This window comes from Vipera ursinii (assembly GCF_947247035.1).
Source record: "Vipera ursinii genome assembly, chromosome: 1".
Classification (NCBI taxonomy): Eukaryota; Metazoa; Chordata; class Lepidosauria; order Squamata; family Viperidae; genus Vipera; species Vipera ursinii.
In genome coordinates, this window is record NC_139512.1 from 314,800,131 (window position 1) to 314,944,309 (window position 144,179).

Sequence of the window (144,179 nt, forward strand, 5' to 3'; positions counted from 1 at the left end):
TTTGATCTGGGCCTGAAACTGAGGTGGGAAGAACAGCAGTGACCACAGCATATGGTATGAGTGCTGTCATATTGTCTCTCATGTCTTCCCCAACACTTGTGTGTGCATGAAAATCAAGGTTGATAAATGAGGAATTATACTGCAAGTCCCGCCTCTTTTAAATGGGCATAGGGTGGGGCTTGCATTATAATGCTAGGCACATTGATGATTTTTGAATTCCCCCTCCAACACCACCAGGGAAGAAAGATACGGAGGACCACAAAAGAGGAACCAATGCATTGCTCCATCTCTCCACCAATCAGCAGCTTTCACATAGTCTCCAAAATCTTGGCTGCACTTCAAGGGCAGATTGATTAAAAATGTTCCTAAGTCTCAATTTGATAAATACGTTCAACATTTTAAGCATGCTCAGGACAATGCACCATTAATGTGCCTCTGATAACAAAGCGTAATGAAACAAAACAGTACAGAAAAATACTCCATGCTGTGAGTATAAAAAAGTTAACAATGCAAACCTATGGCACTGGTACCACTAATGAAAAATGTACTACATCTAAATTTCTTAGATAAAGCAGTAATTTGTCCAAAGCTTGACAGACAATGGAAACACTGGCTAAAGTCAATTATTCCTGATTATTTATTTGATTTATATAACTGTCCATCTCACAATTTTCTAATTGTTATGCTGTATCCGTAAAGTAAAAATAACTACAGAGCTTTGTATTAGTACAATGACCATTAATGAAGTTTGCAGATTTTCTAAAAAGAAGCTAACATTTTCAAGGAAATATATACAATATAATACTGGTGAGAATGAGGACTATTCATGGTTTTGGAGTCTGAGCAAATTCTGAAGTCTGAAAGAGGAACAGAAATCTGAAATCTAATTGTTGCAGTTAAATCTAGCAACAGAAGTATCCTTATTTTACCCATTTTCACATGAGAAAAGACTGGAAACTCAATCAAAAGATATTTAGGAAGAGATTTTAGGGATCAGAAGGATTTTGGAAAAATTACAACTTTCTGTTGGCTGACTATAGCTGTTTGTCACCCATTATGGTTGCCAACTTCATTTTTTGTGCTGATTTCCCCTTATTTATAATCCAACTAATCTTCTTGTTTTTGTTTGTTAAACCAATCATGCATACATGCACAACTTTATTCTATGAATTTTACTGAAATAGATGTGCTAAGGGTAGGTAGCAAAATGAATGCAGACCAGAAGAAATGAAGAAACAGTGATATATACACTTCACATATAACTCTTCTATATGTATTTTTTGTTAGCAGCAAAAGCAATCTTCAGGCTAAAACTATTGTAAATCTGTAACGGTATAGAAGTCAGTTATTACACAAAAAGTCCTATTTTTCATCGTTTATTTTCTCTCCAGCAATAACACAGAATTTAAAACAGGCCCTTTTACAATAATCACAGTATTTCTAACAGAAGCTAATATATAAACAAGTTAATCGTCATCTGATGAATGTGATTCCTTTTCAGTCCTTAACTTCTGTGCGTAGAATGTGAAGCTTTCCTACAGTAAAAAAAAAGCAAGAAACAAAAAGGCAAGACAGTGAAGTGAGAAGCCATATTTTAACACATATCCAAGCAATTTTCATATCAAATCTCCAGAACTTCTCTTTAACAGGATATCTGATATATCTATTCTAATGTCAATGATATTAAAAATCTAAGGATATTGTATTGTATACAGAGTATTGCTACTCTGCAATAAATTACAACCATTTGGTTGGCAATATTCAAAGTCACAATGGCACTGGAAAGAGTGACTTAGGACCAGTCCTTGAACTTAGGACTGTCACAGCACCCCATGGTCATGTGAGCAAAATTTGGGTACTTGGCAACTGGCATGTACCTTACGATGGCTGCAGGGTCCAAAGGTCATGTAATCACCATTTGCAACCTTCCTAGCTGGCTTTTGACGAGTGAAGTCAATAGGGGAAAATGGATTTGCTTAATGACCATATGATTCACTTAAAAACAGCAGTGATTCGTTTAATGGCAGAAAGGTCATACAAAAGCTCATAAAAAAGATTTATAAAATATAAGTAGTCCTTGCTTAACAAATTGGGACCAGAATTTCCACTGTGAAGTCATGTGGTCGTAAAGTGTGACATCACAACTGCAGTTTAGTGTTAGCAATCCTGGCAGTCCCCATTGCTATCATGGAGGACACCTCCTTGCAACCTCCTGCTGAATTTCAAAAACAAAGCCAATTGGGAAGCTGGCGGTCTTGGACGGCTCACAAGCAGGCCAATGGGGAGTCAGTGGCCATGGCGGCCTGAGTACAGCTAGGCCAGGAGTGGCTCCTTGCCGGGTACAGGAGGGCGTCCTGGTGACACCTGCCACATTGTGCAAGTGTCAACAGGCCAGGATGCCAGGTGCGGAAGGATGTACCCAGGTGGCTGCTGGGGTGCAACATGGGCACAGCCCACGTCTGTGCTACGGCGTGTGGGGTACAGTATGTGCTGTGGGTCACTGGAATTGTGTGTTCCGTAGCCAGGCTCCTCAGAACAAAAAGTGGAAGGAGTGGGAACCACTTGCCAGCTTTGCTTTTGGGGAAGCCAGTAGGGGAGTTCACAACTGGTGACCGCAGGATACTATAATAATAAACCTTTATTGTCAAAGTACAACATGTGTACATTGAGATTAGCTGAGCCTCCCCCTGTGCTCTCTCCCCCCAACACACAGTGACAACAAACCCTCCATCCCACCACACATCGGCCTCCCAAGTCAACTCTGCATAAGATTATATCCCATTTAAAAGCCTAACAGCCCACGGATAAAAGCTGTTCTTCAGCCTGTTGGTACGGCTGGCTATATTCCTATATCTCCTACCGGATGGTAGGAGAGTAAAGAGATACCGTCCAGGTCTAGGCGTGACCTTGGTGGCAGCACTCTGGATGTGCCTGAATCACAATTATGAGACTGCAGGGGTGCTGGAATAGTGGGAATTTCGAGGAGTGCTTGTAAGTAATACTTTGTAACTGAATGAATGGTTGTTAACTGAGGACTGTATGTAGTAATCAGTTGACATTAGATCTTATTCTACATTAAAGCATGCAGTAATCATTTAAAGGTGAAATATTCTGCAAATGTGTGGTAAACCCACACCTGAGCTTGAGTCTTTGGCTTAAAAATACAGACCCTCCACGTTTCTGTTCTCCCACTAATGTAATCACACAGTAAAACAATAAGCGTTATCAATCTGAGCAAAATTAAACATGGCAAGTCTTATTAAATTTCAAGCACAGAGATTTTTTTTCCTGAAAATCAGTAAGCACTCACAGGAGGTTCAGTGAAAGGAACAGGTTGTCCGTATTCTCTCAGAAGGACTGCCAAACGTTTCAAAAACAGCTCATTTAAGTCCATATTTTTTGCTTTCATTTCTTCATACAGAGCTTTACACGAAACTACATCCTTTTCCAAGTCTAAAAAGGAAAAGCAAACCCAAATAATTTGTAATTTGTCAATTGTAAATAATTGACTTTTTTGCCTTTGCGGAACCGGGGTAGGTGTGGCCTGTGCATGACACATCCAGCCTCCCAGTTTGACACCCCCGTTATACAGGGCTGTTTCTAAGAACATAAAACACAAGTCAGTCAGAACAGTATCAGTGGCAATGAGTGCTACTGTATTCTTTTAGATACTGATAAGATCAAGATTTGTTAAGAGATGAAGACATTTACAACCCTGGTCAATGATTGCCATTCAAAAAATAATAAAACTCCTAAAGAAGGCTTTCTGCTTTGACCATAAACAGCAGAGGTTGTTTTTGCACCAAAGTTTTCATCCTCAAGCAACTGAGCCCAGTCTTTGCAACTCTGACCTCCAACATAGCACTACTAATTTCTATGTTTTCCTACAGAGCTTGTGCAGCAAAACATTTACTGTCATTTCTCTGCTTCGTTTGTGTAATGAATGACAGAAACATTAAACAGTGTTTTGGGAAATTATGCTGAACTGATTTGATTTTCATTTAACTTGTGGTATCTGCTTTTCCAACAGGGAGTTACTTAACTAAAAAGCTTATATTCCATGGAGGCGTATGCCTCAGATCCCTCCATTTGCCAGGAAGAAACTCCCCACTCACAGCTGCAAGTAGAAGAGTCGCTTTCTAACTGTGGGAGGCTTCAGAATTTGCAGAAAGTGATGGTTTAATAAAGGTATAATAGAAATTGTTAACTTCCCATTCCTTTAAAATGGAAGTATCTATTGTGTGAAAGAATAATGAGATTATGTTTAATGGACCGCATAACTGAGACATTTTCTTAGTAATTCTTTATTCTTGGAAGACTAACAGTATAAAGAGCTTCTCCTACCTCACCACCCACCTATACGTATGTATCGAGAACAGGATTGTAGAGAATTAGTCTCAATGAAAAACAGAATGACTATCTATTGGTTTGCTCCCTTTGCCGGAGGTCTGACTTGTATAACTCACTCTCTGGGGAGTTTAAGCAACCCTGATTCACCTCCAAATGCACTGGGTTTCAGCTCCTGTAACTCCCATCCACATTTCTTTTTCATGAGGAGGTGCTACATTTTTAAAAATGCCAAAATATCATTAACGCCCAATGTTTCTGAAAGTATATCATCCTGTATGTGTGTTTAGAAACTGAATATCAGTAACTTACTATCTGGGATAGCAGAGAATTCTAATGCTTTCCAGTGAAAAAAAGATCACTGTCAAAATATGGCTAAAATCTTTTAAATACAAAATATGGAACTTTGAAACTGGTATGTGCAAGTAGGCAGGAAAGAAATACATGATGCAAGGTGCAGGTTTGTGAACCCCTGCCATTACAACAGCCCACTGGACACCTAGATCAATTTGTTTATGTCAACTTGTGATAGGTATTTGTCATCTTTGTGGTGCTTCCTTTCCTCCCAGTGGAGTAGCTGGAACAGTCTTAAAGAGAATCCACCTTCTGAAAGTTTTCCAAAAGCCCCTCCAACTTTAAGCTTTATGATTTTGTTACAGCCATTTAAAAAATTATCTAATTGCTGATAGCATTTGCATCAAAGGATAACATTAAAATGCAAATATGTACACAAAACGTAAACAACCAAACACTAAATCTTACAGTAGCTTTTCATGAGGTAGTGGGACAGAAGTTCTTGATCTTTGAAATCAGGTATCAGGTCCCATAAAGTCTTGATCTTTTTGCTCTAGAAAAATTACAGGCACAGAATATATTAGTGAAACATCTTTCATAAAGATTTAGGGCTAAGTAAGAACAAAAGCGCTATTTGAAACCACAGATGCTTTTAGCAGAGAAAGCACAATCTGGACAGCTTATTAGAGAAACCAAGGGGGAAAAATACAGGAAACCACCTTGTACCATTATTATAATTTATTATAAGCAGTTCTCCAGGGTTTCCCACAGATTTTTCCAAACTCTATCTGCTAAGGATTTAATCTGGGGCACTCTTCATACAGATTATGTGCTTTATCCCTAAACTACAGTGACTCAAGTTGTAAATCATGCACGTTTATTAACTTTAGAGTCAAAAGAAGGTAAGATATTCACTGTTTATATTAAATTGGAATATCTCCCTTTTTCTTTTCTCTTCTTGGCTTGAGAAAGTAAAATGTTAACACCCCTGTGAAAATGTTCAACAATGCAAATGCTGACATCAGAACACAATTAAGTAAAGATGCTAGAAACACTATGCTAATTACATTCTTTTTTTAAAAAAAAGTTTATATACCTGTCCTTTGGTCCTGGATTTCTGTATAATAAAAGCTATGATATAATTCCTTTGTTCACTTATTGCTTTGTTTCTCTTGAAAGAGAGAAGGCGGGGAACAAAAAGAAAGAAAATTAAATGAGCAAATTAACTGTAATATTTTGATAAATAAAACACACCAAGGTGAAAACTTTCAATTAGAAAAGTTCACAATAGCCAATAATGTATTATTACTAAAGGCCTTAATGGTCAACTACTTATTGAAAACCTGGAGAAAGAAACATACATGGGATTCTAAGACTTATTTTTTTTCTTCTTTTTCTGACAAACGGTACTCTTGGCATTATAAACATTATGTTTGTTGCAAAGGGAGAAGAAAAAGAAGAAATGGCTTAATAATCCACAGAAAAGAGATTTAGGACTGTAAAAGAAAGAAAGAAAGGGGGGAAGACTATTCTTCTCCAATTATTCTGCCAAGCATTCACAAGTGAGGCAGGGATCATAAGGTTAATTATACATTTAATAAGGTGTCAGAGAGATAACTGCTCGTTTCTTTATAAAAATTAAAATGTACAAAGCAAGTTCTCTTTAAAGTATAATTACCTACACTTACACATACAAAAGGACTGATTTCAATCTCTCTATTTTATAAAAGGCTTTCTCTGCAACAGACAGCCACTGCTCAAGAGACAAAAGTTAAACTCAAAGTTTTTTTTGACAGACCCGAAAAAAATCAAGCCTCTGCCCCAGCTCAGAAATTCTATTGAGGGAGAGAAAAGAAAAACAGTAAAGCAGACAATAAAACTAAAGCATTGTCTGATTTGTTGCGTTTTAAATTTCTCTCTTGTTTCTTGAAAACTTGAAAATTAAACCAGGAAAACATTATTTTTCTTTTTTTGGCTCCAGACCTGTAATGGTCAGAGACCTAGCACAGAAAATGTGTTTTTGAGTTTTGTTATATTTTGTTACCAATATTTAGCTGTAGTGATAGAAGTGGTATGTGCTCTTCAATTCAAGGGATGCTATCCCTCTTCTCCACCATTCATTCACAATCTAGGACCATGGTGGTGAACCTATGGCACGCAGGCCACAGATGGCACGCAGAGCCCTCTCTGTGGGCATACGTGCCATTGCCCCAGTCCTAGGCCTTCAGCTGGGTTTTATAAAACCTTTTCGTTTTAGGCCTCTGCCGTGTGCCAAAAAAAAAAAAAGGTTAATCAATCAATTTCAACTTCTCGCAGGAAAAAAAAAGATTTCGCAAAGTTGGAATTGATTGAACATTTTAGTCCCACCCAGTCTGCTGTTACCACTGCAGCCATGCCCACCCAATGGGCCACACCCACCCGGCACCTGACGATATGGAAGTGGGTTTTGGGTTGCAGTTTGGGCACTCAATCTCTAAAAGGTTCGCCATCACTGATCTAGGATATGAGACTATTTCATGAAGGGCATCTTAAAATAAATATTTCTGATTCTAATTCCATGCCTTAGTTCAGGGGTGTCAAACTCAATTTCATTGAGGGCCACATCAGCATTGCGGTTGCCCTCAGGGGGCCGGGTGGGCGTGGCTAGTGTGTGTATGGCCTCCTGGGTGGGTGTGGCCAGCTCTACATCGTTCGCATCAAGGGTGCCTATGGGGGCCTGGGCAGGAGTGGGACAGATCTGAGGGTCTCTGGGCCACGGCCAAGGCAGTGGGGGCCGTTCCCTCACTGTTTCCAGGATGGCTTTGTGGGCCGCAGGAAACCACTTCGTGGGCTGAATCCGGCCCCCAGGACTTGTGTTTGACATGTCTGCCTTAGTTAAATAGTGCATTGCGTATTGAAATAAATGGGTCACCTTCCTTGAGAGATAGTCACAAAATATGGTCCTAAATCCTTGAGTTTATTAATATTAGCCGTAATAGTATATGTACATGATTCTGGACGACCACAATAGAATTATAATCTGTGCACCAATTGAGAGATAAAAAATGCCATATGTAGTCTTTATGGCAGAGTTAGCCACTTCTAACAAGCAATTTTTTTTCAAAAAACAAAAACAAAAAACCACCCTTTAAAAGATGTAAGATTACACATAATTTGGGGGAAAGCAAGTGATATTTTTAACTTGAAACTAAAGTTAATGACAAAGAGGCATATTGCAAGCAGTTTAAAAAGTTATCATAGCTTTTATAACTGTCAGCGCTAAGAGATGAGAAAGTTAAGACATATTGTTCAAAATTCCCATATGGAATTAGTTACAGAAGATCTATATTGATACCATCTCTTAATGCATTTTTCACTAATTTGGACAATATTTATTGCTGTCTTCAAAGGACTCACACTTCACCCTTTAAGAATATGAAGGCCCCCAACCTTTTGGGCACCAGGGACCGGTTCCATGGAGAGAGGTTTTTCCATGGACCGGAGGGCACATGGTTTTGTGTGCTGCCTGCATCCTGGGGGTGGGGCTTTTGCTTGTTTGTGCGGACCGGTTGCTGACATGCCATGGCCCGGTACTGGTCCACAGACCTGGGGTTGGGGAGCCCTGAAGTAAAGGACTGGGTGAGAACAAAGGTAACAAAGAATAAGCACAGCTTATTAATTAGTTTCCATAGCATTCAACTTGTAGCCCACCATAACATGAATATATTTATGAAGAACAAAAAGAGGACAAAGAAAAAAAAATGATGCCTCAGTCTCAGCATTTGGGATGCTGAGAGAGGAAGACTTAAGACAAGTTGCTTGGTTCTTCCTTTCTCTTAATCTTAACACAGTAAAGAGGTCCCTTGAGAAGAAAGGTAAACCAGAGATTCTGCTTTGGTAAATCTGACAAATGATATTCTATTACAGTAACTTTGTGCAAAGCTGTATGTGTGTGTGTGTGTATTGCTCAAAAAATAAAGGGAACAATTAAACAACACAATGTACTGTATTTAATAGTAGGATGTCTTATTTTCTGTTCCCTTTATTTTTTTGAGCAATACACACACACACACACACACACAAACACACACACAGAGAGAGAGAGAGAGAGAGAGAGCGCCATTAGGCAAGTCCTTAGTATCAGTAATATAACACATTGAAATATTTGTATTGATTTTAAATGAAACTAAAAATATTTTACACGTATATTTATAAAAACTCAAAATAAAAAACCCAGTCCTAATATGTATATGTAGCTAACTATCCAGTCATCTTCAAAAAACAAGAAATGTTTTAAGAACACCACTCCAAATCTGCTCACTGATTTTCCATGAACAAATCCAAGTCATTTCCTTGGGGCAGAAATTAAACCAATTTTAACATTCTAGATAAGCTATTCATAACGATAATGAGATCCACTGAAAACCAACAGACCTCTTCAATGACCAGATGATGACCAAGCACTAAAGTTCTTTCAATTTTATAAGCAACAGACAAAAGCCTTCTTTTACCACACAGTCCTATTACCTAATCTCCCCAGATGCCGCAAAGCATTCTGATTAGGAGAGGGGGTGTTTTTCTTTCTATTTCCCTTTTAAGGTATTTAGCAGCTAAGCAGGAACAAGCATATAAAGTAGTGGTTTTTTAATCAGATACTGGAAGAAGGCTTCTGTTTGACAGAGGGAGCTTACACGAAGCCCACAATTTGCTGGATCATTGTGGTTCTCTGACTGCCACCTGCTGGGAAAGTCAGTCTGCTGGAGCCTGTTTGTGTACATTCCCAGTGCCAGCTCTTATCACTCAGTTTGTTCTGCATTTTTCTCAGCTCTATATTTAGCCCTGTTAAACTAGCGCAAACATGGTCATCCCATTCCCTGAAGACTGCCAATTCTAAAAGGGAGAGAATATGGTTCACTGCATTTGTCAGTTAACAGATTAATTGCTTTTTTTAAAAAAAACAAAAACAAAAAACCAACAAAACCCCTTTTAGTACTTTAGCAATTCAAAAGCTAAGGAAATCACTGTTTGAAAAATAAAACCCCACTTTTGCTTGAGAAATGTTGTTTAATGGTAAACCATGTTCACTGTCTGAGTTTTTAATCTTAATTTTCCATTAAGCAGAGACAGAAAATACTTTATCAAAAAACACAAGCCTTCGCTCTCCTTCTCCCATCTGCTCTGCAGCAAAACAGACCCAGACATTTATAACAAGTCTGTAAAGAAGCAGAATATGCTACACGCAGGAAATACTTCAAAAGGTGACATATTTAGGATAAACCTGAGATTAAATTACTCTAAAGAGCACTTGTTCCTTTGTTTCAGAGATTTAGAATCATTTCATCTGCCTCCAAAAATATAAAAAAATAATAAAAAAACCCCAAACATTTATCTGAACAATCACAGTATAATAATACCTGGATACAGTGTATAATAAGACCTTTAGTATATCTTGTCCATGGAATGTTTTATTACACACACACACACACACACACACACCCCTTTAGATTCATGTTTGATTTTGGCATATTCTTACCTGTAGAAGCAGCTCAGCATCATTCACTCTTTCGTGCTCTATGTACTGAAGGAAAAGGTTTGTAACAGGCTTATAAATTCCAAACTGATTTGCCAATCTTTCAGTCATGGCACTCACTGTAAAACAAATGCATAAATAAATATGCAGAAAATAAAATAAGGCTTATTAATATAAGAGAAATCATTGAAGTTGGGAAAGAAAATGGGGTACAGGTCCGTAATTTTAATGTTTTTAATAGCAGTTTATCAATTTTTGCTGTTTTTTAATTTACAGCATATGAATTGATTTATAACATAAAATGGTTAAACAATAAAATATGTTACAAATAAATAAATAAATAATAATAATAAATAAATAAATAAATAAAAAGTGGTGATTTCACCCTTTGACCTGAACTGATAATCAATTTAACTGTGCATTAAAAAAAATTATATTTAAATAGTTCCATTTGATTTTGAATTTTTGTCTATTGGCTGCCTTGAGTACTGTTCAGGTTGAAAGGCTGAGGGAAAAGCAAAAGTAATGTATAAATGAACACCTATCATCAATAAAGAAGTAAAACTCCTGGCACTGCAATCCTACAGTATAGGATTATATATTTCAGACTGCCTCCTTTTGGGCAGAGGCTACGGGGCAGAACTCATCTCAGAATTCTATTTCCCAGCTGTCATAGAAATCACTTGGGATGCTTCTCCTCTAATGTCAAAACACCTCTTGCTGTCCGATCCTGTTCTAGGAAACATGCAGCCCAGCATTTAGTAAATGTGATCACCTAAAGTTCAATGTTTTTCAAACTTGGCAACTCTAGGCTGCATAAGACTTCAACCCCCAGAATTCCCTAGCCCAGAAGTCCACACATCTTAAAAAGTTGCCAAGTTTGAAATACATTCACCTAGGCTGTTTGTCGCAGGTAAAATTCCATTTTAAGTGACGCTACTTTTGAAATTAGCACAAAATGAGCTATATAAGACTTAAAACAACTGCCTGCTTCAAGAACTGACCAAATAGGAAAGATTTTAAAATTTTCTGAAGTTTTTTGTAAGACGGTGATACCAGCGGACTTTTTTTTGCCACACTTACATTTTTCCAAAGCTGTTTCCTCTTTGTCTTCTAACAATTTTCTGAATACAAAGGATAGGTTTGCATCTTCAGTCAGTTGTCTAGAAATGAACTTCTCCTCAATGTATTCTGTGGCAGCATCGCAGTTATTGCTGGTGAAAGTAAAAAGCTGCATTAGCTAAGTTAGAATTAGAATTCATATGCCAATAAAGCAAGTCCATGAATGTTTTATTCTATTACTACATTAATATTACACAGAATAGCAATGTTAAAAGTATCACTCCACTCATGCAGACACTGTTATAATACAAAGTGAAACACATTTACGGCCCAGTGCATAACAACAGTACTGGCGCCATTTCCTTCAGAAATAAACTATAAGGTTTTCTACCATTGAATAACATTACTTTTTTGGTAACAGAAAAAAATAACATGTAGGTTAGTTACCTTTGAAATATGTGGAATTAAAAATTAAAAATATCCAAAAAAAACAAAAGATACAGGGAAAACAGCATGTTTATAATATTAAATACTTTCTTGAATTTTCCATAGTTACCTTTTTGGATGTAGACACAACTATATTAAATATGATATGCTCACCAGTGTCTGTAACAACCAGGCTGGTGCCAAAATGAAGATGTGTATCATATCATTGCAGAAAGGATAGAACTCATGTCACAATATCTGGCACAAATATGTACAAATATGCACAAATATGTAGGCCTCATCATTTTCATCATTTGCAACTTCGTGTCGTTCCATTCCTACCCATGGATAGGTTTCATGGTTTTGTTCTAATATTTTTACTTTCTAGTGCAGGGGTAGGCAACCTCGGCTCTTTTATGACTCATGGACTTCAACTCCCAGAATTCCTGAGCCAGCTGGCTCAGGAATTCTGGGAGTTGAAGACTATGAGTCATAAAAGAGCCAAGGTTGCCTACCCCTGTTCTAGTGTAACAGAAATGGCAACATGACAAAACTACTGTAGTCATAAGAAATAAACACAACTTATTGTCCCTTTGATTTTAAAGAGTTGTAGACTTCAGAGTCTGTCTGCAACAATATGTGGACATACTTAGGCAAATATTATACCTAAGATACTGGAAGACATGTGAAAGTTCATAGTTAACTGCTAATTTAGAAAGGTACCTGATTCTAAATGCAGCAATATTTTCTCCCTGCAGACAGCTGACATAATATCTGAATTGGTTGATAAAAATGGACTACAGCAAATAGATAACTGGGCTATAAAATGGCAAAAAGGTTTGTACTATTGTTTGTTGCCATGTTCTTCTACCTGATCCAATCTTATATGTGTACTTTGGACCTTTCCTGATGTTAAACTGATGTTTAAAAGAGAAGTTGGAGTCTTCCAGCATTTCCAAAAGACTAGTTTTTAAAACTGATTTAATGAAAGATTTTGGATACTATTAAGAATTTGTAAAGCTTATTTCTCCTTAGAAGGATGCTAATCCATGTTCAGAAACAGAAAGGATGAACGTGGAAATGAAACTGTTAAAATGGTTCTTCGATCTTTCTACCCAAATTTATCTATCTTTTCAAATACTTTGCCAGTCTTCATTAGGACTATCATCAATATATGTCTGGGGTATACATATCTGTAATATAGCATATTCTACCAAAGTACTGATTGTGAGAAAAGAACCAAATTTATTTGAGAGGCTAGCAGAAGAACTATGTTCCCAAATCTTCTATTATCTGAAAAGAACTTTCAAACATTCCATTAGACAAATAAGTGATTATTTATTTTAAGGTACTCACAATCTTTAGGACCCAGATTGTTGGGGGCAATTAAGCTGACTTTGTAATAATGCCGCTTGGGGGTGTGTGTGAAAGCCCTAATAAGCAGGCATATACATAGAATGAAGGCTACTGCTAAGCTTGTAAGCCGCCCTGAGTCTTCGGAGAAGGGCGGGATATAAATGGAATTAAAATTAAATTAAATTAAATTAAATTAATCTTTTATTATTCTGCATTATCACAGGAGTGCAAAGCAATTTTAACACACATGTAAAGCTTACTGCTACAAACACGTGTGCACTATGCTTGAATTACAAGAGTTAGCAAGAGTTAGCTTACATCAACGTTTCATTCAAGTAGACAGAATTTTAAAAACAGGTATGTTAGACGTGAAAGTCAGTTTAGTGTAGTAGTTAAGACGTCAGGCTAGAACCTAGGAGACCATGAGTTCTAGTCCTGCCTTAGGCATGAAGACAGTGGGGTGGCCTTGGGCCAGTCATTTTCATTCAGCCCTAGGAAGGATGCAATGGCAAATCACTTCTTAAAAAACTTGCCAAGAAAACTGCAAGAAAGATTTGTCCAGGCAGTCTTCCAAGAATTGGACACAATAGTATTGCAAGTTCACTTATCCATTAATAATCTGCAGTTTTTGCATTTCATTAAATAGACTCCAACATTCATTGTTTCTAGGATAAGAATCTTCTGTGTTAGCCAAGTCAAGCATTTAACTATTATGAAGAAACGGTTATTGATAATAAGATCACCCTAAACTTGATTCCCTACTAGTACAAAGAAGTGGTACCTATTATCGAGTTACTTACTTTTTGATGCGAGCCAATGCAGTATTGTTGATGAAAAGCATTCTTGGGAATTTAACAATCTCATGGAGAGGTTCTATTAATTTCTCAATTTCCTTTATACTCTCTTCATCTCCTTTCTGACCGAATGCCTGAACAAGCCGAATAATTGCTAGCTGACTGGGTATCTGACCATTTTCAAGAAGTGTATTGAGGGAAGACATTGCTTCTATTGAATAGATTAAAAAAACAGATGTTATTCAAAACAGTAGATTCTGACATTACCAATTCAACCTATCAGTTTTTTTAGACTGTTTTCCAAAAGCTATTATATGTTGCTATGTATATCTTAAGGGACGCAGTGGGTCAGTGGGTTAGGACGCTGAGCTTGTCGATCAGAAGGTCGGCAGTTTGGCGGGTCGAATCCCGAGTGCCGCGTAACAGAGTGAGCTGAGCGCCTGTTACTCGTCCCAGCTTCTGCCAACCTAGCAGTTCGAAAGCACGTAAAAATGCAAGTAGAAAAATAGGGGCCACTACGGTGGGAAGGTAACAGCGTTCCGTGCGCCTTTGGCGTCTAGTCATGCCGACCACATGACCACGGAGACGTCCTTGGACAAACGCTGGCTCTTCGGCTTTGAAACGGAGATGAGCACTGGCCCCTAGAGTCGGAAACAACTAGCACGCATGTGCGAGGGAACCTTTACCTTTACGTATATCTTGCATGTAATATTTTGAGGTCTACATTTCCAAGACTACTTCTTTACCTCTAATTAGTTAACGGCCTATCCACTGCAAGATGAAGGCCTCGTCTGCATGTTTCCAACCAACACGGTCCTGAGCTTTCTTTTGCCCACAATTCTTGCTGATGTTGTCAATCCATCTTGTTTTATGTCTCTTTTGTGGATGCTTTTTATCAAATGGGATCCATTCTATGATTGCCTTGATCCACCTGCCATCAGTTCTTGTCTCCAGAATCTCAAGGCTAACATTATTTTTCCAATAAAACTTTGATTTAATGGACCATTGAAGTTGGAATAAGGAGCAGTTCCCATTCATATCACTATTAAGTCTAACTGAAGTAATATATCATTATATAACTGATATTTTTATGCTAACCTATGTCATTTCAGTAAAGACATAAATTATATAATTAGAGAAAAGATGTAAAAATTGTTTAGACTGCTTCAGATAAATATCTGGAGATGAAATCTTAAAAAAAAAGTTGCATCTTAAGCGCCCTAAATGGAGATCCAGAAAAATAAAAGTTTCGCTATAAAAATGTGACTATTTTCTTAATGAAAATTAATGACTATAATTTAGACTAAAAAAAATGTATCCACATCTGATTTGTATGTATTATTGACCAAGGTCATAATTCTCCCTATTTTAGTCACAACAGCTATGTATTAATTTTCCTATTAAAAATTCTGATGCACTCAGTAAGTGCAACAAATACAAACATATCCCATAATTCACTGCCCCCAAAATTGTACAGAATACTTCTAAGGCCCACATGGCTTTTGTTAAACTTAAGTTTATGATTTATTACAATCCCATGCAAGCAATAAAAACAATCAATACAAAACCAACATATTGCACCACTACTGTATGAAATTAACTTAAGGCCAAGCACCTGCTGGGACAGTATTACTCTGGCTAGGTTTTGAAAGTCTATAAATTAGAGGCCACCTGTATCTCCAGAAGAGAGTGCTCCATAAGATGGAGGCCGCTACAGAGTGGAGGCCGCTACGCAAATCAGTAAATCCTCTGAGGATGGAGACCTGCAACAGGCTCTTTGGAGGAATGGAGTGGTCAGACTCAGTTTCGGGAAGGTGATGCCTGATATTATTCTCTTTATTGCAGTATAAAGAGCTTTAGAGATAGTAACCAGCACTTTGATTTGGGCCTAGAAGCCAAATTTGAAACCAGTGCAGTGACTGCACAATTAGCGTTCTTTTTGTGTGACACAAATAACCCATCCAGTTTTGTGCCAATTGTAGTTGCTACAATGTGGAGCCATGCATTGCAGTAGGCCAACTGGGAACAATCAAGGCACGAATTACCTTTACTGGAGTATCCCTGGTCTAGGTAGATCACATCAGCAATCATATTAAGTATTTTTAAAATATAGAATCCATCCAATTTCAGTTGTTCAATTTTTATCCTAGCTTCCCTGATCTACTTTAAATAATCAAAAATTGGCTAAATAAAGCACAGCAAAGAGAAACAGAGATTGATGCACTCAGCACTGAGACAATGATATCAAGATTTGCAAGTGTTTCATTAGGTATTGTTGAGAGCCTGCCAGAAGGATATCCAGCAAGAGAAAGGGAAAAGGGAAAGGAAGGGAAGGGAAGCAGACACATCTGTAGAAATCAAGAGGTCAAATAAAAGCAAAGAAGTTCGTCCAATAGCTTGAAGCAGGAAGTCCCTGTCTATCTACCAGCAATCTTTTACTGCATCCTTTAGCTGCTATCCAAGAGGGAGCCAAAAAAAGGAAATTATGAGAGAACAGCAAGATATCTTGCTGTGCTGTAGAAATTTTGCTTAAATACTGGTCTAAAGGGAAGACACGAGAGAAGAAGCTATTCTCCCAGTGACTTCTGAATACTTTGAGATTCAGGATATCATGTCTGGCATTATAGGGTCATGGCAGCTGATTGATGGGCAATTATTTCTGTTCAAAAGATTCCCTGGGGATAATCACTTGGGAACCACATGGAGCTTAAACAGAACATAAGTAGGGCCAAAGCAAAATATGAACAGGCCACCCACAGTTCTTCCTACATTTTTTTCATCTCCTAGTAATCTTTCTTTCTATGCTGTTTCAGACACCTTCACTTCTTCCCACTTCATAGACTGCTAAAGGACAGGCAATTCTTATCAGAGATCTGAACTTAAAGAGGACTCTTTAATTAAGCCAATAACTGTATATTGTTATTGGCTACAGATTATCCAAACCCAACATATTTAAACTAAGATATATTCTTCAGAGAATTCATGAAACTATATGATTTAGCAATAGTCCTCCTACCTTTAAGAAGGCCATTTGCTAAACTAGGATTAAAAATGAAATAAACTATGGAAAAATGCATTTAAGCATATGATGAAAAACACAAAAGACATTTTCAGTGGCAATATGTAACAACTATGGTATAAACATGGAATTTGTCCTAGTTCAGTTTGTGATCCTAAACCTCACTGCCCTTCTCGCTATGTGAAAACCAGTAGATTCTGAAGGCAGATGTTCAAGATGAACCTAAACTAGACTCAAATAAATGAATATAGAATAACATTAAAATTGTTCACTGCTGCATTCACAAGTATTTAAACTGTTTAGCCAGTACTGCTGTTACCATGCAAAGTAAGTTTACAAAGAGTACAGAAGGACAATGTATGTTTTATTACTGCTGGCATTGAGAACTGTTAAAAGTAATCAATTAAGTTTTTAAAAAATCAGTATTATAAACATTTAACACTCAATTTAACTCACTTGATATCTGGTGCTATCAACACAATGTGCAGGAAGAAACTGCTGGGAATTGTTTCAGATGCTCTAAGGTATGTTAATTTTCAAAGCAAAATGAATTGTGCTGTGAATTTTAACGCATTTGAAAGCCTGTACTTTTTCTCGTTCTGGAACACAAATTTTGCATGTCTGAAGAGCTGTGATTCATCTTAAGAAAACCCATCTTGTGTTAAATGGAACGGAAACTGGACTAAGTGGTCAAATGACAAGTACATTCATATTCAAGCTGTATTATAAATGCATGTACAGTAATTTACGTCTCTCAGCTACCACAAAAGGCGCTTGATAAGCAGGTAATTTGCTAAATGGACTCCTTTATCCAAGTATTCGAAGGGCGTTACAAGAAAAATCTGCAGAGGCATTAATGTGACGTAAAGGTCAAGCATTGTGACATACCTTTCAAATAATCCCGCCTAACTTGCGTTAAGATGAGGAGGCTGCTGGCAGCATCGTTCAGCACGAAGCCCTTGATGTGGTTCTCAGCGCTAAAAGAAGCAGACATTTAGAAAGGAATTACTGACATGCTTCTGATACGATAATAAATGGTTGAGCACCAAGGTGAAATTATAAAAACTACTGTTCGTATGTTAAAAATATTGCTGCAAAATATCGACCTGGAGACAGCTTTTGTGTTATCCTGTCAATGGTTATAGAAGGATAATTTTTTTGTGCATTCTGACAGATGACAAAGTTGGAAATGAGCAACAAAAGAAACAAAGTACAAGATTTTTTTAAACAATCGGTTCAGATTCTTGAATGCTGACATATTACATGACGAAAATAACTGCATGCCCACTATTGTTCTGCTGTATCCTAAGCGGGATACTTTGTTCTTCTTTTTAAAACAGTCACCATAATTATAAAATGTAAAACCATTCTTCCTGCAATAAAAAAATGAAACATTTATTTTCAGCACGGTATATTTTAAATACAAATCAAAGGGATATTATGAACCAGCTCTGTATAATTTGGTTGATTTAATTTTCAATTTTTTGTCATCTAGACATATGCAGGATTAAAAAAAATATGCATTACTCTGCTGTCCTAAAACTAAACTGCATCATTCATTAATTCAGTATTTTAAAAGGCAAAAACAAAACAAAAATGATCAACTTCACTTACCAGAAATTGCAAGAAATTAGCTTTACTAATATTTAAGTCCTTTTGGAAAAAAAAATACTTCTAACACGCTGATCAGAAAACCTTTTTCTATTTTCATGTCCATGGCTTTAAATGGTCCCCACATAATTAAATATAGACTTTACTCTGAAAATTCCCCCAGAGAGAAGTAAATACAAGACTGACATTTGTTGTATCAACAGTCAGGATAAACCAGAGGGATCATCTTGTGAGAAGCAACAGAAGAGCCCACCTTTCTGAATTTATGAACTGAGCGGATTAGGAAGTAAACAGAGTCATTGCTAAATTATTCTCCCCAATCTCAAGAAAATCCTCTGGTAAGTTCATAATATGACCTTCCTCTCAGTCACTTTCAGCCTCTGGACCCTCTGGATTTTCTGCTTAATCTCTGCCTAAGCCCTCATTGCTCTTTTTTTTTCCTTTGGCCCCATCTGTCAAAACCTGTAAGTCAAAAACTCATGCACAGAACCATAAATGACATATAACAAAGGATTTACTTTCCCCAATCTTCCAATCTTTAGTGCAATTAAATAAGTGCTATTATTACAGACTTAATCCCTTATTTCAAAATTATTACATTTCTATTTTAGAACTACAGTTAAATTTCATCAAGATCTTTAGGCTGAACAAAATAAAAATAAAATATTTTTCTATAAAGGCATTAATATTCAGTATTTCCAATTTATCTAACAGAAATTGATTAAAAAATATCTAGCCTTACAGGTAGAAAAAAGAAAGTAATGACTGTAAGCTAGGCAGAACTCTCCTTTCAAAATAACCTGATCTTGGAATTCTCCTTTCCCAATATACAATCATACTGTATTTTTTTTAATCCCATTTATATCCCGCCCTTCTCCGAACTTGGATTACCACATTTTTTTTATTTTAGTATTTTTTGTTTGCTGGTAATAAGACTATATAAAATGTATTGTGTTCTGATATATTGGCCTGCTTAAATTTTTCCCCAAAGTGTTAACCTTTGTCAATGTAACGAAAAGCAGTCCTAATGATTTATGTTTGCAATTTACCAAGCAACCCTGAAAATTCTTTGTTTTGACACCTAATGTAGGTATATCCTATAAATCAAAGTTAATGTACAATGTAGCAAGGTAAGCAGGTTTTATATTAGACCCTCTCCTGTTACATAAGGCTGCCATTTGGTTAAAAGTATCTCTGTGTTTCTCTGTTCTTTATTTTCTGGATTAGTATCTATACTGCAATCCATTTTGGATGCAATGGTAAAGTATGATTTAGCTGAGCATTAGATATATAAATCTAGTATGCTGTCTCTCAACTCTCTCTTTCTCTAGAATATCAGTGAAGAGAAGACCATGGATAATTTTTATTTTGTTTTCTTGAAACAGGTTATTTTTCATAACCCAAGCTGTTTTTGTTCTTACTTGAATGTTAAAATAACAGGAAGAAAGAATATTAGGTATGTTCACCAACTGAATTATTTATACAAATAATAAAGGCAGGATATAAAATGAATGAATAAATAAAAATATAATAATAATAAAAAATAAACAGCTTTGCTAAGATTTGACATACGGTGCTAAATTATGCTAAAGCAGAATTAGCTGAAGTACAAGAGAAAGGTTCCAATTTTTTCCCATGCATTTGGGAAGGACAACTGGAAACGACTGTAAAAGCTAAAGCTAATGCACATTAATCTTGTGTTTGTTTACTAGTAACCATTTTATTCCTAGTTGTGCAATATGTCCAAGTATAGCCAAATACAGGGTAAGATTTTAGGGTTAAATACTGAAGTTAATTTTAACTTTCTCTATTATTTTATTTTAAACAATTTCAGTATAATTTTAATTAGTTCACAATTTAAATCTTGCTTTAACTGTTTTCTGTTCATGTTCACCTTTCTTTCTAGCAGACTATTTTTTTTTGAAAAATTTAATCAACCTGTTGGCAATTTTGTGTTTCTGTATATTAATTACTTAAGATAAATCTCTGTTTTTTGAGTATATAAATATCTCAGGTTTGTTTTCTAGTAGCTATTTAATTCTATTATTGTTGTTTTTGTTATAATAATCTGAGTCTAATAAACTACCCTTTCAACAGTCTTCTGATTTAAAACTTCTCTCTCGTTCTTGATTATAATGTAAGCTAAGTTTAAAGATAATTCGTTTTTCTAAGTCTTAATATTCACAGCTGATACCCACCACTATTTCTACAGTGCAGAGGATCAGATTTCAGTTGGAGATCCTGGCCACACAATCTTCTGTATGTAATCTCTCTTTCTCACTATCGATATAAAATCAATCCAGACACTAATAAGTCTATTTCAAGAAAGTTTTTTTCAGAGATTCAAGCAATTGAAGCAATGTGTGGCACAGTTGCATATTCAGATCTCTCTTCCATACTGGGGATTTTATGCATGAAGCAAAGCTGTCCGATGCACTAAATGACGTTTATTCCTATTCATATGATTCTGTCAAGAGAACATTTGCTATATTTGTTGTCTGGTCTTGAGACCCCAGGACCACCTACACATATGAAGTGTTTGGTGTTTTGATAATGTGCACATTTGTTAAATTGCTAAGTGTACCAAATGTGTGACTCAGTCATGATGGACTATTAACCAAGATGACTTGAGAATGTCAACTTTTTTGATGCAGTGGTGGAAAGTCTAGTACATTACACTGTCCTTAAACAACAGGCAAAGTATGAAATAATGTACATGAAAAATGACCCATAACTGGTAAAGACAGATGCGTACATAAAAAGACTTACACTTTTTTTACTTCCATTGCTTCTGAAAGAGAACCATGGCTGAGCAATGCTTTGATAAGATTGTTGTAACAACTGACATTAAGTACATCCTTTGCCATTTGAAAAAGCCTGTATGCCTCTGCAAAAGAATTTAAAAAACAATAAATGTGTCAGCGTTTATTGAAGTGGCATAGTAAAATGTTCATCTCTTCTTTATAACAGCACATGAAACAAACCCGTTTCTCTGCTCTTCTTTCTGAGTTCAAAGCTACATTTAAGAGCTGTTTTAGTGTCCAATAAAAATCTAATTTCTACTTAATTTTTAGCAACTTAAATTTGTCTTCATACTAAAAGGGGGGAGAGGAATTACTGCCACAAATGAGGAACAAGTTATGCCTTAGCCAGTTACAACAGCCCTTTTCAAATCACTATCAAATCACTGCAATGCTACTCATTTAAGAATACTCTACATTCAATTTTAAGGTAATTCCTGATTCTTGTGATAGTCACAATGGTTAATATTTATCCCAGATATCTTTAGGAAATATTAGCAATCTTTCTACTTTTGAGAGATGAAATTATTTGCTTACAAGGTTTACATAGAAACATACCATTTATAAATATACTACAACAGCATTTATCTGACTGATTAATGGTTTTATTTCACACATTCACAAAAACTGACAATCAAAAGACATTAAAAGAAGAGGAAGCTAAGGAGGAAAAGGGAAGTATACTTTTCAATCATTTACTTTTCTGAACAAGATTAAGGTGTGAATGTCCCAACAAAAACATTAATTTGCTCTAAAAAAACCCGTTACATATCTAAACCCCCACCACTGTTCAATACTTTACTTTAGAAAGTCATTTTAATCATCAGAATACAGTATTACACATAAAAGTGCTTGTATATGCCTTTAATATCTAGTGGAATTCTGCTTAGTTTTGAAAATATATCCAGAAAACTGAATGAAGAATAGGTGAGACAGAACTTACACTACATGTACTTGCCAGACAGATGCACATCCTATGTTATTCTTAAAGGTAAAATAGGTCATCATCAGCAGTCGAGATTAACGAAAAAACATGAAGCCAGGCTAGCTGGCATGCTTCCTGGGGTGTTTTACTTAATATCTCATCAGCAACAAAATACTCTAGTATTAAAAAAGCCTAATCAATTATATTGAGTAAGAGGCAAAAGGGCTAATATGTCAGTTCCACTCCAAGCATTCCTCCTTCCAAAAATGGAACACTTTAGAGATTAGGAATAAATATATGTGACTAAAATATGTTAAATTGGCTGCAGGTATAGACAGGCCCTGGGACATTTCTTTCCCTCTTGATATTCATGGAAGGTAGCTGAAGGGTAGCTGGATGTTCAGTGAAGAAAATGATCTTTCATGATAAGAGTAACACACTGCTTTCCTACAACAGAATTAAAACATTTGATAGTGGAACAAACTTAAAACTGTTTGGGAGAGCTTAACTTCTATTAAAGGAGCTTAACTCTATAGGAACTACTTTCTGCACCACTCTCTTACTGAATGTTTCTTTAGCTAAGATGGATGGGTTAAGTTGGTAATATTTAATAAAGATCTTGATTATGTGGCAATTCAATAAATACCCCTAGCTCACACTCTAGTTTCATACAGGATTTCATCCACCCTGAAAGGGAAGAATATCCACTGGAGACAGAAGGAATGGATTCTTGCCCATGATACCAAATCTACATAGGTTGTCATATGATCCTAAAGACTAACAAGTTTCATGAGTCAGTCTTTCAAATTCAGGTAACTGAGGCTAAGACACCCATCTTTGCTCCTCCTCTTTGCTGGATGGGATGAAACAATGTCCATTCTTACTGGAACTGCTGCAGCTTGTTCAGAAGTCTCTATTCCCCCAGCATGGTTTGAATAGTAGGAACTAGAATTGTAAGAACTAAAGGAATGACAGAAGTAACTTGAAGTCCTCCTAGTCTTCCTTTCATAACTTTTTTTCGACAGGGATACAGCTTAAGTCTCTAGGGCTTCTCCAGTTTTCCATCCTTGAATGGGCCCAATATGAGCACCAAAGCAGATAAAATCTTTGTACCAGTTCTTCAGCCATAACTGCCCTCCGGCGGCCATAGTAGGTGACACTCATCTAGCTGAAAATTCTAGGCTATCTGTCCAGAAGGGATCCATCATGGCCGGTTAACTCATGTCCCTTCCAAATTCCTTAGGGACAATGAATTAATTGTTTTGTCTACAGGAAACAGGCTCCAGAAACGACAGATATAGCAAGAGAAACTACAGCCTCATGATCTCTAGAGTATTTCTATCCTGCTGTTCTCTTGTTTGGGAGTGGCATTTCCCCCATCTTAATATACTATCATCCCAGTATAACAAGATACTGGTATCTTGTTAGATTTTACAATTAAAACAGTAACAAAGTTAGAATAGTAATAAAGTCATAAAAATAGTACAGCAGATTCAGGTAACACACACACACACACAAAAAACAACAACAACACATATATATTCTGGCACTAAAGATTTCAGTTTGTTTGTTCATAGTACATCATACAGAAAAAGTTAATCATATTTTCAACAAAGGTTTAAGAAGCCAAAACTGATTTACCTTTGTGTTTACCATTTCTGCAAAATTGGTTTATTTTTTCATTAACTTGATTTGTTTGCTGAGGAAATGACAAGCCAATTGGTGTAGATTCATCATCGCTTTCATACCAATTCTTTAAAAGAAACAAATATGTGCCTTTATTTTTCTAAATAGATAATATCCACTTATTATCTAATTAAAAGAGTTATTCTAATGTAGCTATTTCATCATAAAAACACTGAATCTAATTTACCTGAGGTGCAGTAAATGGAATTTTCTTATTATTAACTTTAAAAATTTGTCCAAGCAAATGCAAAGTTCTTGAACGGGGAACAATGTTTTCTTCCTGCATTTTAGTCCAAACAGCTTCAGCCTTTCCTAAATCATTATTTTTTTCTGAAAAGGAAACATTTAAAAAGAAAAAAAACAATTACACATATGTACTGTTGATAAGTATATTTTAACATAGTGTGGAAAAAACCCAAAGGTTTCAAGTTCAAATATTTTACCAAAAAAATCCACTAAAACTAGTAAGCTAAAATAAAAAGTGCTTTTTTTCCTTACTGCTTCACATTTTATGAAACAATCATGGGAACACCACTGTTTACCAAGAAAAGATTTTATTTCAAAAAATTGTATCAAAAATATATTCATTTTGTAAATTTCACTGTTCATAACAATAAGTCATATCATGTTGTATTAAGTGAAATTTCATTAATTTTCTGTTCTGATTATCTTATTTGGAGATGCTATTTTGTTAAATAAATTTAAGCTCTTGGCTGGATCCAAAAGATCCTTCTATGAGAGGAAACAAAATAGCTGTTGTTGATGTTGTATAAGTACTTAAGCGAAGTTTGACAGTGCCATAATTGATAAATTTGTTGTACTTTTATGTACCCACTCCTGCAAATGGATGTGCTCCTCTTCTAGGATCACAAAAGAAATGTGGTTGTTTTATTTACTTTTTTATTCATACAACACTAAGTATATAAAATACCCTTCTTAAAATACGAGCATAAATCCTAAATATAGTTTGCAGAAGATGATGCTCCTGGGTCTACTTTTTTTCATTTCTACGACAAAGGATTATAATTAATTACCAAATATAAAGCACTAAGAAACACATTGTTTTATCTTCTAAAAACAAAGCTGTTCTTTTCATTTGAATAGAGAAATTGGTTGCGCTTTTTATTTTCACTGACTGGAGAAATTTTTCATAAAATTTATTTTCTTATATTTCTCCCTCACATAAGGGAGAGTCCTATTGGGAAGGTGAGAACAATCTCTTAAGTGACAAAAAATTATGCTTTGAAGCCCAATGCTATGTTTCTTTATTTAAATTGAAATTGGGACCCATTTTTTTTTGCTTATTTTCTTTTAAATAGTAAGCCAATAGTAAACCATCTAAAGCAGACCTATGGAGGGAGAACTGGGTTAATCTGCTGCAGCAAAAAATGCAGAAAGTCCTTTGCATTTTAAAGATAGTTTCATAATGGTTCCTTCCATTTTGTGAGAGGAATTTTCTAGAATAACTGACCTCTGCAAACAGGAGAGAGACTGGGCAATGAAAGAAAAGCTTTTAGCATTTATTAAGTTCTATTAGAAGCTTTTCCCATCTGACATTAAAGTAATGTGTAAAGGTATCAATCTGGATCAGTACAACAGCAGACTTCCAACGTTTCAAACTTTTTCCACCTCTGACCTTTCCACAATTTGTTTGGAAAATTGTTTTTAAAAAATAAAGTATAAATCTTTTCTGAGCCATTTTTAATGCAAGTTGGGAGCCAATTACCAAACATCATGGGCTCTAGTCAATTTTCAAGTTCCCCAGTCAATTTTGTCATCCAAAACGCAGCCTCCTCAAAATTTTCTGACTGGGGATGCACAAATCTGCCCATGCATGGAACACCTAATTTTGAATGGTCCATGCTTGAATATGTTTCAGACGTTTTGGTCCAGACACTGAATGAAACGTGGTTGTTTTGTTGCAGATGAAGACTGAACGTTGACTGTTTCATACAAATTAGGAGAGGATGCAGGGCGGTGGAATACACACATCAAGGTGGCAGAAGCAGCCAAGGGAAAAATGAAGAAGGAACTGTGTGTATGAGGAGATGGGATTGGATATGCCTCAGTTCTAATATGAGGAGGGGACAGGGGGTGATATGTCCCAGCCTTGCCTTACATATCCTGTCAAATCTTCTGGAATTTATTTTGTCCAAATCACCCAAACAGCCAAAATGTTCAGGATTTTGTTTCAGCTAAAACTATAGCTAATCTAAAAAGGTTTAGCAGAACTTCTAAAAAATAATTTGCTCTTGGTTTTACCTTTGTAATTACCCCTAGTTTAACAGAACTTCCAATGTGAAGCTATACTGCTCCAACTTTGAACAGTAACGTACACATTCTTAAAAGCGTATGTATAAAAGCTGTAAAGCTATTTGACAGTACATCAAATACATATGAACTTCTGATTTTTTTTCCAAAATAATAATTTCAGCTGAGTTGAATGTACAGTCACCCTGTGCTATGAGGCTCTCAATTTTATAGCATTTTCCTCAAAAGCTTAACAAGTTGCCTACGTAATGGTAAGATTATTAAAGGCTTTGAGTTATTCCTTGGGAGAATGCGAGTGTACTTGGTTATCTTCTATTGAAAGCAATTATGCATATAGCAAAGAGGAACATTTTTTTAGCAGACAGCAAAACAAGACAATTCAAAGTAAAGGGAGAAATTACAGAGACACTTCTTGAATTTCTGAAACATGGTTTAGTACTACAGAATGATGGGAAATGGCAACTTTCTTTAGAGAAACTTCTCAAGAGATAAATACCACCTATGCAGAAGAAAATAGGTGGTTTACAAAAACCTTCAATTATCATTCAACCAAAGTAAGCCAACTGTAGAATGTTTCCCTATTCAAGTTAATACTTTAGAACTGAAAGAAAGAAACCGACTGGTAAATTGGAATGCAGCCCAAACACACTGAATATTTCACCCATGGACAAGTTGCTGAGCTGAATGCAAAAATGCCACCTAATTTTTCTTGTGGTGTCATTTTAAAAAATAGAATATATGCACATTGGTCAGAAAGAAGGAAAGGTAGTGTTATGCCAAGATCTTTAAACCAGCCAACAGAGGAGGAAACTGAAGGCCCAATGAAGGTCCTCCGTTGGAGGAAAATGGTTACTAATGTAAACAAGTATAAATGCAGACCTTTATGCTTGTGGCTAACCAGAATCCACAACCATGGTTGTCACCAACTCATTTAGATAATATATGGAAGAAAGTAGTTCAGATTCCAGCTTTCTTAAATTTTCTGAATCTCTTAAAAGCAATGTATAAGGAGGGAAGATAACCAAAAGTATATTAGTGTTGTCTACCTCCATACCTGTTTTTGTCCTTGTCCTTGTGATGAAGCTAAACTAGACACAGAAGCCTCTTTTTATCTGAGCAATACGGAGAAGAAGCCTATCTTGTATGTTTTCCACACTGAAGGCCTCAAGTTGAACTTTAGCGTTTTCCAGTTAAGAACTGGTTTCTGAGATTTGTAACCTTTTAGAACAGGCAATACTGGATGGTATTATTTAAGTCTGGTCTGGTATATGGAAGTTCTATGCTTGTAATCGCCTTGGTGATTTCTACATTTTTATTTTTAATTAGTTGATTATAAGGATACATATCTATTTTCTCATGCTACTTACACAGTTGCATTAGCTTTTGCGGGTATGCTTAGCAATTATATTCCTATGATAGGTAAGTCTAGGCTATGAAACACTTGTTAGAATAAAATAAAACTGGTCACTTTACTTACGGTGTAATAATAAAAGAGAATAATACATCTTATCTCTATCACAATCAAATAGGTTTTGAGTCAGATTTACCATGGCTTCCAAGCTCTCGCCCTATAAAATAAAAACAGAACGTATATATTGTAATATTCATATTTTTTTCTGTTTATGTTGGGCAGTTATACAACTTCCCAAATGGTCTATATATAGACAGTGTGAAGAACTGATTAACAGAAAATAACAATGAATGAATCACATGCTTTCAAAATATGGGCCAATGATTTAGTAATAATTTTCATAATCTATGAATTCTTAGAATACATGCAAACAAAAAGAACTATAAAAATATTCAAAACATGCAGTTATTTCAAAAGGCTTACATAGCTTCTGAACGTATTACATAAATATATATAATACAGCAATTTTCATATATTTGCATTAAGACTATTCATATATTTGCCTCTCAAATATTCTCTTTTAGAATGAAACCACTTTCATTTGCCTTTTGGTTTAACATGCCAGCAGCTGCTCCAATGTCTAAATACATAGATAGCACTTTTTAAAAATAGGTATAGCATAATGTTTATTTGAGTTCTTAAACCAATATAGTTCACACAACCTGTAGTGACCATTTTCCCCCTCACTTCTACACATTGTGAGGTATCAGACATTACTAGCAAGAGAAAAGCACTTCATTGGGCTTTTATGAAAGATACAAGAGGCATCACTTGTGGCTATTCCTGTCACCTATCACAAAAGAGGGGAATCAACCAGGGGCAAAGAATTTGAAGGAAGAAGCAATCTGAAAACCTAATCATGTAAACGTTCCAAAGGGATAAAGGGAGATAGCGTGCTCCTCTTTGCCTGGGTTTTGTAGCAGGGGTAGTAATAGGTCCATTAACTTATGAACTAGCAAGATTTTGCAAAAACGGAAAGAGAGAATGATCAGAGCAGCTGTATGTTCAGAAGTATGCTGATTGCTAGAAGCAAGGATCAGGGATATGACAGAAAAATATCAGTGTCTTATCATGTTCACTGATAATGTTATCCTTATTAATCATATTGGAACAAATGATGCTGCCTAAGGATTTAATAATAATAATTTAATAATTTTGGAAGAAAGTTCAAGATATAGAGAATCCTGCAAGTATTTGACGAGTACTCAAGGACACCATAATTTATAAACTGGGTAACCATGAGCTAGACTGCATGACAATTCAGTGGATATCCAGGGAGTTTTCACATTCATTTTATTCCAAAGAATACTCAGGCTCCAGACTCCATTACGTTCATAATCGAGGAGTAGCTGTACAAAAAAAATCCTTAGTTTAAGTTACAGCAAGGGAGACGCTATCAGAAAAACATTTCTAATATTAACAGCAATTTCATAGGGAAACTCCCTTTCTCTAGATATGTTCAAGACAAACCTAAATGCCTTTCTATAAGATTCTTGCACTCAGCAGGAAATTAGACATGCTGGTCTAAATTTCCTTCTCCAATTTCATTATTCTGAAATAGCTATGTTTTGTCCAGAAATAGTCACAATTCATGTAAAGGAATGAGGGGAAAATAATAGTGCCTTAAACATCATCTATAACAGGGGTGTCAAACTGCCGGCCCACGCCCACCCCATTGCCAGCAATGGCAAAACAATCCTGATATGTCTCGTGACGTGACATGACGTTGCGAGTTTGACAAGTCTGATCTATAACAATGTCTCTTAATCCTGGCAACTTTAAGATATATGAACTTCAACTCCCAGAATTCTTCATAGCTTGAGGTCCACACATTTTAAAGTTTCCATGGTTGAGAAGCAGTAATCTAAAGGATAAGAAATCAAGAATAACTAATCACAGCAATTACAATACTGCCACCTGGAAACTGGATTAAATACTATTCAGTGATCCCTGCAGAAAGTAATCTATTTGTTCTTGGAGTTGAATGATTTGATAGTAATACGATGAAATTCTACTGAATCAATACACACAAACCAAAATTAATAATATACATACATTATTATTTGAAATACATCTGTTTGCAAACCATTCCAATCTTTCTGGTTTTGCTCTTAAGCCTGGTGTCTGTAAAAGAAGATTTCAAAATTAGTTAAGTACTTGTTTTCTAAGGATAACTTCCTCAAAATGAATTATTAATATGAAATTTGTAATTTGGCTTCCTGAAAGGCCAATTAAACCCCTATTGGGCATTATAATAAAAAATTCTTATTCTAAAATAGCAAAAACAAAAATTATTTTTAGAATGAAATTTATGGTATCGATATTTGGGCTTTAAACTGACATGTCAAGGTAGAAGATACATATAAATACTATACTTTCAAGCACTTATTCCTTGAAATATTCTGTCCTGAAGAATAAATAGAGTTTTTTGTACTGACTGTTTATGTCTTAGATTAGCCTACTGATGCTACCTTAATTGTTATTAAAGTTTTCAATTTTATATATACCTATTTATTGATAAAATTCATTTAAGATAAGGTAATTTGATAGAACACATATTGCTCAATTTGAAATTGTTTTTCATGCACAAAACTATTAAAAACTATTTGGTGTTTTAAACTTATTTCTAAAAATTAAAGGTAGCCAAAGACTCTGAGTAACATACAACTTTAAAAGTAGTAACAACAATAAAGAAAGAAGAGAACAGTGCACAACCTGAGGAGAAAATGCCAGAGAAAAATTTTGTAGGGGCCCCCCACCCACCGTGTAGAGTACGGAAAATATCCTTGATTGAAATATAAGCAAATTGGGCATTTTTTAAACCGTGGGAAACAAAATAATATTTGGAAGTGGTTCATGCAGAGACATCTCTCTGATTCACTAGATATAAGGAGATTTGGATATGGGGAGTACACAATAAAGGGGGGATGTAAAATAAAATAAAAAATATTTCATTTTGACAATTCAAGTCAAGCATTCAGAATTCTCCAATACAACTACAAACTTTTTTCCCTGCATGTCTGCCTTCTTGACAGTCACTTCCCAATAATCACTCACAATGAAAAGATACGTAGGGTTTAGTAACCGTCCTATTCTTACTAGAGCAAATATTTTTTCAAAAACAAATTTCCTTTATTACCCTATTAGTCAATAGCCCCCGTTATTACTGGATGTTTTCCAGTAAGCATGAAAAATATTCTGCAGCCAACCTCTTCAGAATACTCTGTAAATCCATCTATTTATTTATTTATTTATTATTGGGACTTATATGCCGCCCTATCTCCCGAAGGACTCAGGGCGGCTAACAACAATAACATACAATAAATACAGAAGTTAAGATAAAATTAAAATTAAAATAAATTAAAAATTAGAGTTAAAATGTTACTGCTAAATTCCTATTCCACTATTAATATCATTAGTGTATGTTATTTAACATCCAATAGGTAAAAAATTGAAGTGTGAGTAGGCAAACTTAATAAACAACGCCACAGTAACATTTAAACAAAATTTTGGAAAAATCTGAGCATTTAATTTCCTTCTCACATATAGATTCAAAAGAGAATAAAACATGACTTATCAGACAAATACGATCAACAAAAAATGTTCACATATTATTTTATAGTTCACTTTATACTTGCAAGCAGGTACAACAAAAAGAGCTCATTCAATTATTGCTTTTATTTCATTCTGAAACCATTTGATGAGAATATACAAGAAAAAGTAACCCAGCAAGAACTATAAAATTAACATTTTATATACTATGCCCGTTAACATTATACAGAAATATTCCACTTGAAATTGCAGATAATATCCTTTGTGATATGGCAAAAATTGGATTCAGCTTTCACCTCCAACTTTCAATATTACTTATGCTCCAAATGCCAATTATCTAAACAGCTTTAAATGCTGAAAAAGTGTATGTAGCCAATCCTTTTCTCTTAAGAAATTACTCTGCACCAATCATTGCCAAGGACCACTGAATTAGTATACTACAAATGTTCTTGCATTTCATTTTGAAATGGAGAGGTGTTTTCATGTATACTGTGTTCTCAATTATTAAAAGAACATCTAGGTCAGATTAACTAAATCTCTTGGACTGCCACAGTAGTCTGTATTGGCAGTTTACCTCTAACCTACTGCATTTTCAAAAATAAGTTTAACATTTCAATTATGACATTGATCAACACTTTATTATAGATTGTAGATAACCATGTGTTGCATTTTAATAAATTTTGTGTTTTTAAAGTTGTTAATCACTCCAACACAAATTATAAAGATAAATATAATTTTATAGCTTTTCCTTCTCACCTATAATTTTACTTTTTAACCATTTGTTGCAATTTTCAGACATATTTACTTTCTAATGGGTCAAAAGTATGTTTTTCTATATTATGACATTTACTTCTCTGGTATTGTGTTAATCTCTCCCAACCTACCTATAGATGCTTTTATAATTATTAAGGGAGCCTCTGTTTTATTGCTGTTTTTGTCAGAGAAACTAACAAAAAGAGAAAGTAAGCATTCTATTTATTTTATTGAAAGAGCAACATGTTCACTGGCATTTCATTATTTTATTTATTTATTCGTTCTATTTATATGCCTGCCCATTTAACAAAAAAGTAATAACACAGTATAACCTGAGGGGAATAGAACCAAAACCTTCCTTTTTCCAAGCAAGCTGAAAACTGTGTGCCAGCCAAAGCACCTTTGGACCATCCTGTCATAAAAAGATGTTGGCCAATTATATAACTCTGAGGACTCTTCCAGGGGAAGGAGGCCAAAAGATATGAAGGTTTAGTTATTTTTTTGGAGAGAGTAGTAACATTCCATGTATCTGATAAAATGGGCTTGTTTAAACTATATAAATAAGTTTACATAAAACTCTTGTTATTTTAGGTCACCAACTGCATGAACCAGATGACTCATTCCCTGCTGTTCAGTCTTGCAAGGATCAAAATACAGAAGTATTTCCCATTATTAATAAATGATTACCAATCCCTTATCCAGAACAAAGCTTTAAGTACATATTTTAATGTCTTCATGGTTTAATATACAGGTAGTCCTTGACTTTCAACGGTTTGTTTAGTGACTGTTCAAAGTTACAACGGCACTGAAAAAAGTGACTTATGATCATGTTTCACATTTATAATTGTACTATTCCCATGGTCATGTGATCAAAATTTGAATTCTTGACAAATAGTTCATACTTATGACATTGGCAATGTCATGGTGTAACACAATCACTTTTTCTGACCTTCTGACAAGCAACGTCAATGGGAAAGCCAGATTCACTTAACAATTTAGCAACTACAGTGATTCAGTTAACAACTCTAGCAAGAAAGGTTGCAAAATGGGGCAAAACTCACTTAACAAATGTCTTGCTTAACAACAGAAATTTTGGACTCGGTTGTGATCATAAATCAAGGATTACCTGTATATGCAGATATATCAAAAACATATTTCTACTTCTCCCTCTTCTATACACATGAAGTCAATTATCATGCTGAAATCTAGCCCTGTGTACAGGCACTAGTTCCAACCATGCTGCCATCTACATATATTTATCCATCCGCATCAATAATCTGAGGAGGGAAATTTCTTTTGAACTTCTTTATTTTACAAATGAAGTAACACCTATTTGCTTGCTCAGAGTGTATTTAGAACTTACAACTTTAAAAACAATATTTTTTTAAAGAAAATAAGTTATAGTATGGGAAAAAGTTCTCTCTGCAATACACTTTAAATCTGGAGCCCAGGCTTCCTTACTTCACTCCTGGTTATCAGTAAAAAGTAAGCCAGAATTGGTTTATCCGGCAATAAATAATCTTGCAAAGGAATAGTACTGAAAATAAATATAAAATAAATAGTAATGAAAATAAGCACTGTATAACGTAATAAAACAGCAAGAAATAAATCTCAAGAAATGTTTTACATTTTTTGATCAAATCCTTAAGAACTCCCCAAAACATATAAGAGAATGAGATGAAAAATATGAATCAATAAATACTTTGATGTGCTGTTATAAATAGTTAAATGTGGCATTCTCTATCAAGCTGACCTGGTCTCAAATCTCTAAAACTTGGTCTTTCTAGTCTCATTCCTCCAATTCCTCAAATAGTCTTTGTGGTAGGTAGATTCTCAGTGATGATGTCACCCTTCTTTAGCACAGTTCTCTGGTTCATGTGCTGTGCTGCTTCAGGAGACTTAAAAGCTCCACTTAAATTAATATTTCTAATATAGATCAAAACTATTAAATCCATTTTATGATACTAAATCAAGAAATCTTCAACAGCACACATACTGTCTTGATTCAGGTTTATCAACCATTCACTTCTTCCAACAAAAATCTTAACTCTCACATAAGAAAATATGTTACTAGAATCCAAGCTATCTATCATCTATTCTACCTCTTCTGCCTATCAACATTTTTTTGGGGGGGAGGGGGGCAATTAGGACACCTTTTATGTTTCCATCACAGATTCACAGATTGGCATGGCCATATCTTGTTCAAATTAAAGTAGAAAAATAATCTCAAGCTGCTGGAATTGGGTATGTCTAGTTTAATGAAGAGAAGGACGAGGGGGGACATGATAGCAGTGTTCCAATATCTCAGGGGCTGCCACAAAGAAGAGGGAGTCAAGCTATTCTCCAAAGTGCCTGAAGGCAGGACAAGAAGCAACGGATGGAAACTAACCAAAGAGAGAACAACCTAGAACTAAGGAGAAATTTTCTGACAGTTAGAACAATTAACCAGTGGAACAACCTGCCTCCAGAAGCTGTGAATGCTCCAACAGGTGGAAGTTGTTAAGAAGAGACTGGACAGCCATTTGTCTGAAATGGTATAGGGTTTCCTGCCTGAGCAGGACTAGATGACCTCTAAGGTCTCTTCCAACTTTATTATTATTATATGACTTCACCAATTTATAATGGCAACTGCAGAAATTCCATTTGCTGCATTTAAGCAAATTCTGCTCAGTTGTTACATTCATTTGCAACCTACTGTCAGTTTTCCCATTGACATTGCTTATCACAAGTCAGCAGTATAGACTGCAAGTGTGAGTGCAGGATGCTGCAACCCTCAGAGCCGATAGCCAAGAGCCAAAATCACGATCACATGACTGCAGCACACTGTGATGATCACAGCTATAAGGAATGATTACAAATCTCCTGGTTCAGCACTTTCATAAGCAAGTCACTGCACAAAAAGTCATTAAGTGATGACTACCTGAATGCATTCTACTTAGCATAAATAAGCTAAACTTGAAAGATTGTCTCTCTCTCTGTGTATGTGTGTGTGTAAAGTAAATGAATTATTAAACAGAAGGCTGAATAAAATTGAAATAAATAAATAAATACTACAGTGTTTATTAAAAGGAAGGGGGGGAAGCATAAACACACCAAGGGCATGCACTTCTTGTATAGGCCACAAAACAAATATATCAGATTTAGACATATGAAGAACAGGGCACCCAAGTGATAATGATACCAACAAGCATTTATCAAACAGCAGAAGGAAATGGTCTTCCCTAAGAAGCAATAGGTCTCCCAGTTCTAATACTCAGTACGGCACTGAGGTCAGCCAGATTCATTCAGAAAGCTTCCAAGTAAAATAGGATATGAGGACAAGTATGTTTTCATAGCTGCTTCTTAGCAACTGTTAAGGTAATATATAACCATCAAGATTAGTGAAATAAATTTTTGGGAAATTTCTAATCCCAGAAAAAATATTCTTTCATTTTATTCCTATCATAAATCGAGAGGAGGGAAATAATCACCTTACCTATTTTAAAAGATGATTAAATTTTCATCCATCCTTTAATTTGTAACTTTTTTGACAATTTAAAACTAAACTTGTCAATCAGATAGTGTAGCTGAGCAAAATTAACATTAAATTCATGTGTTCTTTCTGCACAATTATTTACAAACCACATTATAATTAAAAATATTCCTTGGAGGCTTTTCCCCGTTTGAAACAAAGCTAAATTTAACATTTTCCAAAGATTAATGTCTCACCTTTCTTCTCACTAATGTGTAAGTAGTAAATGAGTATTGAGTTGGAGGCAGTGGTGGGATTCAAATATGTAAACAACCGGTTCTCTATGTGGATGCTGCTTCTGGAAGTCCATTCTGGGCCTGGGCAACAAAAAATTAGCTACCAGTTCTGCCGAAGTGGTGCAAATTGACTGAATCCCACCACTGGTTAGGGGCAAGGAGAAATGCAACTGATTTAGCCCATTTCAATCAGCAAAATTTCAATCAAAACTAGATAATTATACTAGTCCTATATAGATCAGGTCACCTACTGTGAGGGTTCTTTGATTTCCAAGGACTGGACACATCATAGCATAGCAAAAGTGTACCCAATACACACTTTCCCCAACAGGATATTGCTCCATCCTTCTAGGACTTACAAAGGGTTGTCGCCACCTAATACTAATAAAAGAGTCTAGGACTCTTTTATTCTCAGTCTTTTAATGCTCAATTCAAATGAAAGTCTCAAAAGTCTATAAAGTAGCATAAAACCTTTGTTTTGTTTTTCAAAAGTTCTTGTCGTAATTAGGATGAGGTGCTATTTCAGTGTGATTGCTCCTTCTTTGGTTGCTACTGAGTTTGCAGCAACGCTCCAAGCAGAAACAGGGATATGCTGTTCACTACAGCTTGTAGTCTTAGCAGTGGAATGATAGTCCTCTTGCCTGCCTATCACAGCAGCCACTATCCAGATGTCACCTCTGTCTGTGTGCCTTGGCTCAGGGGTATCCAACCTTGGCAACTTTAAGACTAGGCCACGCTGGCTAGGGAATTCTGGGAGTTGAAGCCCACAAGTTTTAAAGTTGCCAATATTGAACAATTGCCTTTATTCATCACATTTCTTCCTATACCCCTTTTCTCACTCTTAGTATTTGCTTTTGTAAGCTGAGGGCCCTGGTGGGGTTGGAGTGAGGCTGTCTCTGGACATTGGCATGTGCTTGAAAATGCCAGGGTTGGCTCAATTATCAAAGGGATCTAAAATATTGGCTTGGAAGCTTCTGGATAAAGTTGTGAGTGAACGCATGAGGGAAGTGGGAAATGTTTCTGCCTGCCTATACCAACTTTTTTCAAGTGCAGACAGGAACCCCAAACTCACTCCCTCACACCTTCCACTCTCTATAAGCTACTTATTATAGTAGGAGAAAAAAAGTGCTAAATGAAAGATCAAGCTACAGCAGACACTGCTGTTTGGCTGATTAATTCTTAGACAAGCATTACAAATAAATCTAAGTATAGTCTGCAGCAAATTAAATTCCAGTGCTTTAAAGAACAAAGAATTTGTTAGAAAAGAGGATTAGCAACTTTAAACCCAGGAATGCTGGTTTAATTTGTTTCACAATGTAAGATTTATATGCAAATATTATGTGGATATTTAATAGGAAATTTGACAAAGTTAAAAAAAACAATTTGAATATACAGATGATTATTTCATTTCTAAACATAATTATACATATTTTAAAAATCTGCCCAAGGTCTCCCTTGGCTTCCTACCACTCGTATGTGATTAGATTTGAGCTCTATTTAGTGTTAATTATAACAAAACTAATTAGTGGCTAAAAAGTTTAAATATATTCCAATTAACATTCTAAATAGCTGTAAGAGATTAGGTTACTTTAGATATACTCTCACCTCAATGATCTTCTTGGCTTCTTTGTATTTGCCAGTTGCCAGAAAGGCAAAGAAGAGATCAAACATCATTCCCATCTGTTTTTTCTCTTCAGTGAGAAAGTCGAAAACTGTAACATTTATTTAAATGACTTATTAGGCTAACCAATAACAAGGAACATTAAAGAGACACAGTAAGCTATATGCTCACTTGTAATTTTTTATTCAATGTCATTTACAGATCTCTTATATTGGTGAAACAAAGCACAATCAACGCTAGAAAAGCACAAATTTAACTCATGACGAAATGGTCACCAACCAATTAAAATTATCTATATCAATTACTTTTACAATAAAAAAGGCTACGTAAAATGTAGATGTTAGAGCAGCTATGAGAACTTATTTAAAAATACAATGTGTCCTATTATTATAGATTATTTGAACCTCCTTATTTGAACAAACATTCCCAAACTTTTGGTAAAAAAAAGTTGCACCCTGAAACAACAGGAGAAAACAGACATCCTTAATAGAAGTGACTAACCTTTCTGCACTGTTTCAGTGTCTCCCTTCTCTATTAACCCGCATAAGATTTCATGAAGTTTAGGCAACCCACCGTACTTCTTATGGCAATCAAATAACACTTCCACGGCTGTTAATAAGTCATCCCTTAAAGGAAATCCAGAAAAAGATTTTAGCAGGAAGAAAACACAAAACACCTTACTTGCTGATGTTTGTTGTATAATTATACAGAGAATGTTGAATTGGATTGAAAATTCAGCATATCCTATTTATGAAACAAGACTGTTACAAAACTTCAGAAGCAAAGTTTTTGAAAGAAAAGTATTCATTTAAACACTTCCCATGAATTAGTGTTTTTAAAAGGTTGGTAAAATTTTGTAACGATTGATGCAAATTTAATTATTAATTACAAATGTAGGCAACATAATGATTTTACTCCAGTCCAGATGAAAACTGTAAATAGCCTGGCTTGTTGGATCTTTACCTTATCCCCTTTTACTAATCCCTGTTTACAGAACATCTTCTGGCACCCCACAGAGTCATTTGAATTATTGTCATTTGGGGTGAAGACTAAATTACAGGTTAATTTCAAAACTGCAAGATGATACAAACTAGATTACTATCATACAAAAGAAATGCTACGGTAGCGACCACATATGGATATAAAGCTTAATATAATCAATGTTTTCTTCTGCTCTGAATAAAAGTTCAGTTAACATACATAGAAACAGCTTGCAAACTCTTCCCCATGATTTTCTTTAGGGTACAAATTTATATGCTCAAGTTTTCTCTATTTATTTCAGCTTCTGACAGTGACTCTGGGAAGACCAATAGTATTCATCTCAGCTGCTTTCCCACAATATTAAATTCATTGTTTATATCAAAGCTATTAATAAATGAATAATTGGACACCAACGAGATACATTACTAGTGTACACAGGATTCAAATATATAGTCTTCAAGATATCTAGCCTGTGTTTGAAAATAAGTTAAAAGTATTAAAAGTTATACTTAGGAGTAAAGGAAATGTACACACCTATAAAGGTTACATTTCTAAACTGTCATCTTGACTTAACAACTGGAAAGTACTAAAATGACATCTTAATATTCAATTTCAAGATTGCCAAATGAGAGTTCTCCAACCACATTTACAAAATTAATCACACAAAGCTCTGGGATTAAATGCCATGCATGCTAAGAAACTTTCTTACCCACCACTATCCAGATTTCCCCAAGCAAGAGTTGCAGAAAAAGTACCCTTTCAGAACCTGATGCAACATCAAAACTTCTCAGTGTGAGAAAACTGGTAATTTGGCTCTTTTAAAAAATAACAGCAGCAGTTATTCACGATGAGTTATGTTCACTGAGTCACTCTGAGCCCAAGCCAAGATTTTTAATAAACCACTATAAAAATTAAATGGAACTATAAGAATCCAGCCTCAATCAAAGTCATGCTCTACAATTGTGCAACTGCCTTTTTAAAGAACACCTTTCAAAAACAGACGTGCCAAATCAACTACTCTTTTGAGCTTTTTATATATAATTTTTATAAAAGAAAATTTTAAAAGAAAAAATACAAATTTTCACAAAAAAAGAAAATAAAAAATAATAAGTAAAAAGAATGCAAAGAAACAGAAAGGGGGTTTCTGATCTTAAAAATGGTTATACATATACTTATATTTTGACCTTTTTCCAAAGTTACATAATTTCCTTCTTTCCATAGTCTACTCTTTCTAAAGATCAAACACATAATCACAAGTTCATTATTAATCATTGATAAGTGTAGTTATTGTCATTTTCTAATTATGCAAGTCAATTTTGTCACATCTGCTACGAGGGCAATTCGGAAATAAACCTGTGTTTGGTTATCAATGACAGACACTCGTAGATACAGAACTTTTATTATACACATTAGAAAATTACATGACATTACTTTTCGGCATAATCACCATTCAAATTGACCAACACCACACCGGAAGTAAGCATGCTCCAACGCTTGTCAAGGCTCCTCTGAGTTTTCATATACATTTCACAGTAGACTTCTGAATTGATGGTTGAACCCCGCACCATGAACTTCACTAGCAGTACTCCTGTGGTGGGATTTTCTATGGCACCACTTCTGGTGTGGTTTTAATTCACTATAATGCTCGCCCGCACACCACTACATGCACCCAAGAATTTTTGAAGCAGTTCCGTTGTTTTTGATCACCCTCCCTATAGCTTAGATTTGGTGCCAAGTGACTACTACTAAGGAATTTGAAACCCTATAAGATGTTATGACAAGTGCTTCAATTTGAATGGTAATTATATTATTATTATTATTATTATTATTATTATTATTATTATTATTATTATTATTATTCCCATTTATATCCCGCCCTTCTTCGAAGTAATGTAATGTTGTAGTTTTCTAATGTGTATAATAAAAGTTCTGTATCTGTGAGTGTCTGTCATTGATAACCAAACAGGTTAATTTCCAAATTGCCCTCGTAATTATCATCTTTACCATCTATTCCTCTATTGTGGGTATTTCACAGCCTTTCCATTTTTGTGGATATAATAATTTTGCAACAGTTATATATAAAATAATGTTCCATAACTTTTTTCTAATTGTCCAGCCATTAGTCCAAACAAAGTTATGGTTTTAATTGAATATTTATCTTTAAAACTTTTTGTATTTGAACCCAAAATTTTCTGGGTTTTTTTTGCAAATCCACTGGCACAATAAAATGACCCTTCATGTTTTCCACATATAAATTTGAAGTACCTTTATACATTCTAGACTATTTTTCTGGTGCATCATCTAATAAAAGATCTCTTTTAAATAATAGCATAGTGTAAATTTCAGTCCTTTCAGCCACATATTTTCCCACTGCTCAAGCAATATATTATGTGCAAAGTTCTTAAGCCTACTTTATCATACTCTTTCACTTCTTTTTCCATTTCAAATTTTACCAGTCTGTAGATTTTAGTAATTAAATGTTTACATAGTTCAATTCCAAATATCTTGTTATTTATTTTAAATCTTCTTTTTAATTCTGCATATGAAAACTACTGAAAACTAAATCCCTCTGCAATCAAGTTGTCTTGATTTCATCTTATATTCTCCAGACTCATGTAATAGCTCTCTATGTTAACCATTTCTCTTTGCCTGCTGTTTTTTTTCTATAAACTTCTTCTTGTGCTAAGACCCATAAAGGTATTTTAGGCACAATTTGGGTTTACATCTATTCCATATGCTCAATTTGGCACTTTTAATATAGTGATTTTTAAAACTTCAGATGATGCTCCTAGTTCTAAGATTCTCTTATTTCTTAGCAGCATCCATTGATTCAACTAAATTAAGTTGCAAGTTGCAAAATACAATCTCAAATCAGGCAGTCCTAGTCCTCCCAGTCCAGGGGTGGGGAACCTTGGCTTTTTTATGACTTGTGGATTTCAATACTCAGAATTCCTCAACCAGCCATGCTGACTCAGGAATTCTGGGAGTTGAAGTCCACAAGTCATAAAACAGCCAAGGTTTCCTACCCCTTTCTATTTTGGAAATTTTTTTTATTTAATCTTTAGAATCCTTGGTGCTCTCCCAACTTGATTGTTTTCTTGAGACATTTCATTACCCAACTAGGTAACTTCATCAGTGTTACAAGGGAGTGGGGTTTATTCTCTGAAAACAATGAATAATGAAATGTCTGCAAGAAAACCAGACTCAGAGAGCACCAAGGACCCCATAGTTCAATCCTGAGCTACAAATATTCTCTTATATGTAACTCCTGCCATGCCAACTAAAATACATCTTTCTGCCATTGTTAAAATGGTACATACTGTTTACCAAAATAGCTAGTTTTTTTAAGAAAGCATCATTTTTAATCCTAAAAATTCTACCTAACGTCAACTGTACTTTTTCCAACCTTAGCATATCCATAAGTTCATGTCTTAATTGTTCTGACAAGACATACAATTCACATTAATCACCGAAATATTTCACTTTTCTCTCAATCTTACAACCAGTTTTTGTAGTTTTTGCTCTTCCATCTACATTTTACTAACATCTTCATTTTCTCATTAATTTTAAATCTAGATTGCACACTAAAATCTTTTAACTTTCAAATTAATATTTCTATTTCTTCCAAAAGACTTTCCATATTTTCACCAATTATTGCCCATAATTTATGTCTTTCCTTTTCAATCCTCTCTAGAAATTCTTTTGCCTTGTCTTATGGTTCTATTCAATATTTCCAGAGCTAATATGAGTAATAATGGTGTCAAGGAGTGCCCTCATCTGTATTTTACAAATGTATGTCAATTCCCTCTTTACATTTATCTGCCTTCTGTGAAGTATTAATTGATTTTAGCCACTTAATAAAATTCTCTCTAAAGTCCTTACCTTCCAAAATTTTAAACAAGAAAGTCTAGTTCAAATTGGCAGGCTTTTTCTGAATTTAGAACGATCAATGAAGCTTGGGGTTTTTTATGCTATTTTAAGTATTCCAAAATGTTCAATATATTTCTAATATAATCTCTCAACTAACTCTTCAGTAAAAATTGAAGCACCCCACATTCCTTACCTGGGACTCAATCTGCTTAATGATCTGCAGGACTGCTTAACAAGTGCAATTAATTGAGAGTGCAAAGACTGCAGTTGTTGAGCAGTCATGTGATGTCATTTAACTCCTTCAGAGATTGTAATTCTGATCCCAATTATAGCTGTTAAGTGAGGACTACTATAATGCTATATTAGTATGTTTCTATCCAGCTACCCCATCTCTCTCTAAACTCTAAAATAGAGTTCATATTTCCAACAAAAAATGTAACTAAGTGCTTATAATAAGAAGCTAGAAATTCATCTGGTCCAGGCACTTTCCCTATTTTAGCCTTTTTATGGCTTCCTTGTTGCAATAGGTTATTCATTATTAGCTTCTATTTTTCTGTAATCACTAAATTTTATTTAGCGACTGCTAGAGAAATTAACTGGGAGGATGCTACTGAATTTCTATTCTTCTTCTTAGGTATGGGATCTCCATTTATATGTGGCTGACCTTTCTGAAAAGAGAATGTCATATTAGACAATTGTTAGATCTGATCTAGCATGGCTCTTCCTAGTGCCATAAATAATTATATTTTCCAATGATGCAATTTTAATATAGATCAAACTACTTGAACATTTTGTTACATGAGCATAATTTTACAATTGTTCTTAATATTGTTTATACAAGTCAGAACATTTTGCTATTCAGATACAGTGCTACATTTAATTAAACAAATCTGTTTCATTGTTACTTACATATCTGCTAGTTTACATATTTCAGTCCCAGCAGTACAGTGTCATAACAGTTTTGAGAGATCTATTCTACAACATGCAATAAGGCTTCTGCCTAGATAAACATGCAGTCTAGATATGAGCTACTTGATTATGAATTAATTTCTCATTCATATATTTAATTGAAAACTGAATTAATTTGTGATTAAGCAAATGTTGTTTTGGAATTCATCTGTCTGGATGTTAACAGGAAATAATCTAATTATGAAATTAATTCATTTAACTGTAAACATTTTCAAAAATTGCAACATTAAAAATTATCTGTACAAATTAGAAACCATTTATTTGTGAATTACAGCTGCATGCATAATTCTTTTTTACCTCTTCTACTTTTAATTTATGACAAATATCAATACTAAGAAATTTGTCACTTTCTCAAATTCAGTTTTCTAGTCAGGATATAAAAACCTGTACAAACCAAGGAGCCTGCTTGATCAAAAAAGTAAAATAAGAAGCTAAATATTGATTTTAATTGGAACGAAGTGTTTTAATGTTCTGCATAGCGTATTAGTGAAGTGGCAATTTACCTAAGGGTTTTACTAATTGGAATGCTCTCAAACCAGAAATCACTAGAGAAAAATGACGGGGAAAGGACTTTGGAGGAAAAAACAGAATGATAAAAACAAACCCCTCTGCAAATCTAAAGCAAAAGTTTGCATGGAAGGAAATCAAGAAGATACAATCAGCTTAAAAAATTATTCTGTTAAGAGAATAGAGCCCTTAAAAGAGCTAAACGTCCCCCCTCCCCCTTGTTCATCAGCTTTAAGGAGGAATCTTCAAGGAGACTCATGTTGCAATTACAACTAATCCTCCCCAAAAAATTAACTGTGTTGAAGGCTTTGTAATTTCCCTAGGTACAATTTAGCTGTCACTTACTTTAAAATTTACTCAAACATGAATTCCGAACAGCACTAACTTCACATGTCAAGTGCTTTCCAGCCAATTGAGTCTAAACTGGAAGTCAGTGTTAAACAACTGAATGATTAGACAAGATAGCTCATTTCCCTACTCTTTTGTTCAGAATAAAATGCCACATTTACATTATCAGGCTCAACAGGATATTCTGACAGAGGGAGAAAAAAACCTCCAGTGAACACTGTCCGTACTAAATGCATGAAGCCTGTCATTTACCAATCAGCCTTCAAAAAGTAATAGCAATGAATGTAACTTAATTACGACCCAATGATCCTTGAAGAAAAATCATCTTATCACTGTTCTGTTCCCCTAGGGCAAATGAACCACTTTTGTCCTTTGGCACTAAGGATGTAAAATCCTTAATTGCAATAATGGAGTAAGAGACAAACCTTTCCTTCACTTTTTTAAATTGTGTTGGTGAGAAGAAAACAATCCATAAATAATGTAGACATTTGAAATAAATATAAGATAAGCTGATAAGGGCGGTGTATGTATAATTTCTCCATAGCATTAGGAAAATCAGTAGTTTGGAGGGATGGAGAAATTACCTTAAAAATAAGGCTAGATTGTTTAGGCTAGGTAGGATTATTAATCAATTTCTTACACTCAGTTCAAATCTGTTCCAAAAAGAAACTGCTACAAGCATTGTTCAGGCACCTTAGCCTAAATTATTCCATAACTTATCGGAGTGGCCAAAAGAATTTAACTATGACTGAGAGGCAGCTGTAGTGTAATTAAATGCTATAGCATCAGGTAACAGATTTCCAAATCAAACTTTTCCTATAGCTTAAGGATATTTCCACAGAGATATATATTTCTTATGTTTAACTATACCAAAGGAAATGTTCCATAAGAAATTAGTAAATGTCATTTCAAGACTATTTTCTCTACTGAAACACATATACCCATACCATTTTGTCAATGTCTATGCAGCTGTTCATTGATGTATCTATATTGCTTCTTGTCTCAAATGGTTTCATTTGCATTCAGTGTTACTGTCATGCAACCAAATCTTACTGGCTACTTAGCATCACAACGACATCTTATTCACAATATCACTGGCTGATTGGGATCATTCCCATGATTGATCCGGGAAATAGAATTTTACTTTCAGATTGGCTTTACATGTACTTTTCAAGTTACAACCACAATTGGGATAAAAATTTTGGTTGCTAAGGAATGTTGTCGTACAGTGAAATGTCATGTGACTACATCACTTAGCAACCCCTATTCCGGCAAGCCCATTTGCCATCATTAAGCAAATTCTACCAGTTGTTAGCTGATCCTAAACATTCCAGGATGGTCCCTCCCAACCGTCTCTGCCTCCAACTCCTCCTACCTGCCTATTCCCTCCCCTCAAAAAATATCTCTGCCCTTTGATGGCCTTGTACCCTGCCTGTGGTTCCAGACTTCTTGCCATTCTCCAGAAAGTAGCAGCCACCCTAGCTCAGGGCTTTTCAACTTTTCCGCCCATTGTACCACTTTTAGGATATGGCAACATCTGAGTACCACCAGTCGCCTAGCAAGGTGTCAAAAACTTGATGACAAAAAAAGAGGGATGAAGTATAGGTAGTCCTCGACTTACAACAGTTCGCTTAGTGACTGTTCAAAGTTACAATGGCACTGAAAAAAGTGCCCCCAAGCCACAGCTGAGCAAGATGCCTGCCTGTTGGCCTGGTGGCACTCTTCCTCCTGTCTGAAATTTTCATTGTTGTGAGCATTTCTGCTGAGGATTGGCAGCGGAGGTGGGGTGGGGTGTTTGGTTTCTATTCCCCCCCCCCCGTCTGCTGGGTGGTGGCAGGTTTTGGTGACTTCACCTGACCCTGGGACATTGACCATCATAAATATAAATCAGTTGCCCAGCATCTGAATGTAAATCACAAGACCCTGGAGTTGCAGGGATCAGCGTTGAGCTCCAGCTGGATCCTGGCGCTGATCCTGGCGCTTCTGCTGAGCCCTGACAGCCTGCAGCTCCAGCCGTCTCTTGCTCAGGCTTGGGCGGTGCTGCCACCGGTTCAGTTCATTCCCCTCCCACGCTACTTTTCTAGGATGGTCGCATACCTCCTGCCAGGTGCCAAAGTAACACAGGTGGTACCCGTACCACTGGTTGAAAAGCCCTGCCCTAGCTCACTGATCACCTTGTACCCTGAAACCCCTGTCGTTCTGCCTTCTGGTGCTCCAGCCCATCTTCTTGCTCCCACTACTGATGAGGCTAAATGGTGGGGCAGGGCTGGGCTTTGAGCTGCACTATGGCTAAGGGGTTGCTTTTTACAGTCCCAGTGCAGTACACCAAAATGCCACTTTGTGCTGTGCTCTTGGGCTGGGCTAGATGTGACTTCGCACTATGGGGACAAAAAAAGGACTAAAGCCAGGCCCTGAGCTGCAGCACATCAAAACAATCCTTTGCTTGAAGCCCAGAATTAGATAAGACTTTGGTTGGTCTTGGAAGTTTTTACTACTGAGAATTTCAGCTGGGGGGGGAAAAAAGGAAAGAAACAGGCTTGGGGACTGCTTATCTGTGTGCAGAGATGATAAATATTCTAAATTTGGCCTGTCTGAATTTTGAACATAAATACTGACTTTCAGATCTGCATTGTGGAATTATTTTCTTGTAGAAGAAACATATGGAACACTTTGGATTATAAATCATGATTGCTGAACAAACTTCAATGGTTCTTTTTTCTCCCTGGACAGAAAGGATATATTTCTTACTGGACATAAAAATTTGAAAATACTGATGAAACACAGAAAGAAATTCTCTCCATGTTGAAATTAATACAAAAATCAATTACTTTAGCTTGTGAGCAGGTTAATAACATAAAGGAGATAAAAGAACAATTTTCTAACTTAAATCTACAAACTCAGAAAACAACTACAAAGAAGGAACCAGCAACCCAGAAAATAGAAGGAAAACTAGAGAATGCTGACACAAACATTGACAATCTAAAGGAAGAAATCAATGACCAGACTCAGATAAATGAAAACTCAGAAGACACAATGATAATACTGGAAACGGAAAAGACATTTTATAAACCCAGGTTTCAGAACATACTGGATGACAAGGAAGGAGAGCTGATGGAAAGTGAGATAAAGTCGTTAACAGAACTGTGGGGGACTGGAAAAGGAGGGAGTCTGTTTAATGAATATCAACAGGCTAGCTCTTCCAAAAACACTTTAACCAAATTGTTTCTCTTATTCCAAATAATATATACAAAAATAGAGAAAGAATTATTTGATAATCCAAATGCACTGATTTGGAAAGTTAGTTGGCAAAGAAAGAAAGCTAGAGTAAGATTGAAGGAAGCAGAAGCTTTGACCTATTAGAGGGGATTCCATAATTAGATATATGAATATGGTTAAGAATAGGTTGTTAGAAAGAGTAGTATTATTATAACTAGATAGTTAGGATTTGTAATCAGAATATTATATCTTAGTATGAAAAGGGAAATAAGAACATGTTAAGAACTTTGAATAAAGGATGCTTTTGGTTGCCCAAATACAACTTGTTTCAAAATTATAAATGATTGGGATAGTTAGAACATGGATGGGAAATTAAAATTGAAAAAATCAAAAATAGGATATGGAAATTGAGTGCAAATGCAATTAAGATATGCTTTGGCTAGAAAAGATATTTTAAACTGATATTATTGATATTATTAGAAAAATGTAACAAATGTTGATATGCAATTGCATGTTTACTAACAGTAATAAGAATTATATTTGCTTAATGCAGAAAAATGGTTATTACCAGAAGAAAAGAGGATGTACAGGCAGGTGTAATAGTGGACTTAGTTGGAAGAAGCTTATATGTAGCACAGAATTACTAATGGACTCAGTCATCACATTGTCCATTGAGCACTTGTATGTGAAAATATAAAATTAATAAAACATTTATATATAAAAAAAACCACAACCGTTTGCAAAGAGTTCCTGGACAGAGCTGGATTTGTGCTGCAAAATAAAAAATGGGGAGGGGGAGAATATAAAGCAGCCAAGGGGTGGCAGAATGCAGGATGGTAGATCCTCTCCAGTGGCAGAGCACACAATGACAGAAGGCCAAAAGGACACCGAGAGATATTGTCGGGGAGTTGCAGTGCCTCTGTGGTTATAAGTGTGAGCGGGCAGTCAAGTGCCCAAATTCTGATCACATTACTGTGGGGCACTGCAAAGGAAGTAATTTTGGGCACTTTGTAGGCCCCTTCATTCACTGAATGAGTGGTCATAAGTCAAAGACGACCTGTATGTTCCCTTAAGTAGCACCATCATGTCAAGAAACCTTATTGCCTTATTAGCTTTCATAAAAATTCTTTGTTAAGAGCTCAGAAAAAATGCTATAAATATATTCAGTCAAAGAGGGCGGGAGTAGCAAGAAATTTCACAATGTCAAGTATGCCCAAATAAAATAAAAATATGAGCTATCATTTGTAAAAGATTCTTTAAAAAATTAAAAAGACCAAAAGCTTACGAAATATTAAGGGGAAAAAATAAATGAAATTTCCTCAAGATCTTTCAAAATTTTAGCCTTTTCCAAAATTGAGGTAAGCCATGCTGCAGTACATGAAATAGCCATGCACTAATATTTTCAAGGGAAGCCCTCACCACGGTAACTTCAGCAGAATGAAACTGACCATGAACATATCAGAAGTCCTTCCTTATGTTATCTCTTCTCAAAGAGATCTAATGTGTTTGGACAGGGGTCTTCAAACTTGGCTACTTTAAGACTGGTAGACTTCAACTCCCAGAATTCTTCAGCCAGCCAGGGGTTTGAAGACCCCTGTGTTTGAACATCTGATTATACCATTGTAAAGCGTTTCATATATTTGCAGTTGTACTCAGTTCACTATATGAAGATAACTCTTCAACATTTTTTATAAAAATTACATACTTTTTATTTGCCATTTAAGAACTCATTGGGAAATGGCAGTTTAGACATCTATTTAAATAGCAAAATAATGCTGAGAGTGTCAGATGTCCTGGTTGAATACAAATATTATTTCTGGTTCCAACATCCCCCCCACACACACACTTTTGCTAAAGGGGAGCTTTCCCAGGACTGCCACAAACCTGTCTAGATATCATCAACCTTACTCCAGAAAATGTAGGAACAGAAAGGACTTTAAAAAAATCTGATTAGAAGGTGATCTAATAAGCTTGAATAACACACTTTCACTTACACATTTTAAAAGTTTTGCCATGCCTCTGTGGTAAGCCAAATTATTGCAATAGTATATGAAAAAGATCTTTGGAGACACTGGAGGGTGTGGAGGAGTGTGATGCTGCCTAAGAAACAATCAGGTAAGAAACAGCATAGCCTGGAACTGCAAAATGGACAGGGCAAGAGGTTTGTAAAGATTGTCACTAGTTTTTCAGGCTGTAAAGGAGATGGCAGAAAAATTGTATTTCCAGACTTTCAAGATTCTGTTAATATAGCTTTATGATAAGTAGAATTAGCTTATCTGGTCATATTTCGTATCTGGTCTAGCTGGTAAGGCTGACAATTATACATACTACCACAGAGTAGTGTGAGCCATTGAGAAGCTGCCCCATCTTGACGAAACTGAATGCAGATACCTATATGACATGTACAACTAATAAAAAGATCTTGCCATATATTCAGAGAGGCAGTATACATTGGAAAAAATGGAGGGGAGTGTCAGTGGATATGTTCCCCTTGATAGAACCTCTGACTCTGGATTTTACACCAAGAACAGGAATGAGAACCAATTTGATGTAGTGCTTAAGGCACAGACTGGAAATTGGGAGTGTGTGAGTTCTAGTCCATTTTCAGCATGAAGCTAGCTGGATGACTTTGGACCAAACACTCGACTTTTTAACCCATGAAAATAATCTCAAAAGTTGGGGGGGTCGTCTTATACGCCCAGTCGTCTTATACGCCGGAAAATAGTACATAAATCAATTGAGCGCCCCCGTTCTTGCAAAGCAACTTCAAGTGAGAGCAAGAGTGCTCCTTAACAGCCGGGGAGCGCGCGCGTGCGCAGGACTGCCCTGTTGGCTCCCGCCCGACGGCTCTGCTGATGCTGCTTCAAGAGGGAAGAGTGTGAGGCGCCTGCCATGGCTCCCCGAGGACTCCTTAGGAGCCAGGGAGCGCGTGTGTGTGCAGGACTGCCCTGCCGGCTCCCGCCAGACGCCAGCCTGCCCTGCTTCCTCCACAGTGAGAGGGGAGGGTGTGCCTTCCCGGGCTCGCTGATTTTCCAGCGTATAAGACGAAAAATCTTGAAAATCATCTCAAAAGTTGGGGGGGGGTGGTCATCTTATACGCCCAGTCGTCTTATACGCCGGAAAATAAGGTATTTTTTTCCCTCACTGTACCTTGTATTTGAAAGATATCTGTTCGTAATGGACTGCATTCTCCTGTGAATTACATTTTATGGTTTTAATTATTTAATTTGTTTTTAAGTGTGCTAGCTGCCCAGAGACATATAAGTGAGATGATGGACAGCAGTATAAATTCAATGAATGAATAACTATTGCAGCTTGACTAACACTCTTTTCAGTGCAATGGCGTCATATAAAAATGGGAATTAAGAAAATATTGTAGATGGTTTAACACACACATCTTCAACAATTTGGGAAACACAGAATTAGGATTAAGGAAGTTCCTGTTTTTTGCAATCTACATTCTGCATTGTTGGTTCTTTTTACTAAGGTCTCTGGACATGCTCAGTGAAGAGGAAGCATACCCCACCTTAACATTTGGGAGCAAGATGAAGTTTTAAATTGAAATGAATCCAAAGTATAATTGTCAGCCTTCCATATTGTTTCCCACAATAGGGTTGTTCAGGGACTTTGCTGCTCATGCCAACCTCTTAAATCAGTAAATGTTTGTTGATAATAATAATAATAATAATAATAATAATAATAATAATAATAATAATAATAATAATAATAATAATAATAATAATAATAATAATAATTTTATTTATATACCGCCCTTCTCCCGAAGGACTCAGGGCGGTGAACAGGGCAGATAGATAAAAATACAAAAATACAAAAGTTAAAAAAAGAATTAAACATGTGCCCAGCTAAAAACAATAAATACATATAATAAAATGAGAATAAAAAACCCAAACCATCCCCCATGAGATGAGAATTAAAAATGGAATATTCCACCAGAGTTGCTTTGCAACTGTTTACCAACCATCCTAACATTGCACAAAGGAAACTAAATAGATATATCTATGCTGGTCATCAGGAAGTAAGCTAGACTCAGACCCAAAGTGCTTGTGGCACTTTTGGAGATAGAGTAGTGGGAACACCAATAATTCTTAAGAGAATGTAGCAATCTGAAACATCTTCTGCTTCTTTAATATTATTAGGTTCAGAAAATGGAAGCAATACTGATAACATAAAAGATATGATGGTCACGATGACATAACAACAATAACAGCAGCAACCGCTGTTAATTATTGGATTTAATGAGTTTCTCTAAATATAGGCTTGTAGAACTGCAGTATAAAGAAGGCATGTAAAGATTGTTGTGTAAAATGTAAACACGAAAGTAAGTTTCTTTGCTTCTTTAGTTAACAACAGGTGTCAACCAACTTACCTCTTCAAGTGAACAGTAACGAGGGGCGAACACAATTTTACAGAAGACTCTGGTAACAACAGGCCTACCATAGCCTCATGCAGCTGATTCACCTTTTCAACTTCACCTTTGAGGGCTATGCTATTAAGGATATGGAAACATTGTGTGACAGCTAAATCTTTAATACAGACGTTCTTCTCTTTCATCTCCTTGAAAATGTTAATAGCATCTATAATAAACCACAGCAAAAAAAACAAAAACAAAAAAAAACCTTAGGTAATTTTATATACAGAAAAAAAACAAACTGCTATTAAAACAGCCTTTCAAAAACCAGCAGGGATGTAAATTCTGGTGTATAATGCCAATTTCAAGTTAATTACTACTTGCATTTCTAAACGAGACTACAATTATGAACCCACAAAGCATGGTTTTATCATTTTGCTGCAACTTTGACTACAAATTACACATGGGAACTGTGAGCCCACTCTGCACCACATAACCCTGTAGAGTCTGCCCTATAGCAACAAGATCCTGCTAAATGGATGCTTTTATCGTTTGGTGCTAACATCTGCTAAATCACACCATTGTTTCTTCGGCAGATGGCTTGTCACGAGGCCAAATAATAAAGATGTGTTTACACTTTATATAGAACCAGACTAATGGTCTGATACCGATAGGGCCTGTTTGCTGTGTCGATACTAATTAGCCAAGGAGAGCCAATGAAAGCTTTCTAAGAGACTGCATGTTAAAACATTAGGTTCATTAATCTTCATTAGAAAGGCAGAAACAAACATTTTCATATATGGAATAAGAGCATTTTTGTAATGTTCTTAATTACTGCACAAGCAAAATGTTTTGACTACTTTATATAAAAGCATCTGTTGAAATATTTCCTGCAGCATGGTATGGGCTTTTGAAAGCTTGACATAATAGCACCTTTTAATTGTATAGGTATCTGATCTAAATATCAACTCCTTTTATGAAAATAACCACTCTAAAACATACGTACACAATATGTATATTATACACACACACACACCCTTTACTCTTTCAAATAAAGAAATTTAGCATAAATTGTCTAACAGAATCTCATATTCGAATTCAATAGTCATTGTCAGAGTATTTTCTTCTAATTAACTATGCCAATAACTTACAGATTACAAGTCTTGTAACACACAATTTTAAGATGTAATCCTATAATGTATTTCTTTTAAAAAATCATTTTTTTCTCCAAGAGTGCTTAGACACTTTTCAAAGAGGTTATGTTTACAGGCTTTATACTCAGGCTTCACACCTTCTTAAAGAAAAACAAGGCCATTAGTCGAGGCACATACACAATTTGTGCCATAAGTCATGATCTTCAAACTCAATCCTAACAGCAGTGCTAATAAAAACTAGCGGCAGAAATGCAAAAAGCACTGAGCTGTGTAAATGTAAATGACAAGCTTGCCAGTCCATTAAAACTAATGGCCTACATTGTCCAAGTATCTCTGGTTGAATTCACATGCAAATTTAGATGTAAAATGTTCAAGCACTTTGTAGGACATGATACACCATTAATATTTTTATTCTGGTGGCAAGATATATGTATTATATAACAGTAATATACATTGAAAGAAAGCATGCTTACCATCCAGTCTTTCATGTTTCACCAAAATTTTAATCAATTCTAGGTAAGTGCTTAATTCAAGAATATCAGATGAATCTTTACGGCAACTAAAGTATATAAAAAATAAATCAATTCTTATGTCATATTGGAATAATCTCAATCCACAAGCTGATACATGTTCACCTAGAAATGCTACATGGGATGAAATAGTCCCAGTAACTGGATAAAATGATAATATTATTGCTGAAACATTAAGATACTAATAGAAGCATATTTCTTTGAAGAAATCAAATTAAATCTCTTTTTAAAGAAAGAAAATACTGTATATCGTAAGACTTACGTAAAATATGTACAAAAAGAGAAGGCACGCTGAGGTACAATACCAAGCAACACTATTAATGAGCTATATCAAAGTTAACATGAACTAAGATCCCACTGACATCAAATTTCCATTATATTTATAATTGCACTAGGACCCAAGTACAAGTAAGCTTATGCTAGCTGAATTTAATGACACTTATGTGTATGGATTGGGATTACCACTGCTGAGTGATGTGGTTGTAAAACATGGTGTCAAGTGATTGCATTGCTTAGTGATGACCATCCTAACAGTCCTAGGTGTTGTTGTAATCTCAAGAGGTATGGGACATTAAGCAGGAAGGTGTGTGAATCCCAGGTAAGGAGTGGATGGATGTTGTTGGGGCCCTGGTGCAGGCTACATGCTAGTTGGAGGAAGTGGGGTGTTTCAGCACCATGAGAGCACAGGAAGACCGCAAAACGTAAGACCGAATGAGCACAGGAAAGCCAGGAAAGATTTTGTCATGCCTCTGTTGGAGCCTGAATCTGCTGAGGAAAATGAGCTGGAACTGGAGCCTATGGAAGTTGAGGGAGAGGTGTCTGTGGCTTCAGAGGGATGTGAGGAAGAGCAGGCCGAGGCAGGCCAGGGCCTTTTAGGATTGGGACAGGATCCTAGAGCACGGAGAGTGGAGAGAAGGAAGGAACAATGCAGGCAGGATCAACTACTCGGGAGGAGAGCACCCCACCCCTCTCCACAAGGCACACCTGGAGACTGAGACTTAAGGAGACGCTGTGGAAAGGGGCATTTGTGAGGAACAAACACTGATTTCTTGAAGTTTTGTGTGCTGTTGCTGATCTTGGAAACAACTCTCTGATCTCTTATTCTGTGTTGTGATTTCTGCTTGGAAACCTTGAAACTCTTGACCATTGGGCTGGCTGACAAACTTGATTTGGTGTTCAAAGACCTCGGATTGAATTTTGGCTTCTCTTCTGAAACTGCTCAGGCAAGCTTGTATTTCCACAGACTCATTAGATTTTGGATGTACGTTTCATTCCTTGTTATCTACATGGCCTTGAGTAAATTACTCTTCTAATCTAACTGTATGTGAAACTACTTGCAGCCAGAGGCTGCTGAAGGTGTGTGTGTCTTACTTTGTTCTGGGGCCTGCCAGAAACGTGGGAGCATTTGGGGAAAATTTGGAGCAATTACAAGTGAGGTTTGAATTGCTAGCTGACTCCATTGCCTCTGTGCCGTGCCCTGGATCATCACAGATTTATCGAAGTGTCTTGCAATCTTCCCTGCTGGCTTCCCCATTCTCTTTATTTGCGGGAGACTGGTAGGGAAGCTTAGAATTGTTAATAAAGTTTCTTATGCTGAATCACAATCTTTTAATGCCAAAATAACCAAGGGAAAATCTTAAACCATTTTAGTTTATTATACCTATTTGTTTTAATTTAAAACAAGTATCTCAAGAGTACATTTTTTTAAAAAAAACTAAAAAGAGAAAATGAAGTGCTGAAAAGCACTTTGCTCCTTGACAATTCAGTCATTACAAGTTTTAGCTGGGAGCTGTCACAATCAAGTTGCTACCATTTGAAATTATTAAAATACCATTTACAAGAATTGCAGTAATCTGTACTGTAGATGTATTACTAATCCAGAATCTAAATCTAGATACCAAGATGGATTCTAAGACTTCATCAGAAATAGATTAAGATACAATACAGAGTAATATGAGCGCAAATCACTTAACAAAAATGCTGGCACAAGAACGATTGTGTAATCATGACAGCTTACACAAACCATTTTGAATTTCAGCAGAAAATATTTTGTGTGGGATAAGCTAATTAAAAATGTATGGGGGTTTTTTTGGATAATATTCAACCTACTTAATTCAATAAGGTCTGTGTATCAGCATAAATCTCTGTGACATCTTTCAGTGCCAGTGTACTTACAATTCTTCTTTCAAGTTCATTGCTTCCTCTACATTATTATTTTGACAGCATAGGCGTATTAAGGCTCCATAGCCCACAAAATTCATGTCGAATTCATATTTGGCTTTTACTTCAAGAGCTTTTTGCATATTCTAGAAGGAACATTAAGCAAAAGAAAAAGACTAGAAAAAGAAAATCAACATGACATTTTATATTCTACTAGGAAATTACATTTATTTATATATGCTTACACTTTGCACTGCTTCTTAGGAATTCATATGCTTTACATTTGTGTGGATATGAACATTTTATAAATTAGTAAATAGTTTAAATATGTCCATTATAGACTTTTACCCTGTATTGCAATATATGCTTCCACTGATTTCTGAACTTCTATACAAAAACATGAATTACAGTTGGATGCCTGCTAATGAAGACAAGAACCTCTGCATCTCAGAAAGCTTTTCTTCAAGAAAAAAATGGAATTTCAGTCCCCACATTAACCACCTTTTAATATTTGACTTGCAAATTATTACACACGTATCAGTTGCTTGACAATCTAGTTTTAAGAGACCAGAGCCGTGGCTTGAAAGGACACTTGGCATGTATGATAAACCTTTCACAGCTGTTACTATCATTCATTTTGCAGATTACCATTAACAGACTTCCACAATCTCAAAACATGTCATTCACAAGGTAACTAAAAATCAGTACTGAGAGTTTTTTCCATAATTTTTTAATACCTTAGATCTGCAAGGAGCAAAACTGAAATCCAGAAGACATTAGTGTTCCTTAATCACCTACATGAATTTGCAGTTTGACAAGAAACAAACACATGTAAATGCATTTGTTCATTTTGAGCTCTAATGACTTTTATAACCTCTCCCTAAGTCTCTTCCCACCTACCTATATGAGGTCTCCTGTGGCTATGATTTGTATTTTACTTAGGTTACTTTGTAAAGTGTCATTTATACTGATGGTGCTATACAATTAGAAGTACTTAAATTTACTTATCACATTTTGTTAATAAAATAAACAAATCTGCTGAAAATTACCTTTTCTGAACACAGAGCAACTATAAAGTTCTTTAGAACATCTCCAATGGGTTTGTTTTCAGCTTTAAGTTGTTGAAGTTTCTCCTCCAAATTATGTGAACTAATCAAGGACTAAGGTAAAAGGATAGAAAGATATTTAAATGATGTTTTATAATAAAACAAATCCCAGCAACAATGTGTATTATTGACATTTATACTGGAATATTTTTATATTTGCAGCAGTTATGTGCAAAGTACAAAGGAAAACCTAATGTTACACTTTTGAAAAATGTTTTTCTGTTATCTCAGTTGTGAGAAATGACATTGAGTTGTATCAGTCATGTACTGCTCTAGGATTCATACTGGTCTTAAATAGGCTTCTGCCACTGGAATAGGTCCCCCATTCTTCTTTGTTCTATGTGTAATTCCAATGCAAGTGAGGGCAGGCTAATTTTTATATTCCTTCATCTTCTGCATCAGCATGGTATAAACATGGCCTGAAATTCTTAACTGTAAATAGCTCTATCCTTAAGAGGAAACTAAGTCATAGCAACAGAGCATTTAAGGTTTCAAAGTAATTTATGGAAAATTCAGAAATACCAGGTAGAAAGTCCTCAACTAATGCATATTTTTTACTATTGCTAGGATTGAAACTTTTTTTTTTAAAAATGGAATTTTCTGTACCATTAAAATTGAAAGCCATGTATTCTGGTTACATAGGAAAATTATTTAATGCTAACATATTTAAATTGTGTACATACGCTTAATAGCTGCTCATCAGAAGCCAATAAAATTACACCATAAAATATAATCAATGGCTTGATGTGCTTATGATAAATTAAAAACTCAATAAATGTGTGGTTTTGTTTTGCTATTAAGATTGCTATCAACATTTATGAGTTGCTCTGTCTTATTTGTCTCCTAAAACTTTAGCATTCTCTGTCTAAAATAGGCTTCCACATTTCAGAAAAGGATTAAATAAAACTAATTTTATACATAAGACATATTAATTTTTAAGACAACTATATATTTGGAATGAATATGCTTGTATATATATGTATGTTTTATATAATTATATATAAAATAACATTTGCTATTACAAACCTTAATTAAACTGGGAGTGTTGTATTCAGTCAGCAGTTTGCGAATACCTTTGTAGTAGGCAGGAAGAATCGTTATATTCTGTAGGAAGAGGTGGGGAAAATCATGTGTTTTAAAAATACAACCAAACTGGAAAAAAAATCTGTTATACAAATTTCAGACATAATTTAAATCTCCAACACTTGCATGCCATTGACAAGTGGTCTGGCTGTACTTAAAAGCTGCAATTTCAAATCTAATAGATACATGTCAGGAAGGACGGGCATTATGTAGCAAAAAAATGAAATAGTACCATCTTCTGCAGCTGATGGAAGTATTGTCTCAACTGCTCCTCCTTGTCCTGTACCTCTGAGTCAGTCATGTTGTCAATCAAGGAATAAAGAAAACGGCCAACATTTTCTGCTAGGTGGGGGTGGAAGACAAGAGAAAGCATTCTACTAAAATTACTGACACTGTCATGTTATCAAGATTAATTTATAAGAAATCATTTTGGTGTGAGATGTCACCCTGATGAGAGGCTCTGAAATGGCAACAATGATCACTGAGGCAAGAGATTATGTGGTTTGGGAGCACATATCTAACTGGTGAGTGAAAGGAATATTAATTATTTTCAAACCGAATGACAGCTTTTCAGAACAAAATCTTTCTTCAGTCTATTTTTCCAAGGCTGTGTGACAAAAGCAGCACTGCCCAGAGCCTCTCCCCCACTTTTCAGCCCACCACCCAAAAATAGTTGCCATAAATATTTTGTCATTTATTCAAAAAGAAATGGAGCTTTTTAAAGCTTCATAGGCACAGCCCAATGTATTTTTTATTATTTCCAGTGTTTTACTGAAGCTAGTGAATCAAAGACAATAAAGAATATTAAATGATACTTAGTCACCAGCTCCAATAATCCTGTGGGGAGCTGCTTATTAGCCAATGAAATTTAAGTTAACAAACGATACTGTATAGGTTAACACTATTAATTTTGACTGAAGCATCAAGAATAATACATGAGATTCCAATAAAGAAACTACACAGTGATGTGTGCTGTATTTTCTTATTACTGAAAATATGTAACTTTATTAAAACATTACAAAAAGCAATTAAATTAATAGCTTCTTAAAAATATTTGTATTAATGCCCTTGTAAAAAAGAATATTACCCCCATCTGTAAATATTTGATTACATTATCCCTGTAATCTGTTCATTTTACTTACTATATAAGCATCTCAAGTAGATTTTTCATTAAAAAGAAAAAAAAAACACTAATAAAATCTCATGGATTCCACAAAATATACTGAGATCATCTGGGTAAATTTTTTTACCCAACATGTTTTCAAATTTCACTTTCAAAAAGAAATAATCAATGTTTACAGTTGTAATCCCTCAAACCTATCATTACCCAGAAGAACGGATTTGTGGATAAGTTACAATCATAGAAATTGAAACTCTACCAGTTTCTTGTACAGCCTTCGGTTCCTCCATATACAACAGTTCTGTTATCTGGTAAGACAGAATAATCGTACATTGCAGCAAGAAAAGCAAGCAAGGGCAAATAGTAACTGAAATTGAATTCTACAAATAACAAAGCAGCTCTCTACTAGCATTATTCTGTGCCACATCATAGCAATTTATTTTTTTAAAACAAAAGCTTTTAGTATTTTCTAAACACTGCACAACAAAGATATACTGAAGTTCAGAAATATGATCTCCATGATTTAGTTCATGCATTTTACCATCACAAGTGATCATAAAGAAAAAAAATTCTTGAAGCAATCAAACACTATTGTTTAGAAGTTTAAAATTCAGGATCTATATAATTTGCTATTGTTATTTACAAATTAATTTTAACAGGAAGTTGCACTGTGCCTAACAGACTTTATTCCATTTAAGTATTTAGCAACAGCATAGCACCAAGTACTTGATGTAACAGTTAAAAAGAATTGGAGGGAGTGAAACAAAAGAACTATTCCTTAAAACCTGATGGCTGATAGTAACCAAAGTATCTAGCTAGTGACTATTTAATCAGCTATTAAACTTGAAAGATTTTTCTTAAACTTGATTACCCTTCTCCCCAATTACTATCAAGGGAACAATATTTTCCACCTCCATTAACATCCATTTTAATGCACTTTTTCTGGCAACTCTGACCAAAAAATATGATGTGAAAGAAATTTCAAGATATTTTACTTGCCTTTACTGACTGCTTGCCTTATATGCCATTTATCTCCAGTTATTAAAATATTGGAATTACTTTATAACCTTCCTACATAAATCTAATTAATAAATGGGAATGCTTTCTTCTCACTACTCATCTCTTTATACATAATTAACAAGAACAATTACACTGACAGACAGCCATACTGGCAAAAAAAAAACAAAAAAAAACCTCCTAGTCCTTTTTGTATACAGACTGTTTTAAACGTTTCCAAGCAACAATTTCCCCTAGTCCCTTAGGGGCACCTTTCAGTATGAAAAAAATGGGAGGGCATCATGACTGGCCAAATTTCTGTTCGTTAGAAGGTGTCACACTTCTTACAACAGACAAAAAGAACAAAGGTAGGCACTATAAGCCAAACTAAGCACAGCTTCTACAATTCCTTCTAGCCACCTTTTCACCAAGACCAGCCATACAAAGGATATGCATTTTCTTCTGTTTAGTGAAGTGTGTGTTTGGGCATGTGAGGTATCATTTCCCCCTCATGTTTATCTGTCCGTGTTTATAGGGATGAACTGGAAAGCTCAAGGCCTCACAGAGGGAGAAGGGAGGGAGCTTAGAATGGAGTAGTTGCCAACATTTTAAGCAAGCTGCCCAACTTCCTTTCTTACTGGGATGCGCCACAGATATTTTTTTCATAAAATATTTTTCTCCAAAGTCCCAGGCCAATTTCAGATATGCTATCTCTTTTGCCAGTTTATCCCATCATCACAAATTTGGCTCAAATCCTTTCAGGTTTAAAAGGTGGGTAAAACTAATGGGCAGAGACCTGAGTTCCTTTGTATATTTTTCCCCCCAATATTTCAGTGGTTTGGAAACCACAGATCTGGAAAAGAATAAAAAGGGGGAGCACTGGAAATATCAATTAGAAACCAACGAAGTTTGAAAAATTTCTTTTATCAAGAAGGCTGCATAATAAAATCAAAAAATTTATTCAGGTAAACACCTCAATGAGTTTAGGTAATACTAAAAATACAATATGTTGTTTGAATCTACAGTAAAAGAAATATATTTTGTAATGAATATTTTATTATCCATAATTTGTTACTAAAATATTAAAGCAAACATGCCAGGTAAGAGTTACAGCAAGGGTAACCATTTGAAAAAGCAAAATATGTCCATTTTTAGAAAGGAGAAGACACAACTCATTAAATCCATGTTTTAAAAAAATCTTCCTACTATCAAAGTCAATGGGGAAACCGGCAGGTCGTCACAAATGGCATCCATGTGATATCGCCTTTAATGAAGAGGCACGTTTCACTTGACGATGGCAACTGGGAGTGCCAGAATTTCCATCACTAAGGGGTAAGATTACATGGCATCGTGCTTTATGTTGTTTAGTGATGGAATTTCCAGCCCAATTGCTGACATTAACCAAGAACTACTTGTATTGAAAAGGCCTTTCAAAAATAGTTTTAACATTTTTATTTCCTAATTATTAAAAATGAAGCTACAAAATATTAATTTTTTTAAAAAGTCAGCTATGTTTACACCTAAATTTTTTCAAGGAGAAGCTGCTACCACACTTATTACTAGTTGCTTTAACTTTAATAGTGGTTTTGGTCTTTGAAAAAAAAATATTAATGGTATAGGCATTTTTACATAGATAACTCTTTATATGGTTTTTTTAAAAACAGAATAATTGATAAAGAAATTTTCCAAAACTTGCTGGGTTTTTATACCATCAAGTATTTCCAACTAGCACTTGGGATGTCTCTTATAAAGACAATAATTGTTGCCCCTACAAGAAATCTTTATCCCTGACCATGAACAATAAAATTAATGTTTACTTAATAAAATACCATTTCTACATTAATATGAATTCAGTCACAATTCTATCTTCCATAATGTGAGCAAAATATTATAAATAGTATAAAGCATTTGAAAGATCAAATACAGACAAGGAAAAAGTATTAATTACATGTTTAATTTTTCCCACTGAGATAAAAAGGAATTAAAAATATTTAACTTTAGATAAGTCATAACAATTTAAAATGCTTCACATAGATGTAGTAAAAGATTAGACTTACATCTGAAATATTTATTTATTGTATTGTTCCAATACTGTGCACCCAAATAATTCCCCATTGACACTTAGCTGTCTTTACTTACCTTGTTCCAAAGATCAACATCAGCACACCTGCAGAGGGCAGCAGAAGATAATAAATTGAAAATACAAAAAAATATATATTATTGCTTTTGAAAGCTCAATACAACTGAACAGGTTATAACATGGGTTCAGATTTGCTTAAGTGAAGAAAGTTAAGCAATAATTGACATATATATTTTAGCATAAACCTTTCTTTACAAAATGATTTTACTATATTTATAGACAACTACCACTGATGTTTTTGTGGTAATGTTCGAGTCTATAATCTTATTGCATTTCAAAATACATGTAATCTGTGTAATCTCTTGTTTGTACCACACATCGCCTGTATTTAATACATTTTTCCCATCATGAAATTTACTTTATTTTTATATCACCAAAAATTATACTGTATGGAATTTTCTTGTAGAACAATGATTGCTTTTTAAAATTAGTAAAGATACTAATTCTATTCAAAGTTATATAACAGGAGCCTTCACCATGTGAGCAAGCCTCATCCCATAATATCATGAAAATAATAAAACTTATCTCTGGAAACAAAAACATTTAATGTCTCGCATACAAGTAAATAGGCATACAGTTGTAACCAGGAATGTCTGCAGGATATTGAGCAATGCCACAAAGGGACATCACTTATTTTACTTCTGTTGAAAGAAATAAAATAGCTTATTTTAATCATGGATTAAAATAAGCTATTTTATTTCTTTCAACAGAAATATCGTATTTGATGACTGCTGGATTAGAATATATACGGTAATGTAAAATACTTCTATACTCCTGTTTCTCAGATATGCTTTCTAAATGTTTACAACAAATTTATCTGCTTTACCCTAGAATTTGTAATGCCTTGGGCACAATGCCAGCTTTGTGCAAATCACTTTCTCTCAGCCCTAGAGACTGAAGCACATCTGAAACCTTGCCCAGAAAACTGCAGGGACTAATCCAGGTAGTTGCCACATTAATCCTTCTCTTAATGAGCGCAATCCTGGCATTGTTGTTTATGGTTCTTAAGTGATCCCATGGGTCATTAAGCAGACAGACTCCCAGGAAAGGAGTGCAGGGTGTCTCTGGGTGGTCTAGCACAACTCACTGTGGCCAACTCACCACTGCTAACTTGCCATGGCCAACTCACTGCAGGACAAGAGTTACACTAATATCAAAGATATGATGGAATAGAATCATTAATTTTTGTCCAAAGGAGGGAGAAAATGAAATGTGACAAAAATTAAAATAATGTTTTAATTATTTTAAATAATTAAATGGAATTGTTGAATTCAACATGGTGAGTTGTCCTGGGGCGAGTTGGCTGTAGCAAGTTGTCCCATTCCAGCCTCAGAGGAACAGGGAAACCTGTGGGAGGGCCCACTCAGGAGCTGAAAATCCACACCTGCTGAAATCCAAGCAAAGTCACTAGTGCATAGTCTGTGCCAATCCTCCCAGGGCTTCCCCCCATCCACTTGAAGCACTCTGCGCATCTTATCATATCATGCTACCTCTCCATTTTCTGCTTTATTTTTAGCTCCCTCTCATTTCTGATGGCTGGTTGAAAGAGCTGCCTGCAAAAGGATTGCAGCTCCATTCCATGCATTGATGGGAACTCTTTTGGTAAGATGCAGGAACCTGTCTGAATCCTGCTGAAGGAGTACAGCTCCCCTCTGTGCACAGAAGAGAACTCCCTCAGCAGGGAGCAGGAACAGAGCTGACAACTTAAGAATTTTAAAATTATTCTTTCAACTGGACCCCAGAGACAAGAGGGAGTCCTTTTGGCAACAGTGGCAGTTTGCAAACTTCCATGCTGGCTTCCCAGGGAAGCTGGCAGAGAAGAATGCAAATGGCGATTACATGATTGTGGGGCACTTGGCAACCAGTCATAAGTGCAAATAGGCTGCCAAGTACTTAGTCTGCTATCACGTGACCAAGGAGGTAATGGTGCAATGTTTTGCAACAACCAGAAGGGCTTCACAGGCTATAAAACACCCTATAACGAGGCCATCAAAATTCCTGATCATCATTAAACCAACAGTTGTAATATCTGTATGAGAACTTATGGAAAATTGTTCATAGCATGGCTTCTGTGTTCTATGACATAGGCAGCCTAAATTTTCACATCTCTAATAAACCAGCCACTGATCCACAGCGAAAATAGCCTTATCCTATCAATGACATCAAAATAGTTCAGATATTTTCAGATTCTTGCCAACTTTCCATAGTAACACTATTCAAAAATTCAGAACAAAGAATGTACTTTCAGTAAAGAGCTTAATAGTTTATTTTACACATTCACAAAGAGAGGGGGGAGGAGTGTTTAAAATGTCAAAATTGCATTCAATAATATATGGCACTATAGATGGCAGCTATTTTCTATTACAGAAATAATCCGTACCAAATTGTCCTGCTTAGGGAGACATGAAACACGGCCCTTCCCAAATGTCTACCTTTCCTCTACCTTAATTATTTTTTATTACTTTGTCTTTCTCCCTGGATAAATGACAATACAATCCTAATCACTTTTACTTCAACGTGATTCAGATTTTGAAACACCTTGCCAGGAGCTAGGAGGATTGACCCCTTTAGTGATACACACATATGGTAATATAACCTGTTTTCTCTCACCTGTACCTGTCACTGTTTTCCTTGTCTGTCACTCTTTGAAATAAGATAATTTTACTTTTTTTCATCTCCCTACAATTTGCATGCAATTGCCATCCATTTCTTATTTTGCTTGTTCTCTCCACTTTAGTGCTGATTGTTTTCTCTCCCTACAGCCTAATTCTGATTTCCTTCCTTTTTTTCCTATCTATTATTGTCTACATCAGGGGTGTCAAACTGCTGGCCCGCAGGCCAGAGCATCACGGAGAAACCGTGCCTATCCCATTTTCGGCAATGGGAAAAAGTTCAGAGATGTTGCGCGACGTCACGTGACGTCACAAGTTTGACATGCCTGGTCTACATAGTTTACAGTCAGGCTCCAAAAGTACTGTATAACAAAAATATAACACCCCTTCTATAAAAACCAAACATACTCTCCATTTTTGTCACTTGAACAATAATATTCCCTTTTTTTGCCACAAATCTGAATTACCACCATTCTTGTCTGATTTCTTTTCATTGTAGTTTTATGTTGTGAGCCATCAAGACTGTATAAAATTGTGGTAGGGTATAAACATGATAAAAAATAATTTTGTTTACTGAGAGTAAAACTTTATGCAACTAAGGCAGTATAAACAAAGGAGAAATAAAGATGCAGACAGCACCAAGTAGCATATAGGTCAACCGAAAATTATAACTACTGATAAAATGCATTTATTTACATGGAACATTTCTATCTTATGCATCATTCAGTGAGAGTTAATAGCAATAAAAGATTTTTAGTATTTAAAAGAAAAAAAAAGAAAAACTAAAAAGCTCCCAACAAAAATCCTTATATGTATATATTATTTGATGTTCATGTAGTTCAATCTCTAATAAAATTAACTAAGATTAGAAACTTTTAAGTTCAAATCTGAGTTTAGGCATAAATTTATGGGATGGCGTTATGTAAAACGTATACTGTGTGCTCTAGAGTACAGACATAATACTGATTAACCTATAATAATTGTGACTAGAATTATTGTGATAGTATCTATGAACCATAATATGTATATACATTTTGTGAATACTTTATATAAATATTATGATTATACTTTTTAAACAAATGTCATTGAATATACAATTAAAAACAAAAGTGAACATGTTACAGCTTCCCTGGTTTCAACAGTGCTATTAGTATTACCTTATATAAAGGGAAAAAAATGAAAAGAAAAAAGAAAAAGGAAGTTACATTGTAGGAAAATGTGCATATAATATCAGTAAGTTTTCTAGTAAACATTCTTTCATTCGCCTACAATCTAATTAAATATCTTTCAATTCTATCCTGTAAAAGGTTTCTAAACTATCAACTAATCAGTCGGTATTCATCCCAGCGTTCCTCCTTAACTCTAGCCATTTGTACACATTGTTCCAAATTTCATAATAGTCCATTTCGGGTTTTTTTTGATCTCCAATGTTAACCTATCTATTTCAGCGCAAGATAAGATGTTGCTTATTAATTCTTCTTCAGTAGGGGTTTCTTTCCTTTTCCATTTTTGAGCGTAAGCCAATCTTGCTGCAGTCAAAATATGCAGTATTAAGTATAAAGATCCTTTGTTGAATTTATCGTTAATAATCCCTAGTAGGAAGGTTTCAGGTTTTAGTTCAATTTTTTGTAATGTTATCTCTTCAAGCCAATTTTTTATCAGGTGCCAAAAATTTTGAGCTTTTAGACATTCCCACATGTGATAGTAGGTCCAGGCTAACTTTCTACATTTCCAGCATGTGAGGTTTTTTATCCATTTTTGTTAGCCTTGTGGGGGAAAGGTGCCACCTATAAAACATCTTGTATAAATTTTCTTTATAGGTGGCGGCTAGCGTTAGCCTCCTGTTCCTGTCCCATAGTGATTGCCAATTGTCTAGATCAATGGTATAGCCAAAGTTTTTGCTCCAGATTACCACTGTATCTTTAACCTGTTCTTCTAACGTTGTTCTTAGCTGCAAAGTCGTGTCTGACCCATCGTGACCCTATGGACAACATTCCTCCAGGCCTTCCTGTCCACTACCATCTTCTGGAGTCCATTTAAGCTCACGCCTATTGCTTCAGTGACTCCATCCAGCCAACTCATTCTCTGTTGTCCCCTTCTTCTCTTGCCCTCAATCTTTCCCAACATTAGGCTCTTCTCCAGTGAGTCCTTCCTTCTCATTAGGTGGCCAAAGTATTTGAGTTTTAGCTTCAGGATCTGGCCTTCTAAAGAGCAGTCAGGGTTGATCTCCTCTAGGACTGACCGGTTTGATCGCTTTGCAGTCCAAGGGACTTGCAGGAGTCTTCTCCAGCACCATAGTTCAAAGGCCTCAATTCTTTGGCGCTCGGCCTTTCTTATGGTCCAACTTTCACTGCCATACATTGCAACTGGGAAGACCATAGATTTGACTATACGCACTTTTGTTGGCAGGGTGATGTCTCTGCTTTTTAGTGTGCTGTCTAGATTTGTCATGGCTTTCCTCCCAAGGAGCAAGAGTCTTTTAATTTCTTGGCTACAGTCTCCACCTGCAGTGATCTTGGAGCCCAGGAAAATAAAATCTGTCACTACCTCCATTTCTTCCCCATCTATTTGCCAGGAATTGAGGGGGCCGGATGCCATGATCTTGATTTTCTTAACATATCTTGTTCTAATAAATATTGATATATCTTTATCGTTTTGTCTTCTGTTCCTAATAGGATTTTATCTAATTCTGTGTGCTTTAATTTTATCCCGGGTTCTTTTTTATCTTTTCTGTATCATGTCTGTATTTGTAAGTAGGCCCACCATTCGAACTCTATACCATCTTCTAATAGTGTTTTCCTTTGTTTCAGCTCTCCGTTCTCATCTAGAATATCTTTGTATGTAATTACTCTTCCTAAGTTCATGAATTTTGGGTGCATAAATATCTCCAATGTTGATATTCTATATAGTTGAATTTTTTAATTTTAGTCCACACCTCTATTAGTGCCCGTCTAATGTAGTGTTTCTTAAAGTACTGATGTGCCTTGTGTTTCCCGTCTCACAGTATTGCATGCCACCCTATCTGCATGTCATGGCCTTCTAATGCTAACCATCTTCTGTTCTTTAGCTTTATCCAGTCCTTTATCCACACAGATGCTGCCACCTGAAAATATTTTTCCCAATTCGGGAGGCCAAGCCCTCCTCTTTCCTTTGCATCTTGTAATAGTTTAAATTTGATTCTTGGTTTTCTCCCTTGCCAGATAAATTTGGATGTAATTTTATTTAGGTTTTCAAAGAAATCTTTGCTTAATTTAATCAGTAAACATGGAATAAAAAGAGTAGTTTAGGGAGAATATTCATCTTGATTGTCACTATTCTCCCCGTGAAGGAGAGCTGCAAGTTTTTCCATTTATCTAGGTCTACTGTGATTTGATCTATTAATTTATCGTAATTTTCTTCTGAATGTAATTCATCTTGCTGACAGTTGGATCCCCAGGTACTTTACCCTTTCAGATATTTGAATGTTAATTTTTTCCGCTTGCTTAATTTTTTTCTAATTTGGACATGTTTTTAATTAGCATTTTGGTTTTTTCTTTGTTGATCTTCAGCCCCGCTATATCTCCGTAATTTTCCAGAACCTGTATTAGTCTTGTTCCAGACTCTTGGGGCTCTTCTAAAATAAAAATTAAATCGTCTGTGTAGGTCTATAGTTTAAATGTCTCTTTCTTAGTTTTTAATCCTTTAATCAGCTTATCTTTTCGAATTATTCTTGTTAACACCTCTAGAGAGAGTACGAATAATAGTGCTGAAAGTGGGCAGCCTTGTCTTGTACCTTTTTGTATTGGAAAGCTTTTTGTTAATTCTCCATTTATAATTACTTTTGCTTCTAGGTTTCAGTAGATTGCTTTAAACATGTTTATGAATCTTTCCCCAAATTCCATATATTTAAGTTGGGTCAACATAAAATTCCATTTGACATTGTCAAATGCTTTCTGAGCATCAACAAAAATCAATGCCATTTGTTTTTCATTGTGTGATTCATAATATTCTAGGGTGTCTAATATAATCCTAACATTGTGTCTTATTTGCCTTTTGGGTAAGAAACCATTTTGGCCGGTATGGATAAATTCAACCAAGTATCTTTTTAATCTTTCTGCCATTATAGTCATAAAGATCTTGTAATCCGTATTCAATAAAGAAATAGGTCTATAGTTTTTAATGCAGGTCAAATCGGAGTTTTCTTTAGCAATTAGCGAGATGCTTGCTTCTTTCCATGAATTTGGGATTTTTGCTACTTTTAATACTTCATTAAATGTGTCCAATAAAGTTGGGCCCAAAAGTTCCTGAAGGTTCTTGTATATTTCAGACGGTAGTCCATCAGGACAAGGTGTTTTGTTACTTTTTTGTTTTTTAATTGCTTCTATAATTTCCTCGGGTGTTATGTCCTTGTTTAATATATTTTGAAATTCTTGGGTACCTTTGGCAAGTCCACTCATGAGGCATTGTAATATTTTTCCCTCACTGATGTTTTCATCATCTTTATAGAGGCTTTTATAGAATTCGTACGTTACATGTTTTTTTTCTTCATTTTGGTATACCATCTCCCCTACTTCGTTGCAGTTTACTAATCCATCTTTTATCTTTTTGTTTTTTCAATCTGTAAGCCAACCATCTCTCGGGTTTATTTGCATGTTAAAAAAATTTTTGTCTGATGCTTTGTATTCTTTGTGCCATTTCTTCCTTTTCTATAACATTCAGTTTGTTGTTGTTATGTTGTTAGCTGCGAAGTCGTGTCCGACCCATCGCGACCCTATGGACAACATTCCTCCAGGCCTTCCTGTCCTCTACCATCTTCTGGAGTCCATTTAAGCTCACGCCTACTGCTTCAGTGACTCCATCCAGCCACCTCATTCTCTGTCGTCCCCTTCTTCTCTTGCCCTCGATCTTTCCCAGCATTAGGCTCTTCTCCAGTGAGTCCTTCCTTCTCATTAGGTGGCCAAAGTACTTGAGTTTTAGCTTCAGGATCTGGCCTTCTAAAGAGCAGTCAGGATTGATCTCCTCTAGGACTGACCGGTTTGATCGCCTTGCGGTCCAAGGGACTCGCAGGAGTCTTCTCCAGCACCACAGTTCAAAGGCCTCAATTCTTTGGCGCTCAGCCTTTCTTATGGTCCAACTTTCACTGCCATACGTTGCAACTGGGAAGACCATAGCCTTGACTATACGCACTTTTGTTGACAGGGTGATGTCTCTGCTTTTTAGTGTGCTGTCTAGATTTGCCATGGCTTTCCTCCCCAGGAGCAAGCGTCTTTTAATTTCTTGGCTACAGTCCCCATCTGCAGTGATCTTGGAGCCCAGGAAAATAAAATCTGTCACTACCTCCATTTCTTCCCCATCTATTTGCCAGGAATTGAGAGGGCCAGATGCCATGATCTTGGTTTTCTTAATGTTAAGTTTCAACCCAAGTTTTGCACTCTCCTTCTTCACCTGTAACAAGAGGCTCTTTAGTTCTTCTTCACTTTCTGCCATTAGAGTGGTATCATCTGCATATCTTAGGTTGTTGATATTTCTTCCGGCAATCTTAATTCCAACTTTTGATTCATCTAGCCCTGCCTTTCTCATGATGTGCTCTGCATATAAGTTAAATAGGCAGGGCGACAGTATACAGCCTTGCCGGACTCCTTTCCCAATTTTGAACCAATCAGTGGTTCCGTGTCCAGTTCTCACTGTTGCTTCTTGACCCGCATATAGGTTTCTCAAGAGACAAATAAGATGGTCTGGTACTCCCATCTCTTTAAGAACTTGCCACAGTTTGTTATGATCCACACAATCAAAGGCTTTAGCATAGTCAATGAAGCAGAAGTAGATGTTTTTCTGGAACTCCCTAGCTTTCTCCATGATCCAGCGTATGTTGGCAATTTGATCTCTAGTTCCTCTGCCTCTTCGAAATCCTGCCTGCACTTCTGGTAGTTCTCGATCCACATACTGCTGAAGTCTAGCTTGTAGGATTTTAAGCATGACTTTACTAGCATGAGAAATGAGTGCAATGGTGCGATAGTTTGAACATTCTTTGGCACTGCCTTTCTTTGGAATTGGAATGTAAACTGATCTTTTCCAATCCTGTATAAACATTCAGTTTATGCTTGTTTAAATCTAGTTGTCTTTTTAGATCCCTACATTGTGGGGTTTTTTTGTAGTTCTGTTTCCAGTTTTTTGTGCTCGTCCTCTAAACTTTTTTGATATTGCCTTTTCTTTTTATTTTCATTGGCCATATATGCAATTGTGGTTCCTCTCATGACTGCCTTGGCCGTATCCCATAAGTTTTGGATGTTAGTCTCCTTTTTCTTATTCATCTGGAAGAATTATCTGCATTTGTTCTTCCATCTTATACTTAAATTATTTTTAGTTTAAGATTGCCTCCTTGTTGTTGTTTTCTGTCCTTTCCATTTAATTATAATGGGATTATGGTCTGCCCATGTATTAGTATCTATTGCTATGTTGTCTACATCTGAATTTAATTCTTTCGTTGTCCAGACCATGTCAATTCTAGACCAGGATTGGTGACGCCCTGAATAATATGTGAATTGCTTTGCATTCAAATTTCTCTCCTTCCAACCATCCTGGATATTAAGTTCCTCCACCATTTTGAAAAAAAGTACCGGGTAGTATTCTTCTGGTTCCTTTCATTACTTCCTCACATTTATAATCTAATTCTCTGTCTACAATTGCATTGAAATCGCCAATTAAGCAAATGTTCTCATATTCAATATTGCCAATAACTTTATGTAGTTTCTTATAAAATTGTCTTTGTTTCTCATTGGGGGCATAAATTCCTACCAGGACAATTTTTTTTTATTAAGGGAGATTTCAATTATCAATATTCTACCTTCCTCATCTTGATAGATTTGTTTTGCTGGGATTCTTTTCTTGACATATATTACAATTTCTCCTTTTTTCTGCTGTGAGAGTGATATAAATTTAATTCCTAACTTAGGGTAGTTTAATAAACCTTGGTGCTGGTTCTTTATATGTGTTTCTTGTAAAATTATAGTTTTTCTTACTGAGCCTGTTCAAAATTTTATTTCTCTTAGCCAGGGAATTTAAACCGTTTACATTTAATGATAGTGCTGTTAGTTCTTCCACATTACTGTCTATATTTTGATCTTGTCGCTCTAGTCGATCTGTCTTCCTTAAATTCTTTGAGTCTGCTTTCATCGTCATTGCCATATTTCATTTTTTGTCTTCTTTCAGTTTCCCATTCTTTCTTTGCCTTGTGATTCTTTGTTATATCTCTCTGTGGTGTCCTCTTCTCTTAGTTCTCTTTCTTCTGATTCATCTTCATTGTCTAGATACTGCTGAAAAAATTCTATCGTATCCAATATTATGATTATACTTGATAGTGTGATATTATCAGAGCAGTTTCAGATATAGAAGCTCATTATTAAATTTGGGATTTGATAACTTAGCTCAGCCTCCCACACAAAGATGCTTATTGTAGGGGAATATTTGGAAGGTGCCAGGATCTCCTAGGAAATCTGGAATATAAATCTAAAAGAATGAAAGATGAAATAAATAAAACTGTTTTCAATTTACCGTATCTAGGCCCAAATGAAAACCTTCACATTCCCACTCACAGAACAGGATATTAAATTTAAGCAACACTAAAGCCTAGCTACAAAGATCCTATCAGGAGAGTGGGATATTATTAGCTACAAATAAACTATTTGTTTTTTTTTAATTGCCTTAAGTAACAGAAAAACAAAGCTGGATTTTGGGACCAAAGATATCCAAAACATAAGATTTTGTAAGTCTTACCTTCTAAATCCAACCATTAAACTGTTCCTGATATGATTCCTCTCCGCTGTCCAGATGTTTGAGGAAGACACTGCAAGTTAAATTATTCAGTATGATGCATTGACTTGTATTTCTCTAAACAGCACTGATTCAACAATTGTTATTTTAAAACCAATAAGCTATATAGGAAAACAAAATATTTAATGTTATATACATATACCTGATAGAGCCATTGCTTTATATTTCACTGTAAAGACATATTGACCCTGTCTTTCTCCCTGTATCCTAAACAGTCCCAGTTCCTGACTGTTTAAACAAACTTTATTCCTAAATAAAGGAATCTGTTCTATAAATTCAGATTTTCCAGTCAAATTAAATATAACTCTTTTCATTTTAGTTTTGAAGAACATTGTTAGAGCTTATATTAATTTTATAGCACTGTAGATTCAAATGGACCTTTAAAGTATATCCATAAAAACTACTCACAGTATTCACACATTTTCTGCAACATTTTAAAGAAGAATAAGAAGAATAGGTAATGTATCATCTCTTTCTTCTATCAAAGGGATATGGACTTTTTAGAATGAAACAAAAGGCTAATTTACATATATACTTGCTTTGAATCATAAGAGATTATTAACAAATAATCTTAAATAAGTATTTTTGTATAAATTATCAACATTTACCATTCTTAAAATTACCTCATACCACTTTTCCAAACAGATCACTCAGATAATATATAAAACAGGAGCACTTACATAACTGATAAACTTTATCTAGTCTTCCATGAGAAGCTTCATGCCTGATTTCTGCTGCTAAGAATCTACTAGTTTCCAAAGGACAGCCTTTTTCCTATGGAAAGATGGTAATACGGTAGTACCTGATATATCATCATAACCAAGCTCTCTACAGTACTTCATATTTCAAATCTGGTGTGGGTTTGGCCAATAGCCTTCCAACCTTGACCAAAGCTGTCTTCTGTAATTTAGGATGTGCAATGGTTTATCTTACAGATATTATTAAAATTCTCAAGAAAACTGTTTATGCAAAGCATAATTCTAGAATTGTAATTTAAAGACTAAACACCCAGAATGTGCACAGTAGACCTGCAAAGCAAGCATTTTAAAAGACAGCATCTGTTTTAATTTGTTAAATTGTAAATACAGTGCAAACTCTAGCTTATCGTATTAACAATGGTGGGAAACGTTTTGATTGCTGTACAAAAGAACCAAAGACCTTTTATAAAATTAACTTTATATCTCAATGTTTTTAATATGCTGCGTGCAATATTAGATTTTGTAGAAAAGGAGATCTACCTAAGATTAGCTTTTTTTGGAAGGAAGGAAGAATGATGTTCTAGACTAAAACATACACTTTTTATAGCCTATCATTTTATGGTAGAAGAACTCACTTTGCAAGGAATTTAGCTAGAAATTTAAATAATTTGCTTTCCTATTATGTTCAAGTTATATATGATTATGAACTGTTATCTAGTATCTCATCAAGCCATTAAGTGTGATTAAATATTCTATTATCAAAGGTAACTGTTTCATTCCCAGTTCTAATATTAGATTCATGCATATCTAAGTAGTGTCTACTGTTGGTTTCATCTCTGTGTTCTACAAACCAGACAGACCTTCAATAGTATCATGGACAGATTCAGGAAAACACTATTTATACCAACCATCTTTTCAGATCACCTTAGTTCTCCATCTCAAAGACTTTCACTATCCCCTCATTTAAGATTGCTAAAGGGGTGACCTATATATATGAGAACCATCATACAAAGCTTTTCTTTGGACCACTGCTTTCAAGAAAAGACAACCCAGTGGGCATTCTGTCGTATGTTTGGAGCAAGACACCAGCTGGGACAGGCTAGTAACCATATGAAGTACATGAAACCTGAACCTCTCCATAGTTTCAACGCGAACACTGAAAAGTCTTAGGACAAAAAATTTAGGAAGAAAATGAGTTTAGGGAGAGAATTTATTACAATGGGGCAGATATACTATTAACGCTATTTTCCTGTTCTGACAACCTAGTAACCTACTAGTAACTGATCTAACACTGAAGAAATGCTCTTCCGGAATGCAAGAACCATTACCACTGTAACCTGGATTATTATTGTTACAGAAAGAAAAGAAGAAAAGAAGCCAAGAGCAGCCTGTCTTCTTTTCTTTGCAATACCACCATTATCTCTCTGCCAATGTTTACTTTGAAGATGTTTCCCATCCTTCAATGTATTTTATCAAAAACAATGAACGTCCTAATATTCACATGTGCCTCAGATAAATCACAGCTGAGTGTCCTCAGTCCCCTAGTCATTCCTTTGGTGATAATTCCATCATTGGTAACTTGACTGGCCCAGAACAGCTCTAACAGCATGCATCATCTGATTCTGTTGATTTTTATTTTAAAATTGACAAAATTACATTATCTGATATATCAAATACGTATCATCCTACTACTTGATATTTCCTAAGTCTTGCAGCTCAATCCTATAAAATCCCAGAAATTTCAGTGAGTGTTATTAAGTACTAAAGTGTTAAAACAAATGATTAACTTACCTGAATTCTCTGGCGAAGAGGATCAAGGTTATCCAAATTTGTAAAAGCATATAATAAATATGTGTCAATACTTGGCTTTACCTCCAATTCATCCATATTTTTGAGGACATCAATTACACCTAAAGAAAACAAACAGGTGTTAAACAATAGCTTGTTAATGGCTCAGTTCAGCGTATGAAATAAAGATTACACAGTGGTTTGTAAGTGTAGATTATTTCAGGGTTTTTAAAAAATTTTATGTTGGCAAAATTACATAGAAATCAGAAATTACATTGGCCTTTTGTTTTACTGTATTCTGCTTGATTCTCTTCCAACACAGGCTATCTGATCCTAGGATGTGAATTTTTCTACATGTTTTCTTCACACAATGAAAGTAGAAGGCAAGTAAAGTTTAAATAGTTAAAAAAGGATTTTATTTCTGATAGCATGCTGAAGATGGGAGCCTTTAGCCAACCTTGGATTATCTCAAAAACTCCACAGGTCAGAGTAGGTAGTAAACTTTTTAAAAATCCTAGAAGGCAATGACAAACCATTTCTATTACACTTTTGAGAAAACTGCATAGATACAATCACTGAGAACCAGGAATTTCCAAGAACCATGATTGGCAAAGTTTATGTTCTAAAGATGCTGGGGTAATTAATTATCCCATCACTATCAATTTATGTCTTTTTGGAAGATCTACAAATTTTTTTGGAAGCCTCTACCACAGCACCTCTACAATAAGTAACAGCACTACCTGGTTTCATCATTAATTTTACCAGAAATTCACACTGTTCTGCCAAGTTCATTAATTTCAATATTTGAGCATGAATAGACAATTTTAATATGCAGTGATATTCCTCTTCTTTCTACAACTACTCCTCTTTCCTTTCTTCTGTTTTTTTCTTTAAATGTTCTAATTAATATAAGTTTTATATTCTTATAATTAATATAATTATATCAGGTACATTTTAAAGTGAAAGCCAGTTTGGTGTACAAGAGTGGGGAAAGCATCAGGCTAGAAATCAGGCAACTATTACCGCCTTAGGCACAAACCCAGCTGAATGGAAGAAAGAAAACTGCAGGTTCATATAATTCCTCAGTTCAAGCTTACACCACAAGAGAAAAATATAGCACATTTTGTTTCAAGAAAGACTGACACAGTAAATTGAATTCTAAATGCAACATTTAGAATTACATTGTTAAAAGAGTCATGGAATCGCTATCTGAAGAAACACCTCACAATTTTTAACAATATACATAAAGTTTTTCTACATTTTAATCTATACAATATTTATGATAAAACAATTAAGTGATGCCATTTTTATTAACAATATTAAGTGGCTGCATCTGAGGCTGAAGGATTTCTACAATGAAAATTCCAAACTTCACAACTGCTTGCCTATTCATCTTCTCATTTCTCCTTTTGGCAAGAATCATGAAATCTACACTTACTGGGAAAGAAATAGGATTAAATAAAACATAGCTAAATTTGAGCTTGTTGTGGTATATATAGTTTGGGGATAGTTGGAGGAGATGCAAAACACTGCCAATGATTTTTAATTCAAATGTTGTATTAGGATATTCTCCCCAGAACTCTTAAGCATTTTCAGGAATGTAAAGAGTTAACACGACTGTTGTTTTATAAAGACTTTTCTAAAAAAGACTGCCACTTTTATTGCCAGAAACAATTAGGGAATACATGTTTCAGCATTTAGCCTAAGTTGGAATATGACTGTATATTTTAAAATAAAATTGCAATATGAACTGCCTGCTAAAAGCTCTTTTTTGTTGTTTCTGCATTTTGTTTGTCATCCATGTCACACTAACAACTCTGCATCTCATTCTAAAACACATTATACTGTGAAATAAGATGAAAAAGACAGTTTTTAATTTTCCCAAGGGGAAAGTACTTCTCTTAAAAGCATCTTTTTATCAGTCCATTCTTTCTGAATAACCAATAATGCAAACCAAAGAATTAGATATTGTCCTTTAAAATTTAATATTTGCTCAATTCTTACTCATATCCCATAGACACCCCCCTCTGTAACAGGGGAAAGTGTGTGTTAAATGCTTAAGCCTACTTAAGAATCCAAAAACTGAACATTTTAGTCCTTCAATCAATATGCTGTCAGATCATGATAGTTCATTCAACAATGGAGGTTTTATGCTTTTATTATTGTAACTAAGTTCACATTTAACTTATCATTGCAAAGAAACATGAAAACCTCATCTAAAAGATTTCTTTTATATTTAGAGGAAGAATTTGCACAAAGTAACCTGATTTTAACATCTTCCCTAGATTTTAGTATTGTGTCTTTCAAGTTCAGAGTATTAAAAGACAGCCAAGGCTAATGTGACAAATTGAACCTTGGCTACAACCAAGCTAAAATAATAATTGCTCTTTGTAAAGTTCCAAATGTGACATTAACACTGACAAAATAAAGTAAGAATGCAGTATCTTTTCAAGGCAATTGTTGTGATATACAGTATACCACCACATAAAAAGACAATGTTTTGATATAGAGTTGTGCATGTTGCCGAGTTGTTCTCATGTGCAAATACGTTTCTTTCTATAGGATTATGTCTTAGTATTAATGATAACCAAAATCTGATTAGAAATACTAACCTTCAGTATTTTTCTTTTCCTGGTGCTGAGCAAGCAATGGCCAAAAATAGTGAGGTTTGAGACACAAGCCTTCTTCTTTTATTATCTTCATTATATCAATAGCTAAATCTTAAAAGATCCAGAAAGAGAAAAGTTAATGAGTATAACATATACACTAAAGTGTTCAACAATGTTAAACAATGAAAAGAAATACCAGTTTTCTTTGCTTCCAATGCAAAGAATAAACTCGATAATAGAGGTGAAGGGTGTAAGTTGCTTGCTTTTAGCTCATTGCAGAAATATTTCATCTTAGCCAAGGGCTGCAAGAAATGAAAGATTTAGGGAATTTTAAGCTCACCACTTTTCAACAAATCATTCAAAATCACAATAATAAAGCATAAAATCTTGAAAAACAGATTTTTTTTAAAACTTTGACTGGGAAACCCATATTACAGTTAACAACTATGTGAAACAGTGAAAGACTGGGGAAGAATTCCTTGGATTTCAGTCCAGAATACAGACAAAAAAAAAAGAGTAAGAGACAAGAGAATGTGATCCTGTTTCTAAGTAGGAATATGGGAAGAACTTATTTCATTGGTAATCTATGGAATTAGTTGGGGAGAGGAAGATAAGAAGTGCATAATGAAACCCTAACAGATCAGATTATGTTTAAGAAAGTAAATAAGCTAGATCTAAAAATCTGCCAACAGAAATAGCAAGACATATGGAAAGCTTTCTGCCAATTCCACTCTACATAAATCCCCAAGAGACTCACTTACAAATATGAATTTGTGAAAGAGGATTGGTCAGCTTTCCATAGCACAACCCATTCCACTTAGAAAAGCCCCAAAGATTTTTAAAAGGGTCCAGTGACTGGCAGGGGAAGGAGGGATTGAGAAAGTTAATTGTTCCCGAGCCTAAACTACAATAGAACTCAACTTATTAATTTGAACACATCTTTTAAAATCAACCCACGATAGAAAAAAAATCATCTTGAGAAATTTTGTTAAATGTAAGCAGAAATGCACTTTTAAGCCTTCACATACCATTTCCATGTTTATACAGTGTTGTAAGAAAAAGTTGCACTGGGTATTGTGTTTTTCACAGGTGAGCCCTAATGCCACAAAAACTGACCGCAGAACTTCAAAAGCTGTATCTTCTAAGTTAAATGTTATTAATCTCAGGCAAAGATTCTTTACATCTACATGTTGGAATAAAAACAAGAGGGAAAGTTATAAGTTGTAAGATTTTGACAAAGAGTTTATAAACATGCGTTTTCTGATAACCTCAGTAAAAGGGTATTTTGATGTGCATTTAAGCATATATTCAAGAAATATACTCTACCTACAATTCTGGTTCTATGGCTGCTGTATAGATACGACACATCAATACATCTCATTTACCTTATATTTCCCACAACCTGTCATTAACAGAATAAAATAAACAATCTATATCCCGAACTACTTGCAGGAAAATATACCTGGTATGCCTTCTTTACTAAACTTTATCTTCTCCAGAATATTTTGTATATACTGAGGATATCCGGCCTTAGCAAGAGTAAAAATGATCTCCATAAAATCTCTTTCAGAAAGATAAATTTCAGTCTTTTCAATATTTTTCAGCTCCTATATCAGAAAAATGTCATCTGTTAGTGTTGTCATAAACATCACAATTGCTGTTCTTTTATTTAATTTTGTGGGTAAGACAAAAATGAATCTAGCTGTCATTTATAGACTTTTGAGAAATGTAGCCCTAATTAAAACTATAGAAGAAAGTAGGCTTAATATGAAGCAAAAGACCATTTTACTGCCTTATGATCTGGCTATTAAAGTATGCAATTTCATGAACATTTAACTCAATTCAGCCATCTTTAGTAGTTGCTAACTTCCCCAGTACTACCCTCAACAATACAGGTATCTTGCTATGTGTCTGTCAAATAAAAGAACACACTGTTTTCCAAAAAAAGCAGTATCTATAGAAAAACTCTCAGATTAATAACATGCCTACAGGTACCAAATACTGATTTAATACTGATATATTGCATTGGCTAATTATGTAAGCAAGCCTTAAGACAATAATACTAGACAGCTTATCGAAAAATTGTCACTGCAGAATTCAAATCCATGACACAGCTTAACACAGTTATTGCTTTGCTTACTAACAAAATTATTGTGGCTAACATTAACAACAGGTATAAGATTAATGAAATGTTCTAAGTTTGATGGCTTCTATCTCACTGTAGACACTTGCCAAAACACGTGGACTATAAAACAATGAGACTTCAAAATAACTGCAAAGGACTAAAATAGAGTAAGTCTTCGTCTATTTATACATGCTGAATTAGCACAGCTCTTATTGAGGTTTTCGTAAATAGCCTTTTTTTCTTTCTGTGTCATTATACCATTTCTTTCTGTCAGCCCCACAACTCCCTACTACTTTTGTACATATGAAAGGAAATAGTTTAGGCATGCATAATCAATGATTCCTTTTAAAAAAGGGATACTTTTATAGACAATTAATTTTAATTAGGAACATTTCTATCCTAGACCTACCTCTATTTGCAGCATTGCCGTTATATTTATTTGTCTATATATGCAAGGGTATCAACTACAGATATTTCTTGGATGAAAAAGATATATGAAGACCCAGATTGTTGGGGGCAATTAAGCTGACTTTGTAATAATGCCGCTTGGGTGTGTGTGAAAGCCCTAACAAGCAGGCATATACAAAGAATGAAGGCTACTGCTAAGCTTGTAAGCCGCCCTGAGTCTTCGGAGAAGGGCGGGATATAAATGGAATTAAAATAAAATAAAATAAAAATACTGAATGAACTTTAGGTAGCTCTGGTAATCCTAAATTGACGGGATATGGAAATTGGGCTTTACATGGGATTTGTATTTATTTTATGTGTGTATTCATACAGTATTCCCTGTGCAATTCTAAAGGATGTAGCTTTACAAACAAAGGGCATTACCTCTTCAATTCGGTTTATGTCACCTTTTTCAGCATATGCATTCAATAGTGCCAAATAAGTTTCCGAACCAGGTTCAATTTTAGTGTCTTTCATGACAGAAAGGATGTTGATTGCACTGTCCATATCTCTGAAATATTATGGAGAAAAATACCATACATGTGTATTTCACTTATTTTAAATATATATATGGTGTCAAAATTACATGTATTTCATGACTGACATTTGTCCTTAGCCCATGAAACCAGAAATCCAGAATCAAACATTTATTAACATTTAATTAAATGGCTGTGTAAAAGGAAATGAGTGCAAAATTAAAGAATACCTGTAGCATGTATTAGAAGAAAAGCATCAAGTTTTAAAATTCTATTTTTTTTACATAAGGTGCTCAGGAACTATGTTAAAAATGAGAGCAAACTACTAAAAAAAGATGGAGTCACAGCAAAAAAAGTATCACAAGTATATGAGATGTGGATATTTTCAGCAATTTGAGATTTGGATTGATCCAGTAATAAATATTGAATATCTCTCTGAAAAAAACACACTATTATGTCAGAAAAATCCTTTCCAACAGCCCACTATAGGCAGCACGATTATGTCCTCATGCTGCTTCTGTCTGTGGTTTGGATTTTTAAAAACCTACCTAGCCAAATTAAATCTTATCTAGCCATATTACTTGTTTAATGACATGCATATGACACTGAACTTTTATGTATATTAAAAGTAATAGATTGTTGTTCTATAATCAGCATTATGGCAGAAAAGGGATCAAAACTCTCCTTCTCAAATTTGCTTAGCCTGCAACAGCTATTTTCAAATCCCAAACCAATTTTAAGAGATGCATTTAATGTAATTTCACATTGTGCAGGCCCTTAGGATGTTTCTTGGAACATTGATCAAGCAAACTCACAAATCCTAGCAGACACTCACAAAAAGTTATTGTTTCATATTAATGAGCAGAGCTGCTTTTATTCAAGAAATCCTCATTCATATCAGCATGGGCAGAGATCTCTGACTAAGGTAAGGAAGTTCATTATGAAACGTACTTTATTGTAACTATTCAAACTATTTAAAAATATAATTGCCTAATTAAGATTAAGCTTAGACAATGGTTTAAGGAGAATAACAAACATAAATTACCCAGCTTTTGCATGACCAGTGACAAGGGCGCTGAAAATCAACTCTGTTATTGGGAGATCTTTGCTTTTCATAATATTAAGAATTTTGCTGCAAATGAAAACAAAATCAGAAATATTTTCTCTTGAAAATAGGAAAAATATATATAGACAGATAGTTAATAGACAGAAATGACACCTACATTTATTTTGTTAAAAGAGCTATGGAACAATATTCTAATTTAATTTAATTTAATTTAATAACATTTATATACCGCCCTTCTCCCTGAGGACTCAGGGCGGTTCACAGGGCAGAATAAAATAACCAATACAAACATTAAAAACAGATTAAACAATTGCCCTAGTTAAAAACAATATAATACAACGCTAAAAACCCCCAGAACAATTAAAAAACAAAAAATAAAACAACCCCAACACTCCCCCTCAGGCTAGGCCGGCTTGTACAAACAAAAATGTCTTGAGATCGCGGCGAAAGGAGCGAAGATCGGGCGCCATCCGGAGCTCTACCGGTAGCTGATTCCACAGCTCCGGAGCGCCCACAGAGAAGGATCTCCCCCTGGGGGCCACCAATCGACATTCTCTGATCGGTGGCACCCTGAGGAGGCCCTCTCTGTGGGAACGCACAGGGCGCAGGGAGCTTGATGCCGGCAGCAGATGTTCCCTAAGGTACTCCGGCCCCATGCCATGGAGTGCTTTGAATACCGTTACCAGTACCTTGAATCTCACCCGGAAGACAACTGGCAACCAATGCAGCTCACGGAGCAGAGGTGTAACGTGGGAGTATCGGGAGACTCCCAACACCACTCTCGCGGCTGCATTCTGTACCAGTTGGAGCTTCCGAGTGGTCCTCAAGGGCAGCCCCATGTAGAGAGCGTTGCAGTAGTCCAGACGAGAGGACACGAGCGCATGAGTGACCGTGCACAGATCATCCCGGCTAAGATAGGGCCGCAACTGACGCACCAGGCGAACCTGTGCAAAGGCCCCCCTAGTCACGGCTCCTATATGATCTTCCAAGGTGAGCCGTGAATCTAGGAGGACCCCCAAGTTGCGAGCCCTATCTACGGGGGGTAATAATTCACCCCCCATAGTTAGAGATGGAATATCCGAATAAACCCGGGATGAAGATATGCAAAGCCACTCAGTCTTGTCGGGGTTGAGCTGGAGTCTGTTCCTCCCCATCCAGACCCGAACCGCCTCCAGGCAACGGGACATCACGTCGAGGGCATCACTGGGGTGGTTTGGGGTCGAAAAGAAAAGTTGGGTATCATCAGCGTACTGATGATACCCAACTCCAAAGCCACGAATGATCTCACCCAGCGGCTTCATATAGATGTTGAACAGGAGAGGCGAGAGGACCGACCCCTGAGGAACTCCACAAATGAGAGACCTCGCGGTCGACCTCTGTCCCCCTGCCAACACCGACTGCGAACGTCCCAAGAGATAGGAGGAGAACCACCGTAAAACCGTGCCTCCCACTCCCAATCCCCTGAGACGCCGCAGCAAGATACCATGGTCGATGGTATCGAAAGCCGCCGAGAGGTCTAATAGGACTAGGACAGAGGAATGCCCCCTGTCCCGAGCCCTCCAGAGATCATTCACCAGCGCGACCAATGCCGTCTCCGTGCTGTGCCCGGGCCTGAAACCCGATTGGTACGGGTCTAGATAATCCGCTTCATCCAGGACCAGAGGGAGCTGATGCGCCACCACACTCTCAACAACCTTCGCAAGAAAGCGAAGGTTGGAGACAGGACGAAAGTTATTCAATACAGCAGGGTCCAGGGCAGGCTTCTTGAGGAGAGGCCTCACCACCGCCTCCTTCAAGACGGCGGGGAAGATACCCTCACTCAAAGAAGCCGATATAACTGCCTGGAACCAGCTGCGTGTCCTCTCCCGGGCTGCATAAACCAGCCAGGAAGGGCACGGGTCCAATAAACATGTGGTGGTGCTCAGCCTCCCCATGATCCTGTCCACTTCCTCCGGAGTCACAGAATCAAACTCCTCCCAGATGATATCGACAAGACCACCCGTGTCCTGATCGTCAGACTCTGCCCAGTCAGAGTCCAAACCGGTCCGAATCCGAGCGATTTTGTCTGACAGATGTTGGTTAAACTCCTCGGCACGGCCCTGCAAGGGATCCTGCCTCACCTCCTGATTTAGGAGGGAGCGAGTCACCCTAAACAGGGCGGCCGGGCGATTATCTGCGGACGCGATAAGGGTGGCGAAGTGGTTAGACCTCGCCTCCCTTATCGCAGCGAGATAAGACCTAATGTAGGCTCTTAGTCGCAATCGGTCGGATTCGGATCGGCTGGACCTCCAACCGCTCTCTAGGCCCCGTCTCCGACGCTTCATCTCCCGAAGCTCCGCAGAGAACCATGGAGCTCGACGGGATCTGCACCGGGTCAGGGGCCGCAGGGGTACAACTCGATCAAGAGCCTCAGTGGCCGTCCTTTCCCAGGCTTCCACTAAGGCATCTGCCGAGCTGTGAGCAAGGGAGGCAGGTGGGGACCCCAGAGCTGTCTGGAACCTCTGGGGATCCATTAAGCGTCTGGGGCGGTACCATTTAATTGGTTCCAAACACCCACGGCGGGGGGTGGCAAAACGGAAGACCAGCCGCAGGAGATGATGATCGGTCCATGACAGGGGCATAATAATTGGAGAGCCCCCACCAAGATCATCTAACCACTGTCCAGATAAAAAAACTAGGTCAAGGGTGTGGCCTCCCTCATGAGTCGGTCCCGAAATTACCTGCGTCAGGTCCATGGCCGTCATGGAAGCCATGAACTCCCGGGCCAACTCAGATGATCCTCCCAGCGATGGTAGGTTGAAATCCCCCAAAACTATAAGTTTCGGGAACTCAACCACCAGCGCAGAGAGGACATCGAGCAGCTCAGGCAGGGCTGCTGCTGCATGACTAGGCGAAAGGTACACCAGCAGCAAGCCCAACTGCGCACCAGGGCCGCATCTCAAAAAGAGAGACTCACACCCGACTATCTGAGGAACAGTGGCCTCCCGCGGACACAAGGTCTCCCTCATAACAACAGCCACACCCCCACCCCTACCCTGAGCCCGAGGCCGGTGCAGCACCCGGAAACCTGGTGGGCAAAGATCAACCAGAGGAATCCCGCCCTCTGGGCCCAACCAAGTCTCCGTGATGCAAGCCAGGTCCGCCTGCTCACCCTCGACCAGATCACGAACGAGAGGAGCCTTATTAGCGACGGACCTGGCGTTCAAATACACCAGCCGGAGCTCAGGGGGCTGCACACCCTCACTCCCGGGACCTTGGGGTAGAGCCAGAGGGTCGGAGTGCCTCACCGCTTGTAAGTAGCGGAGAGGCCTTCCCTGAAATCGATACGGCCCTCTGCTCCTCCATCTGCTGCCATTCCCTGATGTCGTGGGAATAGGTAGCCCCACGACCAGCCCTGGAGCCCCGGAGGTGACCGACCCCCGCTCCTCCCCCCAGCGATCTCCATCGGCCCTAGCCAAAACAGCGGTAGTTGGATAGCCCCCCTTATCCAAACAACCAAAAGAACCCTCCCGCTTCCCTAACCCCCTAAAAAATTTTGAAAGAAAAATGATCAGGGGCCTCTTATTAGGTCTACGACGCTAAAATTTGATTAGCAAAAAGGAATATATATCTACCATTATCTAGCAATATTTACCATTCTGCCTGAGAATCACTTTTTTAACCTCAAGGAGATATTTTAATTGAAATTCTTTGAGACCCATAGGTGGATTGCTGGCTTCCCACTCATATATTAAGACTATGGCCTAATCAGAAAAATATTTGTTGAAAATTCTCCAAGATTTGGAGTAAGTTATACTATACTCAACATAAACACAAATTGTCCCCCAAGATTTATCTCAAGCTATTTGTTTATGTTGTTACCTGGATCCATCAATATCTCCCTTGTTGCAATAGGCAGCAATCAGTCGCTGATATGTGACCTGTAAAACAGAATTAAATATGAGAACTGCTATTTATTAAATAGTACAGTAAATAATGCCTTTATGAAATACCTACTCGATTGGGCTGGACATCTGTTTCTTCCATTTTTGTTAGGAATTCATCTGGAGAGAAATCATGTTCATTCTGGAGATAAACTTTTAGCAAAGCGTTATAATGGCTTACGTCAAATACAACACCTAAGTAAGAAATTGTAAAGAAAAATAAAATTCAGTACAATAAAAAGTTCACGTGATTGTTTGACGCAACAGTAATATTCAGAAACTGAACTAAAAATTAAGACACATCAGATTTTGGCAGTCCTGGTTGCTTAACCAAACCTCAGCTTAAAATTGGTCATTTTTGGTACTGTTTTCCTATCCAATGACAACCCGTACAGGAAGAGTACGATCAGTTGTTGATTAACACACACACACACACACACACACACACACACACACACACAAACTATCGATCACGAATGAGGGGAACTGATATGGTTGGTAGCAGATCCAATCTAAAATTTCTCCATTAAGTAGAGGAAGGATAAGTTATACACTTCAGTACATGGCATACTGTACAATAGTTCCTGACATTTGATTTCTTTCAATTATTACTTTTTAAGTTTGCAGTAACTTGGCACAGAAGTAACATACGGAATCTAAGTCATTTAGGCAGGGGAGAAAGGGAAGGAAAAAAAGTGAGTGTTCTTATTTTCCTTCTGTAGCACCAAGTCGCAGTTTGTAGCTAAGTATAAAGCATCCAAACTGATGCTGAACACCATAAGCTGTTATCCAAAAGCTAGTTCAAGTTAAGAAGCCCAGGTGGAAAACTGCACAAAATTACATCTAATAACCTGACAAGCAAAACACAAGATCAATAAACTTAGTCTCAAAAGCAGTAAACGTAAAACTAATTTAACTGAAGATAAAATAAAAATAGTTTGCTTTTACTATCAATCCCCTAGATGTCAGCATAGCTCTCAAAATATGGAAGCCAACCTGAAAAATGTCATAGCAACCAGTATTAAAGAATAGTCAATACAAAGAATATTATCAAACCATTTATTTTTTTAAAAAAATACATGCTATTCTGTACGGTTTATTTTACTTAAGAACATACCAGCATCTTTCAACTTTGTCCACATGGTATGAGCAAGGGCTGTTCTTTCATGTGGAAGTAGCTCAGGCAACAATGAGCCACAGCTTCTTAACAGCAGCAAGGCCTGGTTACCATTTGGAAAACCTAAATTAGAACAAAATAATTTAGAAATGCAACAACTTTTAACTTTCCATAAATAAGAAGTTTTGAACAGTTTAAACATTCTAGTCTTTCTTTGTATAAATTAGTAATGGAAAACAAATCAAACTTTACAGAAAAGGAAAATATACAGTCTTAAAGACAAGGTTTAGTATGCCCATGCATATTTGACTAAAGATACACTGAATTAAAGGGACGCGGTGGCTCAGTGGGTTAGGACACTGAGCTTGTCGATCAGATGGTTGGGAGTTTGGCGGGTCGAATCCCGAGTGCCGCGTAACCAAGTGAGCGCCTGTTACTCGTCCCAGCTTCTGCCAACCTAGCAGTTCGAAAACACGTAAAAATGCAAGTAGAAAAATAGGAACCACTATGGTGGGAAGGTAACAGCGTTCCGTGCACCTTTGGCGTCCAGTCATGCCGGCCACATGACCACGGAGATGTCCTCGGACAAGCGCTGGCTCTTCGGCTTTGAAACGGAAATGACTAGGACGCATGTGCGGGGAAACCTTTACCTTTACCACTGAATTAAAGATATACATGAACAGTTAGTCTTTGGCACACAACAGAGCCTTGGTGGAGCAGTGGGCTAATGCCTCCTTAAGTAACACCAGCTGCCAGCAATAAGTGCAGGTTTGCATCCCACCAGGCTCAAGGTTGACTCAGCCTTCCATCCTTCCGAGGTAGGTAAAATGAGGACCCAGATTGTTGGGGGCAATTAAGCTGACTTTGTAATAATGCCGCTTGGGGGTGTGTGTGAAAGCCCTAATAAGCAGGCATATACATAGAATGAAGGCTACTGCTAAGCTTGTAAGCCTCCCTGAGTCTTCGGAGAAGGGCGGGATATAAATGGAATTAAAATAAAAATAAAATAAAAAATATATTGGAGCCTGCCCCTTATAATCATTTATTTTATTTATTTAATTGGATTTATACTCAGGGCGGTTTACAGGGTATTTAAAACAAGAAATACAAAAGTTAAAAACAATTAAAAATAATTACAACAGTCCCTGAAAAAGTCATATGTTGTGACATTAGTAAAATAGGTCAGTCACATGACCAGCCCTATTTTTTGATGGTTTTTGCAGGAATTTTTAAGTAAACCAATGGAGGCCCAATCGTCAAAATTTCAAATCAAGGACTTAAGCCCCTTTTATGGGTCAGTTATAACTTTGAATGGTAAACGACTGGTCATAGCTTGAAGACTACTTGTTTGTTTTCTACACTTTATTATGTATGTTGAATTATGCATCTAGCTATTATTATAGACCCTCATTAGACTTCTCCAAATTGTCTGGAATCCTGCTGGACCATTTGCAGCTTTTGCGGAAGCCATCACAAAATGGAGTGAGTCAATTTACAAAATGGCTCCATGAAGAAAAAGAAAACACTGAACATAGAATATTAGGAAAAGTATGGAATAAAAATTATAATTCTGGAGAAAAAAAGAAATCCACTACAAAGTAAAAATATACAAGACAAGAGGAAAGCCCATTTTGCCAAATCTTAGGGGGAAATGACATCTACAAACTATTCAATGTGTGAAGATTTTAAATAAGCTTTTAAACACTTAAATGTATAGTATGGACACTATACAATAGATACTGAAATTCAAAATAATTTATAGTTATGAAGAACCACTGTATGGATTTGCAGGTTGAAGGGGGGGAAGGGTAAACTGAATTTTCTATTAAAGATATCTAGATAACTAAAACAACAATGGTTTTTCCTTGGTTTGATATTTTAGCCTCTTGGGCAGAGGAGTTATGTAGAAGGGGCTTCTAACTTCTATAACATCACACTTGCAACATTTTTATGCGGCACATTTACTGCTCATATATACAGAATTAAAATTCTTATTGTAGGCCAGGCATGTCAAACTGCTGGCCCACCGGCCAGATGCGTCACACCAAAACTGCGCCCACCCCATTGCCAGCAATGGGGAAAAAGTTGCGATACGTCGCACGTCACCTGACTTCTTGAGTTTGACAGGCCTGTTGTAGGCCCTCTAAAACAGGGCTTTTCAACCTTTTTAGAGATTGTACCACTTTTAGGACATGACAATATTCGAGTACCACCAGTGCTTAGCAAGGGGTCAAAAACTTGATGACTAAAAAAGGGGGAGGGATTTGGGGTTTTACTCTTAGATTCATTTGTTGTTATAGAAATGACTAGTTTATAATATGGAAAAGTACAAAATTGAGGTTCAATATTAATGCTTCCTTCTACTGCAACAGAGAAAGTCGGAAGTCAATGCCTTTTCTTTTTCCCTTCTCCCCCTCACTTTTTTCCTTTTTTCTTTCACCCTTCGCTTACAAAAGCCCTCCCCCCCTCTCTCTCTCACACACACACACTTTGCTCAGAAAGCATTCCCCCCTCTCTCTTTCTCCTCACTGCTTCTCTAACAAAAGCCTTTTCTCTTCTGTCTCTTTCTCCGGATTCTTTTTCCCCCCTCTACCTCTCCAGCCAAAACTGCCTCCTTTTATATCCTCTCCTGTCTCCCCCCCTCCTTTCTCTCCCGGGTGTGCCAATCCTGGGGCCTTTGTCTTGGCCCAGCAGCCCTGCAGCTCCTGAGGACTCTCTCATGGTGAGTCCTGCACTGCACCACTTCAGCTCGTTCCCTCCCCCACTACTCTTGTCTAGGCTAGGCAGGGTTGCGTACCACCTGCCAGGTGCCAATGTACCACCAGTGGTACGTGTACCACTGGTTGAAAAGCCCTGCTCTAAAACAAGATTCCAAAAGAAATAAAAATGTTGCATTTGTTAAAAAACAATATCAATAATTAATATATTAATACAACATTTGCAATGGTGATGTTCAATAAGAAATTAACATTAAGACAACTCTTTACCTGTTTTGCAGGCATCATGAAATATGTGTTCTAACAGGGATTTAGTAATGCACCCATTTCTTCTGATAGAAGTGTCCATTTTGTTAAATGCCCAGTCAAAAAACTGTATCTGCTTTTGTTGAATAGGGAACTGCTCTTGAACATCTCTGTTTTCTTGGACTGCAATTGTAAAGAGCCTTGTTGGGTACATTAGGAATCTGCAAATCAAAACAAAGTCTTATGATGCACCACAATACTTTCCTGTTAAGTAAAAATTACTACAAGCTACTTAATTTTATATCTAAAATGTTAACAAAGCAAAAGAACCCAAAGTTATCACCAGTGCTAGTTATCAAATCAATGGGCATTACAGATTAAGGCAGTTTCACATATTAATTTAATCAAGGGTGTCATGCTAGTATGCGCTACCATATCCTTTCACCTTTCATCCCTAACAAGAATTTAAAACCAACAAATCTTTGCAATAAATTCCATTTTTTCTTAATCAAAAGTAGTAGCCCCACTAGATTCACATAACATGGATCACCTGGATTCAGGAAGGTTCGGGCTGGTAGAGAATGGGATTCTGTATGTGTCTTGATTCATACCCAAACATTGCCCCAGTGATAGGAACCACTCATGATGGAGGAGAACCATTGCCACACAATATTCTCTGTTCCCAACTTTTACAGCTATTCTAGAAGGATATCATGATTAAAAAAGGTATCAAACATAGTTGAGATTCCACAAGACTAAGAAAGTCATCCTCCCACTATCCCAAACACAAGAGTGACCGCTGCCGTTTCTGGTCTATATCCATGACTGAATTTGAACTGAAAGGGCCCAGATAAGCTCTCTCTCCCCCTAACCCTATTGCTTTCTCAACAATCTTCCTAAAAAAGGAAAGTAAGAGATAGTCCAAGAGTTATCCAAAACCACTTAAGGAATGGCTTCTTTGGGGTGGGGAGAGGGCTAATATATACCACTGCCTTTTTCATGTCAAATGACATCATCCCCTCTTACAAGGGGATTTGCTATCCCTTGAACCTAACTTGAACTTAACCTAACCTAACTAGCAACAGAAAACAATCGAACCAGTGTCTTGAACTTCAAAAGAGCTGACTTTAACAAACTCAGAAAACCTAGGAAAGATCCCATGGATGAAAACCCTAAAGCGGAAAACAACCCAAGAAGCATGGGAAACTCTCAAAAATGTGATCATGAAAGCCCACACCAGCACAATACCACTGAAAAAGAAAAACAAGACATTCAAGAAGAAACCAGCATGGCTGCACAAAGATCTCTCTGACAAACTGAAAGACAAAAAAGATAAATACAAAAAATGGAAAGAGGGTCACATAATTAATGCCGATTATTAGCAGACAGCCAGAACATGTAAAGATGAAGTCAGGAAAGCAAAAGCTCAGAACAAAGACTTGCAACAGAAATCATGGATAATAAAAAGTTTCTTCCAACATATTAGTAACAAGAAAAAAGTCAAGGAAACTGTAGGTCCACTAAAGAGAGAAGATGGCAAGGAAATAACAGCCAACAGGGAGAAAGCAGAGTTGTTTAACTCATACTTTACATCAGTCTTCCCACAAAAAGAAATCATAGCCCAACATACCAAAAAACCACTGCATTTGACAAATTAGAAACAAAAATTAAAATAGGTAAGAAAATGGTAAGAGAACACCTATCCGACCTTGGTGAATATAAATCACTGGGGCCTGACAGCTTACATCCCAGAGTTCTGAAGGAGCAGGCAGATGTTATCTCAGAGCACAGGGGAACTACCTGAGGATTGGAAAAAGGCTGATGTGGTTCCCATCTTCAAGAAAGGAAAAAAACAAAAAACAAAACACAGACACAGGAAACTACAGACCAATCAGTTTAACATCAATACCTGGGAAGATCCTAGAAAAGATAAACAAAAAACAGATCCGCGAACAACTAGAAGCAAACAAAGTTATAACTAGTAGCCAGCACAGGGTTTGTTAAAAACAAATCATGCCAAACCAATCTTTCATTCTTTGACAAAGTGACTAAACTAATAGACAAGCGAAATACTGTGGACGTAGTATACTTAGACTTCAGAAAGGCATTTGATAACGTAGACCACAACCTACTCCTTTGTAAGCTAGAAAAAGGCGGAATAGACGTCACCACCAGATGGATCTGTAGCTGACTGGCAAACCACAAGTAGTCCTCAACAGCACTACATCCACATGGAGAGAAGTAACCAGTAGGATACCATAAGGATCCGTCCTAGGGGGGGGGCGGAGCCAACTGTCAGAGCGGGCGGCTGTGTGAACGGAGCTCTCTCCTCGCACAACCTCTCACCCAGTGTTCGCGGGGGCTTTTCGGAGCTTCAGGAGGTCCTGTAGGGACATCCGAAGTTGCAGGCAGCCCGGAGAACCTTCATGAGCGGCAGTTCGTGTTGAGGATCCGGAGAAAGTCTGATGCGAGCGAACCGGGGAGAAGGAGGCCAGTAATGGCCGACATGAAGATCTGACAGAGGGACGGAGCTAGCACGTAAGCAGCGGGACAACGGTAGAGCGGAGCTGACGGAGAGTGTATCCGAATATTAAATAGGAAGCGCTTGTGAAAGAGGTACTGGTTCGAAGTGGGAGCCTCACGGAGAGGGAATAAGCGGCGATAGAAGTCTTGAGGGAGGCGTTTGGCAAAAACAGCAAGGGACAGAAAGCCGAAGACTATATGACTGTATTCTAGCTGGAGAAAAGCTACAACAGGTCAAAGTCTGAGCTTTGGAACTCTGGATTGTCGGGCGTGGAAAGCGACCAGCTTGGTCTAGTCTGGTCTATCCTGGTAAATTTTGAATTTGTGAACTTTTGAAACTTTTGAAATTCTACTCTACTTGTCAAGGGCGGCCATTTGATATAGCAATTTAGTAACTGGAGGTTTGTTTAGTGGGACACCTACTGGTCTTTGACAGCAGAGGAAGACGGAAAAGGTGCCAATTTCTGCGCCGGAAACGGGGGAAAAAAAAAAAGAAGAAGAACGTGACTTTGAATATATTCATACTATAGAATTCTATTATATAAATTGCTTAGTTGGTAATAAGTATCTGGTGGTAACTGTTTTATATATCTTTTGTCATAGAGTTAAAAGGTTTATATAAGACTCAGGGTATTATACATTGATAAAACGCTGTTATAATTGGGGAAACATGACAAGTATCTCGGGAGCAACTAAGCCTAGCGCTGGCAAAAAGGCAGCAGCACAGGGACAGGGGATGGCCTCAAGTCCCTCCAATCAGAAATCTATAGAGGATATGCTGCAAAGGGAAAGATCTAACTCGAATTCCTTTAAAGACTTACATGCCCTTCTGCAAAACCTACACGAGGCAATGGCCAAAAACCACGAGGAGATGAAGAGAGAAATAGGCCAAATAAGAAACGACACTGGTGAATTAAAGGGGAAAATCCAAGCGATAGATGATAAATTTGAAGGGATTCAACAGCAATTAGTCAAAAATGAACAAAGACTTCAAGATATGGAAGCTAGAATGGAAAAAGAGGAAAAGAGAGTAGATGATTTAAATGAAACACTCCTTCAGGCTAATAAGGAATTAGAAACAACAGTCATTTTTTTGGAAGCAGAAAAGGCTGCTCATTATCTACGCTTCCAGAACGTTCAAGAAAAAAGAGGGGAAGATCTGTTGGTCATGATGGCAGAACTGATGGCAAAGGCACTCGGTGTAGGGAAGGAGGAAATGCTGGCGGAAATTGATGAAACATACAGGGTCCAAACTAATTATGCGAGAAGGCACAACCTCCCAAAAGAAGTACATGTAAGGTTAGTTAAAAAATCAATTCGGGATGAGCTTCTGCATAGATCTAGAGAGGAACCATTAGAATTTCGGGGCCAACCAATCACCATCCTTAAACAGATACCTAAAAGGATGAGGGATCTGAGACGCGGCTATCAATTCTTAACATCCAAACTAATAAGAGAAAATGTAAACTTTAGATGGCTAACTCCAGAGGGTATTCTAGTTACGTGGCAGGATAGAAGGCATAGACTGGACACGATAGAGAAGGCAGAAGATTTTTACAAACGCCACTTCCATAGCCAAGAGGAAGTAGATTTAGAAGATCAAGATGGAAGGGAGGTAAAAGAAAGAGATACAATACGTGTGGCAATGGATGGGAAGATCTTAGCTACAGAGGATAGAAGGAACAAATCCGGTGAGTTAACAGAGAAACATGGAACTAGAGACAAGGAAGAGAGAGAGCCCCGAATCACGAGATCCACAAAAACCAGAAATAAGTAAGATGAAGGGAGGTGAGTGTAGTATTATGTCTGTGAATATTAATGGATTGAATTCGCCAGTGAAAAGGCGGAAATTTTTTAATAGGCTTATTCACCAACAATTGGATATCGTGGCAATACAAGAAGTCCATATAAAGGAACAACAAAAATATTTGTTAGTACAACCAAGAATAGGGAACCTATTCGTTTCCTTAGACCGACACAAGAAAAAGAGAGGAGTGGCACTATATGTAAACCCAAAATTGACTGCAAAACAAATTTATAACGATAAAGAGGGTAGAATACTGATAGTCGAGGTTATAATAAATCACAGGAAGGTCATGATGGTAGAGATATATGCCCCAAACCATAACCAAGAACAATTTTTCAAAACACTTCACAATAAGATATGTAGCATTGATTATGAGGAGATTTGTTTAATAGGAGATTTTAATGCTATCCTAGATATAAATTTGGATTATATGGGAAAGACGCTTAGGAAAAAGAAGAGAAGAACTCTACCGAGATCTTTTCTTAACTTGGCTGAGGAACTAAATATCCAAGATGTCTGGAGGGAAAGAAATCGTAAGGCTAGACAATATACATATTACTCCAACCGACATAACTCATGGTCTAGAATAGACATGGTATGGATGACGAAAGAAATTAGTTCAGAAATAGACGAGGTACATATAGCGACAGGTACTTGGGCAGATCACAATCCTATTAAACTTATCTGGAAAGGTTCCAAAAAAATACCCAGATGGACGCTTCAAAGAGCAATTTTAAAAGAAGACGAATTCAAATCTAAGATGGAGAGAGAACTAAGTTTTTTCTTTAAGGAAAATAAAGCTATAGACACCTCAGTACAAAACAATTGGGATACAGCTAAGGCAATGATGAGAGGGGTAGCGAGGGCATATATGGTATATAAAAATAAGGGGAAAAGACAACAACGGGAAAGATTAGAAGAGGAATATAAGAGCTTAGAAGTTACACTCCAACAAGATCCACAAAAAGAGAATATCAAGCAATCTATGGATCTGATTAAACACAAACTTAACATCCTAGACAAAGAGAAATTGGCACAACAATTGAGAAACACGAAACAAAATTTTTTTGAAAATGCAAATAAACCGGGCCGGTGGCTCGCATACAAATTGGGAAAACAAAAGGGGAAAAACTGGATTCACGAACTACGAGATGAGGAAGGGAGAATATTCCACCAGGAGGAAAAAAAAAAAATTATAGCCCAGGAATTTTATGAACGTTTATATAAAGAAGATAGCCAGGCAAGTGTGGAGAAAATGGAGGAATATTTTCAAAGAGCCAAACTACCTAAGGTCACAGAAGATACCAGAAATATGTTAAACGAGGAAATTCGACTATCTGAGGTGATAAAAGCTATTAATGCACAAAAGAATAATAAAGCATCGGGACCCGACGGTCTTCCATCAGAGATTTATAAAGAATTACAAAATATCCTAGCTCAACCCCTAGTGGAGGTATTTAACGCAGTATTAGAAGGCGCAAGGACGCCTAAATCTTGGCTAGAGGCAAACATAACCCTTATCCCAAAAGATAACACGGACCATACATTAATCCAAAATTACAGACCCATATCACTTCTTAACTCGGACTACAAGATATTTACATCAATTATAGCGGAACGATTTCTGAATGATTTCATACACGCAGATCAAAATGGTTTTCTCGCTAAGAGACACACTAAGCACAACATTAGAATAATATTAGATACATTGGAGTACTATGAATTACATAGCGAACAACAGATGGCATTACTTTTCTTAGACGCCCAAAAGGCATTTGACAATGTTAAATGGTCTTTTTTGTGCCAACAGCTTAGCTTTATGAATATGGGAGAAAAATTTATAAATATAATTAGGGCAATTTATGACAATCAGGAAGCAAAAATAATTTTTAATGGGGAAGCATCTAGCAAGTTTCAAATTCAAAAAGGAACACGGCAAGGCTGCCCCTTATCACCGTTGCTGTTTATATTGACTCTTGAAGTATTAACGAGAACTATAAGAAACGACCCAAAGATAAAAGGATTAACCATTAAAAAGGAAACCTTTAAATTGCAAGCTTTCGCGGACGATCTAGTTTTTATTATGGAGGATCCATGTCAGACGGGACCAAAGCTATTGGAAGAATTATCTAAATATGGTGAGGTTGCCGGACTGCGAATAAATAGAAATAAGACCAAGATGATTGTTAAAAATATGACCAATAAACAAAAAGGTAATCTGGCCGAAATCACGGATATAGAAATAGTCAAGAAAATAAAATATCTAGGGATTAACATTACGGCTAGATGCACTTCACTCAAAAAGGATAATTATGATAATGTAGTGAACCAAATAAAAGGTGACCTGGAAAGATGGGGAAACCTAAAACTCTCATTATTGGGAAGAATCGCTGTCATTAAGATGAATATTCTGCCTAAAATCCTGTTTCTGTTTCAGAATATCCCAATTCAACTCGACTCTAAATTTTTTCGAAATTTGGATAAATTATCACTAAATTTTATTTGGCAGGGGAAAAAACCAAGAATTAAATTGAAATATTTACAAGACACGAAGGAAAATGGGGGTTTTGGATTGCCAGACTGGGAATTATATTACCACGCCGCGGCCCTGAGCTGGATTAGAGAATGGGTAATCTTGAGAAATAGAAGACTATTAACTTTAGAGGGTCACGATTTGCAATATGGCTGGCATGCTTTCCTATGGACGGAGAAACAAGGTCTTTTCTCGCATTTTCAAAGACACCGGATCAGGCAAGCGCTACTCAATACTTGGAAAAAAATTAGATCTCACAATTACACTAAAATACCGGTCTGGCTATCCACCCTTGAAGCGATAGTTTACCCAAATCTGTTTGATTTGGGTAACATAATCTCATACAAGGATATTCTGAATGAGGAGGGGGAATTGAAACTTAGGAATGAACTAGAATTACAAGGTATAAAACTCGATTGGTGGGCCTACTTACAAATCCAATCGAGATTTAGGAAGGATAAAAATGAATGGGGGATATATACCTCTGAAACAGCATTGGACAAAATATTATTGGGACCGGACTCTAAACAAATAAGGAATTTTTATAAATTACTTTTGGGATATAAGCTGTTTGAAGAGCAAGTGAAAGACCCCATGTTGACCTGGGCTAACAATTTAGGACATAACATCGACCTAGATACTTGGCAAACAATTTGGGATAGGAATAAAAGGATAACACTGGCCTCATCGTATAAAGAAAATTTATTTAAAATGTTTTACCGATGGCATCTTCCCCCAGCCCGCTTAGCAAAAATGTACACAACAGCATCTCCCAAATGTTGGAAGTGTTCTGAAGAGATAGGCACATACTTCCACACGTGGTGGTCTTGCAGTAAAACACAAAAATTTTGGAGAATGATTTGGATTTGGCTGAAAGAAATTTTGAAACAAGATCTGGAGTTTAGTCCAGAACTTTTCTTGTTGGGAATCACGAAAGAGAAATATCCTAAAGATGTGCTATACTTAACGATCCATATTATCACAGCAGCTAGAATATCATTTGCGCAAAAATGGAAAAAGAATGAGATCCCAGGACAAAAAGAGGTTATTAGGAAAATTTGGGATTGCGCTGAAATGGACAAATTAACTTTGGAATTAAAGAATAAAGATCAATCAGACTATTATAGAATTTGGAACAAATTGTATCTTTGGATGGATAAAAAGAAAGGTCTCTATTAGGTTTTACAGACTAGCTCACTGTTTTAAATATTGTGGTATTTCACCGATTTGTAATCTAAGTGTATTTAAGTGTATTTTTGATGTACATATATACATGTATATATATATATATTTAAACATTGTAGACAAAAAGGTTTGTCAGCTCGCTGGTACTGTGTCCAATGTTTTTAAATAATAAATTTAATAAAAAATTATTAAAAAAAAAATAAAAAAAAAAAAAGGATCCGTCCTAGGCGCAGTACTCTTCAATATCTTCTTCAATGACTTAGATGAAGGAATTGAAGGGGAACTCATCAAATTTGCAGATGACACCAAACTGACAGGAGTAGCCAACACCCCAGAAGACAAACTCAGGATCCAAAAAGATCTTGACAAACTTGAACAATGGACCCTATCCAACAAAATGAGTGTCAATGTGGAGAAAAGCAAAGTTTTACATTTAGGCAGGAAAAATAAAAGGTACAAGTACAGATTGCGCAAGACCTGGCTTAAAAGCAATAACTGTGAGAGGAACCTTGGAGTCCTAGTGGACAATCACTTAACCATGATCCAGCAGTGTGCAGCAGCAACCAAAAAAGCTAATACAAACCTGGTTGTATAAACAGAGGCATAGAATCAAGATCACACAAGGTATTAGTGCCACTTTATAAAACCCTAGTAAGACCACACCTGGAATACTGCAGCCAATTTGGGTTACCATATCACAAAAAAATGTTGAGAGTTTGGAAAAAATTCAGAGAAGAGCAACTAAGATGATCAAAGGCCTGGAGACTAAACATACGAAGAACGGCTGCAGGACTTGGGTTTGGCTAGTCTAAAGAACAGAAGAAATAGGGGAGACATGATAGCTGTATTCCAGTATTTGAGGGGCTGCCACAAAGAAGAGGGGGTCACATTATTCACCAAAGCACCAGAGGGCAGGACAAGAAACAATGGTTGAAAACTGATCAAAGAGAGAAGCAACCTGGAATTAAGGAGAAACTTCCTGACAGTGAGGACAATTAACCAGTGGAATAGCTTGCCCCAGAAATCTTGGGCGCTCCATCACTGGAGATTTTTAAAAAGAGGCTAGACAGTCACTTGTCTGAGATGGTATAGGATAGGTTCTCCTGCTTGAGCAGGGGGCTGGACTAGAAGACCTCCAAGGTCCCTTCCAGCTCTATTCTATTCGTCACCTTCCTGGAAGCATTTCTTCTCAATTCAAGAATATTAAGGCTGGGTTCACATAACACATTAAGCTGTTGGTTTACTTTTGGGCTTTGTGTACTGTATGAGGAGTCCAGCCTGTTTTATGGCTTAATGTGTTGTAGAAATCCAGCCAATTACAATTTATTAAAAAGTATGCGTAAGTATAATATGGATTGTTCGGTCAGCAAGACCTATGTATATGCAGTATAAATAAAAATAGGAGAATATTGGATTTGAGGTAAAATCAAAAATTATTCATAATGAATGTCAATAATAAATTATTCATATCAAACAATGGTAATACTTGTGCAAAACAAAAAATTTATCTGTACAGAAATAACTGAAAAGCTCTTTAAACTTGCAAAAAATATTTGTGATCCTATTAAAACTATTTGCTGTTAAGGCATAATTAAGCTTTTAAGGCATAATTCAAGATTCAGGTGAACCTAGTTTTGCAATTATAGAAATTACTATCTAAACTGATTTGACTATAGTTCTTCTTTGGAACACTATAGGTTTGTAATCATGCTTTGGGAAAAAGGAAGTCCCTATACACAGTCCTTGACTTATGACCATTCATTTAACAAAGGTTCAAAATTATGATGGCCATGGAAAAAGTGACCCCCATTGTCACTTGATTGTAATTTGGATGTTTGGCAACTGATTTACATTTACAACTGGTTGCAGTGTCCTGCAGTTACATGATCACAATTTAACCATCAACCATTTGTGTTGATTTCTGGCAAAAATCCCATTGGGGAAGCTTGATTTGCTTAACAATTATGTGATTTACTTAACGACAGTAATAAACACTGTCATAAAATTGGATCCAATTCAACTTAGATCTGCAACAATTTACAATGGAAATTCCAGTACCAATTTTGGTTGTAAGTCGAGGATTACCTGTAATTGAAAATTTTTGGAAATATCGTAAAAAACACAGGTCCAGCGCCTCAACACTTATGGTGGAACCATTGGCTGAATGGCTCTGTAGTGTCTAATTTAACATAACTATGTTGAGTAATAATGACAGAATTGGCTGATAAAGAACTGGTCCAGTGGTTAAGGCACCAGGTTAGAAAGTGGGAGACCTTGAGTTCAAGTGCTGCCTTAGCCTTGAAAGCCAGCTGGGTCATTCCCTCTCAGACCAACCTACCTCACAGGGTTGCTGTTGTGGGGAAAATACAAGGAGGAAGATGTGTTGGATATGTTTGCCACCTTGCATTATTTGTAAAAATAACAAAGGTGGTATACAAATAAAAATAAATACAGAGCTACTATAGAAATGCAGATCTTCAACAAAAACGTTTGTATTTTTCTGGCATGCCAGTCTCAGAAGCCAAAATCAGATATTTTATCAGTACCAGTAATAGCTTGGTCTCTTGTTCATAAACACCATATCAACTAAAGTTAAATTATCTTCATCATGTCCTGTACAGAATAATGCTGAGAGAGATTATTCATTCATTCCCTTGCTCAGTGTATGAATTTAAATTATATTTATTCAAGTAATTGAAACACTATTCCCCATTTGGATCTTCCATGGTCAGCTTTAATGCTTCCTTTAGGCTTTCTATAGTCTTTCCATCTGGATGTTAATTTTTTTACCTATGGCGCTATTATTTACCTATGGTGCTATTATTTACTTAATAAGGTATAATTAGCTAGATTCACAAAGCATTTTCAACCATGGACTCTGCTTTACAAAATAAATGCTTCAGGTCCACACAATCATACTAAGCCAAAACTAAACAAACCACACTAGAGCTTTAGTGTAGTGTGAGAACCCAGCCTATGAATAGGTTTATACAATGTACTAAACAATGGCTTGATTTACGATTGCCTATTAAAGTAAGAAAGAACTGAGTTATCCATTGCATTAGGCCACAAATCACAAAAGCTAGGTTAATTCACTGTGCTAAGCCTTCATTTATTACCTTAATAAATAAATGAACAACCACCATATGTTTGTTTTTGACTTATTTCTTTAACTGGATTCTCCTTATCTAGTTTTAGGATCTATGTGAAGAACAGATCACATTTTAGGTTATATTTACACAGAAATTTTGAAAATTCGAGAGAGTTCACAAACTTTTAAGCACCACTAGATAGCTGTACCAAAGCAACTTTTTTTTCTGAGCACAAGAGAATCCTGCCTAGGAAGCATCTGTGTTTCTTTATAAACTGCAGTGAAGCAGAATCAATGTTAAACATCCATGTAAAGGAAAGAAAAATGTCATTCCCATACTGATTCCTAGGAGAATAATTCCTTTAAAAATATATGATAGGCATGTACTCCAGGAGAAGAAAGCCTGCAAAATCTTACAATTCTTAATGTCAAATTGGGTCCCCAGGGACAACAGCATAAACAAGCTTATTCTAAATTTAAATTAAAAGTGGTTTAAATCAAAGCATTTTAAAGAAAACCAGAGCACAAACTCTTGTCCACAGTCTATTTTATAGTTTTATAGTTCATTAAGTTTACAGTATGGTAGAACATCAGGCATGGGCCCCAATTTCATTCTAAAAAAACCAGTCCTAGGTCTTTGTTTATGAACTCCAACCTAGAATTGTATTTAAACAAATAAAAAGGTAAAAAATAGAGGACAGGTTTCCAGAGATGCATAGCTATGCTCAAGAAGTGCCGATAATCCATACTTGTCCTAGGACAAGTTTGTTATGTGGATCAGTTAATACCTTTGATAATTTGCAGATAAGTGGACTTCCAGGTTCAGGAGCCATGTTGAGGAAACCAGGACATTCAGGTTGATGCATAAGAGGCAAGTCAACCACATGGCAACATGCCTGCTTGGATGGCCACCACGGCTTTACCTGTTCCAAGCACAGAACTAATTGGGTATGAGAGCACTCAGTCCTTGGATGAGGTGATGATACCAGAAAGAATAATTTACAGGTATTAGAGTACCTTTCAGGACAAAACAGATCTGTACAAAAAGAATATACAATGCCTAAACGAAGAGGACACTAGAATGACGGCAAGTAATATTGAAAATAATTGTAAACAACTTTTAATTTAATTCTTGAGAAAATCCAACAAAATGAAGTTTCGGGGGGGGGGGGAATTCCTAGAGAATTTTTATATACATCTTAATAACCATTCCAAGGGGGGCAGAGGAAGAATAGGAAATAAATGTAGTTAATCAAGTCATTAGGTCACAAAGGTAAAGGTGCTTGCCAAAGAAACTCCAGGTGTAATAAGACTGTTCATGGATCCTTATATGTAAATGCTAGACCCCTCCAAGACAAAACAGTAGAGTATCTGACATCAGAAGAAAATACAGACCTTGAAGAAATCTAATGGAGTGGTACATAACCAATGAAGTTCTTTCTGTCCTCTATAGAAATAGAAAGATGTACTGGGGAGAATTTGCTCTATGTCAAAAAGCACCCGGTGCCATAAAGCACAATGTATAGTAAACATAGCCAAGCTAACAGGAATATAATATTAACAAAAGGCTAGGAAGAACAGCCATATTTAAGCAAATGGAACTACATGAATGTTGAAATCAGGTGATAAATGTGGTGAGGTCATTCCCAGCTGGATTAGTGATTTTCCAAATGATGCCAGATTATACCCACATAGGCATCATAGTCAACAATTACATGATTCACTGAATTATAGACACAGGACTGCATGGTTAAATACCCCTACAAAGCATGTCACCTTGATCATAAAAAAATACTACCAGTGTAGCATAATGGCAGCACTCAAACCTTTAGTGCAGGGGAGTCAAACTGGCAGCTCGCAGGCTAAATGTGTCACGTGCAGGCTACACCAACCATGGCTCCACAAAGGCAAAAAACGTCACGTCACAATACGTCACGTGACACGATCAAGTTTGACATCTGCGCCTTAGTGACTAAATGATGACTTAAATCTTGTTTTGAAATGTTTTTTTAGTGTACAGGTAGTCCTTATTTAACATCAGTTTTTTTCAGCTGAATGAAAGGTCCTTGTAGTTGTAGCCATCACATCTCCGCAGTTCTGCAATTTGGACACTCAGTAATCAGCCCACAATTATGGTGTTGTAGCCTCCCATGGCCATCCAATCACTACTGCAACCTTCACTGCCAGCTTTTGACCAGCAAAGTCAATGGGGAAGCCAGCAGGTGATTGCCAATTGTGATCACATGATTCTGGGACACAAGAAACTGTGCAGGTTTCACCTAACAACAGCAACTGGGATTGCTGAAACTCCCATTGTAAGTCAGTCGTCACATGATGTTCTGTCTTATGACCATGTCACTTACCAACAGAGCAGAGTACCGAGTCCCAATTATCATCAGTAAGCAAGGACTACCTGTATACATTTCTGGTCTCTGTAAGGGTATTGAAAAGTTAGCTCTAGGAAATGGCAGGCAGAACAATGTGCTGAACAGAGCAACCTTGTGTAATCGCTACAATATTTTAGAAATTTAACATTAGGGGGAAAAGCAAAGGATAAAATGTCATGGTTACAAATTTAAGCAAGATATGGAAAAAACAGATAAAGGAAAACTCTCCAGCCAGATTCCCACAACACACTAAACTAAAATGTGACTAACTATGTCAATCTAACTAAATAGTTGATTTATCGTTTGGAGCAGGGGTGTCAAACTCAATTTCATTGAGGGCCACATCAGCATTGCGGTTGCCCTCAGGGGGCCGGGTGGGTATGGCCAGGGTGGGCGTGGCTAGAGTATGTATGACCTACTGGGTGGGCGTGGCCAGCTCTACATCGTTCACATCAAGGGTGCCTATGGGGGCCTGGACAGGAGTGGGACAGATCTGAGGGTCTCTGGCAGAAGGAGGGTCTCTGGGCCAGGGCCAAGGCAGTGGAGGCCGTTCCCTCACTGTTTCCAGGATGGCTTCGCGGGCCACATGAAACCACTTCGCGGGCCGGATCTGGCCCCCGGGCCTTGTGTTTGACATGTCTGGTTTGGAGCAATATTTCTCACCCTCAACAACTTTAGATGTGTTGAGTTTAACCCAAATTGTTGCTGAGGTGGAGAAACACTAGTTTAGAGTGTTGCATAAAGAGGTAGTTGGATTAATTCAGTAAAAGCACGGTTCACTTAAACAAGGAGTTGGTAATAAAAATGCATCTTCCTTTCCATAGTATTAGAATCCAAGGATCCTGGCTATTCTTGAACGGTGGAATATTCAAGTCAGATAAAAGGAGGGGTTTTTTTTCTTCTTCAGAACACCACATGGTTAATCGTGGAAAATCACTGCCTACCAGGTTAGGCAGAGGTTGTTTAATACTCTTTTCAGACCAAGAGAGTTTTGCCTCTGAAAACCAACTCTTTGCTGCGTATTTTACTCTGCGCTACCGTAGTGCGGAACTAATAAAAAGAGGACACCGGACTTGATGGGCCTTCGGTCTGGTCCATCCAGCTAAACAATTCTGACCCGGGCCAGATCGGCATGGCCTGTTCCAACCTACCATCCTGCCATCAATTGGGCTGGATTACCAGCCCCATAATCCGCCACGGCACGAGGAAGCCTGCAAAAGCGTGCCAAATCGGGTTGCAGACCTAAAACAATCCGGGCTGCAAAACATTCGGACGATCTTTAGAAAGGATCCAAGAGATACGACACCACCCTCCCTCCCACTGCTTTTCTCCACTCCCGGCCTCGAGAAGCCGGCGTGCTTTCCTCGGGAATATACTCACGCTCTGCTGGGGTTGCTATTAAAGCTGCGGAGGGTGGCCGAGGACATCGGCGACGGGAGGGGGCCCGGCATGGCGCATCCCCCTCGCCAGAGCAACAGGCGTGAACGAAGCCACACGGCTGACCTGAGCAACCCCGCCATGGCTCTCCACGCACGCTGGTGCAGCAAAGAACGCAGCGGCCGAGGGGGGGACACGTGACCGGCAGGAAGTGGCATTCATCGAGAAAGACGGGCGTGGGGGGGTGTCTTGAGAAGCGCTTTGGCAAGAGCCGGTACGCTCGAACCGAGGAATGCGCTACAAGAAACCCAGATGCTGGAGAAACTGTGTGATTTATCCTGAAGAGTTAGAATTATTTTTTAAAAAAGCATATTCGCGTTTTCTTGTAAACCCCGACAGTTATACCCCTTTGAAAAAAATGGAACAGTCCAAAACGGATTTACGTAGCTCAAGGGGAAGGACGAAATGGAGCCCGAAGTTTCAGTCTGCAAGTTATTTATGATTGCTCCTGGTGGAGTTACGTTTTCAAAAGCCACCGCAAGACTTGTATTAAAAATAAAAACCGCGCAGTCCAATTGGACGGACCAATTCAAAGAGGTTTTCAAGATTCAGCTATGACTCAAGAGCCCTGTGACCCCGGCCTTTCCCTTACTTTCGCTTCTTGCAGGGGGAAGACACGCGAAACTGCCCTACTTGCGCATGCGCTGTAATCACACGCGCTCTGAATAAAAAAACAAAATTGCCTAGAGCGCGGGAAGAAAATAACCAGCGAGCTCTTTGGCTTACTCGGTTTCTTGGCGGTCGCTGGAAGGCGAGGCGTGCCTGTTTGGATTAAGGCTACAGCCGCGCTTCGATTTAAAACCGAAGCGCGGTGAGCCTCCCCAGCGAAGAGGAAGCTTAATCGACAGTATAATGAATCTCGCTTTTTCTATCCCCGTGCTTTCGGGGTGTGTTCAAATGACGATTACGGCAAGCAACGATTTTAAGATTTCTATTCTAAAAGATGATCAGGGAGGCTAAAACATACAGAACGGTTGCTGGAATTGGGTATGTCTAGATCAGGGGTAGGCAACCTCGGCTCTTTTATGACTCATGGACTTCAACTCCCAGAATTCCTGAGCCAGCATAGCTGGCTCAGGAATTCTGGGAGTTGAAGTTCATGAGTCATAAAAGAGCCGAGGTTGCCTACCCCTGGTCTAGTTTAATGAAGAGAAGGGCGAGGCAGTGGCGTAGCGTGGGTTGTCAGCACCCGGGGCAAGGCAAGTAATTTGCGCCCCCTAACCCGTGGATTTTAGCACTCGAGTCTCTTCCACTAGCTCAGGAATTCTGGGAGTTGAAGTCCATGAGTCATAAAAGAGCCAAGGTTGCCTACCCTTGAGTTAGGTTCAAGGCAAAAAAGGGTCTCTGGAGAAGAGGGAAAATGCTAGTTTAAAACTGAAACAAGGCAACTTTAAGGTGCCTCAGCTGTGATTTAGGATGAGACAAAGAGAGGACATGGCGTTGAAAATGGTTAATGGGGCATGTTTGTTCCACTCTTAGTGGATGTCAAGATAAACCCCACGAGAGAATGACCTTACAACAGATGTGAATAGGCTTGGACTACGTTTGTAGATTGAGTGCATACATCACATGGAGCGATGATGGGCTTCATCAAGATTTATGATCCCACAATTGGCTAGTTTTCTCCATCTTGTCCTAAACCCTGGATACCAACCACGGTTTATGGCTTAGCATGTGGTGTGGGGTGACCCAACATGTTAGGCAACAAACAATGACTTCCAACTTACAATGCCTCAGCTTCCCAAGGTTATTCCAAAGCCGGAAAAGCCAACCAACCCACCCTGCAGCTTTGCCTGCTTAGGCTGAACCCCAGGAGTTCATACTTGCTGTGGCGCCTGACCTATTTTCTGCCCAGATGCTGCTTATCCAAGCCAAGCCGCCTCCTTCTCTTTGGCACCTCGCCCCAAAGATTCGCTGGACTGGCTGGAAACTCTCGCTGCTGGCGACGTGTGTCGGGGGGGGGCGTCCCGATCGCCTCCTGCAGGGGGAACCAAGTGGCCACAGAGAGTCAATACGGCAGGAGGAGGAGGAGAAGGAGGAGGAGGAGGAGCAGCAAGCAGCCGCAGGTGCGGTGGCTGCAGTTGTTAGCTTTACCTCTGGGAAAGGAGGAGACGGGGGCGGGAGCTGGGTCGGGGGGGCCGGGCTTGCAGGTTGAGAGCCAAGCGGAGGAGAGCCGCGGCGGGAGAAAGAGAGGGAGGCGAGACGCCGCCAAGCCTCCCCACCCCCACCCGAGTAAGGAGGCGATCCGCAGCCGCGAGAGGACAGGATCCCGCTCTGGCTGGGCGCAGCAAATGCGGTTGCTTTCTACGCTCCGCCCACTCGCTCGCTCCTCCGACCCTCGGCGAAGCAGAATCGTCCCCCTCCGGCGAGCTTAATGGGCGCCCCCCCAGATGTTGCGCCTGGTGCGGCCAGCCCCCCCTGCACCCCCCACGCTACGCCACTGGGGCGAGGGGTGACATCATAGCAATGTTCCAATATCTCAGGGGCTGCCCCAAAGAAGAGGGAGTCAAGCTATTCTCCAAAGTGCCCGAAGGCAGGACAAGAAGCAACAGATGGAAACTAATCAAGGAGAGAAGCAACCTAGAACTAAGGAGAAACTTCCTGACAGTTAGAACAATTAATCAATGGAACAACCTGCCTCCAGAAGCCGTGAATGCACCAACACTGGAAGTTTTTAAGAAGAGACTGGACAGCCATTTGTCTGAAATGGTATAGGGTTTCCTTCTTGAGCAGGGGGTTGGACTAGAAGACCTCCGAAGTTCCTTCTAACTGTTCTATTCTAATTATGCTGCTGTTGGCGCTCTCGCTTGAAAAAATTGCTGCGGAATATATTGCATCGAGAAGTTTTCATTTAGTGTCTAGCCATACTTTAGTTCGGAATAAACAGATGCATCAGTTCCAAATCTACAAAATAATCTTAATATACAGTGTGTGGGTGGTACAAACTGGTGCACTAAAACCTGCCTGACTGGGCACAAGTGATCTGTGAGGACTAGCCATAGTTTGCCAACTAGTGGTGGACCTTGACCACCTGCTTTCCCTGAATCCTCTCCTCCCAACCCTGGAGTTTCTGATTTCTATAAGGTGACCTTAACATCAATAAAAAGGTTTTCCGGATTGAGTTTCCTCAGAGGTAGAAATGGTATTACTGATCTTTGGGCATATTCTACCTGGTTGTGCTATATTTGCCAGTTTTGTGTATGGTTAAGGTGGTGGCCTAGAAACCAGGAGACATTTAAGTTCTAGTCCAGCCTTAGGTTTATATCAGCTACTACATAACATATGAAAGACTCAGTTGTTAGCTCTTATTCCTTTTTTTTTCACTGTTACCATACTCGTTTCATATGTGGCATTGTGTTTCTGTCATTGTTCTGGACTCCATTAGAGTTATCATTTAGTAGCTAAGACTGCTACCTGTACTAGCAGTCTGCTGCATGATGTGATATTAGGCCCATTTAGAACTTGGTTATGGACAGCATTTTACCTACAAATTAGGGCTACAATACTCCAGTTGGCCACTAGGTGGGAACAAAGACTTAGAATTTTTTATATTTCTTTCTTAACCTCTGATGTAATTTTTGTTTTCAATCCAGATTTGATAGCCCTTACACTAACTAATAGGTGGGCTCTCCAGAATTTCTGAGAGCTCTATCTCATATCGGGCCATTTCTTTGTTAAAATAAATTCCATAAGAGCCTTGGTGGAGCAGTGGGCTAATGCCTCCTTAAGTAACACCAGCTGCCTGCAATTAGTGCAGGTTCGCCTCCCACCAGGCTCAAGGTTGACTCAGCCTTCCATCCTTCCGAGGTAGGTAAAATGAGGACCCAGATTGTTGGGGGCAATTAAGCTGACTTTGTAATAATGCCGCTTGGGGTGTGTGTGAAAGCCCTAATAAGCAGGCATATACATAGAATGAAGGCTACTGCTAAGCTTGTAAGCCGCCCTGAGTCTTTGGAGAAGGGCGGGATATAAATGGAATTAAAATAAATAAATAAATATTTTAATCTTATCCTCTGCAACTATATCTTATTTGAAGCCATTGGCTTGGGCTAAGAGAAAAATTAGGATGACTACTAGAAGCAAGGAGGCGATTTTACAGCCTAACTGAAGGTTCTTCTCCACAAATAGAGGCGCACCGGCTCAGTGGCTTAATGATGCTGGAGATGGTCTCAGCTCCGATGCTTCGAGCCCAAGCACTGCATGGCACTTGCCTCAGCTTCTGTCCACCTAACAGTTTGAAAGCATGTTCTATGCAAGTAGATAGATAGGTACACCTTGGTGGGAAGACAAGCTGGTGCTCTGTGCAGGCAGTCAGATTCCTGATGGCTCTGAACCTTACTTTTTGCAGTGTTCATTTTCAAGGCTGGTCCAGAAAGGAAGAGGGCCTTGGATGATGCTGCAGGAAGACCCATTCACCTTTCTCTCTGGTGCAAAGCCAGCTCGCCCTCCTGTGGTGCACCTTGGGAAGTGTGCAAGCATGTCTTATAACCCGGGTTGGTATCTTGGCAAGCCAAATTACAACTACAATAGCATTGTGGCCTCCTGGCTACTGTAACAGTGCCATATGATCATCATCATCATCATCCACTAATAGTTCTTAAAACAAAATACATTTTACCTGTCCTGCCTTCTTTGAATTTTTGTGTATAAAATAAAAAAATAGAAGCAACAATGTTATAGAGAATCTTTACCCTCACTAAATACCCCTGTAAATATCATATGAGGCATCACAATGGCAGGACAAAAGCTTTTTTTGAGAGATAACCTTAATTAGCTTGGGGGAGAGCATTCTCTGACATGTTCAATGGGATCTGTGAGTGGGACAAAGAAAAGAATGCCATGCATATCATGACAACATTATGGCATCTATGGCATTTTCATAACATCATAGTACATGAGACATTTTCTATAGCTTGTAATAGATGTCTTTGTATAAAAGTATTTTTCACATTGGCTGATCTCATGTATTGTATAAAGCTACAGTGTTATGAATTGACTTAAACTTAATGTTTCACATGAATCTAGGTGTTGTGTTTTATAAATCGTAATGTATTGCTTTAGGTGAAGTGTGACTAGTATATTCAACAAACACTTGTTAAATAAACTGTAACATAGTGCAATGTGTGAACAGCATATTGTGTGAGAACTTCTGACATTTTATGCTAAAATTACTACCGTGTTTCCTTGTAAATAAGACCCACCCAGAAAATAAACCCTAGCCTGATTTTTTATGGTGCACCTAATATAAGCCCTACCACAAAAATAAGCCCAGGGATTGGGCATGGCCAGCACAGGAGGCAGTGAGTGATCTGCAGCCCGCGCAGCGTAGGTAAGTCTGAGCGCAGAGGCAGAGGCAGGGTGAGGCAGGCGATCTGCATACACTGTGCGGCCACCTGGCTTCCGGGAGGCTCATGTGGCGGCACCAGCAGCAGGCAAAAGCAGAGGCACGGGAGGGCAGGTGATCCTGACATGCCGCCCACTCCATCCCACCGTCTCTCAGCTTGCCTGCAGCCATGCTGAAACGCAATACTGATGTACCGCCCACTTTCCCACCATCTCTCACAGCTGAGAGATGGGACGGAGTGGGCAGTGCCTCAGGATCGCGTGCCACAGCGCGGCCGTGGGCAAGCCGAGAGTCGGTGAGATGGAGTGGGTGGCACATCTGGATACCCTGCCTCCCCCTCTGCCTCTGCCTCTGCACTGCGCCAAGGGGCCTGTGGGCTGTAGCTCCTGTCAGACACTGTCACCCCCCTCTCACTTGCAGCCTCCGTGCACTGCCAGGGGGTGGGGCACCTGACCGGTCTGATCACGGGTCTTATTTTTGGGGAAATACAGTAGAAGATTTGGGAATGAATGCTAAGATAGTAGTGACACTTTTATCACCCCCTCTCCACCTGCCATTAAGCAATAGTTTGCCACTGAGTACTGTAGAATCTTTCCAAAAAGAAACTGGGGCAAAAATATGGAATTTTGTTCATGGGTGGCCTGCTGCCATTGCTGACACAAGCAAGTTAGTTTGTAGCACTTGAAATGTCTAATAAATTCACTTCCTAAAAAAAGAAAATGTCCAAGCTATCCTCTCATCACATTTCTACTCTTTGAGCACAGAAGGACTGAGTGTTTTTCTATATAAAAACACTCATTCAGTACAACTGCATTTTCTCCGGGTTCTTCTGTGTCCTTCCATTTATGATGAGATAATAATTCATTATTAATCACTCACCTTTTCCTCGTTCCCCCCACCACCACCTCTCTTTCTCTCTTGTAGATCTGAATTATCATTCTTTAGTGCCAGTCTCTAGGATGAGTGAATCAGCAAGCAACTGGTCTGAGCTGAATTCTTCTGTGATTCCTGCTGGCACCGTAAAGCTTCCTTTAATTCTCAGGGGGCTTAGAAAGCACTGAGATGGCAGAGATTGTTGTGGCAGAAGCAAATGGAAAATGTCCTGAGATTGAAACACAGACAGATTAACATTACCCTTGTGGATGCTAATGACTTGCATTTTAAAAGGCCAGAAGCTCATCCTGTCAGCTAAAACAAAGAAAAAACACATTTCTGAGTTTCCAAAGAACTTAGATCTTTCCAAACTGTCAGGGTGAATTCAGCCATAATGCATTTTTATAGTACAACAGGGCAGCTCATGCATGCCACTGGGGGAATCATTGCCCAGAATTGCTGTAGGCAGTGTAGGCAGTATAGTTAAATAAAACAGCAGCTGAAAATCATGGAGAAGATAAACTAGTAATGGTGCATCTCATACTATAATGTAATCAAGGATACGTAATTTTCAGTCAAAAAGGAATAGTTTTCAGATATCAGACAATGCCTTTTGGTTTGGTTTTAATCATTACGTAAGTGGCCAAACAATTCAATAAAGAATACCATAACGAATAAGTTCTAAAATGTCAGATTTTTCATAGCAATCAAACAAATAGTCACTTAATCTCTTTGCTTTCAATTTATCCTCAGCTATCTGTGCATTTTTACTGCATCGTCTTTTAAGATTTTGAATAGCTCAGCTGGAATATTGTCACCTCCACTAGCTTTGTTGTTGCTCAGCTTTCCTAAGGCCCACTTCACTTCATATTCTAGGTCTAGGATGTCTGGCTCGAGGTCAGTGACCACCTCATCTTGGTTATCAGGAACATTAAGCTCATTCTTGTATAGTTCTTCTGTGTAATTTTGCCACCTCTTCTTAATCTCTTCTGCCTCTGTTAGGTCCCTGCCATTTTGGTCCTTCATCATGCCCATTTTTGCATGAAACATTCCCTTCATCTCTTCAATTTTCTTGAAGAGATCTCTGGTCCTCCGTATTCTATTGTTTTCTTCTATTTCTTTGTGTCAGAATCCATTTATATCATATTCATAAATGTATGTTTAAAACATTATTCCATGGATTCTGCCATCTCCCGAGGAGGAAGGAACGAATGTGGATTCAGCCTGCCTTAGGCATTTCAAAGATTCAGAGAAGCCTTTTGAACTGGGGGAACAAAAGGGAGGGCTAGGATAGGAGGCATCTGGCTTGTGTCTCCTTTTGAAGGAAAAGAGCAATAACCATAAAATCCAAAGTTCCTTTTCCCACGAAAGGGATGACACGAGGTAAATGATGGGGGGCTGACCAAATGGGGTTAGGGAAGGGGGGTTGAACAGGGAACTCTTTATAAGGTTTCAATTTGTAGAACAATATTAGATCCTGTCTTGTATTCCCACAGCCAAGCATGTCATAGTAAAGATTTCTTTTTGGACTAGAATTGGCTCCAAAAGTTTTGTCTTCCTAAGACGTGGTTTGGGGTGGGTCCTGACACTTTGCACTGTTCATTTAAGAAGGCATTCTTATCTCTTCTACCTATTCTCTGGAATTCTGCATTTAGTTGTGTGTATCTTTCTTTTTCTTCCTTGCCTTTCGCTTCCCTCCTTTCCTCAGGTATTTGCAAAGCTTCCTCAGACAGCCATTTTGCTTTCTTGCATTTCTTTTTCTTTGGGATGGTTTTAGTTGCTACCTCTTGTACAGTGTTGCAAACTTCCATCCATAGTTCTTCAGGCACTCTGTCTATCAGATCTAATTCCTTAAATGTATTTGTCACCTCTACTATATATTCGTCAGGGATATGATTTAGCTCATACCTGAGTGGCCTAGTGCTTTTCCCTACTTTCTTCAGTTTAAGCCTAAACTTGGCAAGGAGAAGCTCATGGTCTGAGCCACAGTCAGCTCCTGGTCTTGTTTTTACTGACTGTATAGAGCATATTCATTTTGGCTGCAGAGCACACAGTCAATCTGATTTCTGTGTTGACCGTCTGGTGGTGTCCATGTGTAGAGCCATCTCTTGGGTTGTTGGAAAAGAGTGTTTGTTATGACCATCGTATTCTCTTGACAAAATTCTGTCAGTCTGTGTGCCCTGCTTCATTTTGTACTCCAAGGCCAAACTTGCCTGTTATTCCGGTTATCATTTGGCTTCCTACTTTAGCATTCCAATCCCCCATGATGATAAGGACATCATTTTTTGGTGTTAGTTCTATAAGGTGCTGTAGGACTTCATTGAATTATGCAAGCCCCTTCACCATGACAAGGCAGTAATCCATGAAGGGGATTCCAGCTCTATTCTATTCTAATTTCTTATCTAGTGCTAGGAGTAGGAAGACTGTCATTAACCAGTGTAGTGTATGCAGCTAAAGCATACACAGGATGTCAGCACAGCAGGAGGCGCGGGGCTGGACAGCTCCAGGCTATAACTGCATTTGGCGGGAAAGCCTGGTTTGAACGAGCTTGACAGCCCCGGGTTATAGCCAGTCCTGGCGGGAAGCCAGGGTTTAAATCTATTAGCCACCTGCACTGGCGGGAAGCCCTGGTTTGAATCCATTGGCTGGTATTCACCTGGGTAAGTATAAAGGTACGTCAGGTAACCCCTTTTCCTCAGCTCCGTTCCTGACTGCAATAAAGAATTCTGCATACCCAAGCTGCGCGTCTGTCATTGTGTGAGACCACATGACTTTACACTGGCAACGAAGGTGGGATCCTGCCCTGAACATCACTAGCTGAGGAAGAAACCATGTGTGGCTACAGCATCTGAGAAGTGGCGGCATCGGAGCAGGACAACCTGCGGCAGTGAAATGGCACAGCTGGGTCAGTATCCTCTTTTTAACAGCAGCCACCCTGAAGAGTGGGAATCGTTCGTGGAACAGCTGGAGTGCTACCTCCGAGCAAACGGAGTCAAGGATGATGGCCAGAAAGTGGCGGCGTTACTGTGCAGCTGCAGGACGGACACATACCAGCTGGCAGTTGGTCTCTGCTCACCGGAGGACATCGGCTCCATTGGCTACAAAGACCTCCTGGCCAAGCTGACCAAACACTTCCAACCGGACATGTCCAAAATTGCGTGGAGGTACCGGTTCGAGAAGCGGGACCAACGTCTGGGTGAGTCGGCTAAGCAGTATATAGCCGCACTCAGGCAGGCAGCCTGCCTCTGCAAACCTTTGAAAACCTCGAGGTAAGGCTGAGGGATCGTATAGTTTTTGGCCTGAGAGAGAGGAAATTGCGGCAGAAACTGTTCGCCAAGCCGAAGCTGACCCTGAGGGATGTCCAGGAGGAATTCCTAGCCTGGGACGTTGTGGAGGGGTCAGAAACGAAGGGTCCACAAGGTGGTGGAACCGGCGGAGCCATCCACCAGGTGAGTGGCTGCAGCAGAGGCGAAGGGCCAGCGACCAAAATCGACGCAATACACCGAAGTCCTCGACCATCCGCCACAAATCGAGACACCCCGAGGGAGGCGAGACCATCAGCGGCGGAACAGAAGTGCCAGGAATGCAGGTGCAAAGCGAACACCCCCCCGGTCTACCCAGTTCCCTGGCTGCGGCGCGAACCGGCCCCGGTCTACCCAACACTGTGGCTGTGGGTCCCGGTCTACCCAGCACTGTGGCTGTGGACAACCCCTGTCTACCCAGTGCTCCAGCTGTGGCGTGAATGGCTCCCGGTCTACCTGATGTGCAAGCTGTGGCGGACAGCACTCCCGGTCTACCTGTCGCTTCAAGTCAGCCAAGTGCCAGGCATGCGGAAAGATGGGACACATCGTGTCGGTCTGCCGAAGCAAGCAACGGGACAACCTGCACGAGGTGGAAGTGGAGTTCCAGTCAGCCACAGGTACCAGGGAGCGGCTTCGGAGACTGACCGTCAGCCACACAGAGGGCAGGGCGGCCATTTTGGCAACTGGGGGTCCGCAGATCATCACCCCAAAAATAAAATTGGTGGTGAAGCTGCAAGGAGTCCCATGCACAATGGAATTCGACTCTGGGTCAGCCGTCTCCATCATCTCCGCCGGAACCTTTAAAACAATTTGCAAACGGAGCGGCAGGCGGGTTCCCTTGAGGTCATCCAGACTGACCTTCACTGACTTCCAAAACACACCGATAAACGTTTGGGGGAAGGCATCAGTGGAGGTGCAGTACAAGGGGTTCAAGGGAATGTTAGATGTACTGGTCGTAGAAGGGCAGCGGACCAGTCTTGGGCTGGGATGGTTCAAAGCACTGGGCATTAGAATCACAGGGATTCACCAGACGCGAGGCTGCCACTTGCTAGAAACCGTCTGCGAAGAGTTTGCAGATGTGTTTGATGAGAAGTTCGGAAGATACACAGGTCCCCCAATCTCCTTTAAGTTAAAACCGCAGGTTCAGCCCATTCGGATAAAGGCTAGGAGAGTCCCGTTCGCCTTAAAGCATAAGACAGAACGGGAGCTCGACAAGCTGGTAGACCAGGGAGTATTAACTCCGGTCGAGGGAGCTAAATGGGAAACACCCATCGTAACGCCCCTCAAGTCGAACGGTGAGGTGAGGATCTGCACGGACTATAAGGGGACCATCAATAAAGCACTGAGTGCCCACTCATACCCGGTCCCCGCAGTCAGCAGCATCCTCACATCCCTGCAGGGCGGATCGCTATTCGCGAAGCTGGACATCGCTCAAGCTTATCAGCAGCTACCAGTCGACCCGGAGGCAGCTGAAGCGCAGACCATAGTCACCCACAAGGGGGCATTCCGGGTAGACTGGTTGCAGTTTGGAGTAAGCGTGGCTCCTGGAATTTTCCAAGAGGTCATGGAAAAAACCCTTAAGGGCATACCAGGGGTCTGTCCATACTTTGATGACGTCCTCATCGCAGGAAATTCTGAGGACATCCTGGCAGACCGCTTGCAAGCTGTGCTGGGAAGGTTCAGGGCTGCAGGATTAAAACTCAAAAGGGACAAGTGCAGGATTGGGGTGACAGAAACGGAGTTCCTAGGATTCAGGATAGATGCTCAAGGCATCCACCCCTCAGCATCCAAGGTAAGGGCAATCAGAGAGGCCCCAATTCCTCAAAACAAGGAAGAGTTACAGGCTTTCCTGGGCCTGCTCAACTTCTACCATACATTCCTGCCACATAAGGAGACAATAGCAGAGCCTTTACATAGATTACTAGACAAACAGACAGCCTGGAACTGGTCCACCATGCACACTGATGCATTCAATGCATTAAAGAAACTGTTGGCAGGAAATGCCACAGTCACACACTTCGTAGAAACCAAACCAGTCTGCATTGCCTGTGATGCATCCCCTTATGCGATTGGGGCTGTGCTCAGTCACTTAGAAGAAGATGGAACACAGGCCCCTATTGTATATTACTCCAGGACCCTGTCAGCAGTCAAAAGGAATTTTGCCCAAATAGACAAGGAGGCACTGGCAGTGGTTGCTGGAGTAAAGAAGTTCCATGATTACCTGTACGGAAGGGACTTCATAATTTACACAGACCACAAACCATTATTAGGCTTATTCACCACAGACAAACACCTCAGATTCTGTCACCCAGAATGCTGCATTGGTCCATCTTCTTGTCAGCTTATTCTTGCAAGTTGGTACATAGGCCAGGTAAGGAGATGGGGCATACTGACGGCCTCAGCAGACTCCCCTTAAGGGACACTGAACCAGACCCAGCACCTGCAGCCCAAATACTGGCTATCCAAGATCTGCCAGAATGCCCCCTCAATGCTAACGATGTGGCTGCAGAAACCCCCAAAGACAAAATCCTGAGCCGGGTACAGTCATGGGTGAGCACAGGGTGGCAGGACAAATCGCCAGGCCAAGAGTTCGTGGCATACTTCACCAGGAGGCATGAACTATCTACCCACAAGGGTTGCCTGTTATGGGGAAGTCGGGTCATAATACCTCAAGGGCTAAGGGAAAGGGTCCTACAGTCACTGCATGAAGGCCACCCAGGGATAGTGCGAATGAAGGCACTGGCTAGGAGTTACCTCTGGTGGCCCGGGCTAGACAAAGAAATAGAGGGCTTAGTAGCAGGGTGCTATACATGTCAAAGATAACGCCCCGAACAGCCACACGCACCAGTGCACAAATGGGAGGAGACTCACCCCATGGTCCAGAGTGCACATTGACTATGCGGGACCATTCCAAGGCCATACCTTCCTAGTCGTGGTAGACAGCCACTCAAAATGGCTAGAAGTGGTTCCTGTAGGTAGCATGACCACAGCAGGAACCATTCAAGCACTCAGGGGCCTATTGTCAACCCATGGACTTCCTGATGTGATAGTGTCAGATAACGGAACACAATTTACCTCATAGGACTTTCAGGTGTTTCTGAGGACCTTGGGCATTAGACACGTCACCTCTGCCCCCTTTCACCCGGCCAGCAATGGGTTGGCAGAACGTTTTGTGCGCACCACAAAGGACGCCCTCAAGCGCATCATCCAAGGGGAATGGAAGCAACGTCTGGCCACCTTCCTACTCCACCAACATTCCATGCCCTGCACCGCAACAGGCAAAAGCCCAGCAGAACTCTGATGGGGCAGGCGCCTAATAACAACACTGGACAGGCTCCACCCAGATAGAGTCGCAGCAGACACCGGAACCCCAAGCCTCAACAGAGTGTTCAACCCAGGTGACACCATCTGGGCAAGGAACTATGGCACAGGCCACCCATGGGTGCCAGGGGAGGTATCGGACCAAACGGGCCCCCTGTCCTACAACGTAAGGGTGGAGGGGGGACTCCATTGGAGAAGGCACCTGGACCAGTTAAGGCCACGGGCTCCTGAAAGGGTTTTGGGGGACAATCAGGAGGCAAGATCAGAGATGGGGTCTGACGAAGAGGTGTCACTACCACAACAACCCAGGATGGCTACCAGGGGGTCAAAAGGTCAAGCCTACTCCAGGCAGGGACAGGACAATGGGAGCAGGGCAACCCCTGACCCAACCGGAAGGAGGACGCTGCAACACCACCAAGACAGTCCCATAGCCACCAGGCTCACAGAACCCCCCAGAACCACCTCACCCACACCTACACACAACAGCCCACCACACCAACAGAAAGGGGCAGAAAATAATAATAAAATGGACCCAAACAACAACACACCATCAGGCGAACCAGCCCTGAGGAGATCTAACAGGACTCAACCTACCTCTCCGATTATGTGCGGACTTAAAAGGGGGAGGAAGAGGGAACAATAAAAATAATATTGTAAATACTGTATATAGTTGCTAGGAACAGGAATGGTTAAGGGATAGCTCCTCACTATGGGGGAAGGGGTGTGGTGTATGCAGCTAAAGCATACACAGGATGTCAGCACAGCAGGAGGCGCGGGGCTGGACAGCTCCACCAGGATAATAATAATCACCCTCAACTAGATAACCAAGAACTGGCTCTGTAGACAAACCAAGTATTTAATCCCCCCACCTCCACAAAAGTAACTGTATTTTATTTATTTTTCAAAATTTTGGCTGTCTGTGGTGAGCCAGGTTTATCTACATGAATAGGCTGCCTGACTAAACATTTTAAGTATATCCATCATCAGGTAGGGAATGTTGTCTAAAGTTGATAACATCTGATTATTTGTTCAAGGTAATCGCCAGGAACCTTAGAAAGTGTTATTTAAACTAGGAAAGTGACCCTGGGTGTTCTCATTAAATATCTTCCAACTGGATGGATCTCAAATCTATAATTTCTCTCTGTGTGTTTTGTATCACAATTTTGTTTACATTAATGGCTTAAATAAATGCTCAGAATATTTTGTTACTTTGGAGAGTCAATTCAAAGATGAACCACGCTAATTTCTCCTGTTTCCAACTTTATGGAAGGGACTTACATGTAAATCCATATTTAGAAAGAAAAATCTTACCCTGAAAATTAATGGGAGAAATCACCATATGCCTCCAGTTCTCTGTTCAAGAAAATTAAAATATTTGTATTTCCCTGAGTCCTTTAGAACTGTCATAATGATGTTTCATTTTATTGGTTCTATGAAGGAATTTAAGCAGTTTTAAATATTAATAAATATTTTAAGCAAATATTTAGCAAGCACAAGAAGCAAGTAGGTACATAAAAGTAGTTTTTATATTGTATTTGTGGTTAGATTCAAGAGGAAGTAGGTCAAAGTAGTTAGAGGTAGTTGAAGCTGTGGTTTGACATTTAACAGGTACATTTAGTAGATACATCATTGAATACTTTAAACATTTTTTTTATTAACAATATACACTGTTTCCTTTGAGTCTCGCCCTTGTGTGTTTACTTGGGCTTGTAAATCCATAGTAGATTAAAGTACTCTAGTGTCCTGCCTGAAAGACAAAATGAACCTAATCTTGAGAGAAAACATGTAAGTTGGAAACAGAATGGAAATTCAGGAATTCCCTCTTACAGATTTTTCTCGAACAGTTAAGCATATAAAACCTTGGTAGAAATTTGAACAGTATCTGTGATTCAGATTTGCTTTATTTCGTCCTATCTGGAGTATAGTAGGAGGTAAAGTGACAATATATCCAAAGTACACTAAGTTTGGAGAAATCAGGCTTTTGCCAACTCCCTGGCATTTACCTAATGATTTGTTTAACTCCTTGAAATGGGCACTTATCTCTAGTTCAATATTAGCTGTGGCAGAAGGAGGAATCTCTGGGGCTTATTACCATAAGTGGAATTTCCTTTGTTTCAACAGAGAAGATGCATGTCATGAACAAACAGGCCTGTAGCCTTTATTATAATCCCACTGATTCAATCCTAGGTATTACATTAACATGGATTTTGAAGTCTACAGTTGTCTTTTAGCTCACTCTTTTTAGTTCCAGGAATCTTTTGCCTTAATTTTAATTCCCATTCCAATATACGGTATATGATATATGGTCTCCTGCTTGAGCAGGGTGTTGGACTACAAGACCTCCAAAGTCCCTTCCAACCTTGTTATTCTGTATTCTATGTTCCACATTTATATTTAGATCCAGCTTTTGTGCCATCTTACACTGTGGTTCTCTTTAAATTCCAGTTTGCTTTATGTCTAGGATCAAAGGGATAAACAGATAGAAGGTAACAGTTTAGGTGTCATAGTTGACTCCTACCTATAAATTTGGCTGCTGTAGAGTTATCCAGTCCATGCTTTTATTATTAGGATTCTAACAGAAGGGTGAGGATGAGTTATATTCTCACTCTTTCTCTATTCTGATCTCAGTTCTATATCCATTGACTTTCATGGGAGTGGGAGGAGGGGTGCTAAAAATTATACTTGGCTGTGACCATGCAGCTGAAGCAATCCATGTAAAAAAGGGACAGGGAGTCAACTGCATGGCTGTGTTCACATATGTATACATGGAAGTATGTACAACTGTACAGAGTCTAAAGTCTAGTTTCCTGTTCTGATTTAGATCAGAAGGCTGTTTGGATAGGAGGAACCTTTTCTGTGTGGTCAACACTTCAACGATCAGTCTTATGAAAATTGAGCAGCTCCTTGTATCTAGAGGAACCTGGAATGCATGTTTATCTAACCGGGTTGAAAAGACAACCATAAACTGCATAAACCCTACTGTACTTTTTAATGGATTATACATTTAAACTGCTTTGAAAACTGAGGCACAAATACAATAACACGCTTTAAAAATTGAATTTATGGGCAGTCCTGTTCTTATTCTAAGCTAGATAATCTAAGACAGTGGTCCCTAACTTTCTGATTTGGTGGACCGGGGGGGGGAGGGAGGGAAGAGAAGGAATGATTCTGTCCAAGTGGTAGGTTCCTGTGTGAGTGCATGTAATTCCATATGTGCACAAATGGAGCTTCACGCACAAGTTTAAATGCCCGCCACTCATGCAAATGCCTGCCGCTCGTGCAAACGGAGCTGTGTGCATGAGTGCCCACCATTCACACAAATGGGGCTTCCCACCACTTGCGTGGCCCAGTTAGTGGGGCCCAGCCCAGGGGTTGGGGACTCCTGATCTAAGATAAGATTTAATTTGCTTTATGCACAACTTAAGCATCAAGTTGCCTGTTGAAGAGTTTTAGATCATTGTTTTAATTTGAAAATGGGGAGAAGAATGCATTTCCTTACTGATGAATTTACAATGTGTAAATTTACAATTTGTTTCCCTTTCTCAAGTCTGTCTTTGGCTCCATTTAATTTGGGCTGACCATCCAAGACAACTTGGGCTAAGACTGTAAACTGTTCATACTTATTCATATGCAGCTGAATGTTTTGGATGTTTTCATTTAAAATAGCCTCCTGCTTTTCAGAATTCTAAGAACACTAAGGTCCCACAATGAGCTTTGATCTAGAAAATGATTGCCTCAAGATTTGTGGTAGAATATTATCTATTTATAAGAGCAGAAATGTGATGTGATCACTGAGCATGAGAATGCTGCAAGAACTGTGTAGTCAAAAGTTATTAGACAATTGTTGCTGTCTTTTGGGGTGTTGTGTCTTTAATGGTGTCATCTAGCCTCAGACTCTCTCCCATTCAAAGTCTTCAACTAAGTCATCTTGCAAAATAATATGAAATTTCCAGTGCAATGGTTACAAAAGCTTGTTTTATTTTTGTTTCAAGATTCATTTGCAAGCATAATGGCAATTCTCTTCCACTTACCCCCCTCCACCATCTCTCCAGCGGAGAGGAAACCTAGGAGGCAAATTGCAACCAAGCTTGTAATTCTGTGAGTGGCATCTTTGCCAAAGGGGCAAGCAGCTCAGAGCAGCTGCAGGGAGCACACCAGCTTTTTATACTTGCAAATCACATGAATTTACAATTAGTGTGGAAGAGTGCTTTTTTTCCACAATATTATACTCTGCGTGAATATAGTTTGCTTGAATAAAAGAAATGAATCACTCAAAGGTTATTCTGTTCCACAGGAATGTTTTAAAAAAAACCACCTCGCCATACTTTAGGCAATGAAATGTTTGTTTTCTGCACATATCATGGCCCAGGAAACAGAAAAGGCTGAGATGATTTTGAAGCCACTATAATGGCTCTGTTGAAATAATAATAAGCATGCCAAGCTGCTCCCAGACAAGATTCTTATAAGCTGTGTCATTGCCCTTCCTTGGCAGACCCAGATGTTCAGCCTTTTCTCCAAGTAAAAGTGATTGACCACTTGACCCTGAATCAGCAAAGTGCTGTCCCCCCTGATGATCCTTCTAGGGCCCTTATTCTGGCTTGCTTGTTGATGGTGGTGCCCGATTCAGTATAAGAGAGAAAATACTTCTTGAAATCCAAAACCAACTGGCTTCTTCATGGTTGAAGATTAGATGGAAATGTCATGATAAATATCATAATAAAAAAGTTGCCAAGGTCTTGTTGTACTGTGGTTTGATGTAAATAGTGAGAGGTACATTGTTCCCCTCACTTGGAATACCCTGCCACTAACTTTATATTGCCCCCCAAACCATCCATGAAGAAGAAAGAAATGGATGAACTGCACAGTCCTTTTGAACCTTCCACCCTGAAGCTCTTCATGTTTGTACCATTTGTGGAATAAAATAGAACTTGCAGACATGCAGTTCTGTGTACAAACGACAGCAATTCAAAATATGCCTGAAATCTTTCTCACAATTCACAATTCCTAGGTATGTGTGTGTAAGCATCTATCTGTATGTGTACACACAAACAAACAAACAAACAAACAAACAATCACAGTAATAGTATCTCCTAACTACGTTAGTAATAGCTGTTGTTAACCTTAGATACCTATCTACTTCTACTCTTCCATATAGCACTAATTATGCATCCTCATGTGTGAGAAATGAATTTGTCCAAAAGAACAACAGTACTGTTTCTACATACCTGGGGAATGATTTCAGTAGACAGTTTCATATAAGTATGAGATGGCCAGATGTTCCTCTTTACAAAAAGCAATCCTCTTCTGGCAGGTATGCTCTGGATTTTCTGGTCCAAGTCTTCTTTAAATAACTCTTAAAAAAAGAAAGACCTCTGCGGCCTTTAATTTTTCCATCAGTAAGTCCTAAACAGCACAGCAGACTGAGCAGCAAACACAGTACTGTCCCCACCATCAGAAGATATCAAACACTGAGCCATGGAGCCAAGACTATTTGAAGGATTACCCTTTCCCCAATTACATCTACCCAACCCACCAGAGCAGAAAGACAAGTATGTTGTTGGTCCCATTTATTACGGAAAAATAGAGAAAAGGCTCTGAAGACATAGTTCTGTCAATGGACCTGGGGACCCTCAGGTTGATACCAAGCCAAAAGTGGTTGGTGTGGTTGTGTGGTTGCCACTACTCCCATTGCAGGAAATAGAGTTAAACAGCAGCGATCACCTCATGAAGAAGGGAGAACAAGCATACTAGACCTGTTCTCCATTTGTAAATTGCATATATCTGCTGTGGAGGAAAGCCAATATTCTTACACTAGAGAGCCTCCATGGAAAGAGAGTCACTTACTCTATATATCTGGGAGAAGAAAGGGAAATACAGCTAGGTTACAGAGTGAAAAGGGCACAAACCAGAAGCAAACACAACTGAACCTTTGATTTACTGTAAAGTAAGCATGTACTCCCCTTCATGGATTACTGCCTTGTCCTGGTGAAGGGGCTTGCATAATTCAATGAAGCTATGAGCTATGCTGTGCAGGGCCACCCAAGATGGACAGGTCATAGCAGAGAGTTCTGACAAAATGTGATCCACTGGAGAAGGAAATGGCAACCCACTCCAGTATCTTTGCCATGAAAACCCTATGGAGTAGTACCAAAAGGCAAAACGATATGACACTGGAAGATGAGCCCCTCAGGTCGGAAGGTGTCCAATATGCTACTGGGGAAGAGAAGAGGGCTAGTACTAGTAGCGCCAGAAAGAATGAAGCGACTGGGCCAAAGCCGAAAGGATGCTCAGCTGTGGATGTGTCTGGTGGTGAAAGGAAAGTCCGATGCTGTAAAGATTTTTTCTCCATAGGAACCTGGAATGTAAGATCCATGAATCAAGGAAAGCTGGACGTGGTCAAACAAGAGATGACAAGACTAAACATTGACATCTTAGGAATCAGTGAACTAAAATGGACAGGAATGGGTGAATTTAATTCAGATGACCATCAGGTATACTACTGCAGGCAAGAATCCCTCAGACAAAATGGAGTAGCCTTCATAGTCAATAAAAGAGTAGGAGAAGCAATACTGGGATAGAATCCCCAAAATGACAGAATGATCTCAGTTCGAATCCAAGAAAAACCATTCAATATCACAATAGTCCAAGTCTATGCCCCAACCACCGGTGCTGAAGAGGATGAAATTGACCAGATCTATGAAGCCCTACAGCACCTTATAGAACTAACACCAAAAAACGATGTCCTTATCATCATGGGGGATTGGAATGCTAAAGTAGGAAGCCAAACGATAACCGGAATAACAGGCAAGTTTGGCCTTGGAGTACAAAATGAAGCAGGGCACAGGCTTGCAGAATTTTGTCAAGAGAATACAATGGTCATAGCAAACACACTTTTCCAACAACCCACGAGATGGCTCTAAACATGGACGTCACCAGACGGTCAACACAGAAATCAGATTGACTATGTGCTGTGCAGCCAAAAATGGATAAGCTCTATACAGTCAGTAAAAACAAGACCAGGAGCTGACTGTGGCTCAGACCATGAGCTTCTCCTTGCAAAATTTAGGCTTAAACTGAAGAAAGTAGGGAAAAGCACTAGGCCACTCAGGTATGAGCTAAATCATATCCCTGATGAATATACAGTAGAGGTGACAAATAGATTTAAGGAATTAAATCTGATAGACCGAGTGCCTGAAGAACTATGGACAGAGGTTTGCAACATTGTACAAGAGGTAGCAACTAAAACCATCCCAAAGAAAAAGAAATGCAAGAAAGCAAAATGGCTGTCTGAGGAAGCTTTGCAAATAGCTGAGGAAAGCAGGGAAGCAAAATGCAAGGGAGAAAAAGAAAGATGCACCCAATTGAATGCAGATTTCCAGAGAATAACTAGAAAAGCCTTCTTAAATGAACAGTGCAAAGAAATAGAAGAAAACAATAGAATAGGGAGATCTCTTCAAGAAAATTGGAGAGATGAAGGGAACGTTTCATGCAAAAATGGGCATGATAAAGGACCAAAATGGCAGGGACCTAACAGAGGCAGAAGAGATTAAGAAGAGGTGGCAAAATTACACAGAATAATTATACAAGAACGAGCTTAACGTCCCTGATAACCACGATGAGGTGGTCACTGACCTCGAGCCAGACATCCTAGAATGTGAAGTGAAGTGGGCCTTAGAAAAGCTGAGCAACAACAAAGCTAGTGGAGGTGACAGTATTCCAGCTGAGCTATTCAAAATCTTAAAAGACGATGCAGTAAAAGTGCTATGCTTAATTTGCCGGCAAATTTGGAAAACTCAACAGTGGCCACAGGATTGGAAAAGATCAGTTTACATTCCCATTCCAAAGAAAGATAGTGCCAAAGAATGTTCAAACTGTCACACCATTGCACTCATTTCACATGCTAGTAAAGTTATCTTAAAATCCTACAAGCTAGACTCTAGCAGTATGTGGATCAAGAATTACCAGAAGTACAGGCAGGATTGTGAAGAGGCAGAGGAACTAGAGATCAAATTGCCAACATACGCTGGATCACTGAGAAATCTGGGGAGTTCCAGAAAAACATCTGCTTCATTGACTATGCTAAAGCCTTTGATTTTGTGGATCACAACAAACTGTGGCAAGTTCTTAAAGAGATGGGAGTACCAGACCATCTTATTTGTCTCTGAAGAAACCTATATGTGGGTCAAGAAGCAACCGTGAGAACTGGACATGGAACCACTGATTGGTTCAAAATTGGGAAAGGAGTCCGGCAAGGCTGTATACTGTCGCCCTGCCTATTTAACTTATATGCAGAGCACATCATGAGAAAGGCAGGGCTAGATGAATCAAAAGTTGGAATTAAGATTGCCGGGAGAAATATCAACAACCTAAGATATGCAGATGATACCACTCTAATGGCAGAAAGTGAAGAAGAACTAAAGAGCCTCTTGTTGCGGGTGAAGAAGGGGAGTGCAAAAGTTGGGTTGAAACTTAACATTAAGAAAACCAAGAACATGGCATCCGGCCCTTTCAATTCCTGGCAAATAGATGGGGAAGAAATGAAGGTAGTGACAGATTTTATTTTCCTGGGCTCCAAGATCACTGCAGATGGGGACTGTAGCCAAGAAATTAAAAGACGTTTGCTCCTCGGGAGGAAAGCCATGACAAATCTAGACATCACACTAAAAAGCAGAGACATCACCCTGTCAACAAAAGTGCATATAGTCAAGGCTATGGTCTTCCCAGTTGCAATATATGGCAATGAAAGTTGGACCATAAAAAAGGCTGAGCGCCAAAGAATTGAGGCCTTTGAACTATGGTGCTGGAGAAGACTCCTGCGAGTCCCTTGGACTGCCAGGCGATCAAACCGGTCAGTCCTAGAGGAGATTAACCCTGACTGCTGTTTAGAAGGCCAGATCCTGAAGCTAAAACTCAAATACTTTGGCCACCTAATGAGAAGGAAGGACTCACTGGAGAAGAGCCTAATGCTGGGAAAGATTGAGGGCAAGAGAAGAAGGGGATGACAGAGAATGAGGTGGCTGGATGGAGTCACTGAAGCAGTAGGTGTGAGCTTAAATGGACTCCAGAAGATGGTAGAGGACAGGAAGGCCTGGAGGAACATTGTCCATAGGGTCGCGATGGGTCAGACACGACTTCGCAGCTAACAACAACCCCCAAGGATTCCCCTTGAAAAGGGTAATTTCTGAAATAACCAAAAAGCTTCCAGAAAAGACCAGCAATTCCTTTATTGTTAAGTTAAACCCACTTTATAGTAGTGAGAGACTACACATAACATCAGAGTAAATATACTGCTCAAAAAAATAAAGGGAACAGAAAATAAGACATCCTACTATCAAATACAGTACATTGTGTTGTTTAAGTGTTCCCTTTATTTTTTTGAGCAGTATATATATTTAAGCTTACAATACACTTTTCCTATGTTTATTGACTCAAAATGATATTTTCAGCATGTGTAATCATGCGTGAACTTCAGGGGAATCCTCACACTCTTAAAGCCTCAATCTCTGTCTTCTGGGTCTTCTGTCTTCCCATGATGGTAGCAGTGTGTCAATTTACTTTGGATTATTGTGAAACTATTGTGAAGTTAGATTTTTGTTTTGTTGTTTAAAATGGTTTGATTCCATTTCTCATTTCAGAGGAAATTCTTGCCTCACTGCAGCCCAGTGAGTTTCAGGACCTGAGGGATTTGTAGTTTGAGGGCTTTATAATATCCCTTCCGGACATATCAACAAGCAAACATATAAAACATTAACAGCAGTTTTGCTAGTTTCCCCTTTTTAATCTTCCCATCAGAGAGCTTAGTGTGCAAAGGCTGCCTAGCAAGGCTTCCTAGTTGCCCTGCCTCTCCCTTGGATGGGAGGATTTTTGTGTGCCTGTGAGACACAAAAAAAGTTACATTGCTATTTTGCCTTTCTGCTAAGCAGCACTGCAGGCAACCTTTCCCCCTTTGAACATAAACCTTCCTGCTGTATTAATAAGTATATCTAAAAGTCAGTCCAGCTTCAGAAATAAGGTCAAAGGCATGGTTATTTGAGAAACAGAATCTGCAAATATCTTTGAATGAGTTGCAAGGATATTTGGATCCAGATCGTAAGTTGTTTTTGTTTTTATTTTTTTGTTTTTTGAAATACGAAGATGTTGAGGCCATTGCATTATTTAGATCAGTGTTTCTCAAACTTGGCAACTTTAAGATGGACCTCAACTCCAGAATTCCTCAGTAAGCCATGTTGTTTATGAAGCTAGATGGCCTTGTATACAAATATATAAATCTTACTTTTTGTTTAATTTTGAGATCTTACAGATGCCATGTCAGAAAGGACATGCTGCCTTGATGCCTATAGATACCTCCCTGATGACTCCTGGCTTTTAGTTTGCAGGTTTTGATGACATTATAGTGGTCCACAAAAAAGAAATGTTTAGGATTGCCTATGATTACATCAGCCACAGTAATTGATTGCTCAGCATTAGGCCTAGTTCACTCGTTTCTCTTCACCTTATGCATTCCCATGGTTTGTCATGGTTTGGGCTTGACAGAGACATGAAATAAGAAAGGGACTTTGGAACTTCTAATTTTTGTCAATCTCAGCTTCCAAATCAGCTTCCTTATTGTTTCCTAACTATTTAAAAACCTTTGATATCCATTTTTTCTGCAGTTGTCTGGTAGTACAGCAGCTTGTTTAATGATAGGTGTGCGTTCTGAATCAATCACTACTTTAAATGTCAGATTTAACATCAACACCTTGCTGTGGTTTGTTTGAAAGCAATCTATTTCCAAAGGAAGAATGAGTGAAAACTCCTAGAACTTCATAACTGTTTAAATAAGTTTTGATAGCTATCTGTTACCTGCATTTGATCTATCGTTTCTTGACTAATGGTGGTATGAATGTTGTTTCAAATGAATGGTTTGCAATTTCATTTTGTTTATTTTACTATTTTGATATATATTGTTTCTGCAGTTATTTGTTGTAATTTGAAACATTGCATTGCTCCAGATATCTTATAGGATTTCATGTTGTCCTCTATGTAGTAGGGAGATAAGCTAGAGCAGTGGTGGCGAACCTATGGCACGTGTGCCACAGGTGGCACGCAGAGCCCTCTCTGTGGTCATGTGCGCCATTGCCCCAGTCCTAGGCCTTCAGCTGGGTTTTACAAAACCTTTTTGCTTTAGGCCTCCGCCGCCATGTGCAAAAAAAAAAAGGTTCAATCAATTTCAACTTCTCGTGGGGGAAAAAAGATCTCACAAAGTTGGAATTGATTGATTGAACTTTTTAGTCCCACCCAGTCTGCCGTTACCACCGCAGCCACGCCCACCCAATGGGCCACACTCACCCAGCACCCAACGATACATAAGTGGGTTTGGGGTTGCAGTTTGGGCACTCGGTCTCTAAAACGTTTGCCATCACTGAGCTAAAGCTTTGAATTAAAGTGCTTCTGGTACTCTGATGATACTTCTTATCACCCATCATCGAGTAAATATTAATATCTAATAGGATATCTAGTCCATTTCCCTGCTTAGTGCAGAAATCCCCAATAAGTAGCCATCTAGCCCCCATTTGCAAACTGCTATGAGGGGGACCCCATCAGAGCTCTGTTGAGACTAGTTAACAGTTTTTACACAAAGGACATTCCTCATGCATCTCCTTTCTTTTAGTTTTATTTCAGTAGACCTTGTTCCCTTTCCGTTTCCAGTGAAACTATCTGCTGTTTCTTTTATACTGGAGCCTTCTATATATCTGTAGATCAGAATAACAGGATAAGAGAGCAGGAAGGGAACTTGATGGTTCCTTCCAACTACACTTCACTACAATATGTCTCCTTAGTCTTCTGTTCTGCAATTCAAACATGCTCAACTTATTTAACTCTTTAACTCTTTCTGGACCTCTCCTCTGTAAAGGTAATCCTTGACTTACGACGACCGCTGAGTCCAGAGTTTATGTTGCTAAGTGAGTTATTGCCCCATTTGTTAAATGAATCACTGCAGTGATTAACACTGAAGTGTTAATACCACTTTACAATGCCTTGGTAAGGCCACACTTGGAATATTGCATCCAGTTTTGGTCACTATGATGTAAAAAAGATGTTGAGACTCTAGAAAGAGTACAGAGAAGAGCAACAAAGATGATCAGGGGACTGGAGGCTAAAAAATATAAGGAATGGTTGCAGGAATTGGGTATGTCTAGTCTAATGAAGAGAAGGACGAGGGGTGACGTTCCAATACCTCAGGGGCTGCCAAAAAGAAGAGGGAGTCAAGCTATTCTCCAAAGCACCTGAGGGCAGGATAAGAAGCAATGGATGGAAACTAATCAAGGAGAGAAGCAACCTAGAACTAAGGAGAAATTTTCTGATAGTTAGAACAATTAATCAGTGGAACAACCTGCCTTCAGAAGTTGTGAATGCTCCAACACTGAACGTTTTTAAGAAGAGACTGGACAGCCATTTGTCTGAAATGGTATAGGGTTTCCTCCCTGAGCAGGGGGTTGGACTAGTCCCTTCCAATTATTATTATTATTATTATTATTATTATTATTATTATTATTATTATTATTATTATTATTATTATTATTATTATTATTATTTTGTTAAATTAGTGACATGGTTGTTAAGTGAAGCTGGCTTCCCCATTCAGTTCGATTCTCAGAAAGTCGCAAAAAATGATCACATGAGACCGTAAACATCATAAAGATGAACCATTTGTCAAGCATACAAATATGAATCAAATGACCATAGGGATGCTGCAATGGTCATAAGTGTGAAAAGTGGTCATAAGTCACTTTTTTCAGTGCCGTTGTAACTTTGAATAGTCACTAAATGAACTGTTATAAGTCAGGGACTACCTGTACCTAGTTTCTCCATGTCCCAAGTTTCAAGATGAAATTACCCCAAGTTCAATATGACCAGTGCAAAAAACAATAGCATGGTTATTATCTCCCATGACCTGGATACAGTGCTTCTGTACAATCCAAGAGACGCTGCTGTTTTTTTCATTATCACATTGCTTGTTCATGTTCATCTGCTAACTAACTACCTCTAAATTGTTCTCAGGCATTCTGCTGCCAAACCAATTTTCTCCAATACTGTCCATAGGATTTGTTTCTTCTCTTGCCCAAGAGCAGAGCCTTACAAATATCTCTTGGTTGGCTATAATTGTGATTTTATCTTCTAAAGTACTAGCCAATCTCCTTAGTGTGGAATCATTTGCAAATCTGGTAATAATCTTTTCTATTCCATCCTCTAGGATACAAGAATGAGGACAAAGCCCTGAGGACTTTACTCAATAAATCAATGCAGAGCCATTTTTAATGCAGCTGCTGAACAAGTTGCAAATCCTTCAGACTATAGAATTGGTCACTCTGCTATAAAACTGGCAAGTTCAGTAATGGGTTGTGTGAGATTTATTCACTTAAATGTAATCTAGATTATGCGACCACTATAATCCTAGGAGTGTAGTTGAACTTATTTTGGATGAGCTGTTCTTCCTGATTACAGGTAGTTCTCAATTTATGACCATGACTGAGAAGCAATGCAGTCATTAAGCAAGTCATCACTTGGCCAGACCCAATTTTATGGCCATTTTCACCATAGTCTTTAAGCAAACCATGTGGTCTCTAAGTGAATCATACAGTTGTTAAGCAAATCCAGCTTCCCCAATTGACTTTGCTTGTCAGGATGCTGTAATTCTGCAATAAATTATGAGTTGGCCAGAATTCCCAACAGTTATTCATGTCTTAGGGTTTTTCTTTAAACTGATTATTGCAATGTACCCTATACAGGATTTCCTTTGAAGCGTATCAGTGCAGAATGTAGCAGCAAGTGTCAATGCAGAAGTGTCATTGCAGAATGTAGCAGCAAGGTTCATGATTCTGGGTCACATGATAACCATATTGGAACCTGTAGTTAATTGTTTTCTGAGCAAAACTCAAAGATTTTTAAAACTCTAAATGGCCTAGACTAGAGCTAGATTATCAACTTCAGCAACTTTAAGACATGTTTGACTTCAACTCTCAGAACTCTGAGAACGCAGAATTCTGGGAATTGAAGCTCCTGAGGTTGAGGAAGTGATCAGTAAGCCCTGATTAAGGGAATGCCTATTTTATTATTAAATTATCTATTTTAATTATGTTTATTTAGCTTCCTGATGTTGTAAGCTTTGGTTGGATAGAAATTCAGGATATATAAAAAAAATAAAAAATAATAAAAAATATTGAACTCAAAAAGAAAAGAGAAATATCTGTTTAAAATACATGTAATTTTTTCATTTAATTTGTTCTTATTGCTTCCCATTAAAAAAATTCACAATAAATGAATTGTTGACAATTTGGAGCAATTAAAGGCTCTCAAAATCTAAAGCATGGAACCTTACAGTTCATCTTACTGTATCAGAGATATAATCCTTAGTGTGAATGTGTGTCAGTTTTAACACAAAAATGTCTGGTTTTTGCCCAAGCAATACATGTCCTTTCAATAACTTTATTCCAAATGGCACTTATATCCCTATAGGTTTTATCACAAATCCCAAAAGAGTGTCATTTTTAGCGTGCTTTTCCAACTTGTTACATTAACAAATTTGCACTGATTTCCTTATCCTGTCATCTAAAGACCACCTTGTAGTAAGACAGTGAACTTTTACACATTCCAGAGCTGATGTACTGTCTAATGTCACTTGTGTCTGTTTGCATTAACTCATGAAAGTTTGAGAAGGTTTTACATTGTGCTTTCCCTTTGAGCTTGATTTGACAGAATCAGTCCCCATGCTAGCTTATGGCACTTATCAGTTAGTCAGCTTTCCTTAGGGAAGAGAATTAAGAGTGCACCATATTCCGTTTTCAAATCAAGCACTGTCCCCTCAGCAACGTAGCTGCTGCATTATTAAACAGGATGCCATTAGTCATACCCCCATGCATAAACATTCAATCATATAAAAAGCTACATCATTACATTAACTCTTTTTTTATCACGTTCATTCATCTTTTAGTGATTAGAAATAGAACTCTTGGGATAAAAGTGCTCTTTTGAGAAAGGGTAGGATGCCAATGGAATAAAGGCCCTTTTTAACACACTCCTGTATTATGTAGAAAAATGGCCTGGGTTAATTTCATCATTGCATTGCATGGAAACAGCATTTTAAAGAAAGACCTGTGCCAAACGCAAGTGGTCCTCATTGTCTGTAAGTTTGCATGTCCACAGGAAATAAAATTGATCAATTACAAGTGGGCTACAAGCAAAGGCAGGATTCAGTAATCCCTCCATAGAGGTTGTGAAAGAAACAAGTGGGGCAGATAAGCCTGTGTGAACCCTAGGCAAAAGTGGGAAAGTCATAAGGAGCCTCACAGCCAAACTGATTGTCAGAGTGAAAAGGTAGAGAAAATATATGGAGCACATGACTGCTATGGGAGGAAGGAGATGACTGTACACTCCACAATCTACATCATGCCCCAATCCCCATAGCCTCAGGTTCTCAGTATTGCAATTTCATTATTCACAGTTTTATAATGGAATGATACCCCAGTGAATGACCATTTATACTTTATCCACTGGTTCCTTGCTGTTGATAGTCAATCCTACGAGGTAGAAAATATCCACCACTTCAATAACTGCATATGGACTATTCTCTTGTTTTATCTGCTATCATTAGTTGGATTTTCTTCATATAAAGAAAATTAAACTAACACTTTTTTATATTCTTTATATGCAAGCTCTCATTACTGGAGAGTATCATGATCGTAATATAGGTTTTATGTTTGTTCCTCCCATTTTAAAGCACATGCATCTTCTTCCTCTCCAGATTCTCTTAATACATATTCAGAATATACGTTGAATAAATCAATATGTAACCTTGTCTTTCTCTTTTGCTAGCCTGCAGTCGATCTGTCTCACCATATTCCATTCAGACTGTGGAGTTTTATCCTATTTATAGGATTCTCATGGGGACAATGAGATGTTCTGAGATTTCAATTTTGATAAAAATATCCTAATATCCTAACATAGTTGACATAACTGAAGATCTTTTTAAGATCTTGATCTGAAGATCTTTTTAAGATCTCTAAGACCACCTCCCCCCGACACATTGACAGGGAGAGCTACTAGAATATAAACTGGCAGACCACACTAGCACTGATGATGTTATCTAGTTTGGGTAACGAAACAACGTCTGCAAGAAAACAAGCAAGCTCAGAGAATATCTTTACAGAAGTTGTTGAAATAGTTCTTCTTGTCTCTTCTAACAGTTTTCTGAAATTCTTTGTTAAGTATCTTCCCAAGATCTTTGTCTGTCATGACTTTGGCTTCTCTCTTCTGTTCTTAGAAATTTCCATAACCTATTCTGACATCCAGTTTGCTTTCTTTCATTTCTTAGTCCTTGACAGTGTCTTTTTGTATTCATCCTTGCCAACTTCCTTAATATCATTTCACAGTTCCTCTGGTTCCTTATCAATAAGGTTTAAGATTCCAAAATAATTTCTGATTTCTACCTCCTTGTACCAATATTATAACCAATTTGATTTCTGTGACTTATCTGTGTGTGTTGTGAAATCCTTTGGTTGTTTGTAGACATTAGTAATAAAATATTGGAGTGGCAGAAATTAATGTAATTTTCCTATTTCAGCTTGGATTCCTAGTCCTTATATTTCAACTACACTGTCCACCTCCAAAATTGATATTATTCTATTGTTGATTGCATTGTACACAAGTTATTTCTTCTTTGCTTTTCACCTCCTAAGTAGTAACCTCTTTACTGAAAGTTTCCAATTCTAGTCCATTTCAATTCAATTTGTACAATGTCAATATGTAGTCAAATAGTTTCACCTTTCAGTATGTAGAGCTTTCTCCTGTTCATACTACCACGTTCTCCTTCAATTTCTTTTCCAGCATGGTCACATCAGTATTTAGATCTGAAAAGCTTTGTCACTACATCTTGACAATCTATGTCTTTTTTCATGATAAAATACAGAAGTGATTTATCATTGCCCTATCCCACTCAGGATGAAATTATCCCTTTGCTGTTGACACTAAACTTCCATCTTCAGCATCTTCCTATATTGTTGCTGTCAATAGGTGCCTGCATCCTTTACCTGGGCTGCTGGGATGAACTTCACACCATTTGAAAATGTACAGTATATTCTTGATATGCATTCTGGTACTCTTTGCTCATCCCTCCCAGGAACACCCACTGCATAATGAGGCAGCATAGCAGTGCTTGAGAGAAAAAAGTTATGTATCCCAAAACATCTCAGTGGTGTGCAAGTCCAAATTTGGGAAATTACTCTGTAAAGTTGTAATTCTATAATCATATGAATGACAGAATATTATTAAAACCATAATTACAAGTGGATCATATAATTTGTTGCTCACCTGACTGTCAGGATAGCTTTTGTTATATTTAAAATAAATGTCTGGAGAATTTCATTTCTGTACAGTGATTGCTGGTTCATATAAACAAATCATAATTTGAAGTAGTTTGTACAGCCAGAATGTAATTTGCTTGGTTCGGGGTTAACATGATAAGAGCATCCAGGCAATGTTCTTTGTAAATAGGATTTATGTATAAACTGCCTTACAAATGGCAGAACCTATTCAACTCTTCCCAATTTTGGAAGCTAAACAAACCCATCCACATACTCTTTGTTTGGTCAGGTTTCACTCTCAACATACTGAGTTTTCTCCACCTCATTATGGCAGCCAGGGACTGGTTCAGAAGTATAAAAGCTTTTCCTGATTTAGATGTCAATTGAAAAACAGAGTAAGCATTATTGGCACATTAATTAACAATACTCCCAACTTACAAAGTTCATCCAGGAGGATACCAAGACTGACAGTATTAAAAGATGTCATGAAATGAGCAGGATCAACATACTTGCATTCCCTTTTAGTCCCCCATAGGAAGTTATCTATTAAGCAGATCAATAGCTGATTCTGTCTTCATTCAGCATCCTGAATGAAAAGAGTTAAGAAAAGGTTAAGCAGCTTCATAGGCACCACTCACTTTAATACCCTATTTTAAAAAGAGTATTTGTGAACACATAATAATTGGTAAAATCCCCTGAATCAAGGAGCACCTCTTTAAAATTAGACTCACAATGGCTTTTGTATGTACCAGTACATACAACACATGAAACTGCAGTCGTCTATATGGATGTATCCACTCATTTTGTACAGAATGTTGTACTCAGTAGGGCAAATGCTCAGAGCCTGTAGAAAAAGAATTATCTGGCTTTTCAGGATTCTTACATATCATGCTTATTTGTGAGGTAAATTTAATAAATGGTTTGAAAACAATTATCTGGAATAATTTTTCCCAGATGTATGAGAAATATTATATTGGTATATCCTAGTTGTCGTCTATGACTTTAAAGGGAATGACTAAATAATCACTAATGTGGAAATGCAGTAGGAAAAACCCTAGAATTTAAGTCCTGGAGCACTGACATATATGTAGGCTGTGATTATTTTATACTACAATAGACAGATCTTCTATTGTACATGGCTTCCTTCTGTGCAAAATGTATCTACATTGTCAAGTCATATCCAAGAGTCAATTGCTGGGTAAGACAGTGGCAAAATAAGATATTAACAATCTGGAGAACCTAGAATTATATTGTAGTTATGCCACTGAAGCATGACACGGATAAGTCAAAGCAAATGCTTGCTTCCTTCTTAAAGTAAGTTGTAGTACTGACTTGCTACCACTATCTTCAAAATGACTAGATTGGTTCTCATCGTTATATTGAGCTAAGATGCACACATCTCACCTGTTTATCTCTTTTGAATGAGAACTCAATGTTGCGCATTTCTGAAAGCATCAGAGTGATATAAATATGAAAATGGATTAAATTCTACATCCAATTTCCAAACATATGTTCTTCAACTAATATTAAATGGTAACCATCATTGTGACTTATGTATTAAGACGTATGCATATTTGTATGTTTGTATGTGCTTAATTAAAAAGGTAATAGAGTTTGCTTTGAAGCATAAAATTCTAGTATTATTGAGTTTACAGTGGTAAAACCACTAAAGAGGCCATCACCCCAGAGAGTTCACTGAAATCCACCTGTCAACTGATGTTACATCAAGTTCAAACAAGCCATGTTACTGCAAAAGCATTCTGTGGCCAGAGGGGAGGAATTTTTTTTTAAAAAAGAGCAGAACTGAACTTGCTTCTAAACAGGGTGAAAAAGAAAAAAAATTGACAACAGCTGTATAGTGTCAGCAGAAATAATGATCTAAAATCCAGCTTCTAGGAAAGTTAGGTAGGGTCCTAATTCTAGCATGTCTTATTTTATCCAGGAAAGCAATGACATGGATTGATTTTTTTTAATCAAAAGAAAATAAAGAAATGAACAAACGAAAATTTTGGAAGAATGCTGGATTGTTTGTTTAAGATAGAAAAGGCAGATAATTTACTGCCAAAAAGATGACAGCCTGTATAGATTCATCAGCTAAAAAAATATGAACTAGCTTGGGCTCAGAGGTTGATTCCTCAAAGGAATTGTCCCAAAAAGTTGTTGATGACTTGTATGAAGTGGTTATAATAGCCTATAGCAGGGCTTTTCAACCGGTGGTACGGGTACCACTAGTGGTACGTGAGCACATGGCTGGTGGTACGCGTAGGATCAGCACTGTAAAAAAAAGTTTTAAAAAAGCGTTTTTTTACTAACCTGCTTTCAGCTGCATTCTGTTTCTCCATTCGCTTCTCAGTCTTCAGTGTTTGTGGGACAAAAAAAAAAGTTCCATGAGACTTTCTAACTTCTTGTGAGATCTCACAAGAAGTTAGAAAGTCTCATGGAACTTTTTTTCTTTTTTACCGATAGTCCCATAAACACATGGGAAAGGCTGAGAAGGGAACGGAGAAATGGAATGCAGCTGAAAGCAGGTTGGTAAAAATATGCTTGGGGGAGGTGAAGGCATTTGAGTGGGGGTGGGGGGAGTCACCTTACCCTGCATGGTGGTGGGAGGGTTAACGGGTGTGGGGGCCCCAGGAGGAGTTGTGTAAAGCAGGCAGAGGGGAGGCCAGATAGATTGTGGGCGCTACTTGGGGTGGTGGACTATCGCATGTGTGAACAGGACAGCCACACATGGCAGAGGTGCTTCTCAGGGCCAGAGGGGAGGCCGGGCAGATTGTGGGCACTGGCAGTGGCACCAGCGCGGAGGGCAAACACACATGGGAGCGGGACAGATGCGCACAACAGAGGTGCTGCTCAGGGCCGGAGGGTGATTGCACGCGCAAGCGCCCTCCGCACTGGCACCGCCGCCAGTGCCTGCAATCTGCCCGGCCTTCCCTCTGGGCCTGAGCAGTGCCTCTGCCGTGTATGGCTGTCCTGTTTGTGAGGTCTTCTCTTGTCTATTGGATATCAGCAGCCCAGATTTGGTAGCTCCACTTAAGACCTGCTGAGGTGATTTCTCTTCGCCGAGCAGGAGATGTGACCCAATGCCTGCCATTGTGGCTTGCTACTGTTCCCCATGTTTTTCAGTTGACAAACCGTAGCTGCCCTCGAAAGCAGCTGGCTGGAACGGGCGATGTAAAAGCCTGATCAGCCGAGACGTCTCCAAGCCAGGGACCTGGCTGCACATCGCTCCTCTATCCTCCTTCGCCTGCCCAGTTGCCTGGCTGGGACCCAGCCCTCCCTCCTGGTTGCAATGCAGAGGCTCCTGTGCAGTGCTGCTTCCAGCTGGCGGAGGTTGCTGTGGTGGCGGGTGGGCGGGCAGGTGAGGGAGGTGTGGCATTCGCGCCCTCCTCTCCTCTCCTCCCTTCCCTTCCCCTCCTTCCCTCTGCTTCTCCTCCTCTCAGCATAGATAAGGCTGAGCGAGCAGGTGGCAGGCAGCGTCCTCCGGGCGCGTGCTGGGAGCCACGGGAAGGAGCAGCTGGCCCTGGGCAGAGCTGCTCCATTGTGGTGCAAGAGGATCCGGAACAAGCTCAGCTTCCTTCTTCCCAGCTCTGGGAAGCTGTAGCCCTACATGCCTGCTGTGGCCACCACCTGGCCTGCCGGCTCCTCCTGGGGAAGGAAGCTGTCCCACCCCGCCCCCAATGTGTCTTCTCCTGCAGCTGTGGGAAGCGGCCTGACTACGCTTGCCTTCGCTTGCTGGCTTTTCTCTGCCGCTTGGGCTGTCCAGTTGCAGCAGCTGGAGCAGCCCCTGAGCAGCTATGAGCAACTTCAAGTATTTACTAAATACTGAGCAGCCCCTGAGCAACTTCAAGTATTTACTAAAATCTTATATCAAATATTACCCTTGAAAGTTTGTATGTAAAGTAAGTCTGAGATATGCATCTGAGATCTGAATGTTTATCACCACCAATCTACTCATTATGGTAAATCACAGAAAATCTTAGATTAGCTGTAGAGGTGGGGAGAAAAGGGAACTGATCTCAAGACCAACTGTAATGAACAGTAGCATTCTCAACAGTAATAACAAAAAGGCCCATCAAATGCCAAGAAAAGTCACCCTCAGTCAAGGATTTTGAAAACTCCCAAAATACCTGAGAGAATTAGAATCCATCTGGTAATCTATTTGGGCGAGAGCCCTTGGGCATCCTTGGTCCTATTTCTGCTCATAGTAGCAGCTGAGAAATACCATTTCACAGAATAATTTACTTGCTATATTAGGCATACTGTGCTAAATATATATAGAACCTTCTGATACTCAGTGCTGATCAAAATGCTAGGTGGTATAGACAAAAAAATTATCTTAGAGGAGGGGGTGTCAAACTGCCAGCCCTTGGGCGGGTTGTATCATGCTGAGGCTGTGCCCACCTCAGCTCTGGCAATGCAAAAAAAGTCATGATATGTCATGACACGTCATGTGATGTGGCGAGTTTGACACTCATGTCTTAGAGCAGTTCAGATGACATTGATAGACCCTTACAAGGACATTAGAGAAATAAGAAATGCTCAATGAAATTACAAGTTTCTATTAGTTGACAATTAACTCTAGAGCAGGGCTCGGCAACCGGAAAAAGGAAAAGAGCCACTCAGAACCGGTTCCATCACACAAACAAAAAAGTGGGAGCCGCAAAAAGTGCGCGTTCGTGCGTCCACTCATGCGCATGCACAAAAAACATTTTGCACATGTGCAAAATGGGAGGCACCTGCGCGGCGACGGGTCTCCCCTTTGGAGAGGTGCGCGCCGTCGGAGACCTGCCGCGTTCGTCAAACATGGACGAACGCAGCAGCTGTGCAAATGGGACGGCGGTGGTTTGGAGAGTGCGCGCACACCTCTCCAAGCCTCCGCCGTCCCGTTCGGAGACCTGCTGCGTTCGTCAAACATGGACGAACGCGGCAGCTGTGCAAACGGGACGGCGGCGGTTTGGAGAGTGCGCGCGCACCTCTCCCAAGCCTCTGCTGTCCCGTTCGGAGACCTGCTGCGTTCGTCAAACATGGACGAACGCGACAGCTGTGCAAATGGGATGTTGGCAGTTTGGAGAGTGCGCACGCACCTCTCCCAAGCCGCCGCCATCCCATTCGGAGACCTGCTGCGTTCGTCAAACATGGATGAACGCGGCAGCTGTGCAAACGGGATGGCGGCGGTTTGGAGAGTGCGCGCGCACCTCTCCCAAGCCGCCGCCGTCCCGTTTGGAGACCTGCCGCATTCGTCCATGTTTGATGAACGTGGCAGGTATCCGAACCACCATAAAAAAGCGATGCAATTTCTCCTCAAGAGAGAATGGTGCAGACAGACACCTAAAGCCTGAAAGGTCAGTCTCACTGCGTCACCACAGTTGGAAAATACCCAGAGGGAGGTGATTTTGTTTGCCTGTTTGCCCCACGCAGGCAGCCAGTTCTGTAGCCATCGAATCAATCAATCAAAGTCTATATGTAGGGTGGAAAGAAACAACCCCTTCGGCCACACACTCCCCTCTCCTTCCTCATCAGGGGACAGTGTTGTAGTCCAAACTCATTTCAGCCCAGATTCTTGTCAGAGCAAGACACACCTGCTCGTTGCGGGATGCAGCCCAGGCCAAGTGCAATGCCAGGAGGAATGGGATAATAACATTAGCAGCACTATTACTTAACAACAATGCTGCGACGATTGGAAGAAAGAAGGGGACAAGCACTTATGAAGCACAACAAGTTCCCCACTAGTGCCAGCTACAGGACCCCCGACTGTATCTCAGACGCGCCTTTATTCCTTACACGACGTCCAGACTGTGCCTCCCTCCTTTCCAGCCTTGATCCACCGGGAGCGGGGGACGGTCGGGGGGGAGGAACGAGAGGGAAGATGCCAAAGGTTCGCTCCAGGCACATCCTTGCTGCATTTCTTTTTTTTTTTTTACTAGGGAGGGAGATGGGCTTACCTGCGTGGCTCTGCCCGGCTGGTCCTTAGAGTGGGAGGCACAGCGAGATCGTCCCCCCCTCGAGAGAGAGAGAGCCCGAGAAGCTGGACCAGAGGCGGTGTCGGGTTTCTTCACCCCACCTCCCTGCACTCAAAGCTCGCCAAGCGTTTTAGCGGGCCTGTCAGTTTCTTCTGGCGAAGCTGCGGCTAAAGCTGCTACTTCGCAAAGACTGCGGGCAAATCGCTCCCCTCTCCCACCCCTCCTCCTTCTCCGACCGGCCGGGCCACCAACCTCTTTTTTGCTGGTTTCTAGGGCAACTGGGTAATGCTCAGCACAGCCTGCCTGCGGGGACCGTCGCCCCCCCGCGCGCGCACGGACATCCGAGCCCTGTCTTGGCCCGGGGTGGGGGGGAGCACGCCAGGCGAACACGGCAGGTCTCCGAATGGGATGGCAGTGGTTTGGAGAGGTGCGCGCACACCCGCCCTTCGGAAAGGTGCACGCACACCTCTCGGAACGGGCGGTGCCACTCTCCATTTGGAGAGGTGCACGTGCACCACTGCCCGTTCGAAGAGGTGTGCGCGCACCGGGCGAACTGGAAGCCGCAGGAGATGCAGGTTGCCGACCTGTGCTCTAGAGCTTGATTTTAAGCAGCAACTGCTAAGCAAAAAATAACAGATGCAGGTACCAGGGAACGTTCTAGCTTGGCTTAATAACCAAGGGCTTGTCTGGAAGAGCAGGTTTGCTGCCTCTGTATAGTTCAAGTGTGGCTCAAAGATGAAGAATACTAGAAAACAAGGATGGGGACATAACCCTGAAGTTTAGCAGGTCGTGAACATAAAATATATGGTTCCCTTGCTCACATTTATATTTTCTTTGTAAAATATAATACTATTTCTTGGGTTTTGGGGAAATCTCTCTCTCTCTCTCTCTCTCTCTCTCTCTCTCTCTCTCTCTCTCTCTCTCTCTCTCTGTGTGTGTGTGTGTGTGTGTGTGTGTGTGTGTATGTATTTGAATTTCTCTTTTGGCTTCCTTACCATTAAGGGTCATCTCTTTAAGTTCTATTCCCAAATGTTCTTGACAAGCTGTTCTTCATATTGTGAAACATTGGCATCTCTCATATTTTATTTTAAATTGCAATACTTAATATTTTTGAAAGGTGCAAGTAATCTGTTTAGTGGATTGAATAAAACCATTTGTTAACTTGATTTTCCCCCCAAAATCTTTCCCAAGAAAACAAATTGTTCAGAAAATTGTTCTGGCCAGTAATATCTGTCACATCTCTATTATTATTATTATTATTATTATTATTATTATTATTATTATTATTATTATTATTATTATTATTATTATTATTATTCATGTGAATGGATATTCTGTTTGGTAAATTTTGTTGTTGCTGGTTGTTTTGTCTAAATACACTTGAATTATTCTAATTAGAAAGAAAGATGCATTTACAGAGTTTCATCCATTTGCTACACAAGGAAGCTACACAAATCACTTATCTAATTTCCAACTGTCCAAATACAGATGCTCTCATATTTTAGTATAGTTTTAAATAACAATGGAAATTAGCCTTGTTGCTTTGAGCTGCTCCTCTCAGATAGAAAGGCAAACTACCATGGTATGAAAAGCTAAAGCTTTTAATGTGCAGGGAATTAATTAGTGGTGCTTAAGACTACCAAGGACTCTACCTACACCCATGCATAAAAATGCTCACAGACTTTCCCCCTTTTGATGCTCTCTTTTTAATAATGTATCTCAGTAAAGTATCTATGCATGCAGATGCATGCAGAGACAGCCAAGGCCAGCTTCCAAAATAGCTTTGCAGACCAGGAATGTATTTGATAATTTAGAAAGAGATCATTATGCATATCTGTGCATGCTAAACCATTTGTTTCAGAGGGTTTACATGACCATATACCATAATTCTTTTTTTCTGCCAAAATGTCATAACCACACTTCTAAATGTGTAAATGCTGATAGATTCTGATTTTTAATAGCTGTTAAACTGAAACATGTTGATATGTTTACTTATTGGTAGATGGTTATTTGTTGTTGTTGTTGTTGTTGTTAGCTGCGAAGTCATGTCCGACCCATCGCGACCCTATGGACAATGTTCTTCTAGGCCTTCCTGTCCTCTACCATCTTCTGGAGTCCATTTAAGCTCACGCCTACTGCTTCAGTGACTCCATCCAGCCGCCTCATAATGGATTAGCATTGGCAGGCTTCTACACAGACTTGTCCATTTGCCTTACAGCAGGGGTGTCAAACTGCTGGCCCATGGGCCGGATGTGTCACACCAAAACCGCACTCACCCCATTGCTGGCATTGGGAAAAAAGTTGTGATACGTCGCAACACGTCACATGATGTCACAAGTTTGACACCCATGCCTTACAGTGTACTGCAAGGTTCTGTTTTGTACCCATGCCTCCAAATGAAATAATCTGAACACTTCTAGCTTGCAGAAGACACATAGATAGAACTTTTTTCTTTGCCTACATAATCAAGGAGATTTTGGAATACATGATATGCAACAAATAAGTGTAACCAACTTGTAGTTTAAATTGGACAAAATAGGGAAACAATGTAAAGAAACTTGTTAATTTGAATGGAAAGGAGCCATCAATTCTGAGGTTTCTCTCCCTTTCAAGTATCAAATGTATAGTTTAATATCTCTTGAAGTTTTTCAATACCTGTCATAGCACCCAATAGTAGCTCCAGGTGTGCTTTCTTTTAGTGTCAGTAAGTCAATATAAGACAATTCTTAATATATTTTAATGCCAGAAAAGTCAGCTGAAGCAATGAGAAAATGTGGGTAAGCTGTTGTTGTTGTTAGCTGCGAAGTTGTGTCCGACCCATCGCGACCCTATGGACAACGTTCCTCCAGGCCTTCCTGTCCTCTACCATCTTCTGGAGTCCTTTTAAACTCACGCCTACTGCTTCAGTGACTCCATCTAGCCACCTCATTCTCTGTCGTCCCCTTCTTCTATTGCCCTCAATCTTTCCCAGCATTACGCTCTTCTCCAGTGAGTCCTTCCTTCTCATTAGGTGGCCAAAGTATTTGAGTTTTAAGCTACAAACCCTAAATTTTTGAGACAGGGCAATTGATAATAAACAACTTAGCAGGAAGTGACCTAATTTTTCTTTACAGGCATTCAGCTCAGTTTAAAAAACATTTATTTATTTATTTATTTATTTATTTATTTATTTATTTATTTATTATATTTTTATACCGCCCTTCTCCCGAAGGACTCAGGGCGGTGTACAGGGCAATAAATACAAAACAGGATACAAAAGTTAAAAGCAATCAAATAAATGCCCAAGGTTAAAACAATAATTAAGACGTATTAAAACCCCAACCCTAACCCATCAGACCAGGTCAGATTGCTCAAATAGATACGTTTTTAGATCGCGCCGGAAGGAGCGAAGGTCGGGGGCCATCCGGAGCTCAACCGGCAAGCGGTTCCATAGGTCTGGCGCGCCCACAGAGAACGCCCTCCCCCTGGGGGCCACCAATCGACATTCTTTGATCGGAGGCAGCCTGAGGAGGCCCTCTCTGTGGGAGCGCACTGGACAGAGGGAAGTTGACGCCGGCCGCAGGTGTTGCCGTAGGTAATCCGGACCCATGCCATGTAGGGCTTTGTACGTCATTACTAACACCTTGAATCTCACCCGGAGGGCAACCGGCAGCCAATGCAGCTCGCGGAGCAAAGGTGTAACATGGGAGTATCGGGAAACCCCCAGC

At 38.5% G+C, this 144,179-nt stretch overlaps 1 protein-coding gene across 2 annotated transcripts; it reads right to left on the bottom strand.

Annotated features, from left to right (window-relative positions):
* Window positions 1-1,365: 1,365 nt before the first annotated feature.
* LRPPRC (leucine rich pentatricopeptide repeat containing) lies at window positions 1,366-104,462 on the bottom strand. Of its 2 annotated transcripts, none has more exons than XM_083348558.1 (37): window positions 104,274-104,462; window positions 89,392-89,588; window positions 86,405-86,527; window positions 85,361-85,482; window positions 85,226-85,284; window positions 81,344-81,430; window positions 80,207-80,333; window positions 78,713-78,857; window positions 78,279-78,433; window positions 77,447-77,552; window positions 77,254-77,361; window positions 74,645-74,763; window positions 72,836-72,929; window positions 72,099-72,168; window positions 61,734-61,761; window positions 58,858-58,906; window positions 57,711-57,817; window positions 57,422-57,499; window positions 56,339-56,449; window positions 55,305-55,435; window positions 53,073-53,158; window positions 51,464-51,671; window positions 37,687-37,811; window positions 37,170-37,276; window positions 29,568-29,636; window positions 27,579-27,669; window positions 24,018-24,160; window positions 23,786-23,897; window positions 21,188-21,305; window positions 17,696-17,784; window positions 13,795-13,999; window positions 11,234-11,364; window positions 10,154-10,269; window positions 5,738-5,812; window positions 5,110-5,194; window positions 3,311-3,453; window positions 1,366-1,535 (listed from the first exon to the last, which is right to left on the bottom strand). In XM_083348558.1, the coding sequence occupies exons 1-37, from the start codon at window positions 104,411-104,413 to the stop codon at window positions 1,467-1,469; spliced, it is 4,128 nt and encodes a 1,375-aa protein (XP_083204684.1). In that variant the 5' UTR covers window positions 104,414-104,462; the 3' UTR covers window positions 1,366-1,466. The 2 variants fall into 2 exon arrangements, with proteins under 2 accessions (XP_083204684.1, XP_083204683.1); XM_083348557.1 differs by having other exon boundaries at window positions 57,711-57,820.
* Between the last annotated feature and the right edge of the window lie 39,717 nt (window positions 104,463-144,179).

Bases quoted from the DNA above. Each gene is read 5' to 3' on its own strand.
- LRPPRC (XM_083348557.1), bottom strand. From the start codon at position 104,413: ATGGCGGGGTTGCTCAGGTCAGCCGTGTGGCTTCGTTCACGCCTGTTG. The intron at 89,589-104,273 runs GTGAGTATATTC...TTTGATTTGCAG, and splicing joins AATAGCAACCCCAGCAGAGC to ATTCCTAATGTACCCAACAA. The intron at 86,528-89,391 runs GTAAAGAGTTGT...GTTCTAATTTAG, and splicing joins TCATGATGCCTGCAAAACAG to GTTTTCCAAATGGTAACCAG.